Source organism: Euleptes europaea, chromosome 1, assembly GCF_029931775.1.
Source record: "Euleptes europaea isolate rEulEur1 chromosome 1, rEulEur1.hap1, whole genome shotgun sequence".
NCBI lineage: Eukaryota > Metazoa > Chordata > Lepidosauria > Squamata > Sphaerodactylidae > Euleptes > Euleptes europaea.
This window is the reverse complement of record NC_079312.1, coordinates 126183704-126327882: the sequence shown is the minus strand read 5'-3', so window position 1 is coordinate 126327882 and position 144179 is coordinate 126183704. Positions and strand designations below refer to the sequence as shown.

The window sequence follows — 144179 nt, the reverse complement described above, 5'->3', positions numbered from 1 at the left end:
GTCTCAGTCTGAGGTCTTTCATATCACCTACCTACCTAGTCCCTTTAACTGGAGATGCTGGGGATTGAACCTGGGACCTTCTGCATGCCAAGCAGATGCTCTACCACTGAGCCACGGCCCCTCCCCAAGAGTCTCTTCTCCAGGTGCAGAGGACTCTGGTGATGCTCCTCAGTTCACAGCATTTCTTCCATTGGTGGCTGCTCCCTTCTGCCTCTATGTCCAGCCGACTAATCCTCTGTCAAAGGCTGCAAAACTGTTTGTTGCCCAGAGTTCTAGCCCTAAACACACTGATTCGCAGATGGGTGCCTTGATGCGATTAGTTATTGGACTGTGTTGTAGATTGCATAGGGACAGCTCCAAAAGGATGGCTAGCAAAAGGAACACCAGTCACATTAGATACGAGAAAGAAGTTCAGTGTGGCCTGAGCCCTGTTGAGACCTTCAATGGAAAGAAATGTGTGTAGCTCTGCTTGGGATTTCATTGTGAGTTAATTGTTTTCTATAAAATAAACTCAGGTTGCTTCCACATGGAATTGTTGCTCCGGCCCCAACCCACAGCAGTGGCTTTTCTTTGGGCTTCCATATGACATAGCTGTGAATTCACCCACCTTTTGAGTTTTCCTTGGCTTTTCTATGGGTTTTCCCGAACCTACTTTATGTTATAATATTCCCAGAAAGATCATACTCAAAGTAGGTTTGGGGATGAGAAGGTAGAGACTTTTTCCCTATTCATAGCAGGTACTATTTCTACTCAGGTCTAGCATTTCCCCCTCCCACACTAGTGGTCTTCTTGACTTAAAACAAATCAGCTGTAGGTAGTGGATTGAGGAAAAACTGCACCTGTGAAGAAGAGTTGGTTTTTACGCCCCTCTTTTCTCTATCTTTAAGGAATCTCACAGCAGCTTACAATCACCTTCCCTTCCCCTCCCCACAACACACAGTTTGTGAGGTAGGTGGGGGTGAGAGAGCACCCAGCTGGCTTCATGTGGAGAATTGAACCTGGTTCTCCAGATTAGAGTCTACCGCTCTTCACCACTACACCACGCTGGCTCTCAGAGTGCAGAAATTTCCTGATCTAGTATTCAGTATGTTCTAACCACGTCTTCTGTTTAGCATTATTATTCTCCTGATTACAGTCCTCGGTTTTTAAAAAAGGCAAAAAGTACACAGGAGGCGGGGGGGGGAGGCACAAGCCACAGAGCCCAGAGAAAAACCCTTGCATAAAAGCTCCGTTGGTGCTGGGAACCTCTCTGAATTTATGGTGGCAATGACTGCGAAACAGTTGTTAGCTCCTGCGTGGAAGCACCCTGAAATGTTTGAAAGAAACCCATCTATTCACCTCAAAAACAATATCTACCCTCCCAGTCATAAGGCATAACTGAGGGAAAAGCATAACAGAAGACCAGGCTAGTACACACTAGATCAGGGAATTTCTGCATAGTTTCAGTTTTTCCTCACTCTGCTCCTTTAACATTATGCCATGCAGGAATGGCTGGGGCGAGTATAGAAGGGTGTCTTTATAATATGGCGGTTCGTTGGTATACCAATATTCTACTCCAAAAAAAGTTTTTTAAAAAAGGAGAACGAGGAAGTGGATGAGGAACGGTGGACAATGGCGGCTAAGGCAGATATGTTTCAGGGGTTGACCAGAAAGCAACTGGGAGGAGGAGTGGGAGGGGGGAAGACGAAAGGGGTGTGTCGGGACTCAGGGGGATCAACCCGCGCGCTGAAGCACGCACCGGCAAATACTTTCATTTGCTGCAAAACTGAAAATAAAATCAGGAGAAAACTGGGATGGGAAAACACAGAGAAGTTGGGGAACAGAAGTGAGTCAGCCCAGCAGGCCTGAAAAGGTCATGCGTTATGACAACAGAGAATCGCAACATTCGCAGGAGAATCGCAGGACAACCATGCATTATTGGCCTTCATCTCTCCCAAATTTCTCTTCTACACAGCTATTGAATTCTATGCTTGCTGCATCCTGTCACCTCAGCCCTTTGTAAGAATAAGGATTCCATACTAGTCCTAAAGCCTTTAACGTGATGCATTTGTTTTTACCAGGTTTCTATTTCTTATAGCTATAGATAAAATTATGTAAGTGAACAAGTAGCGTCTGCTTTAAAAACTCAAGAGTGCTTGGGCAGAAAATCTAGCAGTTAGGGAATGAGGTATGTAGTCTGTCATGCAGAATTAGGTATGCTCGGGTCCACTGAAAATAACCGGGCTTCGACTTGCTAAGACTGCAGCCTTAAGAAGCTCATTCCTTTAGCTCACCGTGCCTCTCCTCCTTCCTTGCTGTCCCTAATCACACCTCTTGCCCAATATCCCAAAGACTGCAATCAGAATACATTAAACAAACGGAATGTCACATTTGTACACATTATTCTGGAACATTGAGGTGGGCAGAATATACTGCTCAGTGTCACCTAGTAACACGGTCAGAGGATGAAATCCCAGGCTAAATACAAAACAGCAAATCGGTGGAGAAACAAAGGAAGCCAGCTTGGTTTCAGTCCATTATAACATCATGAAACAGGCTGCAGAATTCTGGAGCAGACAATAATTCAACGTTATGCCTGCAAATATCCATAAAGCAGAGGCCATTATGTGCAACGCTCTTGTTGCTGGTGCAGCAGACTATTTTATATTGCCATACCGCAGTGGAACGGTACAGCAGAACTGCTACAAAGGAAAGGGCTGTTCCTACCAGTATTTGTAATGCAAAATTGAGATCCCAGATGTTGTTATTCTCAAGTAAAAAAGAACTACATGGGGAGGGGCTGTGGCTCAGAGGTAGAGCATTTGCTTGGCATGCAGAAGGTCCCAGGTTCAATCCCTGGCATCTCCAGTTAAAGGACCAGGGGATGTGAAAGACCTCAATTAAGTCCCTGGAGAGCCACTGCCAGTCAGAGTAGACAATATTGACCTTGATGGACCAAGGGTCTGATTCAGTATAAAGCAGCTTCACATGTTCAAAGAAATTTCCACAAGCCACAAATTCTGTTCAAAATTAACCCATATTATGGACTGTTTGGGCCTGACCATTTAATTATGAAAGGAGAAAATGTAACAATGATGTGATCATGGTAGTCATCAGAGGTGGTTACAAAATATGGACCTGCTACACCACCAACCACGCCAAGCCACTCCCATCCTCCCTCCCTTCAACTTCATCTACCCAAAATGCCCCTTACCCACACTTCTCTACTCTTCTGGAGCTCTACCCATGAACACATGAAGCTGCCTTATACTGAATCAGACCCTTGATCCATCAAAGTCAGTATTGTCTACTCAGACCGGCAGCGGTTCTCCAGGGTCTCAGGCAGAGGTCTTTCATATCACCTACTTGCCTAGTCCCTTTAACTGGAGATGCCGGGGATTGAACCTGGGACCTTCTGCATGCCAAGCAGATGCTCTACAAACTGAGCCACAGCCCTTCCCCTACCCATGAAAGCCTTCCATCAGCCATGACATCTTGGAATGCCAGTGCTGGAAACAAAAGAACAATGTTGTCCTCTTGCCCTACTTATAAGCATCCCAGATAGTACATTTGATTACTCACTGTTGCAAACAGTGTAAAACTAGATGAAGGCAAGGGACTTGCCCAAGACAAGCCGAGTATAAGGCAGAGGTGGCTTCCTCACCTGAATACCTGCTTTGTCTGCAGAAAGTCAAAGGTTCAATCCCCAGCATCTCGTTAAAAGTATCAGGTGATAGGAGAGACCTCTAATCTGAGACCCTGGAGAGCTGTTGCCAGTCAGAGTAGACAATACTGACCTTGATAGACTAAGGCAGCATATATGTTTAGTAAAAGAAATAGCATGACCGAGTCATGGGGCTGTATTTCATAGCCCTCTCACACATTGGGGTGGATCCCACCAACCATTTGCATGTGCACAAGGGGGATTCTTCCCTATTCTGTTCCTGGAGGGGTCCCCTGTTCCCCAGCAGCAGTATTCATAGGGTTGTCGGGTCCCTCTTCGCCACCAGCGGGAGGTTTTGGGGGCAGAGGCTGAGGAGTGCTGGGTTTGGGGAGGGGAGGGACTTCAATGCCATAGAGTCCAATTGCCAAAGTGGCCATTTTCTCCAGGTGAACTGATAGAGATCGATTCACCCGGAGAAAATGGCTACTGATCAGCTGGAGATCAGTAGTAATAACAGAAGATCTCCAGCTAGTAGCTGGAGGTTGGCAACCCTAAGCATTCAGGGGGTATTTCAGGCTGTAGCAAGAGGGAGGAAGTGAAGAAGTCAAGATGACAGAAATCCTCCCATCAGTAGAGATTTCTGGCAGCATTCAACCTATTAAGCAGAACCCAAGCCAGATTTGCCATTAAGTTCTCTCCTGAGTCTTCTCCTCCCATTCATGCTGTTGCTTCTCCTCGTTCTTGGCCTCATAACTAACCTGTGACAGAACCATGACCCACTTCTGGGTTTGGACCCACAGTTTGTTGAGAACCACTAACTTAATCCTCTATCCTTTCATATCTCTTTTCTTCCCTACCATCTCTCCCCAGTCTCTGTCTCAACTATCTAAGAAATAGGGTTGCCAACTTCCAAGTGCTAGCTGGAGATCTCCTGCTATTACAACTGATCTGCCGCTGATAGACATCAGTTCACCTGGAGAAAATGGCCGCTTCAGCCATTGGACTGTATAGCATTGAAGTCCCTCCTCTCCCCAAACCCTGCCCTCCTCAGGCTCCACCCCAAAAACCTCCTGCCAATGACGGAGAGGGACCTGGCAACCCTACTAACAAATTATGATAAATCATTTAGGGTAGGATCATGTGAATTCCATGTTCTTCACAACACACAGCCTACTGCTTAGGGTTGCCAGCTCCAGGTTGGGAAATACCTGGAGATTTTTGGGGCAGAGCCTGAGGAGGGCAGGGTTTGGAGAGGGGAGGGACTTCAATGCCATAGAGTCCAATTGCCAAAGTGGCCATTTTCTCCAGGTGAACTCATCTCTATCAGCTGGAGATCCCTTATAATGACAGGAGATCTCCTGCTAGTACCTGGAGGTTACTCAAAAGGGACACCACTATGTAAGTACAAAAGAAATCCCTATCCAAAATTAAGTACTGTTTTATAACTTTATAACAGATTGCTCCACCATCCACAGCCCCCTTTATCTTGGAAACAAAATGGAGAGGCCAGCACCAATGCTGAATGTGCATCTGTTGTGCGAGACGCAGAGGCTGATGCGCTGTGCCTATTTATCCATTTGCTTTGCGAGCCAGAGTAGTACATTCAGTGGGTGAGAGGGTGGCGGTGGAATGGTGTTCCTAGAAGCTGTGAAGGGCTTTAATCCTACAAGCATACACATTTCCTCTCCACTGTATTACTCCCCCTCCCCCTTTAAGTGCGTGTCTCTCTTCTGTCGCAGGGCTCATCTGACTCATTCACTACGGGGAAAGGGGCCAGGACATGTAAGGTGCTGACATCATCCACAGCTTAATCAAGACATAATGTCTGGCGGGGGTGGGGGGCTGAGCAGGCCTGAATGTGGCTTGCTTACAGCAACTTACTGAAACGCGTGCCATCCTTTTCCAGATCATCTTTTTTTCGCCTAGTGAAGTGACTGGAGAGCGTTACAAGATACACAATACAACCCATTTTGCCATAAAGGGAGTGCATTGCTGTTAATATTTAATGCTTTCTATGTAGGAGTTTTGGGAAACGTAGCGGAAGCAAAATCTGCAACGCTAGGCACAATTGCTCGGGCGTAATTCCTATTGAAATCAGAGTGAGGAATAGGAGAAGGTTGCACGCTTGCTACAGAGTGTGTCCCATTGAACACAGTGTGATGTACTCCCAAGTAAGGGCGCTTAGATTTGCACTGCAGAGCTGGAAGTAGGGTAGGGGGCTTCAAAGACAGAATCAGGAACTAAAAGGAAAGAGTCCTAATTTATCACAGCTCCAAATTAAGGAGAGGCCATATTCTGTTCTCCCCCAATTGTGTCTCGTAGTTAATGACATGAATTGCACAATGTGCAGATCTTAAAGGTCTGCATTAGGGAATGTCTGCTGAATACTTTGGGCCCTATTTATTTTTTTCACATCTGTGAGCTATGAATTTTAAACAATGCAGAGACCAAACATAGGATTGCCAACCTCCAGGTACTTGCTGGAGATCTGCTATTACAACTGATCTCCAGCCGATAGAGATCAGTTCAGCTAGAGAAAATGGCCACTTTGACAATTGGACTCAGTGGCATTGAAGTCCCTCCCCAAACCCCGCCCTCCTCAGGCTCTGTCCTTAAAACCTCCCGCCAGAGGTGAAGAGGGACCTGGCAACCCTAACCAAATGTGTCAGCACCTGGTTATTCTATGAATGGGACAATCTACATGCTGGAGGTTATTAGCACAGTTCTTATCCTACCGTTCTCCCCAATGGGAATCCAAAGCAGCTTACACCAAAAAACCCACATAAAAATGCATATAAAGAAAAAAGAAAAAACCAACCAAAAAAGGGTAAATGAAACATCTTGAGCTAGGCTGACAGCTAACAGATTGGTCCATCAAGGCCTCCGGGTAGAAGACAAGCATCCTTTGGGTTGGGCCTCTGGCCCCATCTAGGCTATAAGTACCTGCAAGAGGAGGAAGACCCAGACCTTACAAACAGCTGGCAGCTATCTTCCCACAACCCCCCCCTCCCCGGTGAAAAAGCCCCTAGAATATAGGTTTATTACAGTGGATGTTGAACCTCTGTGGTTCAGAACAGAAATTTCTTTCTATCATGACCCAAAGAAAAAATTCCAAGCTTAATATTTTAAAACTAATTTAATTTTAGAATCCTAAAGAACTTGGCTTAATTCAGTTCAGCCTCTTCCTGACTGCTGGCTATGTGTTATTTTCTTTGGCGAATATGTTGTCTAATCAAAGTACCTTACCATGGTTTGATCCCAAAGGAAAGTTGGTTTCAGGTAGCCGGCTCAAAGTTTACTCAGCCTTCCATCCTTCCGAGGTCAGTAAAATGAGTACCCAGCTTGCTGGGGAAGGCAATGGCAAAAAAAAAAAACACCCCATAAACATAGTCCGCCTAGTAAATGTTGGGATTTGACGTCACCCCATGGGTCAGTAATGACCTGGTGCTTGCACAGGGGACTACCTTTAACTTTACCTAAACCTCTGAATACTATTTGCTGGAGGAGAACAGCAGAGACTTACAGCCTTTCTGGGCCATGCTTGAGTAGATGGCTGCTTCCAGGGTTTATATGTTCTTTAAAACATTTGTCAGCAGGGGGAGCCAGCTGGTGCTAAATTTAAAAACCAAAAAGAAGACAAAATGGAATTCTCAAACTATGGTTCTTGAGGACTCCCATGGCGGAGGTAGAAACAGTGCTAGGCCGGTAAATTAGTCACAGTCATGTTGCGGGTTAGGAAGCCGTAAATGCTCCATAGAAAAAGGCGCACCGCCCGCCCTACTGGAATAAGGACGTAGGTAGTAAAGGGCAAGAGAGATAGGAGGAAGTGATCTGGATTATTCCATTGTTCAGACTTTCCTTAACTACCCACAATTTTGGAGCCAAAATACAAAGTTATAGTTGCCATTTTTTCTGGCAACTGCTCTTGTGCCCTATGACAAAGAGACATTTAATAGTGAAGCATTTTCCATAGCTGTATCTCCATACCAAGGCAAGTGTCACCTGCTGAATTTTTGCCAATCATTAGGGTTGCCAGGTCCCTCTTTGCCACTGGTGGGAGGTTTTCGGGGTGGAGCCTGAGGAGGGCGGGGTTTGGGGAGGGAAGGGACTTCAATGCCATAGAGTCCAATTGGCAAAGCGGCCGTTTTCTCCAGGGGAACTGATCTCTATCGGCTGGAGAGCAGTTGTAATAGTAGGAGATCTCCAGCTAGCACCTGGAGGTTGTGAAAACAGCACCTGGAGGTTGGCAACCCTAACTATCATAAAGGCTTACGAGCTCAGTCAGAAAACTAGAAAGATGGCAACGTTGATTCAGTTATCTCAACAGCAAAAGTTATATCTGGGCTCTTCAGATATGAGGACGGCTTACATGACAGGAGGGCAGCTTACCTAGGGTTGCCTGGGCAAGGGGCTACTTGAAAGGGCAGACAACAGTTGGCAAACAGCACAGTATAGCAGTGCCTGGAATGAATTCGAAGGCTGTAATGACAGTCCATGCAAAACCCAGGTAAATAACAACATCATGGTCACGTGTGATGGGGATTCTGATATTAATTTATTACAAGCCAGATTAAATTTCCTATACAGATTTGAGGCACAACAAAGATCTACACATTTGAAACTACTGGAGTCTTGAACATATCTCTTACAATTCTGTGAAATTCATCTCATTTTACATTCACTTCCGATATGAGGCTCCAGCCACATAATAGCAGCCTCTCTATCTGTCTGGAGCCTTGCATGACTTTCATCTTCCCAGTATCTTGAATGCCTTAGGGGGTCCTCTAAATCAATTATTTTGGTCCTGTTTGACAATGCCACGTAATTCATAATATAAGGTTTGTTTATCTTTTCATGTGATTTTAAAAGATGTATAGCAGCAGCCAAGACAGCCTCCAATCTTAGAACACAAGAAGGAGAGAGAAAAATACAAGGGAAAATCGGGTCATTTCTATTTCATCGTCCTTGCTCTTTTGAGATGGAATAGTGAATCAATTGTGTTTTAAACATCTTTTCAAAACACAATAAAGTCTAGCCACATGACCACTGATGGTTTCCTTTAGAAACTATTCTATTCTGTCTTTTTAAATATATCAAAACACAAATGGGGGAAGGAAAGACCCTACCTAAAACCGAAGGTAAGTACCCAAAGGTTGGGTGGAAAAAGACTCAATTATGTATAGAAATATATTTATTTTAAGACACTGTTATCTATATTAAAAACATGAACAATTATATTAAAAGAAAGCACAATGGCAACTAATACAGGTTGATAAACTAAAACCACATTCCAAACGCATTTTGGCGTGGTCTAATAATATCACTTATAATGCACACCAATACATAATACAATGTGTATAACAGTATTATAGCAAAATAATAACAACAACCCAGGAATGTATGTAGGGATGGGTTCCAATTTGACTTTGTGGCCAATATATTCTGTAAAATTTATAAAATTAAAGAGCCCACTGCCATGAAATACTTTCTGCTTGTACTTTTCTGGGCTGTGTTAACCTTCCATACAAGGTGCATATCAGTATCAACCAGAATATTTTGCTGATGCAGGCCAGGGGGCCGAAACACATTTGGAATGTGGATTTAGTTTATCAACCTGTATTAGTTGCCATTGTGCTTTCTTTTAATATAATTGTTCATGTTTTTAATATAGATATCAGCGCTTTAAAATACATATATATTAAATATATCTACATATTGCACATCTGCATATATAATATAGAACTTTTGCCTCTCTTGCCTTATGGCAGCGATGTGCAGTGTCACAGAGCGGATTGTGACGTCTCTGGGAAAATCAGGGATGAAAACTGGCAGATTAGAAATATATTAATGATACCAGACAGGTATACTGTGCTTCCCCATGAGATACAGGGACATTCAGGACGAGGAACTGTGGAGCAAAAGAGCAATTTATTATTAACATTGTCAGAAGCTTTGACACTTCTAACTTGTTATATCAAGCCCCTCTGCATGTTTCACGCAGAGGCAGCTCTAGGCTCCTTTGAACAAATGTGTTTACCATTTATAAAACATGGTTAGGGCATAAATGGCAAAAAATATTATCTCCTGTCTCCTAGCAACAACTTTGAGATGGGGGGCACTAATATGCTCCTAGCCTGAATGGCAGAAGAAAGAAAGGGCAGATTTTTCAAGGCTTCCAGTGAATCAAGGCTAACGCACTTCCCCAGCTCCATCATTGTAGCCACTAAGGATAATGCCAGTCCTCAAGAGGGCTAGTGGCCCTAGTTTGGAGCTCCACCAGACTCTGCTCTCAGTCACATAAGCATTGGTCATAGAAAAGAGCAAGAGTCCGGTAGCACCTTAACGACTAACAAAATTTCTGGCAGGGTATATGAGCTTTCGTGAGCCACAGCTCACTTCTTCAGATACAGTTAGAATGTGATTCCATCTATCCTTAAGTAGAGACAAGTGAATTAGACACACAATGGCAATGTAAATGTCAAAAGCAAGTGAATGACATCAGCAGGCGTGATTGGATTAGGTGTGATATGCACAGGGGTAGTCGGCATGGAGAAATTAGCATTGGTAATGAGACAGGAATCCCAGATCTCTATTAAGTCCAGGAGAATGCATAGTCTTGGGCTTCATTATTAGTTGTAATAATAAGCATTGGTTGTTTACTTCCTCTTATTCCTTTGCACCCCTACATATCAATCTACCATATTTTCTTATCCTACCCTTCTTCCAAGAATCTCAGGGCAGCTCACATGGTTCTCCCCTTCTCCTCTAGTTTATCCTCATACAACCCCCGTGGGAGGAGGTTAGTCTGAGATGTCAATCAGTGACCCTGTACACGAGCTTATGTCCACCCAGTGGCGTTGATCCGCGGTTTCCTCAGTCCTGTTTCAACATTATACCATACTGGCTCTGGTTTTCTCACTGTAGGATTGTTTGGTTGGGCCAATTGATCTGGTTGTGGGATGGCTTAATTGAGAGATTAAGGCTACAATCCTAAAGACACTTTCCTGGGAGTAAGCCCATTGAATAATATAGGACTTATTTCTGAGTAGAGCTGCTTAGGCATGCTTCTTAACTCTGTTTCCTGTAACCAGTTACATCCAGTGGAATCCCTTATTGATTGCCATAGAACACTGTAAAGATTTGAGACCCCCCCCCAAAAAAAACACGTATTTGATGTGAATACCATGACGGAGTAGAGTGGAGTCATAGTGGGGTTTTCTACCAGATTTTAAGGTTTCCCTTTACTCATCAGCGAACTCCCTCTTGCATATCAGAGTCTGGAAAGTCAGTCAAATGAAAAATACTGATGAATCATTGATGAATGCAATATCTCTACGTTGCCCTGTAAAACAATTTTACACAGTATGGCTGATAATATATATTATATATGTGATAGAATTAGACTTTGGAAAAGCCTGGTGGTTATTTGAATTTGAGCGATCCGTTGAATGCCAAATACTGAAAAGTGAAAGAAACTAATTTAGGTAGATTCTGCATTCAAAGGAGCCAGAGTTATCAATCTGTATAGCTGAACAAATAGTACTGACACCTCAAAGGGTCAATATGCCAGGTTGTCCTTGACAAAAATAAGCATCCTGTGATCTGCCAACACCATCTACTGAGTGTTGGAGGAAAGAGTAATGTCATGTTTCTGAGACAAACATTTGGGCAAAGAGCTAGGGTTGCCCACCTTAGCTGGGGAAGTTCCAGGAGATTTGGAACTGGAACCAGGGGAGGATATAATTTGGGGAGGGGAGGGAGCTCAGCAGGTATGTGATGTCATCCTAAGACATCTGTTTCTCATAGACTGCTGTTTCTCATAGACTTTGCTAGGGTTGCCAACCTCCAGGTACTAGCTGGCAATCTCCTTCTATTACAACTGATCTCCAGCCAATAGAGATCAGTTCACTTGGAGAAAATGGCCACTTTGGCAATTGGACACTATGGCACTGAAGTCCCTCCCCTCCCCAAACCCCGCCCTCCTCAGGCTCCACCCCAAAAATCTCCAGGTATTTCCCAATTTGGAGCTGGCAACCCTAGTAATAGCAGGAGATCTCCAGCTAGGACCTGGAGGTTAGGAAATCAAAAGTCTGCACTTGTATAAAGCTCAATAAAGCACATACAAAGCACTTTGCAAGCAGTTATATTGTGAGGTGGAGCCTCACCAAAACAATATCCCAAGGATATAAATACAGAGCAAGAACTTGTTATAATGCGATAAATTTACATCAGGTAAGTGTATATACACAACAAAATCAGGTGCACAAAAATTGACAATCCAGAATGGAGGTTGGCAACCCTAAGTGTTGCCCATTTTGAAACAGCTACATTGGTTGCCAGTCTGTTTCCCAGTTTAATTCAAGGCACTGGTTATTACCTTTAAAGCCTCTTACAACCTGGACCCACATATTTGAAGGATTGTCTCCTTCCATGTGTTCCTGCGCACCAGCTATGGTACTTAGGCAGCCATCCGTTGGCTATCCCACCACTTAGGGTGGCCCATCTGGCATCGATCAGAGCCTTTTCTGTGGTGGCCCCTGCTCTGTGGAATGGGCTCCCTGAAGAGGTGTGCCCCTCCCCTCCTTGGAGATCTTCAGGAGGTGCTGCAAGGCTTGCCTGGGCTTCTGAGTGGGGTTGAACAGCAGGTATCTTTTAAGCGGGAGAGATTTGGGGTTTGCTATTTTATTTCTGGTTTCACAGAAAATGTTTTTAACTATTATAGCAAGCTATCTTGAACCATGAGGAAAGACAAGATATAAATGTTTAAACAAACAAAGTAATCTTTCAGTGTTGGACTATGTGGCTGGGAATCCCTGAATGTGATGCATGAGGCATATGGGTTGGGAGTAAATGTTTTATGGGCTAGACCTCTGGGAGACAACAAAGGTCCCATCATAGGTCTTCATTTGGTCTCTGGCTTTGGGAACAGGGGGGAGGCCTGTTGCCAAACCCTTTTTACATAAAACGTTGCCATTTTGGTTTTTTAAAAATGTAGCAAATCCCTGGGTGAGATCAAACCTCAATTTCCTAGTTCCCATTCCCCCACCACTAATTCACCAGACAGCTCAGCGTCTTCTTTTGTGAGCTTGTGGTTGTAGCTTCCATTCTTCCTTGTCCACATGGCTCCCTTCTTTCCCTCTTACAAAATGCTTATTCCTTATATCAGTACAAACGCGCTGTGTGCAGGGCTGTTAGCATTGTCTGCAAGGAGTCACGGACATCTCAGCAAGATTTGAACACTTCTCTTGGGAAACCTTGGGGTTGTGCATATGTTTTTCTCAGCCACTTGTCCGTGGGTGACCTCTAATGGAGCAAGCTTTTTAGGGGGAACGGGGTTGTTGCTTGTGTGGGGGAGGGATACACATAGGGTTGCCAGGTCCCTCTTTGCCACCAGTGGGAGGTTTTTGGGGCGGAGCCTGAGGAGGGACGGGGCTTCAATGCCATAGAGTCCAATGGCCAAAGCAGCCATTTTCTCCAGGTGAACTGATCTGTCGGCTGGAGATCAGTTGTAATAGCAGGAGATCTCCAGCTACTACCTGGAAGTTTGCAACCCTAGATACATGTCATTGTATTTTCATTATGGTGCACATAGATTGGGGTCTTTCATGCTTTGGCAGTGAGTGACTGGTGTGGTGGAATGCTGTGAGAGTGTCTGTTGGTGTGACATTTCTAGGAATGCTGTGAGAGTGTCTGTTGGTGTTGCGACATTAGCTTTTGTTTCTGTAACGATTGTGCTGTTGGTTCTGCTGCTGATTGGACACTGGGTTGCAAATCTTAGATTGCATAAGACCTGATTGTTAGCCACTACATGGCTAAAGGACCATCCATTTCAGTATGGTCAGGTGTCAGACAGACATACAATGGCAATGTAAATGTCAAAAGCAAGTGAATGACATCAGCAGGCGTGATTGGATTAGGTGTGATATGCACAGGGGTAGTCAGCATGGAGAAATTAGCATTGGTAATGAGACAGGAATCCCAGATCTCTATGAAGTCCAGGAGAATGCATAGTCTTGAGCTTCATTATTAGTTGTAATAATAAGCATTGGTTGTTTACTTCCTCTTGTTCCTTTGCACCCCTACATATCAATCTTTGGGGTAACTGGAAAATCCCTGAGTCAACTGGAATCAGAACGGTGCCATCTGTGGTGACTTCTGGAGTCAAGTTGGAGCCTTGCAGGGACAGTGGTCTAATGTTTCCAGAGTAGACACTTTTTACTATAGGCACTTCCACATATGATGCTTAAATTGACTTCCGTAAATTAGTCTGTAACAAGATATTACATCTTCATTGGCTGTAATGTAGATTTGATTTCTCTTTCGCATTCTATTTATTTACATGATTTGGTGTCAGGATAACAACGAGATAGGAAAGTCTACAGACAGCACCAGATTATTCAGAATGCTGGAGTCACAGCAAGACTGAGGAGTATTTCCAAAAGGATTCTTCCAAACTGGGCAAATAAGGAACAGAATAGCAGATAAGATTGAGACAAATACCCATCCCCACCCCCACCCCTCAACTTCACATATACACTGGTTGGGTCTGAACAAACAGTGACTACCTAGGAAAGAAATCTTGGAGGGGTGTGATGGAAAGGTCGCTGGAATCATCAATTCAGTGTGCTACAGAAATAAAAAAGCAAATTGAGTTCTATCTGGCCAGCTGCTGTCAGAAATATAATGCTGGGCAAAACAGGAATTGGGCTGACCTAGCAAGGTAATTCTTATCCTGGTTTAAGAGGTGTGTCTCCCCCCCAAAAAAACCCCACAAGAGTTCAAAATGTATTTAAACCTCACCTACAAGGACACTGTTAATATGCTTCCTAAATCCAGTATCAATCCACTTCAGACCTATGGCCAGAACAGAGGGCTGTTTTCCACAAGGCTCTTAGCACATGGCAGCTGTATTTTTTTTTTTAATTGCATGTTCCAAACCGAAGACCACTACCAAAACAAACAGATAACAAAGAAACCCATTAAAGATACAAACATAGGGAAAAATGACAACAAAAACATATAAATACATAAAGTTTAATCAAATTATTGACAGAGGGTTTAGTATTTAACACATTTTTAAATTTATCTTACAATTGCAAATAAGAGAGGAATTTGTTAATGGCATTGGGGATATTTCAAAACAATTCTTACCTTTGACTAAGTTGGTGGGTCAATTTTTCTGCTATGCCTCTTTGCCACAGTTCTGAATACCAGGAATGTAATGTTAAGAGTTCTGCGGTTTCCCAACATTGTGCTATTACCCTACGGGCTGCCATCAACATAAACACTATTAACCCCTTGGATGCCGCTTTTCCATTTTGTCCCCCCCTCCCCCCAGATTGTTAACAGAGCCAATATAGGTGTAGCATTAATGATTTGATACATAATGTTTGCCATTTCTATAAATATTTCCCCCCAAAACTGTAACACTACAGGGCATGACCACCACATGTAGATATATACACTTTCCTGACTGCAGTTTCTCCAACATTTGCTATTGTTTGCATTACTTATTCTTGCAAGATGCACCGGAGTAATATACCATCGGTGTAGCAATTTTAAAGAATTCTCCCTAAGGACTGTTGATATAGTTTTCCTTGATATAGATGACTCAATCAATTATAGATAAATTATAGATAATTTATTCCATATATTTTGTCCTATTTTTATCCCAGTGTCATCTTCCTATATTGTTTTCAGTCCATTTGACATATTTGTGTCTATTTCAATTGAATGAGAATATAGATAGGAAAATAATCCTTTTGTACTATTCATATGTTCCAGAAGGATCTGTTCAAGTTTCATCCTCTTTCTGATCATACTTTGCCTTGCCGTAGGATTCATAATTAGATAGTGTAACTGATGAAAAAGAATCCAGTTCATTTATACTCCTTGCAGCTTTTCTTTTAGTTGTACTACTGTAACGAGAGTTCAATTTTCCTAAAAGTCTCTCATTCTGTAAATCCCTTTTTCTGTCTATTTTTCTGTCTATTTTCTGTCTATTTTTCTGTTTATTGCTCTGGCTTGTTTACATATTTTTTAAGTTATTTGTGCTCACTTCCAGGTATGGCGGTCATGCCTTGAGCTGTGCATATGGCAATACCACACACTGACTGGACCCTTCGAGCACTGTATTTTGGAACACTGATGTGAGAGCTTTTTCAGGACTGACAGGGGCAGGTAAAAATGCAAACCCTGCACCTGACATCAGTATATGCATGCCTCTCTCAGTATCACAGGTGGTGACTGGTGTATAAAATCTAAAGGATGAACCTTTTGGGATTTAAAATACAATAATAAACTCAATAAAATGCAATCTATCTGGCACTGGTGTTCCCATCTCTGGCATCTCAGTTTGCAGCATGTTAGGGCTGGTTCCTCTCAATCCATGGCAGTGGAGTGAAGAGGTCATGGGTGATTATGTGAAAATGCCTGCTGGTTGCCCCAAGTTGAAAGGGCCATGAAGCTTCAAGAAAGCACCATTCATATCCTTTCATTCAAGGCCAAAGAAAAGTTAATTCACAAAACCAAAATTGTCACATCAGCAGTGCGCTCTCTCTTGAAATCAGCAAAAACGACTTAAAATTAAACCTCAAGAAGTAGCATTCCTAACGTCCGCATCCTGTGAGCAATAAGGATCCGGACGTTCTGAGCGGTATTTCCGACAAGGGATGTGTGCCTTTTGTATATATGTGTGTATATATTAAATATATATGTGTATTAGGTGATAAGTTTAGTTTCCAGGCTGACCAGCCTTTTCATAGGAAATGATTCACAGCTGCTGCTTCTTGTTTTTCCAGCTGAGCATGTCGGTTGCAGAGAATCTCGTCAATGAACTTGGCTTTTACAAACTACACTTTTTTTCTTTTTTTTAAGAATAGGAGGAAAAATAATGGGAGGGGGGAGCGAGAAGCCAATCAGCGAAGGGAATAGAATTTCCAGTTCGGTTCAAACAAGAGCACAGCGTTACCCCTCCCTTACGAGAAGAAACAAGCCAATGGCGAGCCTCTTCCTCAGCCAAAACATAGCCCGCGACCAATGGGAAAGGAGCCCGACGGCTTATGCCTCCCAATGAAGTCTACGCTACGGAAAAAGAAGGGGGCGGGCCGAAGAAAGAGAAACATCCACCGCCTGGAAGATTCGAATCGAACGTTCATACACGCAGAGAACACTCGAGCGACCAATCAGCGGGCTCCGGGAGCGTGGACTTGAGCGTTGAGACACCTCCAGCTTCTTTCCCCCCCCCACTTGCCCACTCCACATGCTCCTCCCCTGGATGCTGTTGTTTGTGGTGTGTTAGGCTGCCGAAGGAGCTCCGCGAGGGGTGGGGAGGGGGGATATCAACAAACCCTTGTTCGTGGGGATCGAAGAAGGAAAGAAGGCCGGGGGAAGGGGTGGGGGGCGACTCGGCTCGAACCTATCCGGGGGGTGGGTGCGAGCCGGAAGCTTCCGATCCCGAGAAGGCGGTCGGTGTTTCGGGGTGGAAGAGGAGACGGGCCCTTTGTGGATTTTCCCCCCCTCCCCCAAACACACACACACACACACGGATACCGCCTCCGCCACAGCGAGTGCGCCTGGCTCTCCTCCTCTTCCCTTGTTGTGGTTTCGTTTCGCTCGCCATGTCGGTGAATATGGAGGAGCTCCGGCATCAGGTCATGATCAACCAGTTCGTGCTGGCTGCGGGCTGTGCGGCGGATCAAGCGAAGCAGCTGCTGCAGGCGGCCCACTGGCAATTCGAGGTGCGTTGCGGCCGGCTTATTACGAATAAGCCAGGAGAAAGAAAAAAAAGGGGGGGAGATCGTTACTTCTCCCTCTCCCCCCATCCCTGGTTCTGCGTTAGCTTTGGAAGTAGTGGGGTGGAGGTGGGGGGGTGGACTCTCAGGAGCTCCCTGCTGATCGATCGCCTTAAGCCAGTGGTTCTCAGCCTTTTTTTTTTTTTGCTCCCTTCCCCCCTTTCACCATTGTTCAGAATATAACCCCCCCTTCCCAAAATAAAGCTCCTACCCTGCCAGAAAATATTCGTGTTCGTCTTTAAGGTGCTCCTGGACCCTTGCCCTTTTCTACTACTGCAGACAGACTCACACGGCGACCCATCTTCCCAAAATAGTCTGTCTCAAAAGGTGCATTCCAAAAAATATGCACTTTGCTGAATAGTGGTCCCAGTCGTCGTTCCCCCCCCCGAACCCTAAAATCCCCCCGGGGAGGAATTCCCCGCTTGTTGAGAACCCCTGCCTTAAGCGATATTTTCTCCCCCGACACCCCACGGCTGTGTAACATGCGGGAGGGGCGCACCTCTGTATAGTGCTGCTACTAGGCGTGTAAACAGTCCAGCCGAGGAATCCGAATAAACTCTTGCCTCCTCCTGCCTTCCGGGGCCGGGAATGCGCTGGGAATGCGTGCAAACTCATCTCTGGTTGCCGGTGACCGTGGGAAAAGGGGGTGGGGGAGGCAACGCGGGTGTTCCTGAAAACGGCCCCGGCCCCTTGGAAGATTTGGAGGATCGTTTTGAATGGCCTGGTGTGCATACCGTGGGGTTGGGAGGAAACAGTCAGGAGTCGATCAGGAAAGGGAGACCCAACGCTAGGCCATGCGGCAGCTAGGGAAGGGACGTGATCTGTTTCTCTTTGCTTGCGTGCCCCCCCCTCCTCCTCCCCCCCGGCCATTTATTTTGTTGTTGTTGTTGGGTGGGGGGGGGTGACCCAGGAGTGTGAAGGAGACCCGCTTTTCTCCTCTGCACTCGGCTGGAGGTGGGGGATCCGAGGCCTTCTGGTAGCAGCTCTCTTCTTGCACGCGTGTGCTGCCTACACAAGGAAACGGCTCGCGTGTGCGGGGATCACGGCTGGGTGTAATTAATTTCCGTGGCCGAACCCCCCTCCTCCTCCGCAGCCACGCCGGTTTAAGTTTGTGTGTTCTTTGTTTTGGTTCATAAAGTAGGGAAATACTGGTTTCAGCCAACCCCCTCGGCCTCCCAAAGAAAACAAGTGCCTTTGTCCACTTCCTTTTTTTTTTTGCGTAATCCTCTGTATTAAAAAACAAACAAGCTAGTGGAATAATCCCCCCCCTCAATTTTTTAAAAGGATAAGTAGACATTGGGTAGCCCTGACCTGGATGGCCCAGGCTAGCCTGATCTCGTCAGATCTCAGAAGCTAAGCAGGGTCAGCCCTGGTTAGTATTTGGATGGGAGACCACCAAGGAAGTCCAGGGTTGCTGGGCAGAGGAAGGCACTGGCAAACCAACTCTGCCATGAAAACCCCCAAAAGGGGTCGCCATAAGTCGGCTGCGACTTGACGGCACTTTACACACACAAACACTGGGTACTGGCCGACTTGCAAACAGCTATTCCCCAGTTCCTTCCTAAACCTGATTCTGGAGCATTGTGTTTTGGGTGCTGGGTTTCTGTCCAGTGGAGTTAAAGGGTATCGTGTGTGTGTGTGTGTGTGGTCGGCATTTCTTTTGGATTGGCCTGTGTAGCTTTTTTGGGGTTCTTCTTAAAAAATACCCTCTCCCCGTACTCCCAAACGAGAGAGGGAGGCCACATTTCAAAGGTGTCCAAAGCCCACACTGGGTGGGGGGAACGTAGGGGAATGCAGAGAGCTGAACAGGCCTATTTGTGAACTTAGGTGGGTCCCTTTGTGAACTTAGGTGGAAGTATTTGGGGAGGGGGGATGAATATGTGATCGGGTCTGGGTTCCCCCCCCCTTTAATTGCCCAGTAAAATCTCTTTGGTAATCCTGCGTTCTAAACGTGACTTTCCCCATTGAGCTGTTTCCCCCCTTGTTCTAATGGTAGGCTTATGTGTGTGTTTTTTTTAAACATAGACTGCTTTGAGTGCTTTTTTTCAAGAAACCAACATTCCCAGCACCCACCACCATCATCAAATGGTAAGTAGCTGAAAACTTCGCAGGTTCATGCTGTTCTTTGCAGTTATCTTTGCTTCCTGTGGGCTGAAGTGAAATTTTGCATCGGAGTGGGTCTCTCTCTCCTTAACACCTTGGATATTCCTTGCGTCTCTGAGCAGATCCCACCTTCTGCAGTGCTTTTCCCTTAGCTTGGAAAGCCCCTCTTGGCAAATGCTTCCAAACGCCAAATCAATCGGAGACCACTCGGAACGCCTCCTGGGTTGTCAAAGGTTGTTTCTTCTTAAAGCCATGCAAATAGGAGGAGGAGGGAGGCATTCCTTGTCTTGTATGAGCTACGTCTGGTTTTTTAAAAAACAACAACCCACAACCTTTGATACTGGGAGGAGAACCGGAGGCTGCAGCCAGAAGTGGTTGTGAATTCAAAGCTGTCAGCGCTTCAGACAGCCATATTGCTGTGCAACAAGAGAAACACACAGACTGCAAATGTAAACAAGAACCAAAATGTCTGCCAGGAAACAGGGACTTTTTTTTCTCCCCACCCCCTTCCTCCTCCTCCTCCTCCCTTTCATGGCTCACACGGATCCCTCTAGCTATTTCAGTGCTTTTTAATAACTCGCAAACCAGCAGGGCTGGGAAGAAGAACAAATTCAGACAGGCTTTAGGGTTCTTCTCTCCCCCCCCCCCACCTCCTTTTTGAACTAAACTTGAGCAAAACTTTACATGACCTTGGCTGAGGGCAAGTTTCTTTGGCAGAGCAAAGGAAGGTTTTTGTGCATGTCTGTGTGTGTATGTGTTGTGAGGGGTAAGAGGTTGGAGCTAAACCAGTGCTGTGTGCTAGCAGAATAGCAGCGCTCGGCTAAACTGCAGCTTTTCTTTTTCTGGGCTTGGCTATTGTTAAAGCCCATGTCTAGTCCTGGAGGAAGAAAGAAAAGGTCTGGGGATGCGTGGAATTTTAATGTGTGCCTGTTAAATAGTAGAGAGAGATTTTTTACTGCCCCGAGGAATAAAAAACTAGTTTTCCATTTAAATGTAGCTAATATTTTGAAAGTTGCTTTGCTAATGCATGCCAATTTCTGCTGTAGCTGCTTGTTTGTTTTGTGGCTACGTAACAGTGTGATTCTGAGTTTACTCAAACTACCCACAAGTTGAGCTGTACCTTTAGATGTACTTACTTACTAAAAGGGGGTATGTGTGTCTACTTTTCAGGGTGGCTTATAAAATAGAGTGCAATGAACGACATAATAGTTCATAGACAAAGAAAACATCCAGTTGTAACAATAGCTAACCATATATGGTAATAAAACACCATGAAACGCTTTGTTAAGCATATACATGCTGCACATGTTCAAATGAATCAAGAATGGGTTTTGGTAGATTTCACTGAAAAACATGTTCTGAAATTTGGGGTCCTGCCAAGAAAGCCCTATTTTTGCTTAGAGGGGGATTCTAAACAGTCCTTGGCTGATCTTAATGGGAGGAAAGGATCACTGTTTCTCTCTTAGGGCTTTTGCCATAAAGTTAGGGTTGCCTAATGCCTGCTTTCTTATATACCCAGGTACAGATTGGAAATGTACATACTATTGTGTGAAAACCAGAATGTATGTCACATAGTAAAATAGATGTAACTTCTACACAAGTGCACGTTTCCATTCACATAGAAGGATATAGCATGAAATGGTCTTTAGTTGGTTAGGGACCCCATTTGTAAACTGCTATGTGACTGTAAATTTTTTTTTTGCTTTTCATTTATCTGTATAGTGGTTATAACCTGCTTTATAAAAATGCTGCAGGAAAGAAAATAAGGTTATAAAGCTCTTGGCACAGTCTCATATTCATATACATGCATATACAGGAAATTTTGTGTTTGAGAAATCAATGTCTTCAGCAAACAGAAAGGGAAGATCTACCATTTTTGAAGATTGTTGTCTGTGTGTTATGGCCAATAAGATTCAGGTTGAAGATCACTTTGTTTGATTCCTCTAAACCAGCCTTTATTTTTTACTGTATTGCAAACTTGTTTGTTTAAAATCATGATCAGCGTTTTTTCTTTAGAAGACTGGTATATTCCACTTCATTCTAAAGTAGCTTTCTGTGGGAAACTGGTCTGTTTATTGGATTCTCTTCTCATTCAAAACTTCCTTGTCTTTGTAAGTGCATTTTTGTTCATTTATTATTAGCATTATATTGGCACTCCATGGAACCAGAAGTTCATGTGTTAGGTTTTTTTCCTGCCCCTATATTAGAAGCCTTTTGGGGGGATGGTTTTGCTATTTTAGGTAAGCAAGGAACTTAAAGATGTGAGTGAAGAAAGAAATTACTTGCATGGAGTTGCAGAGTTGGGCTCCTGATTCCTAATCCACTGCATGTTTGGAACAGGTTCCCTGTGGTCACGGAGAGCTAATTTAAGCCTGTTTTAATGCTGAATGTGAAAGTAGATCTCCCATGTTTTCCTGAAAGCTTGCAGTGCCCCTGACTAGCTTCACATGCGACTGGCAAGAAATTTTAGCAGATCACTAGGTTGGGATTGGCCAGCTTTATCAAGGCCTTGTTAACTTTCACATCTCCTAATAACTCTGAACACCTCCGAATGCTTGGCCATTGGATTCTGCATTCTGTTGTAGAATTACTCTATACCATGGGTTCTCAACAAGGGGAGAATTCCCTCCCCCGGAGGGGAATTTTAAGGCTGGGGGTGGGTATTGGGACCACTATTCAGTGAAGTGTGATGTCCTGTAGATTATGTACAATCTGTAAAATTATAGTTTGTTTTTAATTTAATCTGCGACATTCAATAAAGTTTATGACTATCTTGAAAAGGTGGGATTATATTCTGAACTATGGTGAAAGGGGGGAATGGAGCAAAGAAGGTTGAAAACCACTGCTCTATACTGTTGAAGGCAGTAACAGCCCCTTGGCTATATTTCTCTCCAGCCCCAAAGCATGTCATCATTGTTTCCCCCAAGCATCTGTCTCAGTCTTATAACTGTCCCAGTTATTGTTTTGTAAAAATCCAGCTCTACAACAACACACTGTGATGTCTGCCTGCAGAATCACGTGTACTGATTTCGTTAATCTAATTGTATAACTTTGCATTCGGGAGAAGGGACGTACAAGAACCATAGGACATAATATTTGAAGCTGCCACCCTATTCCGTCCATCCAAGCTGCTTAATCTGCCTCTAGAACTCCTCCATCAAGGGAGATGGTGTCAACAGTGGTGGAGATAATCCTTTTTGCAGCGGTTTGCTAGGTGATGTTTTGGTGAACTTGATAGGCCTCGGTTAATAACATCCAAACCCCAGAATATTCATTACCCTTTGATCTTGTGCAATCCCTTCTCCAGCTCAGCTAGGAGTCAAAAAGGAGCAAAGCAGGATTTCAGGCTCAATTCAAGGTGTTTGAAATGCTTAACACACAGCAGGAGAGTCTGGTTCAATGCTGCTGTGGGGAGCTTAGCCCGTTTTAATCTGTTTTATATCCAGTCCTTGGTGCTGTGTGCCCTTCTGCACACATTGCCGGCAAATCCAACTCTGGCCTCTTTTCTTTGATCCTTATATGTTTTGGGTGTGTGTTTAAGGATGTCGCCGGTGTTAACTGATAGCTGTAGGTAACTTTAAAAAGCGGAACCACAGAAGTAAACACCTTCAGCAGTCAGAGGAAAGAGATTCTCCTGTCTGGCATTTTAAAATGCCTGTGTTTCCCTCATTAGCATGCAGACCACAAGTTGACAGGGCTCTCCGGTTATTCATAAAACTGTTTCTGACATGCAGATTTAAGCCAAATGTAACTGCATCATAACTGTAAGGAGACAGCAGAGCCCATTCTTGCATGCTCTGGAATGTTTCTCCCAACTGCCAAGCATTAAGGGGTTTACAGTTCCTGCATTCACTAGGGGCAGTTTAATAGCGATTGCAAACAAAGGATATCCTGTCTCCCTTGGAAGGCTATCTTCAGCCACCCCCCTCCCCCTATCTTTTTATAACCGGTTACACATTAATCAGGAAACTGGTGTTCGAGTCATGATTTGCTGTGTGTGACTGTTCCCTGTTTGCCAACCATTATTCATCTAGAGTTCCCTGATACTTTTTTCGGGCTCCTGTGTTGCACTTCTGAATTTCAGGCGCTGAGTGTGGGTGGGTGGGTGTGAGAAACTTTCCCATTTCTGCTTGCTCTTAAGCTTCACTCGTTCTGGTACTTTAAGGTTTCTGCTTAAGCCCAGTGGAAAATTCCTAACTCGCTGAGGGAACAGAAATTGAGGCAGAGTAAAAACTTTCTGGAGCTTTTTGTGACCATTTTGTTTGCAGTTCTGTTGAAGAGGCTGGGGCTAATGCCATTATCTCTTCTTCCCCTTACAAGTTCATAGAAAGTTCCTAAGGGGGTGGTTTCCCAGGTTGTGTTCTGCTTGCCCTATTCCCCCTTCCAAATGCCAGTATCTTTCTTAGAAATGTAATGGATCTTGATCCCTGTGCTTGCCCTCTTAGTTGTAACAGGAAGCTCTGCAGAGGAATGGGTTACCCACTGCCCCTCCCCTTGCAGTCAAGAGCCTGGGGGAAGTGGGCAGGCAAGTACAATGCTGCCACCACATCAGGCTTGGAGGACAGCTGTTTTACTTCCTCTTGCCTTAAAGGGCCAGTACCTCGGTAGAGCCAAAGGAAGGTAGTATCTTGTCCTGCCGTGCCTCACGCTCAAGCCATGCAGACAATCATCGTCAGCTGCTTGGCTTCCAGAGTTCAAGAGCACGGCTCCATTTGGACATTTGCCTACAGGCCATTGCTGTTTGCCCCAAGCGAACGGAAAATTGCTCGCAGCCCTCATTGCTCTGGCCATAGTTAAAACGTTGGTGGTATGCCGCTGGCTGTGATGAGGCTAGCTGGGGCATGTACATAATTATGTGCTCTGAGTGTGGTATAAGGGCCCAAGATATAGTTCCACTATTTAAACCAAGGGTGAAGTCAGACGTGATGTTTGAAGTGTGGCGGGAGTGGTTGGAACACATGTTAATCTGCATTCTGGGACATTTGCTGCTACACAGTCGAAGTTTTCACCTTAAGTTTGGGTCTGTCCCAGAACACTGCCTTTGGGTCTGTCCCAGAACACTGCCTTTTTATAGGAGACTATGGGAACCATATGAAAACTGTTTTGAGTTCTTTGGAGAAAGAGTAGGGACCAAGTATAATCTTTGTAAGAGTTATTACAAATCGTTCTAATTATAGTATAATACCGCCATTGATAGCTGTAAGCGAATGCGCATACGTGTGTGTATGTAATGACCCAGTCCTTCTGATGTCAGACTACCTTTGACCTTAACGTCCTATAAAAGGTACCATATCTAGCTAGTGATGCACGAACAATAACCTTAATACTGTGTACCAGGTGAAGGGAGTTGTTGATATCCTATATCTATTGCAGCGTTCCTCTAAGAATCTCAGAATAGCTTAAACATGAATCCTAGTTAATCAGCCATCCAGGTAGCTTCGAGGGCAAACTCTGCATTGCTTCAACGGTACACTGATAATCATACTCATTTAGATCATACAAATCTCCTCGTGCATAATTGAGTACATGACCAGGAAAGGGTAGAGGAAGATGACACCGTGTTTATGTCCTTGATCTCAGTGTACTTGGTTGTGTATATGGGCCTTCCGGAGGCAAAATGATTTGTGTATGTTTGAGTAAATAGAGGAAGAGTAGATTAATTTTTAAATCACTGTGATTTGAAGTTGCCATGGAACGTTTCCCACTTGCACTTTGGATATTTCTGTGTTAAAGTGTTGAATATGCTACATATGTTTTACCATGACAGCCCTCATCTCCTAAGAGGGTATGTGTTGATTATTTATTCTTACAGTTTTACAAAGTGCTAAGCATTAATATTTTATTACAAAATTGTACTGGTTAAGAGCAGTGGAGTCAGATGTGGAGAACCAGGTTTGATTCCCCACTCCTCTGTGTGAGCGGTGAAGGCTAATCTGGTGAACAGGATTTGTTTCCCCACTCCTATGCACAAAGCCAGCTGGGTGACCTTGGACAAGTTACAGCTCTCTTAGTGCTCTCTCAGCCCCACCTACCTCACAGGGTGTCTGTTTTGGGGAGGGGAGGGGAATGTGATTGTAAGCTGGTTTGAATCTCTCTCAATTCAACTGGATGGGTATTCATACATGCTCATAATTGGGGAACAAAACAAAAAAGCTTGGACAGTTAGCATGAAATGGAAGGATGGGATCACTCAGGTGGGCACTGGTGGGATGCACGATGATGTCTCCTGGAACAGTAGCTGAGTTCCACTGCCTATAATAACTCGCCCGGTCCTTACTCCCATTATCAAGCTTATTCTTGGTCTAGTACATTGTTATGCTACATTGATGATTATTAATTTCCGAAGGTTGATATTTTAGCCATGGTTAATGTTTTGCATAGGAAAGCATTCAATAACTCAGTGTACTTCATTCTGTCGAGGATTCCTTTTTAAGAGAACACGTGTAAACCTTCTTGCTTTTACATGTGTGAATTAAATTCAGTAGAACTTTAAATGAGGTTATTAAAAAAAATTAAATGCTCTTTATTTACCCAGATTTGGGGCAGTGAGTTTGAGAAAGCCCCAAGAACAGGGGCTCCTTGTTCTCATTCACAAAATTAATGGGCCCTCCTACAGTAGGGTTTGGAAGTCCACCTTGATCTTAAGGTACTTGTCCCTTTAGGCTGTTACTCCTGTGATTCTATTTTAGTATAGTCTGAAATTAAAGTCTTGGTGTTCCAAAGCAAAATCATCTGCCCTCATGGCAAGAATCGGGGCCTGTGGCTGGATGACGTTCATTTGAACAACATGTGAAGTTAGGTTCCCCCCGCCCCAAAGTAACAGTTTCTTCTTCTAACATAACCAAGCTTGGTGCTTGTGATATGATAGCACTGAGTCTAATGCCATCTCTGTTGCTTGTGTTCAGGCAGCTAAGGCCATAACCGTTTCACCTTTGTGGATGGCTTTGAAGCGCTTCTACCTCCTCACATTTTCTCCTTTTTATAAGCTGCTTGCAAATCGGGGCCCCGACGGGTTATCCAGGACAGCAGGGGCTTCAGCTGCTTTTGGAGAGCTGGCCCTAAGGAATAGAGGGGGTGCCCCACCTCAGCAAACTCTTGAGGTTGCTCTACGTTTTGTTGCTTGCATCTGCTGGGCTATCTTTTCCTTACCACCTCGCCTGGTCACTGTTCTCCACAAATAACCATTTGTTTGTGTATGCACATTTTTTTACCCTCCCTGGCCTCTAGCACTTAATTTTTCTTGCTTGAGCTGTATGTAACATAGCGTAGGCCTGTTCCCAGGATTATTTGGGGGAGGCACTTTGCTTGCATGCTGGTAGGCTTGGTTTTCCTTCCCTTCAGTGTCTTAAAGTTCAAAGAATAACAATATCAAATAAACATGTTGCGGTTGCAGGTCTGTTAATAAAAAGGCTTGAACGTTTCCCTCAATCTTGGTTCTTGTACTGACTTCCCTGCTTAAATGCGTCGTAGCAGGAATGGGAGGGGGGGGTCTGCTACCGTAAGAAAGAGAAGCCAATAATGTTGCTTGGTGACTTGAAGCATAGAAGAAGAAGGGTTGGTTTTTATATGCCGTCTTTCTCGACCATTTAAGGAAGAATCAAACCGGCTTACAACCCCCTTCCCCTCCCCACAACAGACACCCTGGAGGTAGGTGGGGCTGAGAGAGCTCTAACAGAGCTGTGACTAACCCAAGGTCACCCAGCTGGCTTCATATATAGGAGTGGGGAAACCAACCCAGTTCACCAGATTAGGGTCCACCATTCATGTGGAGGAGTGGGGAATCAAACCCGGTTCTCCAGATTAGAGTCCACCACTCCTAACCACTACACCACGCTGGCTCTTGGCTGGCTTCTGCGTTTTCGCTAAAATCCTAGGAACTCTGCCTTTCTATAAATGAGCATTCCTGTCTTGATGGGCATAGAGGCAGATTTGACAGTGTGGTGGCTTCCTGTGTTAATGTTGGGTCTTGTGTTACTGTTAGGCATAAGAAGAGCCTTGCTGGGCCAGGCCAGTGGTCCATCTAGTCGAGCATCCAGTTTTCCACAGTGGCTCAGCAGATGCCCTGGAAGAGTTACAGCGGAAGCTGCTGTTAACTCCCGGCAACTGGCATTCAGAGGTATATTGTTTCCAAACATGAAGGTCCCATTTGGCTGTCATGGCTGACAGTACCATCAGCGCCTGTCTTTCATGAATCTGTCTTATCCTATTTGAAAGCCACCCGAGGTGGCAGACACGCATCGAGCTCCACAGGGTAACTGCAAACTGTGTGACTGTTGCCTGTGTTGAGTAATAATCACTGAATTTATGCATTCAGTCAAGAATCACCACTAGTTTTTGCTGTGGTTTCAGGAAGCAGGGTGGAGTCTAGGGTTGCCAGGTCCCCCCTTGCCATTGGTTGGAGCTTTGGTGGGGGGGCCGCGATTTGGAAGTGACAGGGTCGCTCTAGCACATTTTTCCAAAAACTCGATGGTTGTCGTAGTTTTTTTCAGGGATGTGCTTGAGCGTCCCTGTTGCTTCCAGGTTTACTTTGGAAGGGACATTATTGTGCCGCCATGCGCACGGATTGCCCCCCCCTTCAGCTGGCCCGCTTCTGCCCGCTGGTCAGCTGAGGAGCAGCAGACAGGTGGGCAGTTGCCCGCAATTAACAGGTATCTGGCAGCCCTAGTGGAGTTGGATGGGTGGGGATTTCTTTGACCCATGGGTTTCAGGAAGGTTCTGTATGGACTCAAGCGGTTGCTGGCCTCTAGGAAGTCACAGTAATATAACCGCTGTTCATTTGGGTGCCGTTAGCCCCTTGCTGTATAAAATCTCCCTGAGGCTATCGAAACAGGAGGAATAACATATAAACAGGTATGTGCGTACTCCCTGTTTTTAAAAGCCTCCTCGTAAACTCGGTTCCAAGTAGAGCTGGATTCTGTACCCTGGCCTACCTCTACACAGGTGTGTGAAAACACACACACCCCTTGCAGTAGTAGCCCTGCTCTCTTGCTTTTGGTAAAGCAGTAGCATGTGCCACAACCTTTTAAAGGAATTTGATTTGCAGCTCCTAGTGGTTGATGGAGTTTTGATTTTTTAATTATGTATTTAATGCTTTTAATGTATTCTCTGGACGTGTTTCTAAGCCTGCTTGCAGGGAAAGGGGGGATAAAGAGGTGCTCTGAAAACCTCTTCCCCAGCTTATGAGATGCTGCCAGATATTGCGAACACATTTTTATGTTCTTAAGGCAAAAGGACTAGAACCTTGATTTAAAACAACAACAGACAACCTGAGGTGCTGCATTTTCCCCCAAGGACTGAATTCATGGGTGGCAGTGAGAAGATGTCTAATGTGTCAACTGACTGCAGCGTCATGTAGCTGTTGTCTTACAGCTAGGCTGGGGAGGATTAGATCTTAAATCCCAGTTTAGCTAAAGTTTTTTCTGCTGCAGTTGGTTATGTGTAAAATGGGAATGGGTAAATAGTCTTATAGATGGGGCGGGGGAGGGAAATTAACAGCTGCTTTCTCTCCAATGCTGCAGCACATGGAATGATTGACTTATTATCTATTTACTCAGTTTATTGAGTTTTGAACTACCCAGCCAGGCTCCATATGAATATATGTCAAGGCCGGCTGTGTAATTAGCTATGGGCAAAAGAAATGGAATCTGTGTATGTGTGTGTGTGTGCTCATCGGGGGGAGTCTTGTGAATCTCATCCTTTCTTGTGTACTATTGTTTAAGCTGTCTGTTCCTTGAGAGCTTTACAAAAAATTTTAAAAAAAGAATGCAAGCATAAAATACCTGCTTTGGCAGGTTTTGAACATTTCTAGATATTTTTAAGCTTTATGTGTCCTGGAGGGGCTTTATGGCTGTCGAACAAGCAGCCCGTGTGTGCTTTCTTTGTGCTATTATTATGACTGGCGTATCAGATTTTCCTGACTTGTCATAGTGCTAGAACATGTACCTAGGTATGTCTGACTGCATTCCCTTGTTATGGTTGCCTCTCCCTTTTTGTCTTCCCCTCCCTTTTGTCTCTCTCTTTCTAGGGTTGAAATATAGGTTGCAGCTCCTTGGAGCCGTACCTGGTTTATTTTGCTTCCTTGTCTCCTTGGAGCTGGTACCTGGTTTATTTTGCTTACGTTATGCTGTTAAGTGCCATGTGTATCGGTGGGGCCGTATAAACAGTGAGCCGGTCAAAGGACCTTTTCATGACTTACTATATCGAGATTTGCATTCTGATAGTGCTGATAACATAATTTGTGGTCCTATCTCTTCCCCCCGCAGTTCCTACTCCCTCCCAAGTGTCTGAAACACACCAAAATAATTTTGAAATATATGTATTTTTGTGCTTGGATATGCATACACAGCCTCCAGGGAAATTGCAAATCAGCATTTGAGAATACACAATACTTGAGCAGATGTCAGTGCACACAGTTGTTGGGAACTGGCAATGTGGTATAGTGGCTAGAGTAGGATCAGGGAGATCCAGGTTTACATCCCCGCTCTGACATGGAAGCTTACCAGGTGACCTTGGCCCAGTCATATTCTTTCAGCCTGATGTACCTCATGGGGAGGTTGTTGTAAGGATAAAATGTAGGATGGGTGACACCAATGTGAGCAGCTTTGGGACCTCGTTGGGAGGAAAAGCAGGATATACGGTTTTTAAAGCCCCCCAAACCATTTTTTTTTAAAAAAGGAAAAGGGTGAAAGTAGCACAAAGCAGCATGGTCAGTAGTTAATATATCTACGGACGCAGGTTCAACCTCCCTCCCTATGAAGCTTAGCGGGTGGCATCTCGTCAGCCACGCTCAACCTAACCTATCTCACAGAATTACGAGGAGGGTAAATTGAGGGGAGAACCGTATGTGCCACTCTGAGCTTCTTGCACAAACGGTGAGGTAAAGAGGTGGTAGAAAAGGTGGTAAGCAAAGCAGGCAATTTTTCAGCATTGCTGGGAAACCGGAATTTGGGCTAGGTCTCAACGGGAAGAAGTAGGGAAGAGTGACAAAAACCACCTGTACCAAATCGAAAGCCTTCCTGCGCCTCTCTAATGATGTGTGAACAGGGGCAGAGTCGCAGAAGGGTATCTGGCGGTGTGCTATGACAGAACTGAATACTTGCAGCCAGAGAGTGTGTGTATAACTGTGAGGAAAGGCATTAAGTAAATGTATCTTAGCTTTGATGTTTAGGTAATGGGGGATCTGGTGGGACTTGGGGCCATGTTAGAGTCATGTTACACTTGGTAGATGCAGCAGGATGAGTCTTGTGCAGCGGTCTCCAACGTGACACCTGTCAACACCTTTCCTGGGGCCTACCAGGTGTTTTTGGAAAGTGGGTGGGGCCAAGTGGGGTTTTTGCCCAGACAGCTTCTGACTGGCCGTTGGAGATCTGATTGGCTGTGCAGATTTTCGGTACAAAATGGCTTGAGTAACAGCCGCTGCCGCAAGACGAGTATTTTTACTGCGTGACTGAAGGTAAGCTGTGTGTATGCAAGAAAATGGTTTTAAACAATATGTTCATTTTGAAAAGCATCCTGTTTTAACAGAGCTGGTTGAAGAGTTACTCTTAGAGATGTGCTTGACCTCACTCCCTGACATTGTGTGGTTGGCTCTGCCTGTAGTGGCAGCCATTTTGTGGTTGTCTTCACCCCTGCGGCAGCCATTTTGTAGTTGTGCCCACCACCTTGTGTAAGAATTTTAAAGATGCTTGCAGGCTGAAAAGGGTTGGGGACCTCTGGTCTTAAGTCCCAGCTGCGTATAGAATATTTTGTCTTAGCTGCCTGTACATCTGTACACATCCTTTTTTTTTTTTTTGTACAGGTCTGATTACATGGCGGCAACATATGTGCCAAATAGATCTAAATATATGTGCCAAAGCCTGGTTTTTATACAAAACAGTTTGGTAGGAGGTGAGCCATTGCATGAACACTGGGGCTGTGAGAGTTGGCTGTAGCTGTTCTAAAATTGGTATACTCTAATGGGGTTTATGACAGGATTCAATAAAAAGGTTAATATCTTATGTCTCCCAAAACTCTAGGTTGGGGCCAGTGGAAGACGGTTTCATCATCCTTAAGGTTTTCTCTGTCACAGATATGTAGTGCGGTTTGAATGTTATGTTGCAGCACATCTACAGTTACATCCCTTCACGGTGACCCACATACCACTTAAGGAAGTACTAGCCCACTGTAGTCTGTGGATCTGAACCAGCTTAAGAGATTCATGGACTGCAGCCAGAGACCATTAGATTGATAAATAGGAAGTGGTGCAGGCTGCAATGAATAATTGAATTTGTATGCAAGAGCTGTGTTGAACTCTGTTCAGTGATTCTTGAATTCTCCACAATGAGAGCCCATCTTTTGCTGAGCTGTGTGTGTGTTCTGGGAATTTTTACACAGCAGAAGTCTGGAAACCGTCACTGAGTGCAGTCTCCATCATCCTGTATCTCTGTTTTTCTTCGTGGGAAAGCAAAACTCTAGTTTTTATAGCGGCAGGTAGACGCCATACATTTAGTATATTTTTAGCTTGTATTTTCTAAGGGTGGCAGACATTTTATCCTCACAACAGCCCTGTGAGATAGGTCGGGCTGACAGAGTGACCGGTCCAAGGTCACCCAGCAAGCCTCACGGTTGAATTCAGATTTGAACCTGGATCCCCCGGGTCCTAGTTCAAAACTCTAACCTCTATGCCACACTGGCTCTTGGTCTCAGAGGTCAACCTCTGGTGGACTTTTAAAAGGGGGGACCTCCACAACATTGACAGTGGTCAGAGAGGATTAGAGCCTTGCCAAGCTCCCATGTCCTAGCAAAAATAAAACTAACTGTGGAAAACAACAGTAAAACGCACTTGAAATGGTGGCTTGTTTTTGTAGAATTCCCCTAAGACAAGATGACATTGGGCTGTATCATCTGGGAACTATCAGTCTACCGGTCTGTGGTGATTGAAGGGAAAAGGTTAGACTTTAAGGACACTTATTGACATGTGTCAAAGAACTGGGACTAGGCCCCAGTTCCCTGATGGATGTCCACCATATGTTTACAAGTATGAGTCTTTGAATGTCCCAGGTATGCACTTGGGGTTTTTTACAGTACACAAGCGGTAACTGATCTGCCCTGTAAAAGTGTGAATCGATCCTAACTATTCAAGTGAGTTATCTTCTAGTAGCCTTTCCCCCTCTTCCAGATGCCCTTTCACTGTAGCTAATCTGGGTTGTGTTTGTCATACTTTTAACTACACTTACATTACCATGCAAATATAAACTGCCTAGCAAAAACAATGGTTTGGGCTTATCTGGTAAGGGGGGCAGGCACTGGATATAGATCATAACCTAGGCCAGGGGTGTTGAACTCAATTATTACGAGGGCCTGATATGACATCAATGTCACTTGGTCGGGCCTGGCCATGCCTCGCCAGCCCAGATCAAGAGGGGGGAGGTGTTGCCTCAGCTGGTTTTCAGGCTGGATAAGAACCGAATTCGGCCCCTGGGCCTTATGTTTGACACCCCTGGCCTAGACTGTGCAGCGAGATTGCGGTGCAGCTGCTCATGGGTAGGGGTGGTATTCAGTTATACCTTTTAGTGTCAGTTCATGTAAGGGTGCTCATCTTGCCTTGGAAGTGTGGGTGGGTTTTTTTTGGCCCTTTGTGTACAAATCAGCTCTGTTCAGCTTGCTTCAGGCACAAAGGGTGCAGTTTTTCTCACGCGGCTGGTAGCACAGTTTGTGCTAGCGGTGTGCTGCTCACTCAGTTAATAGTATTGTTTTGTCATGTGTGAAAGCCTTCACAGATATATATCTTTTTAAAAGCTTGGTGTCCTTTGTTCCAAGGAGTGTTGGGGGGGGGCGCTTTTCGTTCTTAAAAAAACAAAAACATGAAAGAGAGCGTTCCAACACTAAAAACAAGTTTTGCAGGCAAGAGATATCACGGGCATGATGTCTGACTAGCCAAACCGAGCAGCCGCTGAAAAGGATATGCATTACTAAGGGCAGCAAATGAGCTACAGCTCTGTACCATAGGGGATAGCCTGGGGGGCCGTTCGGATTAAAGTCCTACTGTTCGCATCTCGCAATAACGGAATACGAAGTAGGGTCTGATTTGAAGAATGCATCCAGCAAGGGGGTTTGTTATAGGGAAAGCAAATGTTTTGGGATTTTTGTGTCTAAGGTTGCAAAGAGATTTAAACGGTGGTTTTTTAAAAAAACAACAACAACAACCTTGTATGTTTTCTTGGGTCTCACTTCATGATAGCAGATGGCAAAAATGATACATTCCAAGCCAAACACATTCAGCCCTGCTGGGGTCAGGTGAACAGCTATGTTTTTGCACTAGTTGCTGCTTCAGAATAGGCTTCGAGGGCAAACCCCCCCGCCCCCTCAGTATATGTTACTATAGTTGATCCTTGAGGTGACAGAAACATTTATTGGCATGGCGCCATTCCCTCTTTCCCAAGGAGTAAAGGGGACCTGCCAAGTAAGTGCCCCTAGCAACTGCAGTTCCTTGTTAATCAGAGAAATGGGGAAGTTGCAGCCTCATCAATCACAGGCACAAGGCAGCTCTTTCCAAGGCCTGAGGGCATCCTCCCAGCATCTTGTCTGGCTTCAGCTTCAACCAGTTTGCTGTCATCGTTTTGACCAGTCTCCAGACACCATTGTCTGAAGTTGTGCAATACCCACACACTGAGCATCCAGTAGAAAAGAGCAAGAGTCCAGTAGCACCTTAAGGACAACAGAATTTCTGGCAGGGTGTGTGAGCTTTCGTGAGCCACAGCTCACTTCTTCAGATACAGCTAGAATGTGAGTCCATCTATCCTTAAGACAAGTGACTTAGGGGGTTACCGCACTTTGTATTCCCAGCGATGTATTAAGAGTTTGAAAATGTTGTAAAAAACATCGCTTTAAAAGGGTTTTTGGATACCATGGCTTATAAATGGTTGGAAGATGTCTTCACAGCTAAAGGGGCCAAAGTGCGAACAGTATTTTTTATAACGTTTTCAAACTCTTAATACATCGCTGGGAATACAAGTGCGGTAACAGCCAAAGACACACAATGGCAATGTAAATGTCAAAAGCAAGTAAATGACATTAGCAGGCGGGATTGGATTAGGTGTGATATGCAGAGGGGTATTGGGTGTGGCTCATGAAAGCTCACACCCTGCCAAGGAATTGTGTTAGTCTTTAAGGTGCTAGGAGCCCCGTGGCGCAGAGTGGTAAACTCTAGTACTGCAGTTAAAGCTCTGCTCACCACCTGAGTTCGATCCCAACGGAAGTCGGTTTCAGGTAGCCGGCTCAAGGTTGACCCATCCTTCCATCCTTCCAAGGTTGGTAAAATGAGTGCCCAGCTTGCTTGGGGGGTAAAGGGAAGTTGACTGGGGAAGGCACTGGCAAACCACCCCGTAAGCAATGTCTGCCTAGTAAATGACGTCACCCCATGGGTCAGGAATGACCCGGTGCTTGCACAGGGGACTACCTTGACCTTTATCTTAAGGTGTTACTGGACTCTTGCTCTTTTCTACTGTTAGTGACAGACTAACATGGCTGCGCATCGTGATCTACTGAGCATCCAGAACTTGTGTTCTCTCCCACCCCTGCTCCCCATCATACTGCAGTGAGGGTGAAAGTAAATTGCTGGGGATTGCCGTAGAGTCCTTGTCCCCTGTGAGCAGGCACGCATCATTGTTCCTGCGGGACCAAAGCAATCTTGTTTCCCAAGCCTTGTTATTTTGCAAACTTCTGTTTTTGGATTTTGTTTGTGTTTGGGTTTTTTAGAATGGGACAGGCAGGAACGCTGAGTCCCATTGCGCATGGAACATTACGCAGTTCCTCTGCCTTCGCTTGTTGCCTCGGCTTTCCAAGCTGAGCCGCTAAATGGGAGGAAGGGGCGGGATCAGCTGGGGTGTGCGCTCTGTTCTTGTTTCCTTAGCAAGTTCCTCATTGCAGGCATGAAGGATGTGACCATACTGGCCAGTTGTGGGCATTGCAGTTCCATGAGGCACGTCCATTGGACACCATCTCAAGGCTGTGGTCCAGTTGAACTTCTGAACATACATTCTGGGGAATAAACGGCTTGTTATTACTCAAAATAGAAAACTTCTAAAGGAACTTATCTACCGATTTTCCCTACCCCCCATTTCATCTTCCTTCACATTTCCTCCCATGCAGCTGTTACTGCATAGTACTCACCTCTTTTTCTGTTAGTCATGTTCTCCTCTTCCTTTCTAGCATTTAGTAGAAATCCCCCCCTTATGTATACATTGCCACACCACAGAGAATGATCCAATTCTTTCTCCTTGTGGACTGGTCTCAACACTTAAGTTTTCCCCCCACCTCTAGCTGCAGAGTGGGTGTGACATCAAGTATGGAAAACATAAGCCCTTCGCGCAAGGCGTACTCCAGAGTGCTGTGGCAGCAGGGCATGTGTGTGCGTGTATGAGCGCAGTGCTAAAATTAGAATGATTACACAGAATCGTCACAGCTTACCAGGAAGTGAGGAGAAGCAGATGAAGGGGAGGCTTTTCTCTTTTACTGTGGTCTCTTGTCCTGGCCTCTCCAGAGGTTACACGATGTTGCAAACTGCTGGCTTAATTAGTTTGGAGATGGGGACAGGAAGCAGCCTGGTACATGCTGATAGGGATGCAAAACTGAAAAGCAGAAGCTGTTGCCTGTTTTATCACCCTGCTTGCAAAATTTGCCCTTTTACTATCAAGTTGCTACAGAGAAGTCTGTAGACTACCCCGGCTCCACCCGGGTCACTTCCTGCCCCCATGTTTGCTTGCCATGAATAAGTTTCAGTTTATTGTTGATTAAGAGCTAAGATGGAAAGGGGCTTTTAAATTTCAGTGTGTGGGTCTATCCAGGTATAAACAGTGTAATTTAGACTGTTTGAGATGTGCAAAGGAATGACGCTGTAGCAAACAGAAGAGGTCTGTTATCTGGCTGCTGGGGTTTTTCCCCACTTCGATAGTACCTGCACTTCAGGTTTCATTTACATACCTGACTTTTCCATTCCTCCTGGGGCCCCATAGTCTAAGCTAGCCTATGCTCTCCCCCCACATTCGTGCAAGTTCTCACCTTGATTTGTTCTGTAGCACCGAAGTGTCAAAGAGAGGGCAATAGTACCGCATGAATTGGCTTTTGAATTTGGTCCTTGGTGACTGTATGTATGTAATCTCTTTTATATTTAGCGTTTTTAATCCCCTAGATTGTAAATGAATATCAAAGGTTGATATGTAAGATACCTGGAGTTGTTTTTTTTTGTTTTTGTTTTCAATTATGCATTTAACTAAATCATTTGGTTGGAGCCAAGCAGCTTTTCTAGATCTGGTGAGAAAGGAAAAAAACAGGTGTCCCCTCTTGACTGCCCCACAATGCTGTGCTGGGGAGCATGGGACCTGCGTGGACAAAATCCACGTGGGACGGGCTGTGATTGAGTGAAAAAGCCAGCTGGATCCAACCCAAAGCATTTTCAGCAATGCGTGTGTGGCTATTTGTAGTATATTTTATTGTTCTGAGGATTCAAGAATAAAGACACCTGGCTTATAATGGTGCTCCATGTATTGTATTTGTGCGTTTTCCTACTTGTTGCATGATTTTAAAAACCCCTCTTTTTTTGCAACTTTTAATAATTATTTTTAGCTCCCCTCTAAGTATTAGATTTCACCGAGTTATGAGACCCTTGTAAGGACCCTTGCCCAGGGGTGGAGGTGACTAGAAATCCGATGTAACCCAGTCAGAGCAAACGCTTCTTGCTAGTTTTGTAACACTCCTGTTTGTTGTGGAAACGCTGCTAGGTCACTGGGATACAGTGAATGTGAGGCCCTACTTGCTTGAGAGGGGCAGCCGTGTTCTCCTCCTGAATTACTCACATTGATGTCTGTTTCTCCCCCCCCCTCCCTGCTTCAGTCTGTTCCCTGGTTGTTTTTCTTTTCTTAATCCCACATGCTTCTCAAATGGTCACTTACCACCGGGGCCAAAGCGTTCACCAGGGGAACTGTAGAGTATATCTGTGTTTAAACTGCTGTGCTTTATGAGACAGGGATTTTAAAGTAAATATGAACTCACACACACACACACACTCCACAGCGCACATTCTCCATGGAGTTCGGCTGGCTGTGTTGTTTTTTTTGTTTTGTAATGATACATTTCATAGAAAGGGAACGGATGCTTTGTGTTGGAGCAACAGAGCAAAGGCTGTGTACCAAGAAACATGCTGTGCCCTACACAGTCTAAATTTAGTGAAAATGTATTGTGTGAAAGAGGTGCAAATTGGAAATGTGGAGTTAGGAAGCATCTTTTTTTAGGGCATAAATAGTGTTTAATGTATTGAATGCAAGCTTTCGTGTCTTACCAATTTTTTTCTTGGGCTAGTATTGCTTTGTTAGGCCAGTATGAATGCAACATTGTGGCTTCTACCACCCTACCCCAATCTGAATTCTAATTTTTTTGCTAGTTTTGAGCCTCTTGGCACACAATGCTTAAGCATTTCCCGTCTGTAGGTGAAAGCTGGAAGCTTAAATTTATTTAAGTCCCAGTTGTTTCAATGTCTAGTATTTGAATCTGCTTCCATATTGTATAACATTTTTACAACATTGCTCATGTGAGATCTAAGGTAGGTACTGATGATGTTCTAACCAGTGAGCCTGGTCCTGTCCAGAGTCTCAGACTGGAATAGGTCTGGAACAATAGGTATCTGAGTGTTGAAGAAGGAAGGGCAGAAAAGATCAACACGTTGTTGGGTACTAGTTGGTTTTTGGCCTTAGAAATACACACTGAGTTAAAATGTTAGTTGGGACCATATATGTGTTCTTGTGAACATAAAATGGGGAGAAACCAAATAGACCATGCTGACCTTAATACACTAGTATATCCAGCTTCCTTGTAATCACTACTAGATGGATACCCAGTGTGTGTACCCTAACCATAATATCACATGCTCTAGGAAAAGGTACTCTGTAGACTGAAAGCATTGTCAATACATGGCTTTCTCATGAATTCTGGATTTTAAATGATGACTTTCCATTCATTTTATTAAGTGAACGAGTAACACTCCCATCTTTCTTTGATTTAAGTGTACAGGTAGCCAACATACTCCATTGCTGATGTCCCTGACTCGGAAACCTGTGGTTCGTCAGCCCATGTAGCAATTTTGAATGATGAATTGAATTTCACATTTGGAACTAGTTCCACAGTAGGGCCATCACAGAAGGAGCCTAACATATTCCATGTGATACACAAATACTTAAATGTTATAGATAGAAACTGCACCCCCTACTCATACCATTTTTCTTAGTGAGATCCTTAGCTTAGGTTTAAGTAGTAAACTCTGTCAAATTCTCAGGATGGCGTAAAGAAGTGAAGTAATCCTTAAATACACCAAGTAAGTTGCATTTAAATAACTGCTTCGGCGCAGGAAAAGTAGCGTGCTCTCAGGTCTGCTTTGACAGATTACTATAGGAAATAGTAGTTGCCTCTGACTTCCCTTTGTGTGGACATGAGGTGAAAGAAACATGCATAAAGTCCTTCAGTAATTGCCTGATGTTGTCCTAGATTGAAGAAAGTGGGTTGGGTTGAGGTACACTTGAGAAATAAATTCCATTGTTTTTAAATCCATTTTGAATTAAGGTGTGGAGAATGATTTACATACTCCCCCCCCCCACTCTTTAAGGCACTCTGTGAAGTATCACAGCTTCTGAGGTAAGGATAATTCCTGGTGTAAAGAAAGGATTGCATAAAGGATGTGGCGACCGTTGTCTTGTATTTGGAGGTGGAGGAAGTGAGGCAACACACCTGCACCCGATGCGACACCAGCACTGCCATCCTATGCTGAGTTACTCAAAGTTAACACCATTGATTTAGGTAACTCTGGGCTAACTCTGCATAGGATTGCACTCTTTGTGGGTGAAATTTCCAGACTGGCAAGTACATGACTCAACTAATTTATTTAAACTTCCTTTATTTTACAATGAAGAAACTTAAAATGGCACAATGGTACCATATTTTTGAGGTAATCCCTGCTTATGCCTCCCCCACGCACTCAAACCAACGCTTGTACAAGTTGACTACACAAAATGAAACCGTACTTTTTTTTACCTAGAAAACTGTCAGCTACTTCCTCTTCTATTAAAAGTCTGAGGGACTGTTATCTTTTTAGAAATGTTTGATGCAAACCTCAGAATTGGGAAAGGGAAAGCAGGTGAGCGTGTGTGTGTACCCTTACTAAAGGACTCCCTCATCCAAATAAACACACTCCAAGCCTGTACGCAGGAGTGGCCCATCGAAGGGAAAGCTGTACACAAACCTATGGGTTGTTCCAGGGCATTTCACAACAGCAAGTGTAGGATGGGCGGCCTGCTTTCTTAGTTGACTCTTAAAGTGGCAGCATCTCTAACGAGGACTGTCTCAGCTTTCGGGTCCCACAAGAGAGAGTGAAAGCATATTGGAGGAATTGGATGCTTACCTGAGAGGCGGGCTTGTGCTTGGAAGAACAAAGTGTTCTGCGTTAATTTGTAATTAGCCAATAAAGGTCATGTGCAAGCAAGATGCTCTTAAAGGAATCCTGGGTCAGGTGTCTAAAAATATTAAAATGAAAATCACCTGGGATGAATCTCTCATGCAGAATGAATGACTTGAGGGGGGGGAGCAGGATGGGGAAGAAGCATTCGCAGTATGCTTTTATTTTGAATTAATTGAGCCAGAAAAAGATGTCACCTTCAATTTCTGTTTTGTCATTCAAACAGACAAGAATCACAATTCTAAGATTCAGAAACCACAGCTAGTTGACCCTTAACATGCCCTAGGAAATCCTTTCGTAAGGGCAATGGAGTGGATTCTCCAAGTCCTGTCTTGCTTTCATTGAATTTTGGTAAAACCATGTTCTTATGTCCAGTGTCTTTTTTATTCCAGGTTAATTACTCCAGGATAGGTGGACAGTAATGCAGCTTGGGTTTGTCAGTACCACTTTGTACCACTTACAGGAGCCTACTCACATGCATCCAGTTTGAGAGTGTGAATGTGTAATTGAAGTGTGGCTTGTGATTTGGATCCACTAGTGATTTCTGTAGACAGAAGGAATTTCTGTCCACGGAGAGCAGTTTCCTTGCTGCAGCCCAAAATGCTGTTCTTGTGGGGCCAGGTGTCCCTTCAAGAGCAATGTGTGGGGGAGCATTAGAGGGCGGCAACATGGGGAAGGGGGTTTCAGGAAAAATCAGCCTTTTCATCTGCAGAAATCCTCCAGGGATCCAGGCCAATCTGTTTAATTATTCATGTGGATGCTTCTCAGGGGGCCTTGCCACCCCCTTCCCACCCTCTGCTCATTTCCATGTTGCACCAGCCTAGTAGCGGTACATCATGGGTAAAACTGTCCTATATGGTGTACATCCTTAAGATATTGCAGAACAGCAGGTGATTTTAGCTGGTCCAGACGTTCACCTAGTCAGAATTAATGTATCTGCCCTAATTAGATGGGACTATTTTGGCAGTGAAGCAAGTACTTGAAAGAGTCTTGGGGCAAGCTGAGTACAGGATGGTGGAACCAGGCATCTGGTTGAATCTGGTATGCACCCTTAGTTTGGAAGGCCAACACAGCCCAGAAAAGAACAAGCAGAAAGTATTCTTTAATTCTATAAATTTTATAAAATACACTGGGCACACAGTCAAATTGGAATACATCCCTACATACATACCTGAGTTGTTATAATTCTGCTTTAATACTGTTATACATGCTGTATTGGTGTGGATTATAAGTGATGTTGTTAGACCACTGATGAAGGCCAGGGGACCAAAACGCATTTGGATTGTGGTTTTAGTTGGTCAACCTGTATTAGTTGGCATTTGTGCTTTCTTTTTAATATAATATTTTAATCTAATATATTTATTTTAAGCCGCTGATATCTATATTTCTATTCGTAACTGAGTCTTTCCCCACCCAACCTTTGGGTACCCCAGCAGTTGCTCGCTTTAGTCAGAATTAATGTATCTGCCCTAATTAGAAGGGACTATTTTGGCGGTGAAGCGAGTACTTGAAAGAGTCTTGGGGCAAACTGAGTACAGGACGGTGGAACCAGGCAAAGGAATTGCATGGTAGACAGACGTGTAGTTAGGAACAATCGGGTACATATAGTCCAAATATCATGTCTTGCGATTAGCCCGTGTGGTGTGGCTCTGAAGACTGTCTTCCTCCTTGATTTTGGTGGTGTGTTTTCCCACCCCCCAATCTTCAAACATCACTTTGCTTTCAGATCTAGGTGGGGTGGCAGACCTCAATAAGGAAGTGAGCTTTGTGTGAGGTAGGGGGAGGAGTAGTTGATAATGATACCTCTGAGATAAGAGGACAGCAGCAGGCAAGTCTAGGAGTTCCCCAGAAAGTTGAGCCTCGTGCTTGATTAATGATGCAAGTCCAACATGATATTTGTCTTGTTCGACTGTGTGAAAAGAGGCAGTCCTTCACAGTGGAAAATATAATGGTGTGAGACAGGGAGATATTATTCATTGCAGATGGGGCCTCCCATGAACAATAAAGTTCCCAGTTCTTTGGTTTGGTGGAAATTATGCATAACGTGCACAGTTCTGGGTGGTTCATTTGTAAGCTTAATTTACAAATTAATTGCACTTCGGAATTGTGCACTTTTTAAATCCAGGTTTAATGTGATTCAGGCTTGAATTAGGGTGCTTATTTTTTTGTTTATATCCCGCTTTTTTCCAAAATGGGGGTCCAAAGTGGTTTATCACATCATTCTCCCCTCCTGTACCTGATCCATAGACCAACCCTGTGAGGATGGATTAGGCTGAGAGATTGTGATGGGACCAGCAGGTTTCCTGGGCAGAATGGGAATTCAAACCTGGTTGTCCCAGGTTCTAGTCTGATACTCTAACCCCTTGAGAGCTCATCTGGCCAGCCAAGACAGCCCCCCCCCCTGATCTGGGCTGACGAGGCATGGCCCAGCACGACCAAGTGGCATTGATGTCATATCCGGCCCTTGTAACAATTGTGTTCGACACCCCTGCTATAACCACTATGCAGTGTTGGCTCTGACTGCATGTTAACCTATCTATGGTATCTTTCAGGGTAGTCAGGGTTAGATTCTGGATTATAGAATGAACTATACTTCTGTCTATGCTTAAGCGGAAGAATCCACTGAGTTGTTGTCGAGGAGTAAGGTTGACAGGTCCCTCTTCGCCACCAGCGGGAAGTTTTTGGGGCGGAGCCTGAGGAGGGCAGAGTTTGGGGAGAGGAGGGACTTCAATGCCATAGAGTCCAATTGCCAACATGGCCATTTTCTGCAGATGAACTGATCTTTGTTGGTTAGAGATGAGTTGAATTATCAGGACATCTCCAGCTAGTGCCTGGAGGCTGGCAACCCTATCAAGCAGGGCAGGACAACTGGACCAGGATGACAAAGCTCTGGGAAGCAGCCATCTAATCCCTGCTTTTGTATCATTGGAAAATTGTAGCCAACTCTTTTTTAAAAATTTGGCTTGAGTTTTCCTGCAGTAGAAGCTCCTTCCTTCCTTCACAGGGAGCCTCTGTCCACGTGGCTTCCTGATGATAACAGGTTGCTCCTACTTTCCATGCAGTCCCAAGGAAAGGGGTTATGTTTGTTTGTGCATGTGTGTGTGTTTACCGGTGCACCACAGACTGGTGCCAGTCTGCAGACTGCTTCCTGCAGGTCTGTTGAAAGGGAAGCTGCTCAGCTTCCTACTATTGAATACAAAACTCTAATACCTGGATCAACAACGAGATTTGTTGAGAAGGCAGTGGAAGATGGTACGCCTGGCTTTTCTCCCTCCTCCTTCCCCTTCATGTAGTGGCTTCTAGACAGGTGCTGCCTGACCTTGCACTTCAGGCCTCATTACATGGTGCATTTCCCCTGGGGATCGCCCCTAGGTTAGCTCAAGAGAGATGCTCCGGAGTTCTGTGCTCCCCATGATCACCATGTTCCCAGTTTGGATTCAGACCATAGGGAGAAGGAGTTTAGACCTCCCTGCCAGCAGTTTCCCAGTGGGAGCGTTGATTTCCACCCATCCACACCTCAACCTGAAATAACTTTGGGGAGCTATTATTTGCCCCATTAAGGTAGCATAACATGTAGCCCACCTGTATGTGTAAATCCCCCAATGGTGCAAACGGCAGCCACCAATGCGTATGTGTAAATCCCCCAATGGTGCAAATGGCAGCCACCAATGCGTACGTGTAAATCCCCCAATGGCGCAAATGGCAGCCACTAAGGCTGAATTGGGCATATATCTACCAGTTGAAAATCCTTCCAGCCACAAATGGCAGCCAGTCTGCCAGCAGCAAGGTATGGCCTGCTTCTCACTTCTTAGTAGGAGGGAGCAGCTCAAGCAGTAGTGTGCGCTCCCCTTTATTTGGCAAGAAGTTGACTTTGGTAGACTGATCTTGTTGTTAAGAGCAGCAAATCCTCTTGACACCATAGCAAGAAGCTAATTGGCATCATGTGTGCAGGAAGGGCCCTTGAATGAGACACAGGGCAATCTACACTCCAGGTCACTCAATTAGATTAGCTGTCCTTAATATCCCTTGAACATGCTTGGGAATGGCAGTAGAGATATTGGATTGGATGTGGGATGGGTGCATGGCCGGGTGTCAGAATTTCCTTCCTTTAATCTTTGCCTGCATCCATACATTAGATGCTTTGATATCATTGCTTGATAGCAGGTTGTTCCCAGTTGGATTTTCCTTTGTGGACAAGCCAGTCCCATACAAACCATTGTGATAGCACAGCATGTGAGGATGCATCCTTCGTTGCCTCCTGCTCCTGTGGCTCCTAGTTGTGAGCAGTTGCCTGTAACTCTGAGAACATTTAGAGGCCTTCAGAAACCTCTCACTGGACCAAACCACAGACCTGGAGTTGTGGTTGTCTGTTCCTTTGTGGGATTGGTACTGGAGTGGCCGACAGCTGAAGCTTAAGCTAAACAAAACCAAGCTGGGAACTGGTATGTTAATATTATGCTGACCAAGTGATACACTCAGAGCTATAATTCTGGTATATATGTTTTTTTCTTCTCCTCTTCCAGATGTGCACACCCAGCAATACCCCAGCCACGCCTCCTAACTTCCCAGATGCTCTCGCTATGTTTTCCAAGCTGCGGACTTCAGAGAATCTCCAGAGCAGCAACAGCCCCATCACGTCTATGGCCTGTTCTCCTCCGGGTAGCTTCAGTCCCTTCTGGGCCTCTTCGCCCCCCAACCATCAACCGGCCTGGATCCCTCCTTCGTCACCCACTAGTCACAACCTCCACCATCACCTCCACCATCAGCAGCCCATGTGGCCTCCTGTGTCTCAGCAAGGGCCCCCCCAGCAGAAAGCAATGACGGCAATGGATGGCCAGAGATAAGACTTAACATTTTAGAATGGGGAGAAGTTAGGGAGGAATGATGGTATTGCAGATTCGGGGGTGGGGGGCACCAGGGAAGGGGGTGGGGGGTATTTTCCTGAAGATCGCACTGGAATATTTTATAGTTGTGGGGGATTTTTTTTTCAATCTTGTTTTTCTTTCTTTTTTTAAAAACTGTTGGGATGTCATTACACATCCCCTGTGGTCCTCTTTTTTTCCCTCCCCCACCCCTTCAAGAGAGTTAATAACTGGTCTTTTCTCTTTTTTAAAAAAGAAAAAAAATTATATAACTATAATATATAAATATATAAATATATCTAATGTATATACATCGCAGATGAAAGCAACAGAATTGCAAAGATCCAGGTGGGATTCTGAGAACGCTGCTTGGAAACAGCAGTAGCTGTGTTGGATTTGTGCAGGGTGGGATGTGTGCGGAGGGGGCAGGGCTCAAGCCGATCCCCCCTCCCCACCTTCGGTTGCCCTCCTGTTTTTCTTCCTGTTTTTTTTTTTTTTAACTTTGGCTCCCAGTCGTGGGCCAATTGCCTGTAGTGACTGAGATCGCTGAGGGACCTTTGGAAGCCTCTTGCTGAAGGAAACCACACGCCTCAAATCGTGGCTGCCTTTGTTAACATATGAAGGCCGGGAGTAACGTGGGGAGAAATGCCTGGTGAAGCAGAGGTACTTCAGAGAACCTATTGAGCAGGGGCATCACCTGCCGAAGGAACCCGGCCCCCCACGCTGCATCCTGACTGGGGAACGACATCTTTTCTTTGAGGGGGCCGTGTGTGGGGTGCGCTCTGTAGACCTTTCCTGTGGCCCACAGAAGTAGCCTGACAAGAAATAACGGATTACGGTGGAAACGTCTCCGCATTGTTGGCGGCTCCCCTCTTTGAGCAGCATGTAGAGTTCTGGACATGACGATGTACTTGCAAGGAAGTGTGAGCTCATGGCTGTGCCCCCTTGCAGGGGAGGGGTGTCAACGCAAGCGTGCACACGCACTCTGGATAAATCATTTCGACACCAAACTCCTCCTGCCTCTGCGTGGGCAGATCAGTAACAGGAACGCAAGGTGGGGTTGTTTTGGGTGCTCTCATGTTGGGTTTAAACCCTCTTCCCCAGTTCCGGCCTGTTGAAACTTTTTTGACGGCTGCAGCAGGCGTGCCTCCAATAGCTGAAATTAGCTACATTTTGTACTTTACCATGGAATTACGTCTCTTCCTCTTCCTTGCCCTCCTTTTTGTTCATGGGAATGGTTTTCCCCCTTCAACTCCAGTTGTTTCCCTTTGAAAAGGACAGTGTTTAAGCATTTGGAGAGGCTAAGCTAGAAGGGAAGTCGTTCAGATTTTAAAATGAAACATGAATGCACATCAACCTCCCCAGAAGATGGATCTTTTGAAGGAGAGGTCCTCAATGCTCCCTGACATCCAATGGAGGAGCTTTGGCTTTTTTTTTTTTTTAGGTTTTAAAATCAGAATCTTGCTTAAATGAGTTGAAGGTTTTTTTATTAATTTAAAAATAAAAAAATCACTTTTTTAAAATTCTTGTACTTGTCTTTTTTCTCCCTGCTTTGCAACTATATATTTGAAATCTAGTGGAGTCTGATAGATATGAGTGCTAGGAATAAGAACTGAACATTAAGCGAAACACACAAGGCTATAAATCGAAAATGCCATATCAGTTCCTGAATGCCTACTTGCCAAGATAAAAAGGCTAAACCTATCTTTCCCAACTAGCAATCTATTATTGTCTCTATTTCTCCACACACACACACCCCGCCTTCTCAATTAAATCATACATTATTTGCTTGCCCACACAAGAAGTGAAATGAATGAAATCAGGTCATCAGCTATTGATATTTGCATTCATTCAGAATTGCTTCTTAATGAAGGTTAAAAGGAACGTTTAACACCTCCACTTTTCGTTTTTTTTAAACCTTAATAGTTGAGGCCTTTAAAAAAAGTTCTCAATTATCTTGCAGCAGTTCAGTGGCAGATCCTGCAGGAAGTTTCAGCTGACAGAAGGGAATTCCACGCTTCCCCCTCCCTTCAGTCCAAAATGCCCCCAATGCTGCTCCTGGGAAACAGGGACACACACACCCTTCCTGGAACTGCATGAGGGGGGTGTTGAAGTTCTGCAGTGTGAGGGAAGAATCAGCAAAAAAAAAATGCCCTTCTTTGGTCAGCAGAGATTTTCCTCAGGATCCGCATCCGTATTTTGACTCTCATAAGGAGAGGTTTAGCTCATTCTTCCGTTGATTGAGCGTATTGTTTTGGAAGCCTCCGTGAGGAAGAAAAGGCTGTGTAGCAATTTAGGTCAGTCTAATCAGAACAGAAGCTCATTGAAGGATCAGTTCAAATGTTACTAGTCTCCCTGTCTTCCTTCCCCCAGCAGCGTGATTAGTGGCAGATTTCTACTAATCCCTCCTCATTGTCCTTACTTCACCATACATAAAAGTGAAATGAGGCAATTAACCCCCTCCCCTTTATTGGAATTTTAGTGTCCCCACTGACCTGTGATATAGCCCTGGTCACAAGTAAACAGTGAATGTACAGTATACACTGGATTTTCCTTGGTGTGGATTGAGTAATCGTCATCTTTCGTTCAACACATGTACAGCTGAATGTGTGGTGTTAAACCCACATTTATCCAGCTACTGGTCCCTGGTTTCATTTATGGAGTGAACGTGCGTTGACTCCCTTACTTACAAACAGGTGTACACACATAGAGGCAGGACGTACATGTGTTTATTATAACTTGTGAACAGGGCTCTAGAAGTTGCTTGTCCAGGAGTAGGGGAGGATCCGTGTTGAATTAAATATAGGGGAATTGGACCCAATCAAAAGGATCTGCATGCTAAAGAGGAAGAAGAGTTGGTTTTTATATGCCAACTTTCTCTACCACTTAAGGAAGAATTAAACCGGCTTACAATCACCTTCCCCTCCCCACAACAGACACCCTGTGAGATAGGTGGGGCTGAGAGGTCTTAAGAGCTGTGTCTAGCCCAAGGTCACTCAGCAGGCTTCATGTGTAGGAATGGGGAAACCAACTCGGTTCTCCAGATTCGCATCCGCCGCTCATATGGAGGAGTGGGGAATCAAACCCGGCTCTCCAGATGGGAGTCCACCACTCCAAACCACTGCTCTTAACCACAACACCAAACTGGACGGGCAGCCTTCCATCTTCCCCCCTCATGTAGCTTCTTGGGGTCCTCCGGGAACAATATTTCATGGTGCCTTTGAGCTGCAAGTTCTGTGCATAGTATTTAGATGGGATCAGCACTCACCAATATACCCATACACACAAAAGGCCAGCAGTCCTCTCCATGGAAAGAGAGGAAGGGGAAATTAGCGTGCAACTGGCCTCTAGGAATTAATGTTCAAGAAGTAGAAGGCAGCTTGTATTTCCCTACCAGCTGAGGGAGTTAGGTAGCAGATGTGACATTGTTCAATATGCTGCTGTTTTTAAGCCATCCACATATTAAACAGAGGGAGGTTAGGGTTTGCTGGCTCTACTGAAGGGCTTTCAGTGTCAACACCCAGCACTTTGAGCGGGCCCCAGAAGTAAACTGTATGTAGAACTAGGGAAATTGGTTCCTCTTGACAAGCCATGGGAAAATATTTTAATTCCTGCTGGCACGTTTTGTATCAGCTGAAGTTTCCGGCCCATTTTCAATAGCAGCTCCACATAAAAGCATTTTATAGTAGTCCAACCTAGATGTTATCAAGACGTGTAACTAAGGCCAGGTCTACTATTTCCAGCGAAGGTCGCAGATGGAAAACCAGTCTAATTGGGAAAAAGCCATCCCTGGCTTTCTCCGCTACCTGTTTCTTAAACAACAGGGCAGGATCCAGCAGCATTCCCTGACCTCCTTCAAGGAGACTGAAAGCCCATCAAGGGCAAGCTATAACCCAACACTTGGTTTGGTTTTTCTGCAATCAATAACACTGACCTAAGCCCTCAGTTTGTTCCCCCACATCTGACACTTCATTGTCTCCGGAAACCAATTTAGGATCTTCATTACATCCCTAAATTCAGATGAACGGGAGAGATGGAGTTTTGTGTCATCAGCATGGTGACTCACTCCAGTGAGGCTTTCGTGAAGTTGTTAAATATGAGAGATGAGATGGAACCCTGCAACACTGCACAAGCTAAGGGGCAGTAGTCTCCCACCTGGAATGAAGCCGCAGCAACAGAGTTCTCCCCAGACCCATCCTGGGAAATCAACCCAGAAGGGTACACATGAATACACAAAGCTGCCCTATACTGAATCAGACCCTTGGTCCATCAAAGTATTGTCTATTCATGGTATTTTCCCAGGGCTTGCCAAGAGGAACCAATTTCCCTAGTTCTACCATCATATTAAATTACGGTTGGGGTTTCACTTCTGATTGGTGGAATGCTGTAGTTACCAGATCGATCCTTCGGACAGAGTAACCCACAGGACAATAAGTGTTTTTCCAAAGCTGGACACATGTCTGTGAGGAGGGTTCTCCCGAGTGAGAAGTCTGGGAGCCTTTCCTTGCAGCCTTCTAGTTATATAGCAGTTCTGATGAGATCAGCTGTTTTCCAGTTCTTTTATTCCTTGTGCAGCCTAGATTGAAGTCTGCCATTCACACCTTTGTTAACAAGTATATTTTTTAAGTGTCAGTTTTTATACTTACACCAGCCAAAAACAAAAAAAAGGACATTAGAATAAGTAAAGTGATAGAAATGATGGCACATTGCCAAACCCATGTCTGCATGCTTTCTGTGTGCTTCATCCACTTTTACCCTAGGCTTCAGGGCCCCATTATCACTGGTGAACCTAGTTTTTGACCAAAGAATTCCCTTGTGTCCAGCTAATTGTACAGATGGGCCACCAGTGAGCACTCTCCATTCCTCTGGATGCTCAATACATTGCCTCAGATGGGTTTCATTTACTTGAACAGATATTGTGGCAGTCCCCGAAAATCACTCAAAACTCTGGGTGAATTCAAAGGAGGAACTATATAGCCTGGAGTGAATTGGTTCATCACCACCTCTGGCAGGACCATGGGACTTAACCCAGGATTGTATAAACAATATTAGGGACTGTTATTGGGTAGTGTTCAGTGTCGCATAGAAGTACACTGAGACTTTTGAATAGAATTGTTGTCAAGAGGGTGTGACTGAGACAACCTTTGTCCATGTAAGGCCTTGGTTATCTCAGGATAAAAAAAAACCCTGCAGTGAAGGTCACTGAACCGCAGTTGTGTATTGTCCAAAGCTTCAGTGATAGCAACAACCTGCCGATCAAAGAACATGATCTTTTGATGTAAATGTCTTGAGGCATGCAAGCAAGCCTAAAATTTACCGACTAACTTTATCTGTGATCATAGATTTGATATAAAAGCAAACCTGTTTCCAGTTTCTGTGGACTTGGCTTGCTCTGAAGCCTACCAAATGAGTTGGTTTTTTGGGGGGGGGGCATGTGGCTATCACACTTGGAAAGGGCCCAGGATTGTGTTAGAGGGAACTCTGTTGTCTGTCCCTCAGTCTCCTTATTGACAACTCTCAGCACTTAAATGGCTATTGGAAGATTTCTCCCAAGTTGAAGACTAGATGTCTTCCCCCTTCGCTGACACCCCAGCAGTTGTTTTAACTGCTATCATTTCCTCTTTCATCACACTAATGTGTATTTACATTGCTAAAAGGAGTGGCCTGAACTCTAGAGCTGGTCAGTGTACCTAACCTGCCCCTACCCCAGGCACACCTTAAGACTGAGCCTGGTCAAATTACACTTGGAGTTACGCTGTTTCTAAGGCTCCAAGCCAACAAGAACGGAGAGGCCAGGAGCAGAGGGTGGGGCTGCAGCATGTGATTCTCATGCTGGCCTGTCTCTGACTTCTTACTGGAGCCTATGATGTATATTACCAGCACTGAGCTTTGCATGAAAACAAAGAGAACGGAAAGCTACAGCTTGGCTTCCTTCTAAAATTTCTTTGCAGCATCTCCTGTCTCCCCTTCCAGTGATATAAAATGTGTGGAGAAGGGCTTGATGTAACATGGATGCATTTATGTCACTGCATTTTTCTTCTGTTCTGGGAAGATTGGCAGTGGAGTTACCACTGTTAGGGAGGAGGCCATGGTTGCTTGACCAACGCTTTGTGTTCTAGATGCCACACGGTGAGTTCAGTTTGGAATCAGCCCAGGGTTGGGCTGCTGGGGAGTCCCAGCATTTCTTCTTGTTAGTTACCCTTGTTTTTAATCTTCATTGCCCTTTGCCACTACTGACAAAATACCGTGCATTTTGCGGGAACTCTGAACCTGCAATCCAAATGAAATATGCAAATTGAAATAGGCGAAATAATATGCGAGTGGTTTAAAGGACAAGTTTAAATCTGGGTACGTTTGTGGTATGGGAGGAGGTTTGGAGTGCCATTTGTGGGAAGCGCAGGCATGTTTTTCCCAAGAAGCAACCTCTGTTTAGACAGAAATTACAACAGTCTAGGAGTGAATGCTTTTGACCCCTGGAATGCCACATTTCTACTTAAGGGAGTTCTCTCCCATGATAAACTTCAGTCCAGCTGACTCGTTGCTCAGGAAGCTGAGAAACTACAGTGAAATCTTATGTATAAGTGGGGTTAAACTCTGGACAGCTGCTGCAGAACTGCTATACTTGCTGATGAATTGTTTACTGTTTCCGGAAAGCAGAAATAAGCAGCTCGGCAGTCATAGGAGAAAATGTTAAAGAACAGAATGTGTTACTGAGTGCTGTGAAGTTTGGCTTCTGTATTTTTGCTAGTCACCCATTTGCTTTGGCCGTGAGGATGGGTGGGTTTGGGAAGCAACAGTCATGAAGTTTCATACCTCAAAAGAAAACCATAATCCCAAATCAAATTTTGAGGTATGCATGCATTAGAAATTGTATTGTTCCAAAGGCCTATAAACACCACCACGGGATTGTCGTTTTCATTGCTTCCCAAATTGTCTGTTTTTCAAAATGGCGCAACCACATTTTCTTCGGCAATCTAGTTGTGGTGAGATGTGTGCATCTGATGGGGAAAAAACACACTCCTAGGGATAATATAAATGGCATGAGACATTGATTACAGATTGGGTTATTTTTTATTTGCTTCAGGCTGATTTCTCAGTAAAGGTTCTTGGGAAGCCCTACTCCTTTCAGTGAGACTTAGGCCCAATCCACGTATGCAGCAGAACAAGGCAGTAGATTGCGCTATGCCATTTCAGATTGTAGTTGGGTCGTGGCACATTTTTTTAGCATCCCCCATGCAAAACCTCCCTGCAAATAAATTAGCACCTCAGCCCTTTGTGTGCTGTATGCATTTTTCGTTTACAGGAGAAGATTTCTTGAAAAGACACATGAACACAGGAGAAGCTGCCTTATCCTGAAACACACCCTTAGTCCATCAAAGCCAGTATTGTCTACTCAGACTGGCAGCAGCTCTCCAGGGTCTCCCGTCTGCTGTCTGAAGTGATAACAGTCTATTCTACCACCTCAGTCCTCAGCCATCTCATTAGCACCTTATTCTTCTGCATGGCCTTATTTCCAGGCCTTATTTTCAGATGTCTGAGTGATGACAAGTCTACAAGCTCCAGTCAAGGCATCTAGGTAGTGGTTCTCAAGCTTTAACAACCCACGGTCCCCCATTTTGATTATTATTTTCACTGAGTTCTTGCCGTCCCCTCCTCCTTCTCTACCATATACCAGACATTTAGGGTTGCCAGGTACCTCTTCGCCACCAGCAGGAGGTTTTTAGGGGCGGAGCCTGAGGAGGGCGGGATTTGGGAGGGGAGGGACTTCAATGCCATAGAGTCCAATTGTCAAAGCGACCATTTTCTCCAGGGGAACTGATTTCTATCGGTTGGAGATCAGTTGTAATAGTGGGAGATCTCCAGCTAGTACCTGGAGGTTGGCAACCATACAGACCGTTCCTTTTCAAAGCATGTATGTCAAGTTATGTATGCCCTGTGGCTCAGTGGTAGAGCATTTGCTTGGCATGCAGAAGGTCCCAAGGTCAATCCCTGGCATCTCCAGCTAGAAGGATCATTTATGCCCTTGGCACAAGTTCTAATTAATCTCACCCCTTAATTACAAGGGGCTTTGCTCCGAAGACAGCTGGAAACTCCCTTCTTGGCAATGACTTCTGCATTGAGGCCAATTGAATAGAGGCGGGAAAGGGCTTTAAGCTTCCAGAGCTGCTTGTAGAAATAGAAATAGACTGACAGCACACAAAACCTGAACTTCTGGTATTCAGTTATGAACTGCCATTGGCTATTATTGTCTGTGAATGCAGAACAAGACTTTGAATTTCTCATGAAATGCTTTCCATTCGGAAAAACAAGAGGGAAGGCCAGTTTCTGCTTGAAAATTGCTTTAGGACTGTACCTCCTTGGTGCCACCGTGAGTTCCAAGGGCTGAAGAATTGATTCCTAGCAATCAGTAAGTATGTTTTAGGGTTAGAGTTCTGAGATTATATGGAAAGCAAGGTGGTAGCAGGAGATGGCAGCTGTATAAGCACCCACTTTAAAAAGTGGGAAGCTGGTTCGCTCCCCTCCTCCTGAGATAGTGAGTCCCCATCCTTGTTCCTAGAACATTGAGAAAGCTTGGTTTCCATTGTCTGGGAGGGTGTGAGAAGGGATTGCCCCCATCCTTACAAAGGCCTTGTAAGGACCCTTTCCCCCAGGAGACCCTGTGTGTGTGCGCGTGTGTTAAGTGCCGTCAAGTCGCTTCCGCCTCATGGCAACCCTAGACCCCTTTTTAAAGAAACCCTTGTCTAGATAATAAAAGCCCCATGGTGCAGAATGGTAAACTGCAGTACTGCAGTCCAAGCTCTGCTGACGACCTGAGTTTGATCGCGACGGAAGTCGGTTTCAGGTAGCCGGCTCAAGGTTGACTCAGCCCTCCATCCTTCCGAGGTCAGTAAAATGAGTACCCAGCTTGCTGGGGGTAAAGTGTAGACGTCGGGGGAAGGCACTGGCAAACCACCCCGTAAACATAGTCTGCCTAGTAAACGTCAGGATGTGATGTCATCCCATGGGTCAGGAATGGCTGGGTGCTTGCACGGGACTACCTCTACCTCTTGTCTAGATAATATGCAACACAGAGTGGTAAAGGAACAAATTCACAACACAGACGCTCTGATTACAAAATTCTTATCAATTTAATTCTGGCTATGGTGCCTGGTGTCTGTCAATTGGTATTATGCCTATGTGTAAGAGGGAATAAGTTGCCTAGGGAACCGCAGACCTGTTAATTTAACTTCTGAGAGAGGCTAAGCCTAGACCAAATAGTAAAAGAGAGAAGAGTAGGAACTAGACAAATGTTAAATGTCTGTGGTAGTAGAAATAGATTTATTAAAAATAAAGTATGCCAGTGTGACCGGATACCTTTTTTAAAGGGCCTGTTCTTTCTAAATGCAGGTATGATCTGGTCTCCTTAAATTTCAGCAACTCAAAACGGTTGCCTAGCATCTGGCTCGGTGACTGGGCCAGGAACAACCCCATTGATTCAGCAAGCCATTGATGTGAGAAGACATGGAAAATTAATATGGCTGTGCTAAAACTTGAAAAGATGGACACTAAATACAGGCATTGTGAAAAGGGTAAGGAACTAGTTGTACAAAGTACTTTCCCATTGGAGATAAGTAAGAAGTGGCATTCCTCAGGGGTTAGTCACGGGGCCCATGTTAGGGAGCAATTCTTGGTAGTAACCTGGTGAATGGAAATAGGAGTGCTTTAATTAAGTCTGCTGATGGCGCCATCGTCAGAATCATTGTCAGTACAGATAAGGATCGGGAGTGTTATGCAGTTTGGCCTGCCCAGCGTCATGGATTGAAGTGAAGGGGGTAAAACTGAATAGAAAATGGAAGGTCGTAATGTGTTTTGGGATTCATAACTGCAGCTGAGCGTACTAGAAGATGAAAGTCGCCCAGAGACTTGCTCTGGATTCTGCATATGCCATGCAATTATGTAACAGACACGCTTGCGGCGCAGGAATGACTAGGCAAACTTCTAGACGTTTCATCTTTTTCTCTTTTGGAGAGGTGGTTTTTGTGCAGGGTGTAGGATCTACTGGGTGAGATTTCATGACCTACCTTGGGCGGGGGGGGGGGGGTTGTAAGCCACTTGGTTAGATCCCTTGTCCTCTTTCTGCCAGTGCAAGTGCACTAATGCCAGCACACATGGGGGAAGCTTCCACCAGTTACCCCCTTGCCACTGTAGCACCCCACATCTCATCCAGCACTGTTAACAGGAGTCCCCCGAACCCTATAGACAATGATGGGGAGGGGGCTATAGCTGGAGGTTGGAATTTCATTCTGCAACAAGCGTTCTACTTCTGGATCCATCCATCTCTCCGTCTCTCTTTTCAATCCCCCTCCTATTTGCAATATTAGGATAATATGGAACTTTTTTTACAGGATTGTTTGAAAGGATTTCTGAGATAAATGGGAAGTGCTCCGAACTCCACTGTTATATCACTGCTAAGTGTTGGCGGATATAATTCATTCTCTTCTCAGTTTTGTCCTGTGGGGTAGGCGGCAGGTTTATGCATGGTTCCGGATTTCTTTTGTGTGTCGCAGCCATAGAACTGCTAATTTTCCCAGTGGTGCTTGGGTTATGTTGGTGTTGCACAAGCAGAGGATTCTTTCCAGCATGCCTCACCATAAATGTAGCTTGATAACTTCATGTTTTGGAGGAAAGCTCGGCGGCTGGTTGAAACTCAGCGTTCCTATCACAACCAAGCCGGGCTTCCACGCGAAAATGTTATGAAAACCTTGGCTGTGTCCTCTTCCCGTCGCAGTGTGTACAAAGGGGGAGAGAAAGAAGCTGAAAAATAAGCTCATGTCTTGGCTGTGCTTTGGGAACAAGTCTGAAAATAGCCTTGTAGAATGTCAACCAATGGGAAGCTGGCGAGGTGTGAAGTAACCAGTGATTCGAACGATTGAGTTGGTGACACCTTCAACTCTCTCACTAAATGCTGCATCCCTTTCCATAGAACCTCACCCTTGGCCCCAGTTGGCCAGCGTAGTCTAGGGATCTAGTGTCGCACCTGCTCGAGGGTTTGTTTGGCAAGTGCTGCTGTTCATGTCCTTACATGGATGAGAGTTGCTTTATTGCGTAACCCCGCGGCTCCCCTCGAGTTCCTTCAGGTGGTTTTGCTCCTCTTCTTACTACACAAAAAGAGGAATTCCAGGAAGCGCACGCAGATCGGTTTTTCAGGATGACGCACAGGTTGGTTAGCTTGGGCTCACGTCCACGCCTGCTCCGGAGGCTCAGAATGGGGGAAGGGATGCTAATTTACAAAATAGCAAATACAGTAATTTAGCCCCAGCATCAAAATTGGTCCAGATAAGGTTCTTCCTGCTGCCGAAAAAACTGTTTAGTCTTTGGCTCTAGTGAGCCTCAAGCAAATGTCATAAACTAGCTAAATAAAATAGGAGTCCAGTGGCAACTAATTAAAATTGATTCTAGCATAAACTTTCAGTAGTCAGAATTCACTTTGTCAGATGCACGAAGGGTAAGTCCAATGAACAGAAAGGTGCAGCAGTCTTTAATCCAAATTCATCAACTTTGTTAGTCTTTAAGGTGTCACTGGGTACAGATTAAGATGACTACCCCACTGGAATTATAAACTAGCTAAATTGTTAAACACATTGCAAGGAACAAATAGAAGATGGGCTGATCTGTCACTGTTGGCCACAAAATGGAAGCTCCATGTTCAGAGGCAATGTAAAGGTAAACGGTAGTCCCCTGTCCAAGCACCGGGTTATTACTGCCCTGTGGAGCGACGTCACATCACAATGTTTATGAAGGGGACTGTGTTTGCAGGCTGGTTTGCCATTAGGGTTGCCAGGTCCCCCTTCGCCACTGGCAGGAGGTTTTTGGGGCGGAGCCTGAGGAAGGCGGGGTTTGGGGAGGGGAGGGACTTCAATGCCATAGAGTCCAATGGCCAAAGCTGCCATTTTCTCCAGGTGAACTGATCTCTATCAGCTGGAGATCAGTTGTAATAGCAGGAGATCGTCAGCTAGTACCTGGAGGTTGGCAACCCTGTTTGCCATTGCCTTCCCCAGTCCTCTATATTTTACCCCCAGCAAGCTGGGTACTCATTTGACCGACCTTGGAAGGATGGAGGGCTGAGTCAACCTTGAGCCGGCTACCTGAAACCAACGTCCCTCGGGATCGAACTCAGGTCGTGAGCAGAGCTTGGACTGCAGTACTGCAGCTTACCACTCTGTACCAAGGGGCTCGTATCAGAGGCAATGTACCTCTGAATATTTTGACTCTGGGACAAACAACAGAGGACGTTCTCAGGCTCTGCTTCTGAACTCCCTCGGGCGTTTGGTTGGTTGCTGTTGGAAACGGGATGCTGAGCTTGACTCGATACAAAGGCTTCGTATCCTCTTAAAGTTCAGCCTCCCTCTGGCTTCCGAGATTTCACCAGGCATTGCCTTCATCTTTTGAAACTCGTCCTTTTAAAAAGAAGGCCTTGAAAAAGTTAACAGTCATTTCAGTGGAAACAGATACGTGTCTGTACTGGACAAATATTCCCTGCCACCTCAAAATAACAACTAGGGCAGTTAGAGGCCTCCTGATTAGGGTTGCTCACCTCCAGGTACTAGCTGGAGATCTCCTGCTATTACAACTGATCTCCAGCCAAGAGAGATCAGATCACCTGGAGAAAAATGGCTGCTTTGGCAATTGAACTCTATGGCATCGAAGTCCCTCCCCTCCCCAAACCCCGCCCTCCTCAGGCTCCGCCCCAAAAACCTCCCGCCAGTGGCGAAGAGGGACCTGGCAACCCTACTCCTGATCACTATATGTACACCACAAATACATGCAGACCCCCTGTGGCTCCCTGCCATGTGAAGGGAAAGGAATGTCACCTCATGCACTGTCGGTCTCTAAGGGGCTACTGAACTGCCTCTTCTCATGCGCTAAAGGACAGAAGTAGCCTTCCACGGAGTGTTTGTTGTATAGTTGCTTTAAGTGTACAGTAAGAAGCTGTCTTCCTACAGTTGGGCCAATTAGTTTTCTCCCTGGTACCAATTCTGTATTTTGTTGCCATGAAAATTCAGAATACACAAAACTCTGAATAGAAGTTCATAGTTTTGCTTCAGGGTCCTTTGCTGATGGATGATTTGGCACTTTGTCAATGGTGATATAAATGCTCCCGGTATTGTCATTTGGGAGGGAAGTTCGTAGGCTCCAAAATGTGGATTTCCCCCTTCCCCTATTATGCACATTATTTATAGTCCACCTTTCTCACTGGGACTCAAGGCTCATTATACAAAATAAGTCAATACAATAAGCAGGGTGGGCCATTCAGTAGACCAGGGGTCCCCAACCTTTTTGAGCCTGTGGGCTCCTTAGCAATGTAACACAGGGTGCTGGGAGCAACCACAACTGCAGGAGGTGGAGCCAAGCACAAAAAGACTGCTGCATAGGGTTGCCAGCTCTGGGTTAGGAAATACCTGGAGATTTTGGGGGTGGAGCCTGAGGAGGGCAGGGTTTGGAGAGGGGAGGGACTTCAATGCCATAGAGTCCAATTGCCAAAGCAGCCATTTTCTCCAGGAGAACCGGTCTCTATCAGCTGGAGATCAGTTGTAATAGTGAGAGATCTCCTGCCGCCACCTGGAGGTTAGCAACCCTACTGCTGCAGGAGGCAGAGCTGACCACAAAAATGGCGGCCCCAGGAGGTAGAGCCAACCACAAAATGTCAGGGAGTGAGGTTATGCATATCCCTAACAGTAACTCTTCAACATTTCAGACCAAGGCTTTGCTTAACACAATGCCTTTTTAAATGAATATATTGATTACAAATATCTTCTTGCATGCATATAGCTTACCTTTAGCTGTGCAGTGGAGGCAGTAGTTGCCGAAGCAATATTTTTTAAAAAAAATCTTCACGGCTAATCGAATTTCCAGTGGCTGATCAAGAGCCCCACTGGGCAAAATCCCCACCTGCTCCCACCCATTTTCTAAAAATGTTTGGCAGGAGCCAGGAAAGATTTTGGCGGACCCTCATGGAGCCAGTGGGCACCACATTAGGGACCTCTGCAATAGACAGTGCAAATACAGAACTGTATTATGCTGCCAGGCTGTTGTCTCCTCTGACCAGCAGTGGCTCTCCAAGGTCTGGGGCAGGGGAAACCCCTGGGAACCCCTTTTAACTTCTGGGAATGGAGCCTTCTGCATGCAAAGCAAGGGCTCTCCCACTGCCCTTCCTATTATCTCTTTGGGACTTGGTACACACATGCATGTTTATCAACTTCTCGATTTGCATGCATTGAATGAGTAATTGCAGCGGCTCCTCCGCCATCACAGACAACATCCCTATTGCCTCAAAAGACAACGCTTTGCAATTAAATTGGTACACACACATTCAGCTGTGAGTCACCAAGGGCTGGTGTACAGACATGTTGGAACCTGTCTGTTGGTTAAACGAAATCTGAAGAGACGGAGTCTGAGAGATACTTCGATTGCTTCGGGTCACCAGACGGCTCCGTCTCTTCTGTGCAGTCGCCATGGACTCTGCAATAGTCATAATTGTTAGGGTTAGGTTTGGTGCGGGTGGGGGGATCACGGCTGTTGCAGAATCCCCCTCCCCACCCAGTTAATTTTGTTCCTTAATGTTTTGCCTTAGGGGGCTCTACAAATGATCTGGCGAGGTGTCGGTGGCGACACAGTGATCTCTGCCACTATTGCCGGCTTCCTGAAAACATGCTCCTAAAATTCCAGGCACTCTTTGGGTACAGTGCCTCCCACACCCCACCGAGATCCATGTGCCCATCACAATGGTAGCCGCTCTGTGAAATACAACTAGCTTGGATCCCTATTTGATAATACTTGCGCCATCACTTGTGGTCAGTGGCTCAGCTCTCTTTCTCCCTTCCCCTTAGTCCTCTACCAGATCTATAGCTTTGCTTTTTCACCAAAGAACACATGAACACATGAAGCTGCCTTCTACTGAATCAGACCCTTGGTCCATCAAAGTCAGTATTGTCTACTCAGACCGGCAGTGGCTCTCCAGGGTCTCAGGCAAAGGTCTTTTATATCACCTACTTGCCTAGTCCCTTTAACTGGAGACGCCGGGGATTGCACCTGGGACCTTCTGCATGCCAAGCAGACGCTCTGCCACTGAGCCACAGTGGTATTTTCTTTGTATACCGCTCTGACAGGGGGCCTCTCATTTTTACCCCTTAGTCTGGTAAACACAAGCAAGGCAACCTCACATTCCCACAGCAGCAGTGTCTGGCCATTCAGTACGCCTTTTGCCTTGTAAAGTGTTTGTTTTACTTATTTAAAGGCGGTGCTCTTTCCCCTCTGCAGCCCAGGAATACTGTTAGATCCATCCCTTTTCTGAACGTGGTGCTCTCGTCTTTAAGCAGGGAATTGCATGACTGTCGCATGAATGCTAAAGCATGTGGGGCGGTGGCATGCATTCCCTGGTCCCTGTCAATGCAGCAGTAGCAGACAGGGTGGAATGCAGCAAGCCATCCACAGTGGCTGCCAAGAAATGGAAAGGCTTATTTATTTTCATTTGCATACAAAGGTTTAGCTGCTCTTCCCATAGCAGCCTCTTGCTGGCCTGTCATTGGCCAGAATTTGTTTGATTCTCTGATGCCTATTCTTTTCCTCTTGCTTCAGGATAAAGGTGCTTAGGTATGTAATGTAGCCACTGCAGTGGGGGGTATGGAGAGTGGCAACGAACAGGCCAGTTCCCAGGGCTCACGTTCCCATCCCCCCAAGCACACTGTATGTTCGCTCTGTTATGGAGCAGTGGAAACTGACAGCCCCAAGAAGCGAAATGCTATGCTCCTTTACATATTGCATGCTTTTGACAACGGATTAAAAAGTAGAAGAGTTGGGTTTTATATGCCGGCTTTCTCTACCACTTAAGGAAGAATCACACTAGTTTACAATCACCTTCTCTTCCCCTCCCCACAACAGACACCCTGTGAGGTGGGTGGGGCTGAGAGAGCTCTAAAAGAGCTGTGACTAGCCCAAGGTCACCTAGCTGGCTTCATGTGGAGGAGTGGGGAAACAAATCCAGTTCACCAGATTAGCGTCCTCCGCTCATGCAGAGGAGTGGGTAATCAAACCCAGTTCTCCAGGTTAAAGTCCACCGCTCCAAACCACAACTCTTAACCACTACACCACACTGGCTCTTCCAGAGTCATTTTCTGGGTCTTTTCTGATGCCATTTGTCTGGAGCTATTAATGGAGAAAGACACAACCACAGTAGTGAAGGGCATTCTCTGCCTTGCTTTATATGCAAAGGAAGAATTGGCAGATATCCCTACACAAACATATGCTCTTGTGTAAGCTTTTGCCCCCTATATAGAAGAGTCTGTGTGCGAAGGGAGGAGACCATTTCTAGAAATCCTTCTGTGGAGCTACGTTTGCCAAGCTGCTTAGAGAAAAATGTCCTGTCCCTTTATCAGAGGCTTAATTTGTGGAAATGAGCGGCTGAAGCTTTTCGTAGCATGGAGGTAAACAACATAACCTGATCAATAACATCCCAGTAAAGCTATTAAATGAGCATATTTGTTTTTCTCCAGGCAACTGGCAGCCCTTCTCAGAGCGTGTGTGTGTGCACATGCGTGTGCACACACAGCATCCTGATCTGTTCTTAAGGATCTCTTGAACACATGAGCACATGAAGCTGCCTTATTCTGAATCAGACCCTTGGTCCATCTAAGTCAGTATTGTCTACTCAGACCAGCAGCGGCTCTCCAGGGTCTCAGGCGGAGGGGGGGGGGTCTTTCACATCACCTACTTGCCTAGTCCCTTTAACTGGAGATGCTGGGGATTGAACCTGGGACCTTCTGCATGTCGAGCAGATGCCCTACCACTGAGCCACAGCCTCTCCCCTAGAGCAGCTTTCAGGGAGCTGCAGGGAATAGGAGAGAGATCCTTTTTGTGCACTTGTTCCATTCACTGTATCTGCCCCCACGTGTGCCAGTCAGTAGCTGTATGGCCACCTTGCCTGGTGACAGCATGGCTAAAAGTCAACACTGGTGCACTAAAAACTGCAGCCGCCACAATGTGAAGCAGTCATGTGAACAGGCTTTTTAGTGTAGCATACTACGAAGATCTCTAAGGGTGTCACTGAGCAAGAGGTGAGCCATGTTTATCTCGTTTATGATTATCACACATTATTACAACAGCATTACCTTGCCTGATCCCTTTACGTCATAAAATGGTTTATAGAAAAAAGAGAAGTAAAGCTCAAGGGTGAAACGTTGTAGTTGTTGCATTATATTTGAGTGCCAGCCAAATGATCTATGAGAGACAGCTGTCCGTGGTTTAGGGGGCAGCAAGTGGTCTTCTAGCATGGATTTAGCCACTCACGAATAGCCCTGTAATATTTTGCTAGGGTGGTAAAAACTGGGTCCTGTTCCCCATTTCACTATGGACGAAATGGATGTTGTGCATTAAGTCTGTCGGTCTTTGAGCACAGAGCCAGGATGTGTATTATGACCGACAGTGAGGCAAATTGTGGGCTTGGCCCATCATATGTCCAGATCAAATGACAGCCTTCGATGAACTGTATGGGGGGTGGGGGGAGTGGGAAGGTCCACATTACAAACTGGAAATCAATCTTGTTGTACACCCTGTGACCGCCTGAACTTGCTATTCAGCTGACTTGGCCCTTAGTTAAAGCTTTATATAGCAACACAGCCAAGGACAACATAGGAAGTACTATAGATTTCTAAAGTTTAACATGAGTACCGGGGTAACTACAAATGCAGGTTCATGTTGTACTTTCACATTATAGTTCAGGAAGCCGTGGATTTCTCAATATGAGGTGTGGCTCGCTCAGAGCTTTCTTGCAGCGTGTTCTTCTATGCCAGATTTTTTAATCGCTACCTCCTGTGTGTGTAGTTTGAAAAATTCCATGTGCACAATTGAAATGTAACACATTGAAGCGGTTTCTCATTCTCTCTGTACTTATTTATCTGGCTTTTCAGTAACTCCCTACAGGGTTCAGGACTGCAACAGCAGGACCGTAATTAAGGGTCTGTTTTGACATGACGGGAAGAATCCATGTGTGCTTATGTGTCCATCTGTTCACATCTAAAGGGGGAGGTCTGTTATTTTTTAAAACAAAAATCGAGCTAAGCCCAGCTTCCTTCTCCACTGTGCTCTGTGCTCTCAGCAGAAAAAAAGCCAGCTTGGCTCCAGTATTGACAGCCAGCGTGGGTTAGTGGTTAAGGTGTTGGACTAGGACCTGGGGAACCCAGGTTCGAATCACCACTTGCGCCATGGAAGCTTGCTTGGTGACCTTGGCCCAGTCACACACTTTCAGCCCTGACTCGGGTTGCCAGGTCCCTCTTCACCAGCAGCTTTTTGAGGCTTAGCCTGAGGAAGGTGGGGTTTGGGGAAGGACTTCAATGCCATAAAGTCCAGTTGCTAAAGCGGCCATTTTCTCCAGGGGAACTGATCTCTATCAGCTGGAGATCAGTTGTAATATTGGGAGAACTCCAGCTAGTACCTGGGGGTTGGCAATCCTAGCCCTAACCCTGGCTAGTATTTGGATGGAAGACTTCCAAGGAATACCAGGGTTGTGACTTGAAGGCAGGCAATGGCAGACCACCTCAGAACATCTCTTGCCTTGAAAACCCTAAGGGGTTGCCATAAACCAGCTGTAACTTGAGGGCAAACCCCCCCCAAAAAACAGCTCCAATACTACAAGTGAGCTAAACTGAAAGAAAAATGTTGAAAGCAGGGCCATGGTCCTTCACTCATACCCTGTTTTATTTTCTTTTTAAAGCACCCATTGCATCTACTCTACCCTCTGCTGGGTATTTTTAACCACCTAAAGGACTGGTTTTAAGTTCTTATTCCAACTATGTTCATAATTTCCATCGATTTCTAACGTTCGTTGTCAGAGGTAACAAAAAAACCATGTTAAACTACTAATACTAATAAAGATGCCTTTAGCTTCAGCATATTCAATGATTACCATGTACGGTTCGCACTCATTACTGTGTCCACTCTGCACATGGTCATGAATGTTAGGATCACATAATCCCCCCCAACACACAAGCATTAGTTAACACTTGTCCTGTATGTCTCCCTAGCACATATATACACCCAATCATCTCAGTGCATTTTAAAGCTAACTTTCACTTAGATTCATATGTAATTTAAATTGCTTAATGGGGAAGGGGAGGTAGAAATCTTATCCAGTGGATACTAAGGTTGCCAACCTTCAGGTGGGGCGTGGCAATCCCCTGGAATTACATTTGATCTCCAGACAACAGAAGTCATTTCCTCTGAAGAAAATGGCAGCATTGGAAGGGGGACTGTATGGCATTATGCCCTGCCAAAGTCTCTCTCCTCTTCAAATCCTCCCAGGCTCCACTCCCAAATCTCCAGGAATTTCCCAACTTGGAATTGGGAACCCTAGGTACTGTTTTAGACTTGGGCCTATTTCAAAACCAACCATGCAGTTTCTGACCTGTTTTTCTCATGAAACGTTACGTTGCAACATTCATTTGTATGGTATTGTGTCCAAAAGGCCCACACTGTGTTTCGAACACATAAGAACATAAGAAAGGCCCTGCTGGATCAGACCAAGGCCCATCAAGTCCAGCAGTCTGTTCACACGGTGGCCAACCAGGTGCCTCTAGGAAGCCCCCAAACAAGACGAGTGCAGCAGCACCATCCTGCCTGTGTTCCACAGCACCCAAAATAATAGACATGCTCCTCTGATACTAGAGAGAATAGGTATGAAACATGACCAGTATCCATTCTAACTAATAGCCATGAATACCTCTACCCCTCTCCTCCATGAATATGTCCACTCCCCTCTTAAAGCCCTCCAAGCTGGCAGCCATCACCACATCCTGGGGCAGGGAGTTCCACAATTTAACTATGCGTTGTGTGAAAAAATATTTCCTTTTATCTGTTTTGAATCTCTCACCCTCCAGCTTTAGCAGATGACCCCGTGTTCTATTATTATGGGAGAGGGAGAAAAACTTCTCCACTCTCTCCAAACCATGAATAATTTTATAGACCTCTATCATGTCTCCCCTCAGCCGCCTCCTTTCCAAGCTAAACAGCCCTAAGCGTCTTAACCGCTCCCCATTGGACAGTTGCTCTAGTGCCCTAATCATTTCGGTTGCTCTTTTCTGCACCTTCTCAAGCTCTGTAATATCCTTTTTTAGGTGTGGTGACCAGAACTGTACACAGTATTCCAAGTGTGGTCTCACCATAGATTTGTACAAGGGCAGTATGATATCAGCAGTTTTATTCTCTATTCCTCGTCTAATTATGGCCAGCATGGAATTTGCCTTTTTTATAGCAGCCGCACACTGGATTGACATCTTCATTGAGCTATCCACCACCACCCCAAGATCCCTTTCTTGGTCTGTCGCTGCCAGCACAGATCCCATCAGTGTATATGTGAAGTTGGGATTTTTTGCCCCAATATGCATCACTTTACACTTGCTCACATAGAGTCTCATTTGCCATTTTAATGCCCATTCTTCCAGTACGCAGAGATCCTTCTGGAGCTCTTCACAGTCCGATTTTGTTTTAACCACCCTAAATAATTTGGTGTCATCTGCAAACTTGGCTACTTCACTGTTTAACCCCAACTCCAGGTCATTGGTGAACAGGTTGAAAAGCAGAGGTTCCAACACAGATCCCTGAGGGACCCCACTGCTCACATCCCGCCATTGTGAGAACTGACCATTGATTCCTACTCTCTGCTTCCTAATTTTTAAGCCAGCTCTCAATCCATAAGAGCTCTCAGTCCATAAGAGGACACACCTTTTTCTTTTTCAGTAGTTACATGTACCAAAATGGGAAAGATTAACCACGTCCCCACACACATTCTGAAGGAGAAGGCTTCCATTGAATCATGAATTCACCTTTCATTAGGGTTGCCAGGTCCCTCTTCGCTACCAGTGGGAGGTTTTTGGGGTGGAGCCTGAGGAGGGTGGGGTTTGGGGAGGGGAGGGACTTCAATGCCATAGAGTCCAATGGCCACAGCGGCCATTTTCTCCGGGGGAACTGATCTTTATCGGCTGGAGATCAGTTGTAATAGCAGGAGAGCTCCAGCTGGTACCTGGAGGTTGGCAACCCTAGCCAACCCACTGTCATTTCTGTTCCTCTAATGAATCTTGTAAGCTGTGTATGTGTCCTTCATAGACAAACTACCATTTATCAGAAAGGTGTCATGATCCAAAGGGGTATTAAGTGGTATCCTTAGAGTTGCCAGGTCCCTCTTTGCCACCAGCAGGAGGTTTTTGAGGTGGAGCCTGAAGAGGGCGGGGCTTGGGGAGGGGAGGGACTTCAATGCCATAGAGCAGGGGTGAGGAACCTTTTTTCTGCCAAGGGCCATTTGGATATTTATGACATCATTTGCGGGCCATACAAAATTATCAACTTAAAAATTAGCCTGCTATATTTGGTCAAACATTTAGCCAAGAGGCACCGCCGGAGATGGTGCCTCTTGGCTAAATGTTTGACCAAATATAAATGTTTGACCGGAGATGGCTTGAAGTGTCCGCCACGTAGAGCGACTTGCTTTTGAGCTCTGCCGTCCCCAGCTGGGCCCAAGAAATTCAGGCAGGGCAGCATCCTTCTGAGCTGGAGATAAGCCAGGACCCATGAAGGGCCAGACCAAATGATTTCGCGGGTCTTATATGGCCCCCGGGCCTGACGTTCCCCACCCCTGCCATAGAGTCTATTGGCTGGAGATCAGTTGTAATAGCAGGAGATCTCCAGCTATTACCGGGAGGTTGGCAACCCTACCTTTTATGCATGAGATGTATAGCACTTTGTCATCTCCATGAGAAATATTTACACTAGCCTGTTCAGCGAGGTCGGTATGCTGAGGCCCAAAAAGTTTGCCGAAGGGCTCCTAGTGAGTTTGTGGCTGAGAGGAGATTCGAATCTGGACATTCCTAGCTCGCAGTCCTCTTCAGTCCACCACCTGCCAATGTAGGAGTACAAGCAAATTCTTACTTGCACAGGACCAAAGCTTTTCACACCCTCTGTGCTTCCTGTGTATACTAACACATTCTTTTGCAACGGGTTATTTGAACTGAGGCCAGTTAAAGGCAAGGAAACGGCTGGCAGGACTGGGCTGCTGCAAGGTTCTCATCAGAGGTGCACAGTTAACGGCTTCAAGGAAGTGGGTCACTTTCACCCAGGATGCCGTCAGTGGTTACGGAGGCCTGCCTCTGCCTCGCTCATGCCCAGCCTTGAATTCTGCTGGCATTGTTTAGGAACCGGAAAGGGGAAGGGAGAGAGTGGGCATGTGGGCACGTCGCTGCCTCTGAGGAATACCAGTGGGAGTAAAAAAAAGCCGCTTCCTTTCTCCTGCCACCGGCTGCTCAAAGTGTGGAACTGCAAGGGCTGGAAGCCTTCAGCTTCCCAGTTATGTTTGTTCATCACTAATAAATAGGGTTGCCAACCTCCAGGTACTTAGCACGGGTGAAAGGTACACAAATGCACAGAGCCAAGTAGCAAAAATGCAAATGTTAATAAGTGCAAAACATCAAAGACAGCAGTGTGAGACAAATAGACCTAACAGCAGTGACTACACAATGTACAATATATACATGGATTATAGAATAACCAGGCAAAAAAGTCCTCTTCTTAAGTCTATCAAAGTTGGTTGGTTCCAATTGTATAATATGTTCATCTGGTATGAATCCAGTGAATATAAATCCAAAGATGGGGGACGGCCGTTTCACCTTGGTTTCTTCAGCCCCATATTATCTCATCCATGTAATGGTAATTCCAGAATATAACAAAGTCCACAAAGGTACACTATTAAGCCACAGCAATGTCCACAGGACTTCAAAGCCATAGAGTCCAATTGCCAAAGCGGCCATTTTCTCCAGGTGAGCTGATCTCTATCGGCTGGAGATCAGTTGTAATAGCAGATCTTCAGCTAGTACCTGGAGGTTGGCAACCCTACTTCCCCAAACCCCGCCCTCCTCAGGCTCCACCCCAAAAACCTTCCGCAGGTGGTGAAGAGGGACCTGGCAACCCTACTAATAAACAGCAACATCTACTAGGGAAGTTCACAGGTATTTTCTTCACATATATTTATAGGCCTTCCACTCTTCAGCTCTGGACAGTAAGCTTACTAGCCCTAGACTGAGCTATTTCCCTATGTTTTATCTGCAGGGTTGCCAGCTCTGGCTTGGGAAATTCCTGATTTTGCGGGTGGAGCCTGGGGAGGGTGGAGTTTGGGGAGAGACTTCAGTGGAGTAATAATGCCATGGAGTCTGCCTCCCAAAGCGGCCATTTTCTCCAGGGGAACTGACCTCTGTAGCCTGGAGATCAGTTGTCATTCTGGGAGATCTCCAGCCACCACCTTAGGGTTGCCAACCTCCAGGTCGTAGCTGGAGATCTCCCACTATAACAACTGATCTCCGGCTGATAGAAATCAGTCCCCCTGGAGAAAATAGCCGCTTTGGCAATTGGACTCTATGGCTTTTAAGTCCCTCCCCTCCCCAAACCCCGCCCTCCTCAGGCTCTGCCCCCAAAACCTCTCACCGGTGGCAAAGAGGGACCTGGCAACCCTATTGGCAACCCCTAATACCTGGCAATGTGGTTTAGTGGATGAACTCTGTCCTAGAGAGCCAGCATAGTATACTGGTTAAGAGTGTTGGTTAGGAGCGGCGGACTCTAATCTGGTGAACTGGATTTGTTTCCCCACTCCTCCACTTGAAGCCAGCTGGGTGACCTTGGGCTAGTCACACTCTCTCAGCCCCACCTACCTCACAGGGTGTCTGTTGTGGGGAGGGGAGGGGAAGGGAAGGTGATTGTAAGCCGGTTTGAGTCTCCCTTAAGTGGTAGAGAAAGGCGGCATATAAAAACCAACTCTTCTTCTTCTTCTCTTTTAGAAGGGTTTTTTTTTTTTTTTATAAACCGTTGCTTTGTTCTGGCACAGCAAGCCTTGAAGCACCCTGCTCCCAAGCTTTTTTGGGATTTAATTGGAAGGCAGGCAATTGGTTGAACTGCTGAAGAGCAATACCCTCCAACTTTTACATTTTTAATTGGTACAGATGTTACCATTTCCTCGCTACCGTATCAGTTCCTTGTGCGTACTGAATTAGTGCTCAGCTTTGCAGATTTAAATGCCTTCTTGGTCGAGTTAGCTGGCAAAGCATAGTCCTATTTACTGGAGAAGTGGACCCTTATTATTTTGTGTACTGCGCTAGTGAAATGGAGGACACCTAAAATGTGCACGTATCATGTGACATTCAAATTGCGCTTCTGAGACTGAAGAACAGGCGCACTGCAGCATGCGCGTGTCCCAAAACACTGAGGAGCAATGCATTGGGTGAAAACATGATGTAAATACCCATGATGGACACACTACAATACACTTTCATATCATGTGAAAGGATATCTTGTGACGGGGGTTTTACAAGCCCTGTGGAGTGGGAGGAGGAGTTTCTCTGGGCCTCTTCCGTCAAGTCCGTTTTAAGACCTCATGCAAATGACTTCTTCATTTGCTTTGCTTACTAAACATTGCAAAGTCTTAGAGTCATAGAATGATAGAGTTGGAAGGGGTCATACAGGCCATCTAGTCCAACCCCCTGCCTAATGCAGGATCAGCCTAGAGCAGTGGTCGGCAAATTCATTAGTCAACAGAGCCAAATATCAACATTACAACGACTGAGATTTCTTTTGAGAGCCAAAATGCCTTTTAACAACCATTCATGCACGGGAGGTTTTGCCTTGAATTTGCTGCTCTCTAGATGCACATTTTCCCCATCTGCATTCTCAAAACTCTGCCGGGGGGCTTATTGTTGAGTTTTGAGAATCTGGATAGGGAAAATGTGCATCTGAGTGGCAAATCCAAGGCAAAACCTCCCATTCATAAATGGCCAATAACCCCCCATGCAGAGTTTTGAGAATCTGGATGGGGAAAATGTGCATCTGAGTGGCAAATCCAAGGCAAAACCTCCCATTCATAAATGGCCAATAACCCCCCATGCAGAGTTTTGAGAATCTGGATGGGGAAAATGTGCATCTGAGTGGCAAATCCAAGGCAAAACCTCCCATTCATAAATGGCCAATAACACCCCCCCATACAGAGTTTTGAGAATCTGGATGGGGAAAATGTGCATGTAGAGAGTACAAATCCCAAAAAGAGAGTACAAATGAATCAAACATGGCTTCGCCCCCCGGGCCCTGACGTCATCCTCCTCCTCCTCCTTGCCGCCGCCTGGGCTCCTTCCTTCCTTCCCTCCCCGGCCGGCGTGCCGTCCGCCCATCAGCCCGTCCTCAGCGCCTCGGCCTCCTCCGCCAGCCAAAACCAGCACAAAAAATCCTGCCCGCTGATTGGTTGGCGCCGCCCACCTTGGCGTCGCCGGCCCTCGAGCGCCACGTGCAAAACCCGGCCGCGCTGTGAGGGGAGGGAAAGCGAGGAGGAGGAGGGCGCTTTCCAGAGCCGCACTCAAGGGGCCAGAGAGCCGCATGCGGCTCGCGAGCCATGGTTTGCCGACCACTGGCCTAAAGCATCCCCGTCAAGTGCTTGTCCAGCCTCTGCTTAAAGACTGCCAGTGGGGGGGGGGGAGCTCACCACCTCCTCAGGTAGCTGATTCCACTGTCGAACAACTCTTACTGTAAAAATGTTTTTCCTAATATCCAGCCGGTACCTTTCCTCCCACAATGTAAACCCATTATTGTGAGTCCTATCCTCTGCTGCCAACAGCAACAGTTCCCTGCCCTCCTCTAAGTGGCAGCCCTTCAAATACTTAAAGAGAGCAATCATGTTGTTACGGGCCTCTAGTTAACATTGCCTTGGCTGATCAATGGGGGGGGGGGGAAGAGAGAATGCCCTTCTGAAATCAGAGGCCCTTAGCTGCTTGTTGCTGGTTAGGGTTGCCAGGTCCCTCTTCGCCACCGGCGGGAGGTTTTTGGGGTAGAGCTTGAGGTGAGAAGGGTTTGGGGAGGGGAGGGACTTCAGTGCCATAGAGTCCAATTGCCAAAGCAGCCATTTTCTCCAGGTGAACTGATCTCTATCGGCCGGAGATCAGTTGTAATAGCAGGAGATCTCCAGCTAGTACCTGGAGGTTAGGAAAACAGTACAGGATAATATATATACACAAAGTGAAAATTTTATGAGCTACTGAAATGAAACAAGGACCATATACATAACACATACAAAGCACAAATATATACAATATATACAATCCGCATAAAGCAGAAATGATTCCAAAGGTCTCAACAAAGTACCAGGTAAGTATTAATATTGTAATCTTTGTGTATAAAGTCCATATAAAGCCACAATCATCAATGGATATGGCCGTTTCAGATCCACAGCAGTGGAAATCTTTCTTCAGTCCTTCCTAAAATTAATATTATACAATCAGTATATAAATATATAAAGATTATGACTATTAAAATATAATTGGATTTAATACAATATACTCACAAGAAAGTGCTGTTATACATTCATAATTCCTTCCCATGCAGGGTAAGTACAATTTGTTTCAATCAGACGTCAGCAAAGTACATCACATAGTGCATGCACACCTGGATTTTCCTATGTAATTGAGTAAGGCTTTGTTTGACTTTACTTGCTTCACTATATTTGTGCTTTGTATGTGTTATGTATATGGTCCTTGTTTCATCTCAGTAGCTCATAAAATTTGCACTTTGTGTATATATATTATCCTGTACTGTTTTCCTAATCTCGTGGTATTAGTACAGAGGTGCCTTTTTTCTCCCCAGTACCTGGAGGTTGGCATCCCTATTGCTGGTGCAACTAGGATTTGGGGAGGGATAGATGGTATAATTGTTTTTGATTCGGGGGGATTGGGTATAGGCCGAGAAAGCAGAGGGACAAAAATACCTTTTCAAAAATACCCATTATATGGCACTCCAGCAGCTTTCTCACCTTCTCAGCATGACCCAGTTCACATCCGTTTTGCTAAGTTTGACCCAGTTTGGTGTGTTCTTGCAGCAGGACTCTGGAGAGGTGGGATATAAATACCCTAAATAAATAAACAATCCGTCAAGTTGCAGCCAACTCAGTCATGGCGCCCCTGCAGGGTTTTCAAGGCAAGAGACTAACAGAGGTGGTTTGCCGTTGCCTTCCTCTGCACAGCAACCCTGGAATTCCTTGGTAGTCAATCAGGGCCAACCCTACTTAGCAGCCAAAATCGGACAAGATCAGGCTAGCCTGGGCCATCAAGGTCTGGGTAGGCCCTGCAATAAACACCCCCAGTCTAAAAGAAAGGGATGGTCTGAAACTACCCATGTTTACTCATAAGTAAGCTCCACTGTTTCCCCTGAAGCTTACTCCTAAGTAGGGTTGCCAGGTCCCTCTCCACCACCGGTGGGAGGTTTTTGGGATGGAGCCTGAGGAGGGCAGGGTTTGGGGAGGGGGAGGGACTTCAATGCCATAGAGTCCAATGGCCAAAGCGGCCATTTTCTCCAGGTGAACTGATCTCTGTCAGTGGAGATCAGTTGTAATAGCAGGAGATCTCCAGCTACTACCGGGAGGTTGGCAACCCTAAGATGGACTGTAGTTGGATCCCTCTCAACTGGAATTGCTGTCATTGGGTACAGAATTCTGAAGCAATGGGGAGGAGGGAGCTGATACTTATGATAAGTTGTGCCAACGTTTGCTCGCTTTGCACACTATATTGCTGCAGTTAGGAATGAGAGGGAAGCCCCTTCTTCTGGCAAGCTCCTGTGTCCCAGCTCTAGGGTACATCAGCAGTGATATCTTGACAAGTTTTTGAAGTGTATTTAATGTTCCCTTCAGAGGTCCTTTCAGCCTACACCAAAGGAGCAGATGAGGCCAATATCAGCACCAGCAGCCATGCAGTCTGTAGGGGCATACAGCTTTCCTGCGTCAAAGCGGAGAGGTATAGGCAAAATAAACTTTGCTAGAGGTGAGCTGCTATTGAAAGGTTTTACAGGTTAGGATAATCTTTGTAGGGGGGGTTTGCTACAGATTAAGGATCATTAGAATCTAAAGGAAGACCCAACAAGAGATGGATTGACTCAATAAAGGAAGCCACAGCCTTCAATTTGCAAGATCTGAGCAAGGCTGTCAAAGATAGGACATTTTGGAGGACTTTCATTCATAGGGTCCCATGAGTCGGAAGCAACTTGACGGCACTTAACACACACACACACACACACACACACACAGAGAGAGAGAGAGAGAGAGAGAGAGAGAGAGAGAGAGAGAGAGAGAGAGAGAGAGAGAGAGAGAGAGAGAGAGAGAGAGAGAGAGAGAGAGAGAGAGAGAGAGAGAGAGAATCTAATGGAATAGATCATACAGAGATCAAGGCAAACCTATCGACCCATGAAATGCCATTATCAAGTATTCTAGGACCTAGCAAAAATCGCTGGACGCACCTTTTCGTTTCTTTCTTGCGTGATTTCTGGACAAGACATCCATTCTGACCCCTCCATTCACTTTACACAGGACATGCCACCCATCACTTCCCTTAGAAACACATTCAAAGGCCAGGCGAAAGCTTAGGCGGCAGTTGACAGCCGGTAGTGCATTTATACCTCTCTGTACAAACAATACTTTTTTCAGGAACTAAAAAAGACACCTCAGTGGGAAGGAAATGGCTGCCTTCCCTCTCCTTGTTATCTCCGAGCTGGGGAAAGTAGTGGCTCTCTCGTTTTCTGTTGTCCTGATCACAGATTGGCTACTTTCCCCACCTGTTTCTCTCTAGGAGGTCCAGTGTGATTCAGGTCATAACTCCAAGCCCATTTTCACTGTCCTCCTGAGCATGGGACTGTAAACATCCGTGGCACTAAAAGGCAGCAAACCCCTTTTAGGCGAGGTACTGAAAATGTATTTCTGAGCCTTTATGCTTTTGCTTGCTTGGTGTAATAATAGTTCTCCAAAGAGCTGCGAGATTGTCCTCCTCAAACCCCTATGGCACCTTAGCACAATCCATAGCTGCATGCGCAACTCCCACTGCCTTTCCAAGTACAATATCAACGTGTAGGGTTGGCAGCTCTTTTACTGTTCACTTGTGTGCCAGAAGAAAGGGCCAATTTTAGTATGTCCATCCTTGCTTCCGCGTAGGTGGACAGAGCATTCAACACTCCCAAAGACTGGTGTGGAACATGGGCACATTGCACATAGGTATTCTCTCAGAGGCATGTGTATAACTGTGAACTTACAATCAGGTGGAAGCTCCCAGGAATGTTCAGACTCTAAGGCCGATTTTTCACGGTAGATTTTGCTTCTCTTTTGCCGTGGAGCAAAAAGAAAACCCCGATGTAAATTTGTTTTTCATGGCAGCGGATTTTCCCCCTCTATCCCCAAGCTGTTTTGGTTTTTCATGGGGAAAAACACGCACTATTCGGCGACGGTAACCTCTGCTCCCTTGTCCTTCCCCTTCCACTCCGCTCATGCCTGACCGCCCCCAACTCTGCCCACCCCCGCCCACTTTGCCCATGCTGCTGCTTCGCTCCATCTGGCCTCTAGATGTCGCTCCCTCTCTTGTTTTTTTCTGGCTGTGGCTGCTTTCTGGCTCCCCGAAGGTCCTATCCCTTGCACAGAGGATGGCCCCTTTTGAAGGTGGAGTCTATGTGGGGTTGCCAACCTCCATGTACTAGCTGTAGATCTCCTGCTACTACAAGTGCTCTCCAGGCAGCAGAAATCAGTCCATCTGGTGATAATGGTTGCTTTGTAAGGTGGACTGTGTGCCTTTACACTCCAAACCCCGCCCTCCTCAGGCTCCAGCCCCGACGTCTCCAGGTATTTCCCAGCCTGCAGCCTAGCCTACCTCACAGACTTGTTGTGACAATGAAAGGGAGAATTGCTGTATGCCCTAGGCACGGTTGCAAACCTCCAGGTGATGGCTGGAGATCCCCTGCTATTTAAAATGATCTCCAGGTGACAGAGGACAGTTCCCCTGGAGAAAAGGGCCGCTTTGGGAACTGGACTCTACGGCATTGAGGTCCCTTCCCCCTCTCCAAACCCCGCCCTACTCAGGCTCCATCCCCCACGTTTCCAGGTATTGAAGGTCGGCGGCTGCATGCATGGTCAGTTGCATGGCTCACCAGTATTGCTGGAAAAGTTCAATGGAGTTGACCAAAGAGATGAGGAGAACCTGCAGGGCAGCGCTCAAGTTTGCATGAGCAACCAACTCTCCACCTGTCTCTCACCCTCGCTCTTGAACTCTGGATGAGCTTCCAAAATTAAGGGGGGGGGGTTGGTCCCGGGAAGGAATGGGTCAACTCCTCAGCTAATCTCTATTTACGGATGTCCTTTGAAATCCATGCTGTTGCCACAGACCGAGTTACAAAGAGAACGGGCCAATTTGTGACTTTTAAATGACAACTATCCCGACGTCCGGAAGGTTCCCCAGGCATTCAAGATGAGACAATTACATCACAATGCTCGGGCGGCAAGTTCTGACTTCCGCAATTGCTGAGGAGGCCCACTTGGTGCTTGACCCAATGGCTGGCGCTTTACAACCTGCTGATAAGCATCCACTTGTGAATTGCCACTGTATACATGTGTGACTGCAGTTGGCATTCTGCATCCCCACCCAAGTGCCCATGGTCGCTTGGTCCAAGGCAACGAAATTACTCTGAAATTTATTAAGTTTGACCAGACCCAAGAAGGAATAATTTCTGTGAACAGCGAGGGAAGTGTTCGTATAGACCTCCTATGGCAGTGATGGCGAATCTTTTAGAGACCGAGTGCCCAAACTGCAACCCCAAACCCACTTATTTATCGCCAAGTGCCAATATGGCAATTTAACCTGAATACTGAGGTTTTAGTTTAGAAAAAACAACTCATACATTCATATATTTTGCATTAAAAGAAAAACAATAACAGAGCTTTCAATGATACAGGCAACTTTTTATTGAAAGGTAAAAGTTTGCATTTGGCATGCATCTCTACAGGCATATAAAAACCAACTTTTCTTCTTCTGTAACTAGCCACTTTAGCACTCAATGCAAGAATATAAAACTGCACCCCCCCTACTATACATAGTTATGTTGGTAGCCATGGCTCGGTTTGTAGAGCATCTGCTTGGCATGCAGAAGGTCCCAGGTTCAATCCCCAGCATCCCCAGTTAAAGGGACCAGGCAAGAAGGTGATGTGAAAGACCTTCTCTGCCTGAGACCCTGGAGGGCTGCTGCCGGTCTGAGTAGACAATACTGACTTTGGTGGACCGAGGGTATGACTCAGTATAAGGCAGCTTCGTGTGTGGAATGGGGCGGGGGGTGGGGAGAGCGGAAAAGGACGGCTTAAGCGGGGTGAGAAGGGGATCGTGGGACGGGAGGCTCGAGGGGCGGCGCCGATCCGAGCTGGGAAACGTTTGGAGGGCTTTGCAAAGAGTTCCCCCCCACCCATGAAAGAGAAACTGCTCAGGGTCCCACCCGCCCGACAGCTGCTTGGCTTTGTGCGCCTTCTGGTAAAAGGATCGTGGGTATGCATTGGCCAAATGGATTGGAAGGGGCCTTGGTGGGGGTGGGGCAGGCTGGAACCTCCTGTGGACTTGGCCAGGGCTGGCCGAACCCCCCACCCCACCGAACATCTGTGCTCCCAACTTTGCCTACCCAGCCTGCCCCCCACCCCAGCTCCAAGACGCCCTCCCCATAGACTTCCCTGCGAGTAAAACACGCCCAGAAGCATCCAGCCCCGAGCGCCCGCACTCTTCCCTGCCCACACCAAACTTGCCCAGGTTGCACCAGCCAGCCAAGGGCGGGGGAGCCCAACCTCCGTCGCACCCTGTATGGCTAACTTCCGAGTAAGCACGCCCGGTGGCCCGCCGTCCCCACCTCCCCCCATTGCAATTTGCAATGCCCCCATTGCAACTTGCAACGCCTCCCCCATGCAATTTGCAATGCCCCGGTATGCAATTTGCAACTGCCCTCCCCCCCCCCCCAATTTGCAACACCTCCTCCAGAACGGCGTCCCGGTCAGACGACTTCGGCAGCATTTTCCTGGCCGGGTTCCACCCGTTGATTGTTGGCTCCCAGCCATCGCTAAAAAACACAGTTTATTCAGGTAAGCTGAGCCTGCTGGCCTACGAGGTAATAAAATGAATGGGTCTGCCTCTTCCAACATGAACCACATTCATGGCTGCGAGCCACAAAACCAGTCCGCCATTGGCCAACTGGGGGCATGTGACCTGGCCGCTTTATGAGATCGGCTCGAATCCGCCAGCAATCAAGCGGGACTTTTGAAACAAAGGAAATAACTGAAAATAGTAACTCAAGGCTGACCAATCCCTGTGCCTTGGAGCGCAGTCAGAAGACTGAGCAAGGAAGCAACACCTGCTGGCCGCTGCACAAATCGCAGCAAAAGGGGCGGTGTTTCAACCAAGCATGAAACTCCCCCAGCCAATCGCCGTTCTTGAGGAAGGGGAAAGGAGATGTCATGGGCAGAGGCAAATGAAACGAAGCAAACAATTTTTCATGGAGCTCCGAGCCAAAAACTGCGCAGCAACAGGAAAGAACGGCACAAAAGTGGTTTGACTTGCTGCGGTTATAACGCGGCTTTTATTGCTCAATCCGGAAAAATTCGGAGCTGCCATGAATAATCCAAAATTTGCACCGATGCAAATCAGATTTCAAACCGCAGCAAAGCTCTGTGAAAAATTGACCTAAGTCAAAATGAGCAAATTATTTTAATCCTCTTGGAAAGATCTACATAAAGAGATGCTAAGGTGTTTTTTTTAACCTGTTAAATCATTTTAGCTGTGTTGAACTAGTGGGTATTTCTTTGCCCTGCCCTGCTGTGCCACTCCTGGTCACAGCATCCAGCCATTCACCGTCCTACGTGGTCTTTCTATTCCCTACCTTTTCCAGCAAACAGATAGGGGCTGCATTGACACAGTTAGCTGCACAAGCATCACCAACTCGTTTTCTTTTGGCTGGAAGAGGAAAGGAAATGGGGGTGCTCACGACCAGCTAGGCTGTCCCACCAGTGCAGGCATCTGGTTTTCTTAGGTCCCGTCTCCAGTGAGAAAAGGTGAGGGTTGCCAGCTCCAGGATGGGAAATACCTGAAGATTTTGGTGGTGGACCCTGAGGAGGGCAGAGTTTGAAGAGGGGAGTGACTTCAAAGCCATAGAGTCCAATTGCCAAAGCGGCCATTTTCTCCAGGGGAACTGATTTCTATTGGCAGGAGATCAGTTATAATAGCGAGGGATCTCCAGCCATCACCTGGAGGTTAGTAACCCTAGAGGAGGTCAGGGTCTGCATGCATGTGCATACCTATCAGGATTGTCTGCTGAAAACCACAATGCCTTGGGCATTCTGCCACAGTACTTACTGTATTTTTGTATGCTAAAGGTACACTCCATGCATATGCAATATCCCTTTATTTTGAACAGGGGCATGCTGCTAGCAATTTGGAGGGAGGATGGCAGATGGTCTGAGTCCATCCTGTGCAATGAATTATGCCGGTCTCTATTGCCCCTCTCAACGTTGTGGTGAGGGCAGCACAGGAATATGTATTTTAGAAGAAACAGGCAGGGAGCAGCATCATGGAAGGGGGCTTTAAGTGAAAGGGTAGGGCTATGCAGAAGTGATAGACTGTGTTGGGTCTGGGGGCATGTGCAGACTGCATGTTAGGGGTAGATACATAGCTATGGAAAGAAAACTCCAACGCCTAACATACTAAAATTAACCCATGCATACTGAAAATGTTAATCATCAGAAAGGAAAGAAGTCCAACTATTGTGGCGCAGGCCCTGCAAGCATCTTTCTTTGTACCTGTGTGGGTCAGAGCAGGTGTTGGTGGAAAGTGCCATCAGGTTGCAGACAATGTATGGCGACCCTGTAGGATTTTCAAAGCAAGTGATGAACAGAGGTGGTTTGCCGTTGCCTTCCTCTGCATTCCTCTGCTTGCTGTTGCCTTCCTCAGTAAGGAACCACAACTTCCTTCCTGGTCTCCCATCCATGTGCTAACCAAGGCTGATCCTGCTTCGCTTCCAAGATCTGCCAAGATTGGGCTAGCCTGAGCCATCCAGGTCATGGTTCAGAGAGGGTACACAACAGGAAACAGGCAACAGCATTCCTGGCTGCAATGGAAATGAGGAGATGGAGTCTATAGAATATAGGTCTCAAGTTTTAACATATTTTAGTGATTATTTGGAGGTGTGGCTCCTGGTGGGAAGGTGATGACAGTAGAGGTGAATTTCGGGCTACTGGAGCCATTCGTTTCTAATAGCATGAAAGAAATGAGGGTCCTGACCTTAGTAGGGTCCTGCTAGATCGCGAGAACTTTTTTTTTTTACTTTAATGATTTGTTCATAATAACTGTTTGCATTAAGTTCTCTAACACTGAGGGTTATATCTACAAAGGGGTTAAAAATCCTCCCAAGTATCATGAGACCAGCTTTGTTATTTAGCAACGTCCCCCCGCCCCCCCCCCACTCTTGGACACAACACTTCTGTCTGCTATATTTCCCCCCTTATGTGTTATGTATGATCCTTACCAAACACTGCATCTGAATGTTATTTTGAGTTTTTTCCCAGTTAAGAACAAATATTACAGTATTTAATGCAAACCGTTATTCGCCATTGGCGGAGGGCTTGAGGAGGACACAGTATTCCTTTGGGCCCAAGTCCTCTAAGAATGGTTACTCTGCCTCTCAGCTGGCAGCATGTCTGGCCTCTTGTTGCAAGGAACAAAATGCGAACCGTTTCCTCAACTACAAGAACAGGCTGACCTTTGCAGCAAAGAAGGGTATTTATTTGAAGAATCCACATCTCAGCTGTTAACCGCAGCTTTCATGGTTGAAAAACTGTATGTCAACCGAGGATTTGTGGGTGGGGAAGGCGGCTTCCTGCGTGCCTCCCATTCATGCACAGAACAAACTGACACGAGGCCATGAGTTTGACAGAGCCCTGCAACAGACACCTGCGGGAAACGCCCTCTCCCCCAATATTAATCTCTTCTCATGTTTGTATGGAAGGCTGTTTGCTTCTGAAACAAGATCATCTCTGAGGAATGCTTTCTTGACCCACCTTTGCATGTTTGGCTTGTTGAATGGAGCCTGCCTTTACACTCGGTTAGCTTCAAGTGTACCCACAACAGTGCTACGTAATTTGCTATTGCTCTGGGCGGTGCTTGCTTAAATGTAATTTTATGTTTATTCAAAGGATATTTAGTTTTGCCCCTGAAGGGCTGATGGGAAGAACTTACTGTGCCACTCAGAATAATCCTCCAAAGTGTAGAGTGAGGGGGAGAGGTAGGGTTGCCAGCCTCCAGGTACTACCTGGAGTTCTCCTGCTATTACAACTGAACTCCTGCTGCTAGAGATTGGTTCACCTGGAGAAAAGGGCCGCTTTGGCCATTGGACTCAATGGCACTGAAGTCCCTCCCCTCCCAAATCCTGCCCTCCTCAGGGTCCACCCAAAAAACCTCCCACCGGTGGCAAAGAGGGACCTGGCAACCCTAGGGAGAGGGGTGGTACACAAAAAGTAGCAATTCAGCAAATGTAGAGGTTACTAGATTCACCCTATCATGAATGTCTCCATGTTCACAAAGCCATCCGAACACGGTGGTCCTCACCCTACTTTGACCTACTGAATGAATTTCTGAAGTTACTTTGGTGGAATTTCTTGTGGAATTCTGGCAGCCATTTTGAAAATACCTGCATTGGCAAATTCCATGCTCTAGACTCCATCGGCTGCTACTGTCTAATGTCTTCCAAGCCAATGCATTATCTTATTTTTGCCCATTGCATTCAGTGTTTCAATCACCATATTCTTAGTTTCACAATAAGGTATCAGGACTTAATGAGCGAAATCAGATGAAGAACTCTGGAGAGGGGTAGGAGCCCTCACTTTCAAAGGTAGGGTGAGTGTCTCTCTCATTCAACACTTCTTTTGCTTATGGCATGTGCTACCTAAAACAAAGTTGGTGGTGCTGTTAACACAGTGGACTCTTTGCTGGTAAGGGCAACATGGGGAAAATGCCAGACCGTGACTGCCCTTGACGACAGCCCCAACAGCTAGGATGGAATAGAAGAAGAGTTGGTTTTTATATGCTGACTTTCTCTACCGCGTAAGGAAGAATCAAACCAGCTTACAATCTCCTTCTCTTCCCCTCCCCACAATGACACCCTGTGAGGTAGGTGGGGCTGAGAGAGTGTGACTAGTCCAAGGTCACCCAGCTGGCTTAACGTGTAGGAGTGGGGAAACAAATCCAGTTCACCAGATTAGCCTCTGCTGCTCATGTGGAGGAGTGGGGGAATCAAACCCGGGTCTCCAGATTAGAGTCCACCACTCCTAACCACTGCCCTTAACCACTATACCACACTGGCTCTGAGAAAAGGTCTTGCAAATGCGGCCAGGGCAAAAGCAGTGCCCCTGAGACCCAGATGCAGAGTACGAGCACCTTGGCACTGAAGAGGGCAAGAGAACCTTCCTCTTGCATCACGAGATGGTGCGCGATGTTCCCCTGGCCTAGGTGTGTTTCGTACGATGTAGCTGGGCATGGAAAAGAACTGCCACCATATGGCAGAACCAGTGTTGTATTTTCCACCGAAAGCTTATTTGGTTTGGAAAGTTCCTGAAATTCTAAAGTGATGATTTGCGAGGGAGGTAGAAGTTCTGGTCACACAAAAGTAGAATTAGACGCTTGTCCAATCAAAGCCGACTGAGCGAGTCCAGCACGGACCTGAGATCAAGGGAATAAATGTTCTCCTTGTGAAGCCCGCAAATATTTCCCCTCGGTTCCTCTGCTATTTTGGGCTCTATGAAGTTTCTCATTCACTCCTGTAGTTATATCATGTGGTTACGATGATGGAAGCTGGCCTGCCAGCAGCTTAAACCCTCTTAAACGTTGTGTCGCAAACAGCAAAGCGTGTGCCATCCTTTCATACTTCGCGCATCGCAGCAAACTCACTTTGACCCATATAAGGGGCAGACGCTTTAAGCAGGAGTTTGCTTTCAGTGACAAATGGGACATTTCTTTTTTCATTTGCCTGAATCACTGTTCTCAGGAAGCCTTCCTGCTGTGCTGTGTGTCAAAAAATCCCCAAACCCACTATCTACATTTTGACGCTTAGAAACAAATATCAGTTCCTGAATCTGGTGAAAGTTATTAATTCCAAGTACACTATGAACAGCTGCCAGACACATTTTGGCTGACTTGTACCTCCTGAATCCAAAGCGACCGGCCTGGTCCTTAAACTGCAAGAGAAAACTACAGCAGCAAAATACTGCATGTCCTGGCTGCTTGCTGATGGGAGTTGTAGCCTCTCTCTACCATAGGGTTGCCAACCTCCAGGAAGTGGCTGGAGATCTCCTGCTATTACAACTGATCTCCAGCCGATAGAGATCAGTTCACCTGGAGAAAATGGCTGCAGTGGCAATTGGACTCTACGGCACTGAAGTCCCTCCCCAAACCCTGCCCTCCTCGGACTCCATCTTCAAAATCTCCAGGTATTTCCCAACCCGGAGCTGGCAACCCTACCATCACACCCCAGTAACGGCAACAGAACAGAAATTGCCAGATCACAAAAAAGATTGCTGTCTCCTTCTCCCTTTTACATGGCTGATCTATGTCGGTGATTATATTGCATTCTGAAATATCAGGATGATGTAGATGCTTAGAATCAGCACGGTTGCTCTCTATCCAGTTTAAACAGAGGATTTTGTATTGAAGAATAAATTTTCTTGGACAAATAGAAGGAATGACCTGCAGGACCTCTGGAACATTAGATTTTGCAGAAGGGAGGGCTGCCCACCATGCCCCCCCCAAGAAACATCATTCTGTGGAAGAGGCAGGGGCTGCCCCCTCCTGGAGACCCAGAGTGCAAGATGGCCTTGATCCTGTGGCAGCAGTGGTTTTGCACCACCTTCCTCCCGTTTCGTTCACGTTTTATTTGTCTGGCTTGCATCTCTTAAGAACGATGTTCTCGTCGAGGCACAAGGCAGGAGTCGCTCGGCTTAAGCCGACTGCTGATCGGATCCCTGGCGCGAGGGGATTTCCATGCGTAGCTCTAGCACCTCTCTGTCCTGTATTCCGGCGTCCTCAGTGCCCCTCAAAGACTTCACAGACTTCTCACCTAGTGACTTAGCTGCAAGGCAAAAGAACAGCAATGACCAGGGATAAGTAATCCTTGGTAGTGGAGATGGGGTTCCTGATTGATTATCCGCATGTCCACCCAAACCATTTCCCTGTGCCAAGATTCAAGCGTTTCAGTACTAAGCGGACATTATTGTAAGCCTTATTGTAAGGCTTAGTTGGTTAAAAGCAGAAGAGCAGTGCCTATCTGCACAGAAGCCATTCACCCAACACTCTAAGCTTCTCTGCATCCAATTCCATGTGGCTGGCATGAGAAGTGAACTTTGTGCTTTTCTGGGGGTGATGGGGTCTAACTTTTTTTGAGACAGAAAAAGCTGCCCCAGCTAACACAGGATATACTATATTCACATTCAAGCCTGATACCAGCTTTTTAGACAGGCTATTTTAAGAAAGAAGGGGTATGGAGAGAGTGGACAGGAAGAAGCTTTTCTCCTTCTTTCATAATACCAGAACGCGGGATCATCTGCTGAAGCTGGAGGGTGAGAGATTCAAAACAGATAAAAAGAAGTATTTCTTCACACAACGCATAGTTAATTGTGAAACTCCCTGCCCCAGGAGGTGGTGATGGTTGCCAACTTGGAAGGCTTTAAGAGGGGAGTGGACACGTTCATGGAGGAGAGGGCTATTCATGGCTACTAGTAAAAATGGGTACACGTCATGATGCATACCCATTCTCTACAGCAGTGGTTCCCAACCTTTTTTTGACCAGGGACCACTAGGACTTTTTTGTTCGGTGCAGGTACCCCAAGGTTCAAAATAAAAATTCTGAGAATTTGAAAATAAACTTTAATCATAACTGTTAGTTAAACATTAAACTTATAAAAATATATATTCAAATATTATTCTAATAGAGAACTTTTAATTGAAAATATTAATTTATTATGGGTTTATAACTTTGTTTCGCGGACCTTAATTTAGTTCTCGGGGACCCCTGGGGGTCCACGGACCCCCGGTTGGGAACCAGTGCTCTACAGTATCAGAGGAGCATGCCTATTACGTTAGGTGCTGTGGAACACAGGCAGGACAATGCTGCTGTCTTGTTTGTGGGCTTCCTAGAGGCACCTGGTTGGCCACCGTGTGAACAGACTGCTGGCCTTGATGGGCCTTGGTCTGCTCTAGCATGGCCTTTCTTAAGTTTTCATGCTGTTGGGACAGACAAGGGCACGTCCCATTTCAAGTAAGCCCACAAGTAACTTTTTCCTATTCTACCAGTGATTGTGACCTAATCGTGTAAATCTTGTTGGCAGGAATGTGGGGTTCCTTGGGGTAGGGAACATACGACACGGCTAGATTCTGACTCTGTTGCTCTCCCTTGATAAGAAGCCACTAGCAGCTCGGAGATGGATCCTCCTTAGCAGGAGCTATAGGTGCAAAAGCCCTCACATTGCTGAGTCCAAGGCACCAAAAACAGATCCTGGGACTGAGCAGTACTCAATTTAAGCCTGGCCTCCATTTGCACACTGCCGGTTTGCAATGGCACTATCGCTTCACGCAGATCATCACAAACAATACTGGTCAATGCCATTTGTACAGGAGTCCCTTTCAATTTTGTGTCACTTTCTGTTGCAAAAGACTCATGTGGAAAAACTTGGGAGCCTCAAGAACTAAACTCCAGGTAATAAATTTCGGCTGATAAAGACTAGTGCCTGAATCACTCCCACCTTTACACCATTGGGCTTTCTGTAAAGATGTTTAGCCTTTCTTTGCCCTTTTCTAACATGATTGAGGCCACATTAAAAAAAACTAGCACAATTTAATGTCAAGGCTACAGCATGGAACAGACTATTCCTCATGGTGCAAACCTGCTGCTCTCAGGGCTGCCCCACAAATTACAAAATCAATAGTCCCATATTAGGATTGCCAACCTCCAGGTACTAGCTGGAGATCTCCTGCTATTACAACTGATCTCCAGCCGATAGAGATCAGTTCACCTGGAGAAAATGGCCGCTTGGGCAATTGGACACAAATGCTTTTTCCAAAGCATGTGTGCAAAGTCGTGAGATGACGTGATTGGCTGGCCCTGTCTCTCTACAGCATGTCTACGTTTTGCAAACGTAGCCCAAAAACGTGCATTTGCTTCACATGTGTTGTGGAAGGTAGTGCTAATTTTGTCACGTGTAAAAAGCGGCTCAGGGACCAGACAGTAATATGGTATACACACTAACAATCTCTTGCCATCCATAGGCAAATTGGCAGCAGAATCTCACGAGGCCCTCTCATGCTGTTCTTTTTGCATAAGACGAATTTTATCAGGAGGACTGAATCGCTCTGTGCACTGATGGATCTTTCCTTTCCCTTTCACCTTGATCCTTCCTGCTTTCCAATCCCTTTCCCAGTATCAACCTGTGCAGGGCAAGCAAAGTTCACTGACAAGTCCTGTGCATTTCCACGTTCGCCGCTGTAAGCAGACAGCGCTCTCTCGGGTTATGCTAAGCAGATCCATGCTTAGCAGATGCCATGATTTTCAATCAGCCTGGCGTGCAGTCCACTTGTTCTAACTGACTGTGTTTGCAATTATGTCTCAGATGTGCTACCAGAAGGGAGTTCTCTATAATGGACAGATGGGTTGGCAGGAGTGGAGACTGCAAACAGACCTAGAATCAGTCACCCAGTGACAGTCATCTCAGGAGGAGCCTTTGCAAAAAGGGGATACCAAGAGCTTGTTTGCAAAGCAGTCGCAAGCAAATGGCTACTTTTCCCCCTGCAGAGCTTTAATCCCTTCCCCCTTTTGTTGTCGTTGTTGCTCTGTTGCTTACACGCCATGTAACCCTTGGGCTTCCGACTGAGAGGGTAATGCAATGTAGCAGGAATGACCCTTTATCTACCCAACGTGAGCAAGTGTAAAGTGATGCATATTGGGGCAAAAAAAATCCGAACTTCACATATTCGCCAATGAGATCTGTGCTGGCAGCGACAGACCAAGAAAGGGATCTTGGGGTGGTGGTGGATCGCTCGATGAAGATGTCAGCCCAGTGTGCGGCTACTGTGAAAAAGGCAAATTCCATGCTGGCCATAATTAGACAAGGAATAGAGAATAAAACTGCTGCTATCATACTGCCCGTGTACAAATCTGTGGTGAAACCACTCTTGGAATACTGTGTACAGTTCTGGTCACCACACCTAAAAAAGGATATTGCAGAGCTTGAGAAGGGGCAGAAAAGAGCAACCAAAATGATCAGGGGACTAGAGCAACTGCCCTATGAGGGGCGGTTAAAATACTTAGGGCTGTTTAACTTGGAAAGAAGGAGGTTAAGGGGAGACATGATAGAGGTCTATAAAATTATGCATGGTATGGAGAGAGTGGGCAGGGAGAAGCTTTCCTCCCTCTCTCATAATACTAGCTAAATACAATTCCAAAATACAATTCCCAGGAGGTCATGAGAGTGATCACTATTTTATTAGTTTCACTACGTCTAATAGTCAAGTGGCTGACCTAGGGTTGCCAGGCTGGTGTTTTTGGTGGGCAATTACCCGCCAATAGGGCGCACTGCTTGGAGCGGCGATCACACGTGCGGCTGTACGCAACATGATTACGTAGCTTCCAGGGATAAACCCAGAAGCATCATAATGGGATGCTTTAGCACTCAGACCCCCCAAACATTAGTGTTTGGGGGGTTTGAGTGCTAAAGCATCACTTTGCAATGTGGTGCTTCCAGGTTTACCCCTAGAAGTGATGTAATCGCGTCATGCGCGGCTGTGCACATGTTCTATGCTCCAGCTCTGCCCAAAAAAATCTTCCACCGGTGGAGAGGGGGGACCTGACAACCCTAGGCTGACCCCCTGCCAATCACAAAAGCAGCAAGACCAGGCCACCCACAGACAAAGAAGAGGTTTCTAAATATCTGAGAGATTCCCTTGTTATGTGGAAAAAATTGAATTTGAAAATTAACCATAAGCTGCTCGATGAGGACTGAATATGCTCCACAGAATGTGGAGAGAAGCCGAGTCAGTCAAAGGGAGAAAAAAGGGGTGGGTTTAACTCGCCTCTAAGAGTTTATAAAAGCCTGGAGGACGGGACTTTTGCGTTGTGGGACTTGGATTTCCAAAAGGCCAGCTTCCCCCCGCCCATACTTCCTCAAAGGTCGCCCGGTTCTCCATATCAGACTCCACCGCTGCAAACCACCGCTCTTAACCACCACACCACGCCACTCTTAACTACCACACCAGAAGTAGAAACATCTATCGACCGGATGGGAATAGCAGCTCCTGATAACCAAATTTGAGTCTTGAAGTACCTGACAAGCTGCGCAAAGACACCTTGGCAGTGTGAGGACGGACTGGGAGGTTGGTGATGTCCGGGAGTGTCGGCGGATGCCTTTGGGAGGAGGATCGGATTAGTTTGTTTCTCAATCTTGAAGTGTCTGATGGAAGAAGCACAAAGGGAGGGGGGAGAAGAGCGGCTTAGTATTTCTGTTCAGCGCCCAGGAATAGGGAGTAGCGTCATAAGGCCAGTTCTGCTCGCATTTTAAAATAAGGCTTAAATAATTGTGACCAGGAAAAGGGGACAAATCCCACCTGCAGTCCCTGCTGGTGGGACACAAAACACATTGTCCTTTGCTGCAATGTATGGGAGCTCCGTTTCCATCCGCCCCTTGTAGATATGACCGTCCAGGCCCAGTATGTCCACTTCTTCATGCTAGGAAACACAGAAGAGACTTCAACTTAGCTGTGGAGGGAGACTTTACAACCAGAGCTTCGCTGTAAGCCAGCAACAGGGTTTCATCCCCTCGGACCTAATGCTTCTGATTGAGTTTGAAATGTTTGTTGCGAGGACCGCACTCCATCCCTTTCGGAAAGCAGGTTTGTAGGGTTGCCAACCTCCAGGTGGTACCAAATATATTCTGGCTAAACCTTTACAGTATGTGGTAATGTAACCACCAACACCATATATTGCCAACAAACAAGTGTATTTTTTCTTATTTACAGGATATTTCAACAGGTAAGTTCACAATTAATTCCTTTAACAAGCATGTATTGAAGCAAAGTTCACTTAAAAATGTCCTTTTAAGGTGTATTTCTTTCTTTGCAGCACAGCAGGCTATTGAAGGAGAAAACGATCGTTTCGGAGCACAAAGCCCAATTCTTCCTCAGTTCTTCCTATACAACACAATAAATAAATCTTTTTCATAGTCTCAAGCTTCTTATCATCCATTCTATGTTAAGTAATAATTTACTACAATTAAAAATCAGTTAATAATTAAATACATACAAAAATACTTCATATACTTACAAAAATATATACTGCGTGCAGTTATACATCACCATTCATAATATCAGGTTTCAGCTGAATACCATATTCAAAATTAAAGTGCAAAATTCTTCCCCAAAAGGGGTAAGATATTGGATTCCTTCCACTCCAGGTATGGACTCCCGTGGCGTTATTGCAGCAATGCATTTAGTACCTTAAATAGCCATCCGGTGTGCAAGCCTTGTGGCAGCTGCCGTTCCTACATCAGAGAATGATTTTTAAAGTGACAGTACATTTTTACAAGAAGCAAGACAAATCATTCTCCAAGTTTAAGCCATGAGGAGCCATGGTATTCAGAATATGTATAAAATAGGATTCCTTGCGTCTCAGTATTCTTTCATTGTCACTCTTATTAAATCTACTGGAATGTAACCGCCAAATTACAAAAAATCTAAGATCATTCTCATTATGTTTAAACTTTAAAAAATGATCAACAACCGGGGCTGTGGTTATGCCCGCCCTGATCCTGGACCTGTGTTCCAAAATCCGTGCTTTTATCGGTCGAATGCTAGAGCCAACATAAATAAGTTGGCACGGACGAATGAGGCAATAAATACAATACTTCGTATTACAATTAGAGAAAGAACGTATTTGAAAATTAAAAGCAGAGTCCGTTCTTTTAAACTCCTTCACCTCCAAAGCAAAGTTACACGCTAGACACTGATTGCATTTAGTGTCCCACAACCGAATGTCTCTTTGGATCTTTATATATATCTGAATGTACCAGTCTATCTTTTAATGAATTTGTTCTTTTATACCCTATCTTAGGAAGTACCTCACAACCGGGGATATGAGGGAGAGTCTACCTTATGGGCAATTTTTGCGTATTAAACGCAATACTATTCGTGTAACTGATTATCAACAGCATGCAGCAGCACTAGAAAAAGCGCTAGATAATAGGGGCTATCCTTTAAATGTCATTCAAAAGGCTAGATGGAAAGCGAATGGCATGAATCGTGATGCTTTAATATATAATAACCCCAGGCTGATAGACCCTTAGCTTTTGCTTTACAGCATAGCCATTTATCGGGGCAAATCTCTGGCATTATAAAACAACACTGGCATCTGCTAGCTGACATCTGCAAAGAAAGAAATACACCTTAAAAGGACATTTTTAAGTGAACTTTGCTTCAATACTTACTTGTTAAAGGAATTAATTGTGAACTTACCTGTTGAAATATCCTGTAAATAAGAAAAAATACACTTGTTTGTTGGCAATATATGGTGTTGGTGGTTACATTACCACATACTGTAAAGGTTTAGCCAGAATATATTTGGCATCATTTATGGCTGGATTCCTGTACTGAATTTCTCATCTTTTGGTAATTGTACAGAGGTGTCTGATTTTTCCTTCAACCTCCAGGTGGTGGCAGGAGATCTCCCGTTATTACAACTGATATCCAGCTGATAGAGATCAGTTCGCCTGGAGGAAATGGCTGCTTTGGCAATTGGACTCTATGGCGTTGAAGTCCCTCCCCTCTCTAAACCCCGCCCTCCTCAGGCTCCGCCTCCAAAACCTCCCACCGGTGGCAAAGAGGGACCTGGGAACCTTACAGGTTTGCCAGACTGCTACTCAGAGATCTATGCAATGCCTTCAGATTCCTGATACCATGAGGTCAGCCTGTTCTTTCCCTGTTCCTAGTCCACCACTCCCTGTTGTAAATTATCACTGCCTTATCTCTTGCTTAGCCAGGAAACTTAAAGGTACAGATTGGATCTTTGGGTTGCAACCTGACGTTATTGGATGGTAAAGCCGCCCTGAGCCCGGCCTTTGGACTGGGAAGGGTGGGGTAAAAGTGCAATAAAATAACTAATAAATAAATGATGGAAACAGTAAGTGAATGCATACAAACAGCGCTGAACATCCAGGTAGATTTTAATGTGAACTTGTCATTTGGTTTCCACCTACTAAATTAGAAATCAGCTGGTCATCAGAACTATTCCCGCAGTATATATATTTGCAAGATTTAAGAGAGTCTTTCCCACCCCAGCTTGCCTAAGAAAAATTACCACTCACTTTTAACTACATTTCTAGACCAGTGGTTCCCAAACTTTTCAGGCCACCGCCCCTTGGTTCCACAGACTCAACCCTAGCGCCCCCTACCCAACAACACAGTTGAAGGGGCCCTCCTCTAGCGCCCCCTGCCTCTTAGTGCCCCCCTAGGTAATCCCACCGCCCCCCAGGGGGTGGTACTGCCCACTTTGGGAACCACTGTTCTAGACCAACAACATGATTGTAGAGAAAAACTCTACAATGTAACAGTAACCTGCTTCCTAAAAGCTCAGAAATCAAAAGGCTAAACAAAATCCCTCACTCTGCAGAACTGCCAACACTCTTTGCCCCCAGGAAAGGGTGGGATGGTAATAAACAACAATAGACTGACAGATGCCAATTGGTCACTCATTGTACTCCCACGTTAGGCAGACTTTGCCAGTGGCACCACTATTGCCATTTTCTTTTATTTCATTTTCAAGAGAAAAATGTGTGTGTCTAATTTTCATTTTATTTGAAAATTAAACGTGGACCCCATCTGGCATCATGGGATAATAGATGGGTTCTAGGTCTGAAAAAGCTGAAGGCTACTGGACTTTTAGGCATGGCTGTTTCCCTCGTGGGCACCCTGGCAACGACTTAGGGTCTTTGTTTAGATTATACATGCTGCTTCCAACTGTCAGAGGTTGCTTTGCTCTCCCCCTGCATTTCCCTGCGTTTTGCTCACGTTTTCAAATTTGAGATAAAACAGGCCCCTGAAAACCCGGGCAAAGCGTGGGGAAATGCAGGGGGAGAGCTAGGCAACCTTTGATGGTTGGAAGGGGCATGCATAATCAAAACAAAGATCCAAAGTCATTGGAGGGGTGATGGCGAGTGAAACAGCCACGCATAAAAGACCTACTGTCTACTTTTTAAAATTTAAATTTCCAGCCAGCGGGGGGAGTATGAACATAAGCAAAATCCGACCCTGAAGGAAAGAAGAATGCAACTGTGTGGGCCACAGCAAAGGTCAAGCCAAGGGATGGGATGGTGGAAACTACTGGAATAACTACCACTTCATGGAGAAGGTGAAGGGCAAACAGATCAAGGATGATCTACAACAGAGGAAATGGAGATGCGAAGTATGCCATGGAGAGCTGATCATTAGTAAATGGACCAAGCGAACACAGGAAGTGAAGGGGACATAAAATGGTGGGGCCAAGGAGACCAAAATGGCAGAAAGATGAGTTTAACACCATGAGAGAGGAGGATTAGGGATTTAAAAAAAAAAGATCTAGACAAAGACGTGAAGGGCAAGTGTATCAGTGGCATTTATCCTACATAACGGGAGCATCCTGATAGTCAGCCCCTTGACCTTCATTTGTGGCCAACAAAGAGTCACTACCCTTGCTATACATTCTGTAGCTTCTGACACAAAGAACGCTGGGCTGGTACTTAGCAGTTGTTTGACCTAAGAAGGATATTGCGCTGGCATGATCCAGCTGAGGATCTCTGCAGACAGAAAGGGAGATAAGAACCTAAGAAAGGCCATGCTGGATCAGACCAAGGCCCATCAAGTCCAGCACTCTGTTCACACAGTGGCCAACCAGGTGCCTCTAGGAAGCCCACAAACAAGACAACTGCAACAGCATTATCCTTCCTCTGTTCTACAGCACCTAAGACAATAGGCCTGCCCTGCTCCTCTGATCCTGGAGAGAATAGGTATGCATCATGACTAGTATCCATTTTGAATAGTAGTTGTGGATAGCCCTCTCCTCCATGAAGATTTGGGTGCGGTGGAACACAGGCAGGATGGTGCTACTGTACTCGTCTTGTTGGTGGCTTCCTAGAGGCACCTGGTTGGCCACTGTGTGAACAGACTGCTGGACTTGATGGGCCTTGGTCTGATCCAGCAGGGCCTTTCTAATGTTCTTATATGTTCTTATGAACATGTCCACTCCCCTCTTAAAGCCTTCCAAGTTGGCATCCATCATCACATTCTGGGGCAGGGAGTTTTTGCCAATCCCTCCCTACCATTGCAGACCTCCAACTCCCCCCCCCTTGCTGTTATGATTAGTCACCTGTCCCCTGGGAGCAGCCTTTCAGAGGGCTTTTTGGGCAGCAGTGGGAGGGTAGAGATGAAGGAACCACATTCCACAGATGGAAATCCCTTCTGTCTGCAGAAATTATGGGTGGATCCAAGCCATTGCGTCTAACCCTCCTTTTTTTTCCACCAGAGGAGTGTAATCACAATGTACTAAGAAAAGTGGAGCAAAAAGAAAATGTGTTTCTCCAGATGCCTTCCATTAGATAAATGCTAGAAGAGCTGGTAGCACTCGAAGCATGTCCTTGATCACGCATTCCGGAGGGGCGGCCATGTCAGCCCGCAGCCCAAACATCGGAAGAATCTTGCAACACCTTAGAAATGAACAAATCTGTTGTGGCGTGTACTTGCTGAGGCCACCGCATCTGGGGAAGTGGGCTGCAGCAAACTATAAAAGCTTACGGAACAATACATTTGCTCATCGTCAAGGGGGCCACAAGACTCTTTGCTGTTTCCTCTGTATCACAGGGACAATGCACAGCCCTCACTACGACTGTTAGAGAAAATTGCACAGGGTCATTTAAAAATGTGATTTCATTGTCATTTCGAGATTGTGCTATTCTCCTTTTAGTGGCAGGGGAGGGAGGTTAGAACACCAACTTGTCCAACATCAACAAACATGTCCTGGCCAACTGGCTTGGTGCATCTGGTATCTTTTGTCATTTGCCACTGCTGCTTCAGTATTAAGATTCATACTCCCCCTGTTCATATGAGCTTTCGCCTCTCAGAATTTTAGACTTACTTTTTGATTTTCTAAAAATAACCCTAAATGTACCAAAAAGGATGAAGGGGAAAACCTAGAAAATAGGCCAGTTTCAGTTTTGGCTAAAATCAATTAGCGGAAGATATGAGCAAAGTGTCTAAGTGAACGAGGCCAAGTTGTGCAAATAGGGTTGCCAGGTCCCTCTTCGCCACTGGCAGGAGGTTTTTGGGGTGCAGCCTGAGGGGGGCGGGGTTCGGGGAGGGACTTCAATGCCATAGAATCCAATGGCCAAAGTGGCATTTTCTCCAGGGGAACTGATCTCCGTCGGCTGGAGATCAGTTGTAATAGCAGGAGGTCTCCAGCTCGTACCTGGAGGTTGGCAACCCTGTGTGCAAATGCACCAGCAAAAAGAACAGAAAACTCCAATGATAAAGGAGGGGGTGGGATAATGACCAGGAAAGGGTAAGTGCATCTGTTCAGACCAACGGCAGCTAAAATTCCTGCCTCTTGAACACAGAACAAGCTCTCGTGGGAAACGCGGAATGGAAAGCAGGGCACTGAAGAGGGCCAGAGGGTGGCAAAATGCCGGCTGGGCCTCCTTCCTTAGTGATTTTTGCTACAAGAAACTGCAAGCCAGCGTACAGCCTCCGGCTTTAAGGCTGGCAGTCCCGTCATGGGCCCACCCGATGACGCTCTGCCCTCCTCCCCATCCCTTACCTTCATCATTGTCAGGACGGCATTTTCCTCTGGATGTATCGGAGGCATACTCTGGGCTAACTGCTGCAGTCGGCCATAGCGCCGATACGGGTATGTGAGGGTGTGGCTGCCTCCACAGTGACGAGGCATGCTCATGTAGCTGTAGTCGGTCATCTCAGGGGTTTTGTCACTGTTGAGAACCAAGGGTTAACATCTCACGCTCGGCAAAACAAAACAGCCCAGGCTGCCTCGGAGTCCAGCTGGCTACATTGATAGGGTTGGCCAGGTCCCTCTTTGCCACCGGCGGGAGGTTTTGGGGGTGGAGCCTGAGGAGGGTGGGGTTTGGGAAGGGGAGGGGCTTCAATGCCATAGAGTCCAATGGCCAAAGCGGCCATTTTCTCCAGGGGAACTGATCTCTGTTGGCAGGAGATCAGCTGTAATAGCAGGAGATCTCCAGCTAGTACCTGAAGGTTGGCAACCCTATACTCTGGCCTGATTTCTGAAGGACTGCACTCACACCGAACAAAACTATCTAGAGAGGCCATAACAAGGCCTGAATGATAGGGACCGGCTTTGTTTTTCCTGCTGTGCCACGGTTGCTCTAATCCATTTTAATAGGGAGTGTCACCATGGGGCAGCAGTGCCAACGCAACCTGGAGGGAAAAGGCCTGCTTGGGTGAGAACCCCTGCCCCAGCTATGCGCTGAAAAGTGGGGATGGGGTGGTGGTGGACTAGAAGTGGGGTTGCCAGGTCCCTCTTCGCAACCGGCAGGAGGTTTTGGAGGCGGAGCCTGAGGAAGGGGAGGGACTTCAATGTCATAGAGTCCAATTGCCAAAGCAGCCATTTTCTCCAGGGGAACTGATCTCTATCGGCTGGAGATCAGTTGTAATAGCAGGAGATCTCCAGCTACCACCTGGAGACTGGCCAGAAGTAAGAGGTTCACTTTGCTGTTCAAAAGGCTCTGTTTTTCTTTTTCCTTGCATTTCTAGGATTGCCAACTCCAGATTGGGAAGTTCCTGGAAATTTGGGGGTGGAGCCTGGGGACGGTGGGGTATAACACCATAGAGTTCATAGACATTTTCTCCAGGGGACCTGTGGTCTGGATATCCACTCTGTGGTCTGGATATCTGGATCTCTGTGGTCTGTGGTCTGGATATCCACTGTAATTCCAGGAAATCTCCAGGCCCCACCTGGAGGTTGGCAATCCTACAAACTGTTGTTGTTGTTGTTGTTTCTTGTCACACAATAAGTTTCTCCCAATAACGTGAACTCTTTCAGAACATCCAACTTGTCAGATCCATTCCTAAATAAAGCAGTGAGTACTGAGCTCACTCCAAATATGGCCTGGTAGGAGTGAAACTGTGGGCTTCCTAGAGGCACTTGGTTGGCCACTATGTGAACAGACTGCTAGACTTGATTGGCCTTGATGCAAATCCAGCATGGCCTTTCTTATGTTCTAAACTTAGGGCTGCCAACCTCCAGGTACTAGATGGAGATCTCCTGCTATTACAACTGATCTCCAGCCGATAGAGATCAGTTCACCAGGAGAAAATGGTCGCTTTGGCAATTGGACTGGATGGCATTGAAATCCCTCCCCTCCCCAAACCCCGCCGTCCTCACGCTCCGCCCCAAAAACCTCCTGCCAGTGGCAAAGAGGGACCTGGCAATCCTATCTAAACTGCACTATGAGGTGCACAGTCCACGCACATGAGCAACCTGCATAAGAACTTAAGAAAGGCCATGCTGGGCCAGACCAAGGTTCATCAAGTCCAGCAATCTGTTCACACAGTGGCCAACCAGGTGCCTCTGGGAAGCCCACAAACAAGACGACTGCAGTAGCACCATCCTGCCTGTGTTCCACCGCACTTAATATAATAGGCATACTTCTCTGGTACTGGAGAGAATAGGTGTGCATCATGACTAGTATCCATTTTTACTAGCAGCCATGCAATTAGTTAGCAAGAGAAAAGAGCGAGCGCTGGGGAACTTTTCCCAAGTTAGCAGGATAAGGGGGCAGCTCCCTACATAATAAGCAGGGCGGGAAAGTGAGAAGTGAAAGAACAGCGGCAGGAAGCAAAACAGAAACACAAGTTCAATGGGAAGTTCTGATGGCAGAGATTTGGGGAGCCTTGACCAAGTCTTGCTGAGGGTGAGCGGCGGGTGGTGCCTGACCCTGCGGTATAAGCTCATACTAGTTGGCAGGTTACTGGTTCCCTCCCCCCCACCCTCAACATTGAAGCCAGACTGCAGACATCAGTAAATACAGAGTGACTTGATAACAATCGAGTCTAACTTGTTTGGCAGACCCATGAAATCTAGGGCCTGATTTGGAATTCCACAATGCGTTACCCATGCAGCAAGTTGAACCACTAAATATATGTGCATTCGTCCCAACCACAGGACCTATAGTTTTGTTAAAGGGAAGCACACAAAGGGCTGCTCCAGACAGGACCGCATCTTTACGTAGAAGCCAATTCTCCATAGGGATTTGCATCAAGCCCTCTTGCAACCTATTGTGTGGCAAGACAGTACACGCCGGGCATACGCATGAGGAAATGGTGGCTTCCCTCTGCAAGCAGAGACAGGAATGGCCTCCACACGGGATTCATGTAAATGCACACACAAAAGGGACTTCCTTGTGGGAAACAGCCAGGAAAAACATCAAGGTGGCAGCAAATAAACCCCAGTTGATATTTCCTCTTCCTGCTGCGCTTGTAAGGACTTAACTGGCTTGCAGCTGACCTCTTGCAAGGCATATGTTTCTCACCCTGCAAAGGCTTCAGGCATTGACCTGGGCAAGAACCTAACTGAAAAGAAGTCACTGTTGTTTAAGTCTTAACGTACGGGGCTGAGCAGATAGACATGCCTTCTGCCGTGCCTCCACCCTGAGCTTCCTGGGACAGCTTCGCCTCCCATCTCTCACACTATTTAATAGCTTTTCTCCTACCGTCTGCTATACTGGCTGGCCCCGAGACACTGGGCCTGCAGCAAATCCCTGATCATCTGAACGTTGACCTTCGGGGTTCCACCGTAATGGCTCTGCACCTTCTGTATCTCCATGAGCATCTTGGAATGGATGTGCCGTAGCTTGTTGAGACTCGCCGCCTTCTCTAACGCATCAAAGCGAAGGCCGGGTCCTAACTTCAGACTGGGGTGGGGTGGGGTGGAGTGAAATCGGTGCAGCCACAAGCCAAAAGGGGGGGAAAAAGAAGAAGAAAGTATCCAGAGAGAAGGGGAACGGAAAGGAGAAATCGCACTGTTAAGCAGGGCTGTGGTTCCCGACATGCCTTGCTCATCTTAATACTCTTGTTGTAAGCCAGTGTAAGCCAGTGCCCAGTGGTGCAGAGTGGTAAGCTGCAGTACTGCAATCCAAGCTCTGCTCACAACCTGAGTTCGATCCCGGTGGAAGTTGGTTTCAGGTAGCCGATTCAAGGTTAACTCAGCCTTCCATCCTTCCGAGGTCGGTAAAATGAGTACCCAGCTTGCTGGGGGTAAAGTGTAGATGACTGGGGAAGGCAATGGCAAACCACCCCGTAAACATAGTCTGCCTAGTAAATGTCGGGATGTGATGTCACCCCATGGGTCAGGAATGACCTGGTGCTTGCACAGGGGACTACCTTTACCTTTAAACCGGTGTAGGAGGAACCAACTAGAGAAGGGGTGCCGAACTCAATTGTTATGAGGGCAGGATATGACATAAATGCCACTTGGTCGGGCCAGGCCATGCCTCGCCAGCCCAGATCGAGAGTTGGGGTGGCTGCCTCGGCTGGCTTGCGGGCCGGATAAGAGCTCTCAAGGGGCCGGATTCGGCCCCCGGGCCTTATGTTTGACACTTCTGAACTAGAGGGTTTGCATGGAGTCGCACAACCCAGGCAGGCTCCTATAAAGAGTTAAGGGCACAGGGCATTGCCCCTTGGAGCCAGGAATGTTCTCTGTAGAGGAGGCTAGAGATATAACAAACAAACGGGAGATGGCAGGGCATCGCAGACACCCAACTGCACTGCTGTCGTTTACCATATTGTAACAAAATGGACCCAGCTCAAAGTCCAAGGCATTGCCCTAACTGAACACATGAACACATGAAGCTGCCTTATACTGAATCTGACCCTTGGTCCATCAAAGCCAGTAGTGTTTACTCAGACCAGCAGCAGCTCTCCAGGGTATCAGGCAGGGGTCTTTCACATCACCTAACTTGCCTAGTCCCTTTAACTGGAGATGCTGGGGATTGAACCTGGGGACTTTCTGCATGCCAAGCAGGTGCTCTACAAACTGAGCCACAGCCCCTCTCCTAATATACACATGAAGCTGCCTTCTACTGAATCAGACCCTTGGTCCATCAAAGTCAGTATTGTCTACTCAGACCGGCAGCGGCTCTCCAGGGTCTCAGGCAGAGGTCTTTCACATCACCTACTTGCCTAGTCCCTTTAACTGGAGATGCTGGGGATTGAACCTGGGATCTTCTGCATGCCAAGCAGAGGCTCTACAAACTGTGCCCTAATATACACAGTGAACACATAAAGTTGCCTTATACTGAATCAGACCCTTGGTCCATCAAAGTCAGTATTGTCTACTCAGACCGGCAGCAGCTCTCCAGGGTCTCAGGCAGAGGTCATTCACATCATCTGCTTGCCTAGTCCCTTTAACTGGAGATGCCGGGGGTTGAACCTGGGACCTTCTGCATGCCAAGCAGATGCTCTACCACTGAGCCACAGCTCCTCCCCAACTTGTTTGCTTTGCTAGACAAGTCATATTCAGGCTTGTGTGTTGACAGGAGTCACCCTCCCCACTTTTTCCTTTCCTCCCCTGTGGCCACATCAAGCTACTGATGCTTCGCGTCTGGTCTCTAGTCGGCCTCATTCTCCTCTGCAGGCCACTATGCTAAACATTTACCCCATCCCATTACCGACTGCCTCTTAAGAGTCACATTATTTTTGGTTCTTTAACCCGCCACCCCCAGCCTGAAAGAACAGGCCCTCTCCTCTTCATACTTGCGGCTGATTTGCCGTATTTGTTCCATTTCGTACACCATATACGGCCGGAGGGACTGGTGAGCAGGCAGCCCTGGAATGGCAGGCAGTGTTGTGATGTGCCTGTCGAGAGAATACCCAGACAGGTTAAGCACCAGAAGAAAACGGAGGCAAAGAGCAGGTTCAGTGACTGAAAGCCACATCAGCCAGCTTCAAGCCCCACACAGAGCCAACAACTCCCCCCACCCCAGGTTCCCATATCAATGTAAGGACACAGGCAACAAGATCCCACTACTTACGGGCCAGGCACCACCATTTCCAAAGGCCGGTCACAAGAAATGCAGTGGAAATGAGCCAGCAGTCTCCTGTTTGGGAGGAAAAGATCAGGCAGTGAAGAGCCATAAGATATTCAGCTGAGCAGTCGGTGTGAAGGAGCCCTGTGGTGCAGAGTGTTTAGCTGCAGTACTGTAGTCAAAAGCTCTGCTCACGACCTGAGTTCGATCCCGCCGGGAGTCGGTTTCAGGTAGCTGGCTCAACGTTGACTCAGCCTTCCATCCTTTGCCTAGAAAATGTCGGGATGTGACGTCACCCCATGGGTCAGGAATGACCCAGTGCTTGCACAGGGGACCTTTACCTTTAGTCGATGTGAAGGTTACATTTTATATGGTGTTTCTGTTTCCCAGGTTTTTTTAAGGACACAGACCATACTGGAGTCCACCTGTAGGGGTGGTAGCTCTGGAAATCCCCCAAGACCCAAACATGAAGTTCCTCAACTTAATCCCTAATAGCAAAGAAGGGATGAGAAGAAGAAGAGTTGGTTTTTATGTGCAGATTTTCTCTACCTTTTTAATGAGTATCAAACCGGCTAACAATCTCCTTCCTTCCTCTCCCCACAACAGACATCTTGTGAGGTAGGTGGGGCTGAGAGAGCTCTAAGAGAACTGTGACTAGCCCAAGATCAGCCAGCTGGCTTCATGTGGAGGAGTGGGGAAACCAACCCGGTTCGCCAGATTAGAGTCCGCCGCTCAAGTGGAGGAGCGGGGAATCAAACCCAGTTCTACAGTCTGCCGCTCTCAACCACTACACCACGCTGGCTGAGGGGGTTGTGGGTCAGGAGCTGGCCCTGCAGCTTCTGGGAAAACGTAATCAGTGCCATGGGGCAAGATTTAAGCAGCAACCGTTGCAGGCCTGCCATTCTTTCAGGATCACCCTGGAGGCAGAGCTGGAAATAGGCGAGCATGCAACTCTCTGCATGGGGAAGCATGCTTCTCGTCATCCAGGGTCTGTTTGCGTTTTATTTCTCCGTTCCTTCCAGCGCAACGTTTGGTTCAAGAAACGAAAGAAAAATTACAGGCAGTGCAACCTGCAGAACTGAGCGCAGGCAGGGGAGCCGCCTCGCTGCCGGATCTGGTTTGCTTCTCGCATAATGGGCATATTGTACAGGGTTGCTCATTGTGCCATCCGCCTGGCAGGGATGCGGCAGGCAGGAACGGCCCAGTAGCATTTCTAAGGCAGAGTGCAATGCAGGTGAGCGATGCATACCCCACGGGCCCACACACCAAGCACCAGCACCCTCTGGTGGTGACATACAGGTGACACAACTTGCAATACTGGGAACAAACAATACCCATTTATGACTTGTGGGTTGTTCCTTGTCAACAGACATCTGAAAGGTCAAGAAAGCGGTACATGTCACCCAGAAGGGAGCCAGAAGGCCTACAGATGCCTGCTGATGAGACTCCAGTGTTTTTATGCGGGCTACGCACACCTGCTCAAGCTTCAAACAGAGGCTGCTGCAATACTATACTACTCTTCCCACTCCCAACCCCCAGCTCCCACTAGCACATCATATGAACACATGAAGCTGCCTTATACTGAATCAGACCCTGGGTCCATCAAAGTCAGTATTGTCTACTCAGACCAGCAGAGGCTCTCCAGGGTCTTAAATAGAGGTCTTTCACGTCACCTCCTTGCCTAGTCCCTTTAACTGGAGATGCCGGGGACTGAACCTAGGACCTTCTGCATGCCAAGCAGATGCTCTGCCACTGAGCCATGGCCTCATCCAACTCTCCTGTGGTAGAAGCATGTAAGTTTTTGATGTGACTGTCACCAGGCCCTACTGGATAGCTCCCATACCATCACTGGAAACAAGAGACACGATTCTGCCATCTATATGCCAATGCACTTCTTTATTTTTGTTTTAAGATTGTATTTTTATGCACTGATTATTGGACGTCTCATGCTATCTGCTTGCATTGCTTTTATGTATTGTAGTTCACCCTGAGTCCCAGTGAGAAAGGTGGGCTATAAATAAAGTAGAAGAAGAGGAAGAGTAGTAGTAGTAGTAGTAGTTGATTTTTATATGCTGACTTTCTCTACCACTTAAGGAAGAATCAGACCAGCTTACAATCACCTTCCCTTCCCTTCCCCTCCCCACAACAGACACCCTCTGAGCTAGGTGGGGCTGAGAGAGCCGTGACTAGCCCAAGGTCACCCAGCTGGCTTCATGTTCACCAGATTAGCATCTGTTAATCCAGTTCACCAGATTAGCATCTGCCACTTGTGTAGGAGTGGGGAATCAAACCCAGTTCTCCAGATCAGAGTCCACTGCTCCAAACCACCGCACTTAACCACTACACCGCGCTTTTTTTTAGTTCTGTAAAGCATGCTTTTTCAATGAGAGTCCCTTATAAATCAGTACACTACTACCTTCTTTTTCCCTTCCCGCAATTCCCAACCATTTCACTACCATTCTTACTCCTTTCTTTCTTTGCAGGATGTGTATACCCCATTGGCAGGTACGACATAGGTGTTTCCTGGTTTTTAAAGAACCAAAGGGACCACTCAGGCTTCCCCCATCCCTACCGGGGCTGTACCTGTAACATTCTACAATGCTAACTAAGGGTCTGAAAAGACATAGAGCAGGGTGGTGGACCACCTTGCCAAGAAGATCTGCCTTTTTTGTCCTCTTTTGGTTGTCAATGCAATATTCTTGAAGTTGTTTGTTAATATTGCCACCTGTCGATTAGCAAATGTTGTAGAGACACTGTCCTTCAGTGTTACTCCTCTGAAGATGCCTGCCACAGCTGCTGCCGAAACGTCAGGAAAGAAAATACCAAGACCACGGTTACATAGCCCGGATAACCTACAAGAACCAATGAACACTGACCATGAAAGCCTTCGACAATATGTTGTAGATTGCTCTTTTATTATTCTTAATATTGTTGCAATTCTTGTTTTCATGGATTTTTAATCTAGGGATGGATGTTTATTGCACATTGGTTTGAGTGCTCTTTGAATTGTAATGTAACATGCCTTTAAATAACAAGACTGATAATAGTGTTACAGAGGAGATCACTTCCAGCACTTCGAAGCCATTATTTTTTCTGTTTGCACTTTCCTATATTCAAAACAATGTCTACTCTAAATGGAGAGGCTTTTAGGCAACCTAATGGTATGGCAGCAGGTAAGGAATGTATAATGAGTAAGAATACATAATGTGTTTCTTACACCAAGAGGTGTTCATAACAATCTGCATTAGAACTGGCAGGCTAAGGCAGAAGGGAACAAAAACACTTCAGAAACACAAGCAGGTGAGAAGTTTGAAAATTATGGATGGAACAGACAGAAACCTGCCCAAGGTATAAGAAGAAGAAGAGTTGGTTTTTATATGCCGACTTTCTCTATCACTTAAGGAAGAATCAAACTGGCTTACAATCACCTTCCCTTCCCCTCCCCACAACAGTCACTCTGTGAGGTGGGCGGGGCTAAGAGCTGTAACTAGCCCCTGGTCACCCAGCTGACTTCATGTGGAGGAGTGGGGAAACCAACCCGGTTCACCAGATTAGTGTCTGCTGCTCATGTGGAGGAGTGGGGAATCACACCCAGTTCCCCAGATCAGAGTCCACCGCTCCAAACCACCGCTCTTAACCACTACACCACCCTGGCTCAAACATAAGGAAAGGCCATGCTGGATCAGACCAAGGCCCATCAAGTCCAGCAGTCTGTTCACACAGTGGCCAACCAGGTGCCTCTAGGAAGCCCACAAACAAGATGACGGCAGAAGCATTGTCCTGCCTGTATTCCACAGCACCTAATATCATAGGCATGCTCCTCTGATCCTGGAGAGAAGAGGTATGCATCATGACTAGTATTCATTTTGACTAGTAGTCATGGATACCCCTCTCCTCCATGAACATGTCCACTCCCCTCTTAAAGCCTTCCAAGTTAGCAGACATCACCATATCCTGGGTCAGGGAGTTCCACAATTTAACTGTGTTGGGATGGGATGGAGCAGAACTCATGGTCCTCATTGTGAAAAAGCAAGCACCAGAAGCCTAGAGAAGAATGAAACATGGTCCAGGCTAGTCAAGGAAATGGGCTGATATCTCCACCCCCCACACTCACGCCAGCCAGTATAAGGGTTACTGAGGCATACCCCTGAGTACACTGAGTATACTCCTAAGGCGGGTTAGGAAGGAAGCAATCCAGCAGCCTCGCTGAACTAAGCAGGATGGGACCTGGATGAAAGACCACCTGGGAACCTCATGCATTGACCTCCATGGTGGGAGAAAGGCCAGATGTGAATGCTGTGAAAACAGACACAAGCAATCCCCTCAAAGTGTTAGTCAGGGTGCCAGCTATGACCCTGGTTTGACATGAAAAGCCTTGCTTCTAAGCATTCCGACTGCCATGAATGAGGCTGGGGACCCATGGGTCATAGGTCAGCAGTGCCAGGGCTGCTTGGCACTGTCTCTTCCAGGGCCTCGGGATGAGATCTCTCCATGCTCTGACTTTGCAATCCTAAACCCATTCGTGTTCTGACAAGGATGCAGCTGTTTAGGATTGTACTATCAGGGACTAAAGAATACATTCTTTAAATCAAGGGGATTTTGATTTAAGTACTGTGCGTTGCCATATACAGCAACATTTTAAAACATGATAACCATGTGGAAAAGATGATGGGAGAAAGCCACGCTGATGGATGTTACAACCAAAACAATTCTGCCAGCTGATGTCATAATCTTACAAAATGAGATATGTTCAGATATTTTTTTTTACCTCCGTATCCCAGCAGCTTCGTCCCCTTCGTCTTGGGGCGCCCTCTCCTTGAGCTGTTTCCGGAGTTCCTTCCACCGCTCCTCCAGCTGCTGTCGGAACGGATCCAATTCCAAGCGGTCCAACTGTGAAGACAGGGCACGAGGATCAGAAGAAGAACGCATCTCCAAGGTGCTGAGGCCAAGCCTGGGTTCATAGTACCACTAGAGAGGGTATAGCTTAGGCAGCCAGTTAAACTGTTCCAGGGGGGACTCTAGAGACAAGTTAGGCCTTGTCTGCTGCTTCCTCCAATAGTTGCCTCCACATTTCCCTGCAGCTCTGCTGCATACAGGACGTGACTCTCCATCTTCTCCATAACATGAGAGCTGGCATGGTGTAATGGTTAAGAGCAGTGGACTCTAATCTGGAGAACCAGGTTTGATTCCCCACTCCTCCACATGAGCAGCGGACTCTAATCTGGTGAACAGGGGTTGGTTTCCCCACTCTTCCACATGAAGCCAGCTTGGTGACCTTGGGCTAGTCACAGCTCTATTAGAGCTCTCTCAGCCTCAGGGTGTCTATTGTGGGGAGGGGGAAGGGAAGGAGATTGTAAGCCGGTTTGAGTCTTCCTTAAGTGGTAGAGAAAGGCGGCATATAAAAACCAACTTCTTCATCATCATGGCACATAAGAGCAGAATGTTTCAGGATAGAAGGAAGTTTCAAACGGGTCATTTGCAAGGAGAAAGAAAGCGTGCCTGCCATTTTGGAACAGGTGCCACCCTTTCTTCCTTCACAGGCTGCAGCCACAATGAGAATTCAATGCTGCACCACTAGGGTTGGCAGGTCCCTCTTCACCACCGGTGGGAGGTTTTTGGGGCAGAGCCTGAGGAAGGCGGGGTTTGGGGAGGGGAGGGACTTCAATGCCATCGAGTCCAATGGCCAATGCGGCCATTTTCTCCAGGTGAACTGATCTCTATCGGCTGGAGATCAGTTGTAGTAGCAGGAGATCTCCAACTAGTACCTGGAGGTTGGCAACCCTACTGACGACCTTGTCTGGAAGTGTCTATTTAAAGCCTAGTGAACAAACTGCCGCCATCTTCGTGTGAGTACTGTTCAGAGAGGAAACAGGGATAGCCAACCCCAGACCAGCTTGTTAAGGCCTCCAATGGGGTCATAGGTGCCCCAAATGGGCGTGAAATGCAACTCTGCATTGACACCTTTGTTCTCCATTCTCATCATGGCTCTTCATGGAGTCACACATCTCTCCTGTAGAAACAATGCCCTCATACGTCCACGTGCATGATACCAGATTTAGTTGCCCACTTGTGAAAAGGGAAAATACTCTTTAGATAAGGCTTTTCTCTCTCCCTTTGACTGCAACCTGAATGTGAACTGAATCTACTCGAATAGTTTTACTTTTGCAACATACTTCTTGGGAGATTTATTTCACTGCATGCAATATCACACATTTAAGACTGGGCAAACTGCCATATCATACATTCCAATAATTTGTAAATCATGTTGTTTCTAAAAGGGCCGACCCTCTGTTAGTGTGTGCAGGTGACCACAGCTGGCTCCTGGGGAGGAATATAGCCTTTATGTAGGGACGTTTCCCCGCGGTCACCCCCGCTGACTGCTTCAGGGCTTCCTTTTGATTATGCGTTCCTTTTCCTTCCATCAGAGGTCACCTTGCTCTCCCCGCATGTTTTGCCCACATTTTCCAAATTCTGGCTAAAACAACATCTGGAAAACACAAGCAAAACGGGTGGGGAGAGCAAGGCGACCTCTGATGGTCGGAAGAGGCATGCATAATCAAAAGAAAGCCCCGAAGCAGTCGGCAGGGGGGACCGTGGGGAAACATCCCTGTATAAAAGATCTGAGAAAACCTTTGGAGCCAGAAAAACCTTTTATTTCCTGTCACCGGTCTGCTGGCCTTAAGCTGGCAAGTCAGCAGAGGGGCACTTCCACGTGCTGCACATCCAGTCTCCACAATATGCATAAGCAAGAGCCATGTATAATGCGCACTTCAGGCGCCTTGACAGGCCCACCCGGGTCACTGGGACTAGTGCAAGCCAGGCAAGATGCACTGCTTGTTTCCTGCAACGAGTGCTTATGAGTCCAGCGGGGGTGGGGGTGGTGAGGGGTTTGTGCCGTCCCGGTCGCCTATCACAGCACTGAGCCACAGACATGGGAAGTGGCGGCCAGGTAATTCCGCTTGCCCTGACTGGCCACGCTGCTGTGACTGACTGAGGAGCCCCCATCCCTGGCTTACCTTGGAGTCCATCTCGATCAAGAGTTTGTCGAGCATCTTCTGCCAGTCTTGTTCTTGCCCAGCCATCTTGTTTAGCAGCTCTTGCATCATCTTGTGCAACTGCTCGGTGGTGGCATCAAACTGGTTGCGGCTGACCTTGGCAGCCAGGGCAGACTTATCTGCTTTCTGGAAAGGAGGACACGAGAGAGGGCTGACCTTTGGGTCCATCTGTGTCACAAACAATGCCCCTCTCCTGCCCTCCAGTACATAAGAACATAAGAAAGGTCCTCCTGGATCAGACCAAGGCCCATCAAGTCCAGCAGTCTGTTCACACAGGGGCCAACCAGGTGCCTCTAGGAAGCCCACAAACAAGACGACTGCAGCAGCACCATCCCACCTGTGTTCCACAGCACCTAATATAATAGGCATGCTCCTCTGATACTGTAGAGAATGGGTATGCATCATGACTAGTAGCTATGGATACCCCTCTCCTCCACGAACATGTCCACTCCCCTCTTAAAGCCTTCCAACTTGGCAGCCATTACCACATCCTGGGGCAGGGAGTTCCACAATTTAACGATGCGTTGTGTGAAGAACATGTAGTTTTGAATTTCCCTAGCCCTCCCAGGAAGAATAGGATCAGCATCCTTGTGCAAAAAGAAAGAAAGAAAGAGAAAGAAAGAAAGAAAGAAAGAAAGAAAGAAAGAAAGAAAGAAAGAAATGAATGAATGAATGAATGAATGAATGAAGGAAGAGGAAGGACGCTTTGCACGGCTGCTTTGCAGATCAGTTACAAAGCTGGGAGCAGAACCCAGGCCTCCATCTACTATATGCACGGCCTTCTGTTAAAGGAGCCCTTTGCCATGTCTGGATGTGCGCAACTACAATGGGACACCCACTTCCACTCCTTACCACATCAATCTCCATCACAATGTGGTCTTTGTCAGCTTTATCTTTTTCTAGCTTCTCCAGGGACTTGAACAACATCTGTAAAGAACAAGGGGAGCAAAGTTAGTGACTGAAAAGGTAGCCTCAGTTTCCTGCACAGTCTATGGATGGTTTGTATGTGCACCACTGTCATCCAGCACTGAGACCCGGAATGCTCATGGCATCTACCAGGAGTGTCCCCTTCATTTGATGTTAGGTATCACCCTGCTAACTGTGCATCAAAATCACCTACACTGATCTCTTTCTGCTTCTGGCGATGATCGTCTACGAGAGTGCCTGTCGTACTATTCAGCTTCTCGCAGTCTTCCTGAACTTGCAGGATGGTAGTTTGGATGTTGTTCAGCAACTCTTCCTCCTGTTTGTAGAACCAATAAAGCAATGAAGGTCTCAATTAGTAACAGGGCGCAATCCTGAGAGAGAATATGGGTTGAATCAATTATTCTTTCAGGGGGCTCTGTTGTGCAGCGGTAGGCACAGCTTGGCATGCCAAAGGGCCCATCTCTAGTTCAAAAGTGATGGGGAAGACCTTTTCTCCCCTGAAACTCTGGAGAGTTCCTGCCAATAAGAAGAGGCGATACTGAGCTAGATGGACTATGGCCTGGTTTGCTATAAGTAGGCTGACCATATTTCCTTGAGACAAAAATGGGACATTGGGATGGCAAAAACAGCTCAGGAGTTATGTAATATTAGTGTAACCTGATCGGAGCACTTTTTCTATGAGAAGTTACCCAGCCATGCCTGCATGCAGCATAAGAAGTGTCAGAACTGAAGGAAACCAATGTTGGAAGTGTAATGAGGTGCAAAATGGGACAAAATTGACATTTTAATTAAAAAGACGGGACAGCCGGGAAATATGACAAAAAAGGGATCGTACCATTCAAAACGGTACATATGGTTAGCCTAGCTATAAGACAGCTTCACAGGTTTACATGCTCATATCTAGCCACTGTAACCATACTGTATTCCCTATGAGAAGGACTGTTTAATATTACCCTAACCATAAGGGTGCAGAGTGGTAAGCTGCAGTACTGCAGTCCAAGCTCTGCTCACGACCTGAGTTCGATCCCGAAGGAAGTCGGTTTCAGGTAGCCGGCTCAAGGTTGACTCAGCCTTCCATCCTTCTGAGGTCGGTAAAATGAGTACCCAGCTTGCCGGGGGTAAAGGGAAGATGACTGGGGAAGGCACTGGCAAACCACCTCGTAAACAAAGTCTGCCTAGGAAATGTCGGGATGTGACGTCACCCCATGGGTCAGGAATGACCCAGTGCTTGCACAAGGGACCTTTACCTTTTATAACCATAGGGGAGCAGCTTTTCCAGGATGCCTGACCAAACCACACCCATTCATGAGGTCACATAAGCTTTCTCTACAGATTTGGCAAACAGCCCTCCCAGCAGGATGATGATACCATGATAAGGACCTATGGGATCAGTGCCTGCCCACACAGTTGAATCCCAGTTGTTCCAGAACAGATCTCAGACAGTAATGTAGAAATGTCCTCAAAGTCAAGGGTCCACAAATAAAAAAGAGAATCCCAATTTTCACACTCCCCCCCTTCCAATCCTGATCAGTTTGTGGGCAAGGGGCAACAAATATGTTGGAAGTGCTCAGATTTGAGAATCACAATAAATTGTGGTCAGACTGAAGATGTCCTAAGCCAGGATGCCTTCAGTCTTGGCTCAGCATGCTAGGGATGGGGATGGGGTGGGGAGAGAGCACACGGTCCAGAGGATTTCAGGCTTGAACCGATTGCCATTTCTTTGTGATGTTCAAATACACCCTGACAGAAATCCCACGATTAACTCCCCACCCTTTCAAAGCCAAGACACATTTTTTAAAGCTATCAGACCAATCAGTTCCCATGACCGTCTAGTTGAAAATGCAGAGAAACACTTCAGGCAAACATCGGCTCCGTTGCCTCAAAGATGCTTTCATCTTCCGAGAACTTAACTAACAACTGCCCCAATTCCTTCAGCTATTTCGAATCCAAGTTGAGATGGAAGGCCATGTCACTGAACAACAGAAGAGCAAAACAGTAGAGGATCTTGGTCTTATCACCACTGCATCAATTCAGCACCAAGCAGGCTGCTTAAATCCTACTGAAGCTGAGCAAAAGGAGGAAGAAAGCTAAGAAATAGCTGCCCAAGGAACAAGAGGCATGAAAAGCTAACCAGTCAAACACTGAGACAATACAGAGGGCACATTTTTTACATGTGACATGGCGGCAGGAGGCTATTGGTTAAGCAGGGATGATTTGAAGGCTGTTATGACCTGGCTGGGAACCATTCCTAGAACACCACCTGCCTACTTGCAAGTGAGTTGTAGGTGAAGAGCTGCCATCTTAGAAAATTCTGAATGTCCCACAGACTCACCCACCACCTTTCTGGAGCAGGAGGACAGCAATGGGGGTGGTGTGTGGGAGAGACAGGAATCTTGTATACAGAGATGACATATGTATAAGGCCAGCAGGTTTGATTGCACGATCTTCTGATCTCTTTTGGACATTTATTTAGGTGGCCTCTGCTTCTAAGGCTGTGTTCAGGCGGCCATTAAACTGAGGTCAGACCTGTACCTGGCATACCACCCCATAGAACACTGCATTCTACTAATACCAACCTGCTGGCGGTCCCCGGCCCTAGGAGTGTGCGACTGTCCTCAACAAGGGCCAGGGCCTTTTCAGCCCTGGCCCCAGTCCCATCAATTCCCTCCCTAATGACATCAAGGCCCTGTGGGACCTTAAAGAGTTCCACAGGGCCTGCAAGATGGACTTATTCCACCAGGCCTACGGCTGAGGGCAGCCACAGGTTGTCATCAATTGCTGGCCCTCCCTACCTCCCCGCTTTATTGTTTTCCCACACCTTTGGTTATTGATGGTGTGGGTTCCAACTACCAAACTGCTCTGAATCTTCCAGCAACTGGTTTGCTGATTGTACGTCATCGATGGGTTAACTTATTATTATTACTGTTTCCATAGAATCATAGAGTTAGAAGGGACCACCAGGGTCATCTAGTCCAACCCCCTGCACAATGCAGGAAATTCTCAAATACCCCCACACACACACAGTGACCCCCTACTCCATGTCCAGAAGATGCCCAAGATGCCCTCCCTCTCATGTTCTGCCTAAGGTCATAGAATCAGCATTGCTGATAGATGGCCATCTAGCCTCTGCTTGAAAACCTCCAGGGAAGGAGCACTTACTACCTCCCGAGGAGGAAGCCTGTTCCACTGAGGAACCGCTCAGAAAATTGTTAGAAAATTGAAGAACTGTTAGAAAATTCTTCCTAATGTCTAGACGGAAACTCTTTTGATTTAATTTAACTCGTTGGTTCTGGTCCGACCTTCTGAGGCAACAAAAAAAAACTACACCATCCTCTATATGACAGCCCTTCAAGTACTTGAAGATGGTTATCATATCCCCTCTCAGTCTTCTCCTCTTCAGGCTAAACATACCCCGCTCCTTCAACCTTTCCTCATAGGACTAGATCTCCAGACCCCTCACCATCTTTGTTGCCCTCTTCTGGACATGTTCCAGCTTGTCTACATCCTTCTTAAATTGCGGCGCCCAAAACTGAACACAATACTTTTTAAAAAGTTTTAATACTTTTAACGAAGAGATGGACTGATTTTTATAGTTTTATTGTAATGGATTTGTTGTGACCTGACCTGAGGCCAGTCTTGATTAGGGACTGAGGGTGGGCTAGAAATAAAACAAACAAACAAACAAACAAACATGTGCAGTGCGCTCAAGTACTCCCGTCACTCTTCCCATTTCTCTACCGGCGCTTCATTCAAAACTTTCTGGCTTGAACTGAATGGAGCATATTAGGCTGCTGAAGCCACCTGCACAGATCACAAACAATCCACCTTCAGGCCTCCTTCGCTAGCATCAAACCAGTCCAAAGCTCTCCCACCCATGTCACCTACCGCAGGCATTCCTCAGTCCTCAGGTATACATTGGAAGGTTGAGCTCAACGGAGCCAGGCTCTTGGGGTGGCCTTACCTGCCGCTCCTTGGGTTTCCTGGCCGTTTTGCCTTCTGCCTGCCTCAACATGAACTTGTTTATTGAGTCCTGCAGCTGCTCATAGCGCTTGAACAGCTGGCTGACCTTCTCACTGACATCTAAGCTGCACGCAGCACATGTGCCCTGCTGCACTTGAGCCAGCCCAGGTTCCGGGGTAGGTGGCACACTCATGGACAGCAAGGTGGACGAAGAGGCCATCATGTTCTCGATGACTGATCTAAGCTTGTCTAACTGCGGGCAAGGGAGGAGAGAAGGAGGAGTCTGGTTAAGGGAGTCTGACGGCAGTTTGGTCTCTTTGCGCTGGGAAAAGGGAAGCAGAACCAGGCTTTTCTTATGGAAAGCTTCTGATGTCGTGGAAATCTTGGTTGTTCTCTTTATGCAACAGAAATATTACTGCTCCTTTTAGAGCACTGACACTGATGGGGTCATAAGGACATTTCTAAGAAAGGCCCTACTGGATCAGACCAAGGCCCATCAAGTCCGGCAGTCTGTTCACACAGTGGCCAACCAGGTGCCTCTAGGAAGCTCACAAACAAGACAAATGCAGCAGCACCTAATATAATAGGCATGCTCCTCTGATCCTGCAGCGAATAGGTAAGCATCATGACTAGTATCCATTTTGACTAGTAGCCATGAATAGCCCTCTCCTCCATCAACATGTCCGCTCCCCTCTTAAAGCCTTCCAAGTTGGCAGCTGTCACCACATCCTGGGGCAGGGAGTTCCACAATTTAATTATGGGTTGTGTGAAGAAAGACTTCCTTTTATCTGTTTTGAATCTCTCACCCTCCAGCTTCAGTAGATAACCCCATGTTCCAGTATTATGGGAGAGGGAGAAAAGCTTCTCCCTGTCCACTCTCTCTATCCCATGCATAATTTTATAGACCTGTATCATGTTTCCCCTTAACCACCTTCTTGCTAAGCTAAACAGCCCTAAGTGTTTTAACTGTTCCTCATAGGGCAGTTGCTCTAGTCCCCTGATCATTTTGGTTGCTTTTTTCTTTTTCTTTGCTTGCACATTTTGGGTAGTTTATAAAGCGGATCTGGCAAGCTCATCAAGCAAACGGTGTTACTGATACTGGTCCTCATCGTTATGCAGCACTAACCGCATGGTAGATGCCAACTTAAGAGAACTCGGACAATCATATTCTTCACAGTTACAAGGCTGACCTGCTTGATGTCGGAGCTTGGCAGTGTAAACTTATGCCATTCATGGGCAAGAAGATGCCTCTTACAAGGGTCTCAAGGAGAAAAGATGTGGTTGGCAAATGCTTGAAATCACATTTCTTTATTTAAACCACTTATATGCCCACATTTATTGATTTAAACCATTGACAGCTCACCTTTCTGCCATAGTATTCAAGGCAGCTAACAAATAATTAACAGAAGGCCGCATAACATACCATACACATCTAACAACTACCCCCAAATAATAATAAAAAACAACAGCAAAGTAGGAAGCTAGTTAACACACCAGCTTCTTCATTCCCTGAAAGCCTGCCTAAATAAAATGTTTGGCTTGGCGTTGGAATGATAGAAGGGAGAGGGGTATGAAGGGCCAAGTGGAACCCTGGGTAGCCAGCCATGAATAAAGAGCAGGGCAAACGGCCTGCACTCCCTCTGATCCCTCTTGCTGACCTGTTCTTGTAGGTCGACAGCAGTCTCGGTCACCGACTGCTCCAATGTCGCCTTCCCCTTATCCTGCTTCTCTCTCAGCTCCTTGAGTTCTTTCTCTATCTCCTGCACTGTTCCTCTGTACCGCAAAGCCAACAACAGAGAAGAATTATGCACCAAACTATCCAGATTAGCGGGACAGATCTGTCCACAGTGACTTTTTAAACACCATGCAGGCCTCACCTCCCAATTATACTCTTTTTTTGAATGGGTAGCCCAATCTTTGAAGAAGAGTTGGTTTTTATATGCCGACTTTCTCTACCGCTTAAGGAGGAATCAAACCGGCTTACAAGCACCTTCCCTTCCCCCTCCCCACAACAGACACCCTGTGAGGTAGGCGGGGCTGAGAGAGCTCTAAGACAGCTGTGACTAGCCCAATGTCACCCAGCAGGCTTCATGTTTAGGAGTGGAGAAGCCAACCCGGTCATCAGATTAGCGTCCGCCGCTCATATGGAGGAGTGGGGAATCCAACCCGGTTCTCCAGATTAGTCCACCGCTCCTAACCACTACACCATGCTGGTTCCTTTTTAGACACCTTTCTGAAACAGTTAACGAATTAGAAAGAAATCAGCACCTGTTACCTGGAGGACAGCTAAGAACCTCCTTGGATATTTTAACATTCTGTAGGGCATGCACAGGAATGCTATAAATGTGTTAAGAGGTAGTTTTCTTTTTATAGTTCATCAGGGGTGGGGGGGAATTAAAATTTGAATATTGACAAAACAGTGGCTGTTACCGCACTAGGTATTCCCAGCGATGTATCAAGAGTTTTGAAATGTAATAAAAAATTCTGTTCACACTTTCAATGTATTCCCACCGATATATTAAGAGTTTGAAACTGTTATAAAAAATACTGTTCGCACTTTGTTTGGCCCCTTTAGCTGTGAAGATGTCTTCCAACCATTTTTTAGCCGTGGCATCCAAAAACCCTTTTAAAGCGATGTTTTTTATAACATTTTCAAACTCTTGATACATCGCTGGGAATACCTAGTGCAGTAACAGCCAGTGTTTTGCTGGGAAAAAATGGAATTTTTAGTCATCCCACATTTTTATTCTCAAAAAATACTTTGGAAAAGCTTTGCAGGAACTTAATATGGTCACTCCCTGACCTGGACAGCCCAGCCTCGTCTGTTCACTCATTGGATGGGAGACCACCAAAGAAATGCAGGGGGCAGGCAATGGCAAACCACCTCTGAACGTCTCTTGCCTTGAAAACCCTACAGGGTCGCTGTGAATCAGCTGTGATTTGACAGCAAAAAAAGAAAGAAAAAAGCCCTGACCTGGATCAGCCCACACTAGCCTGATCTTGTCAGATCTCAGAAGCTAAGCAGGGTCAGCCCTGGCTAGTATTTGGATGGGAGACCACTAAGGAATCCCAGGGTTGTGATGCGGAGGCAGGTAATGAAGAACCATCTCCAAACATCTCTTGCCTTGAAAACCCTACAGGGTCACCATAAGTCAGCTTGAAGTGACAGGGGAAAACAATTATAGTTACACAACTGAGGAAGACAAGGGCTTCCATGGATCTAAACACAGATAAATGGGTCGAGATGTATGGGGCTCTGTTTTTGATGCACTCTTCCTATTCTTGTAATGATTTTATGAGATTAAAAACACTACGGGGCTCTCCATCCCACTGCCTGCATGTGAACTCCACAATACACACACAGTGGTCAATTGGATGAGGGCTGCCACAAGTCACGGCGCTAACCCATGAAGCTGAGATTAGATTTCCCTCTTATCTGCTTCGTTTTCCTATTTTTACCTGAGATAACCTATCTGCATGTTGATCGGACCAGTTCCCGAAACTCCCTCCACTGGCGTCTCTGGGATTTGCACTGCCGCCAGTTCTCCTTCAACGATTCTCTGAATCTTGTCTATCTAGAATCACAATTGGGAAGAATGAGGAGCCCAAATTTCATGGTTGCCTTCAAGAACTTTAGACTTCCGGTTCTGGTGCCGAGCGCCGCAGCAGCGCGAAGACCACACTCCATGCCAAAAAGCGGAGAGGGGGGAGGAAACCCCCCCTGACATCTACGCGGCTCCCCTTGAAGAAGAGGGAAAGCTGATAGGGCTGCCGGCTCGCGTCCCAACCTGGATGCGCCAACTGCTGCAAAACGGAGGTGGGTGCTCGGAAGGGAAAGCGAAAGAGCCGGCGCCACTGAAACTAACGAGTCTGGGAGGACGGCGCAAAACGGCACGGGAATGCAAAGACTTTTTTCTCTTATATATATCAACTTTAACAACTCACGGGGGTGTCTATCAACTTTTATAACAAAGAGAAATATTCTGGATTTTGTTTTCTATACTCGCTAACGTTTACATAAAGGACTTGGCTTTTTGCCAAAACTACTGTGCATTTAAAATTCCAGCTGTGCCATTTCAATCCTGAGAAAGAGCTGAAATAGGATTGGGAGTGAGTGAAATGCTGGCAATGGAAAACTGAATGATGATAAACTGTGCTATATCTCTCCAGATGATTTTTATTTTTTGAAGCTCCATTGAGAAGTGTTTTGAACTGATGCTTTAAATAATAAATCTCACCCCCCCCACTTCCCCTGGATTACAATTGCAGCCATCTTAAGGTTTCTCCATGGGAGATAAAGAAGACAAAGAAGGACATAGAAAAACATCCTAAAGTTTTAATAAAAGAGACCAAACAGCTTCAGATTCAACAATCGTTACAACTTAAAAGAAGAGCTTCAGTCACCAGTCCAGCTCTCTCACCAGCTTCTTCTCCTGGAACAGAGACAACAATAACAGCAAAGATGACTAAAAAACCTGATGCCACTCTTAATTCTTTACAAGAACTCTTGACTAAAACACTTCAGGAGGTGACATCAGTTAAACAGGAGGTGGCAGAAGTCAAACAAGAAGTGGTCTCAATGAAGCAGGAGATGGAATCTGTTAAGCAAGGCCTAAACCAAAATGCAGTGGCTATTACTACACTTCAAGAATCTATCTCATCTTTGACAGTAAAACAGGATAAGCTTGATGTAAAGGTTCAAAAACAATCAAAGGACTTCAAAGAAACCAGAAAAAAGGTGGATGCTCTTGAACTGTCACTGGAAGCCTCCCAAGAACACAACGAACTGCGCGATGACCATACTGCAATGTTGGAATTGAAGATAAAGGAAACTTGGATTCGTATACGTGGCCTTAGAGAAAAACTGGAATGTACAGACCTGAGAAACTATTTGAAGACATTGTTGGCTGATTTTTTACAGGAAGATGATGCAGTTGTGGAAGGTATGATAATAACAGCCTACAGATTGAACTCTGCTTATGCTACAAAAAATAAAGTTCCAAGGGATTGTTTGATTCAGTTTTTTTCAAGAAGTCACCATGACCTAATCTTGAATAAACATTTTAATAATCCACTTAACAATTGATGGAAGAAATCCCTGGGAGGCTTCTGAGGAAAAGAAAAAACTTTGCAGAGTTTGTCGAAAGACTGAAATATAATGGAATACAACGCAGATGGGAATACCCTCAAGGAGTTTCTTTTATCTTCAAGGCCAAAATATTCAAGTTTACAGATACTGTTAAGGCCGAGCAATTCTTACGAAGATATGAAGGGGAGCTACGCAAGCCATCAGGTCAACTTTCAAAAGAACTGGAGGGAAAGGACCATACTGAAGAAGAAAAGGCAGAAGAAGCAACTGGGGGGGCATCATCCTCAGACGAGGGAGGAGCTGGCTGATTTATATAAAGGGGAAAAATGGGATAGGTGGGGAGGGGGAGAGAAAGATAATGTGGAGGATTAAAAGGAAGAAGAAAATTAATTATGAAAACTTAAGTAGGGGTTTTATATTAATAATAAAAATGCTACAAATATTATCATGGAATGTTAATGGTTTGAACTCACCAAATAAGAGGAAAAAAGTATTTTACCATCTACAAAGGTCTAAAGCTAATATTTTTTGTTTACAGGAGACACATATAGTGCCAAAGAGTATTAACAGGTTGGAGCAAATAAGAATGGGTAAACTATTTACTGCGTGTAATGAAAAAAAGTTAATGGTATTGTTATGTATGTTCCTTTAGCACTAGAACCTAAAGTTTTGTATAAAGATGTAGATGGGAGAATTTTGATTGTGGAAATTGTAATGGGATTTCAGAAAATAATCTTAGTGGGTATTTATGCAACCAATATAAATCAGAAATCATTTCTGGCAGAACATGCCAATGAAAAAATGATTTGGATGGGAGATTTTAATGGGGTAATAGAACCCAGATTGGATAGGTCAACAAAGAAGAAAAAGAGTAAATCTGAAGGTAAACTACCTGGTATTTTTAATCATATAATAGATCAATGGGAAATGTTTGCTATATGGAGATTAATGAATGGTAATAAAAAAGGGTATACTTTTTATTCGAGACATTGTTCCCATTCAAGAATAGACATGTTTTGGCTATCTAAAGATATTATAAATTTATCGGATGCTCCTGAAATTTTACCCAAGGTGTTTTCTGATCATAATGCGTTATTGCTTCGAATCAATATAGGTACTAAAAAAAATAAATCTTGGGTTGTGAATGAGTACTTACTTAAAAATAAGAAAATTGTGGACAAACTGAAAATAGACATACAAAACTATTTCTTGGAAAATATCGATAAAGAGACATCGGATGATATTGTATGGGATGCAGGCAAAGCAATAATAAGAGGTTTATTAATACAACAAAATTCGAGATGGTATAGAGAGAGAGAAGGTAAAAAGAAGAAATTATTAGAACAAATTAAACAAGAAGAGAGTCTGCTGAGAAAAGCACAAACTAAACTGCTTAAACAGGAACAGAGGGATAAGATTAAAAACTTGCAATATCAATATTAATTTCTAATAAACGCGGAAATAGAAAAAAATCATGTATAATAGGCAAAAAAAATTTGAACATGCAAATAAACCAGGTAGATTATTAGCTTGGCAACTTAAAAATAAGGAAAAGAAAATACCCATAATAATAAAGAAGGATGGTAAAGTTATAATGGATAAACAAAAAATTGTAGAAACTTTTATAGATTATTACTCAAATTTATATAGACAAGGAGAGGTTTCAGAAAAAGAAATTGAGGTATATTTAAACCAATTTGAATGGACAGGAACTTTACAAGAACATAAAGAATTATTAGATGCCAATATAACTATGGAGGAATTAAAAGTAGCAATAGGTAAAAGTAAATTGAATAAAGCACCAGGTGCAGATGGTTTTACAACATTTTATTATAAAGTTTTTATGGAACAAATTTCTCCATATCTTTTAAAAGTGATGAATAATTGCTTGCAGAACGGATCTATTCCAAATACCTGGAAACAAGTAAACATAGTTTTAATTCCTAAACCAAACTCAGATCTATTAGATGTTAAAAATTACAGACCAATTTCACTATTGAATAATGATTACAAATTTTTTGTAGTGATTTTGGCAAATAGATTGAAAAAAATATTGAGTCAGATTATTCATAATGATCAAGCAGGCTTCCTTCCGGGAAGGCTGATTAGCCAAAATGTTAGAGTAGTATTAGATCTTTTAGAATGTGTGGAATTTAGTACTACACCTCTAGCAATGATATTTTTGGATGCAGAGAAAGAGTTTGATAATGTAAATTGGAAATTTATGAAAAAAGTATTAGAATATATGGATTTTGGGGAAAAAATTCCAATTAGTTATTGGAAAGATTTATACTTACCAATCTGCTAGACTGTTGATAAATGGAGATTTAACATCACAATTTGAAATTCAAAAGGGCACCAGACAAGGTTGCCCTCTTTCACCACTACTGTTTATAATAACGTTAGAAGTTTTATTGAGAAAGATTAGGAATAATGTAAATATTATAGGATATAAGGTTGGGAGAAATCACTTTAAAGTTAAAGCATACGCGGATGATTTAGTTTGTTTCTTAACTAACCCTATTAGTCAGATCAAAGAATGGAAAAAAACGGTGGAGGTTTATGGAAAACTTGCAGGTTTTAAAATTAATAAAAATAAAATGAAAATATTGGTTAATATGACACTCTTACAGCAGCAAGAATTATCCAAGAATTATCCAAAACTACTGGCTTTACTATAGAGCATAAAATAAAGTATTTGGGCATTTGGTTAACTTCAAATAATTTTAATTTATTTAAAAATAATTATGAAAAAATTTGGTGCCAAATTAATACAGATTTGAAAAACTGGCAAAAAATACCTCTATCATTATGGGGTAGAATTTCAGTCGTTAAAATGATGGTTTTACCAAAGATGCTTTTTTATTTCAAAATCTACCAATAATTAAAATATTTAAAATTTGAAAAAAAGATATTCTAATTTTTTTGTGGAATAAAGGAAAACACAGAATAGCTTATAATAATTTGATTCAATTAAGAGAAACAGGGGGATTAGGTTTACCAAATTTAAAAATGTATTATGAAGCATCATGCTTCACATGGTTGAAATCTTGGATAATGCTAGAGGATACTGAATTATCAGAACTTGAGGGTTATAATCTACCGTTTGGATGGCATGCTTACTTATGGTATGAGAAAGAAAAAGTAAATAGAGATTTTAACATCCATATTATTAGAGCTGGATTGTTTCAAGTATGGAAAAAGTATAGAAAGATTTTAGAAAATAAAACCCCGGGATGGGTCAATCCAGTGGAAGCTTTTATGAGAAGAGGAATCCAGTTGAATTTAGAGATGGATATATATAGAAATATTATTAATTGGAAAGAAGGGACATGGGTTTTAAAAAGCAGGGAAGAACTTGGTATAAAAGATTGGTTTTTATATTATAAATTAAGGGATATATTTAACAAAGATAATCAGTTTGGATTTAACAAAAATAAATCGGAATTAGAGAAAATATTAATAAAAGGAAACAAAGGATTGATAGGTAGAATGTATAAATTATTAATGAAAATTAATTTAGAACATGAAAGAATTAAACCAATTATGATTAAATGGATGATGGAGCTAGGTTTTAATATAGATTTGGAACTATGGGGAAATCTATGGAAGAGAGAATTTAAATTCACAATAACTAATGAAATTAGAGAAAATTTATATAAAATGTTTTATAGATGGCATATAACACCAGTGATGATATCCAAAATGAATAGAGAAGAAAGGGGATTGTGTTGGAAATGTGGGAAAGAAAGAGGTACATATATGCATGTATGGTGGTTTTGTAAAAAAATTAAAAACTTTTGGAAGAAGGTTGTGAGGGAAACAAATAATTTGATTAATTGTAGAGTGAAAAGAAAACCATTATTTTATTTATTGGGAACACCACCAAAAAATATGAATGATAATGACAGAATTATTTGCCAGTATAGTTTTGCTGCTGCAAGAATTGGGATAGCCAAAGTTTGGAAGCAACCGAATAAACCTTCAATTAATATCTGGAGTGAGAAATTATGGTTATATATGAGGATGGCCAAACTAACAGATTTCCTACATGGGAAAGATATGGGAAAGTTTAAACAAACTTGGTCAAAGGCCGCCACATATTGGGATAAGCTGGCAAAAATGGACTTTATGGTTATAATTAACGAGTTATAGAAATTAGAGTAATTTTATACCTTTGTATTTTTTAATATTAAAAATTGACTAGACACCGCTACGGAAGTCGGGTGAAGGGTCACTGTTATTGGTGGGTGGAGGGGGAGGGGTATCTTTTTTTCCGAATATTAGAAATTTTATAATCAAGATTGTAATAAGTAAGATATATTGATACCCTTCTGAGTTTGTATTTTGTACTTTGTATTTTGTGTTACTCAAAATGTTTGTTTTGTACTGTTTTTTGTTTATAATTTGTTTATATTTTTTCTGTTTAAAAAATACTCAATAAAAAAAAAGACTTTCTATTCCTTGGCTCCACCATCAACAAAAAGGGAGACTGCAGCCAAGAAATCAGAAGGCAATTGAGACTGGGAAGGGCAGCCATGAAGGTTCTAGGAAAGATTTTGAAGTGTGACGATGTGTCACTGGCCACCAAGACTAGGTTAATTCATGCCATCGTATTCCCTATTACTATGTATGGGTGTGAAAGCTGGACAGTGAAGAAAGCTGACAGAAAGAAAACAGATTCCTTTGAAATGTGGTATTGGAGGAGAGTGTTACGGATTCCGTGGACTGCCAAAAAAACAAATCAGTGGGTTATAGATCAAATCAAGCCTGAACTGACCCTAGAAGCTAAAATGACTAAGCTGAGGCTGTCGTATTTTGGTCACGTCATGAGACGACAAGAGTTACTGGAAAAGACAGTCATGCTAGGAAAAGTTGAGGGCAGCAGGAAAAGAGGAAGACCCAACAAGAGATGGATTGACTCAATAAAGGAAGTCACAGCCTTCAATTTGCAAGATCTGAATAAAGATAGGACATTTTGGAGGACTTTCATTCATAGGGTCGCCATGAGTCGGAAGCGACTTGACAGCACTTAACACACACACATGGATAGCATGCACATACCATAAGTATCCCTGATCCTAACATAGATCAGAGACCTTTTCATAGGCTAAGAATACCGAGAGATTTCTCTATGATTTCATGGACTTGGTCCTGGCATGGACTGAAAATATGCTTTAAAATACAATTTCTACATAAACTCATGGAACCTGAGATTTCTCTAACCTTTGCTAAGACACAGCAAAGACATTAATTGCAAAGACATTGCAATACTAAAATACCATATAAAAGACCAAAAAGGTTAACATATCCCGAATATGAATCAGGAACTTTCAGATCTCTCTAAAGCCTGATATATAGGTTGAGAAGGTTTGCAGATGACACGACGGGGTATCGTATGTCTTCTGTATTACTATGATGTTTTATGTTATTTGAGTTAAGATGCTCTTAACCATATCAAATCTTTTTCCATTATACTAACCATATTTTACAAGATTTCTGTAACTGACATATTCCTGAATGAAATAATATTACAGGTTTAAGGTCTGAACTCTTTCATAGAGGCATAGAGATTATCACAGATTGCTTGCAACGTGAGCATGTTTAAGACAGATGATATCTAAACTTATATAATATTTTAAGACTTTGTAACCATTATAAAAGCATATATTATGTGGTGTAAAATAAATGTGTTTTAGTTATACATACAATCATGTCCCTTTTTCATACATTTACTGGCGCATCTCAAGAAAAAGCTTACTTTAGGTAAGAAATGTTGATTCCTGCTCAGTAGGTGTCTATTTGAATAAGATAACATATTCCTTCTCAGGAAGGAGTCCATTCTAAGAGCTTAGGCACTGAAAGGCATGAACCGTGACACCACCCTCCTCAGGCTCCACCCCAAAAATCTTGCTCTTTTCTGTTGCTAGTGACAGACTAACACAGCTACCCATCGTGATCTATCTCCCTATTGCAGGTAAGGCCTGCTTCAGGGGATTAATGCCCACTTGTATCACAGTTGAATATAATCTTAAATTGATGGATTGGTTAGAAAGAGGGGCGATGAGCTTGCATGGTTGAAACCAGGATGAATGAGCAGATCAAAAATTAGTAACAGAGCAAGAACCAGGAAGTGACGGTGACAGGAAGTGGGATGAAGCTGACTATTGTGGGTCAGCCTGCTGACGCTCCTCCTCGTCTGAAGAGTTGTCAGAAGGCTGACCCACAACACTAACTCTGGATAAATTGGGTTAGCCCACTGTAACCCAGTAGCCTCGGGCGATGCCTTATTTGATTCCTCTGATTGAATTATTAACTCAGCCCAGATCTGAAACCCCAGGACGAGAATAGGGGAGTATGACCTGGAATGGAGAAGAAGAAAGCAGATTTGATACAGTCCAGATTGGGGAATGAACAATTCATACAAGACCTGCCATTAAAGCTGCCCTCTCCTCTCCAAAACCCATTCTGTTTATTTCACACTATGCAATCAGCGAATCATGGTGAATGAGCTCGAGATGAATGGACCTCTGGGAGGAGAAAGTGCTTGGGCGAGAGAGGGAATGTGCATGAAGAGAAAAGGGGATGGCAGAGAAAAAATCAAAATATGTTTGTATTTTTGTTAATTTTTAAAGACAGGGGCATAAGACATGCCACTTAACCCCTAGATTTCTGATGCACCCATCACACAGAACATATAGTTACAAAATTAGAGCTGGGGCTGTTACTTGAGAAGGCATGGCTAACCAAGTTCAAATGAATAATTTAATCAGTGACTGAGAAAAAAAGAGAAGCTGCTGCCCAAATTGGGACCTGTTTGTTGAGTCTTCTTGATTCCTGGTCCCCAGTAATGTGACATCATCACAATGTACATTTTTAAATCCCAGTTCTGTATCACCGGAGGTGGTAAAATGCACATTATGCATCACAAAGTCCTTCCTTCCCCCCCCCCTTTTATCCCTTAGAAGCTCCTTGATCAATTGATCTTGAGCAGCATATATCTTGTGTTGGAGGGATATAAGGACTGAAACAAATCTTGCCACTGACAATGTAGCCTTGGGGTCCCTATCGCTTAGTAAAAAAGGCATTATGTCAGTCACAGAGGCATTGGATTTGTATGTTAAAAGGGGGGAAATATAGTGCAATCGAAGTTCCTCGAAAAAGCGGCATTCCAAAAGGGCATGAGCTAATGAGTCAATAGAGCCAGAAGAGCAAGGGCAGATCCTGTCTGAGTATGGTATATTCAGAATTCTGCCCTGCATTACCATAGAAGGGTTAGCATTCAATCTAGCCAAGCAAAAAGCTCTACAAAGACGAGGAGTTGTCAGATAATATGTATGGGCAGGCAGACCACGTGGAGGGGGTATTCCGAAGAACTGGGATGAACAGACGCGATGAGCACGAAAAGTAGTGCTGTTATAATCGAGCTCTTTAATGCACTTTTTAATTTTGGTAAAAGCTTCAGTTTTCCCAAGCTCTAATAACATATCCTGCAAGAAGCCCAACGACAGTTTCTCATCTAAGATTTTTTGCCATGAGGATTTAAAAGGGTCATGCTTCAGAGAAGCTAGGAACCCCTCAGTGCTAAAGCACAGTTTAAGGCGTAGTTTAAAGGCGGCCAACCACGCCCTAGCTTCAAGTGATATTTGGCCAAACTCGGAGCAAAGAGTAACGCCAGCAACACATCGAGGGGCATTTAGGAGTTTTCGTAAGAACTGAAGCAGTGGACGATCTATAGATTCATTGATGACTGTTATCCAGATGGCAACACCAAAGAGGATAATTGGAGTAATTTTCAGGTTAAACACCTGAATAGCCCCTGGAATATATTTGCCACCTTTGGTGTGAAAAAAGGTGACAACAGCACCAACCCCAGGTTTAATTTTGTTGGACACTGCTTTTTGATGGGCATTCCAATTTAGGTTATGGGAAAACAGAATGCCAAGGTAAACAAACTCCTTGACTTGGTCAACCTCGAAGCCATCTAATACCCAGCGAAAAAGAGGCATTTTTCTCCTCTTAGTGAAGATCATAATCTTAGATTTATGATGGTTTATTTTAAGACCTTCCCTAGAGCAGTACTCAGAAAAAGTTTGCAAAGATTTTTTCAAACCAATTCTTGTGCGGGACAGGAGAACTGCATCGTCAGCATAGAGTAGAATTGGGGTGGGATGACTTGCAAGCTTTGGGGGGTGGCAAAACTCTGAGAAATTGGTTGCCATATCATTCAGGTATAGATTAAACAGGAGAGGAGCAAGTAAGCAACCTTGTCTAACTCCCTTGACCAGTTCAAAGGGCTCGGTTAGTTCTCCTTGGTTGCCACAGCGAACCTGAGCTGTGAGGTCAGTATGAAATTGCTGAATAAGCCAGAGTAACCTCCTATCCATAGTAGAATTTGATAGTTTCAACCATAGCCTCTCCCTCGGGATGGTATCAAAAGCTCCCTTAAGATCCATAAAACCCACATAAAGGGTGCCATTTCGGGGGGAGGAATATTTCTCGGCTAGATGGAAAAGAACTAAACAGTGGTCCGTGACAGACCAACCCCTTCTAAAGCCAATCTGTCCCAGCAAAGGATGTCATTACTTTCAACCCAGTCCAACAGCCTCTTTAATAAGTAGGAGGACTACAATTTGCCTAAGCAAGACAAAAGTCTGATTGGACGATAACAGCTTGGGTCAGAGTGCTGACTGCATCACAAAGTGGACAACATATGAAGATGGAATAAGGGAGAACTCAAGAGGGATGTTGTTTTCAGAAGCAGCCTCATGTCTCCCACAACATGTAGGTTGTTCAGCCTTAAGACCTTTACCTTTGCTATAAAGCCATCCTGATTGTTTGTAGCTACAACATGGCCCCATCTGTGGCTACTTAAATCTGGAGATTGGAGCCATGAACAAAGAAGACAGATCTTTCTACAATCCTGATAAAAGCCCCAGGTTTGCAGAAAAATCTGAAATCTTAAAAACAAAGGAAAGAAAAGCAAACCCAAAACATTGGGTGGTTAAAACCCCCACATAATAATAGAAGCAGCACTTCTGCCTTTAAGAAAGAAGTGCTACTCTTGACAGGCAAGTCATATCAGGAACCCAATTTTCAACCTGGTACAAACTAATTAAACTGAACCATTCTAGGGCACACTACTTGTCCAAGATCTCCGTCTTTAAACTACGTTCAGCTCTTACATCCATCCACTTTCAAACAATGCAAACTGCCATGCTTGAAAGACGTTATGGCCAAATACCAGTTGCTTAGTGCCTCTGTATATGTAGAGGTTTAGAATCGGAAGACCCGTGTCATTATTTGTTGGTTTGCCCACTTTATTCAGTTCCAAGGCAAAAAAAATTAGACACAATCTTGGCTAATTCAGGCCTAAGCACCATGATGGAGAAAACCTTATTTCTCCTTGTAGATGTGGAGCTAAATGACTAAACTGAGGCTATCGAATTTTGGTCACATCATGAGACGACAAGAGTCACTGAAAAAGACAGTCATGCTAGGAAAAGTTGAGGGCAGCGGGAAAAGAGGAAGACCCAACAAGAGATGGATTGATTCAATAAAGGAAGCCACAGCCTTCAATTTGCAAGATCTGAGCAAGGCTGTCAAAGATAGGATATTTTGGAAGACTTTCATTCATAGGGTCGCCATGAGTCAGAAGTGACTTGACGGCACTTAACACACAGAGAGAGATGTGGAGCCAGAGGTTTCTCACAAGGTGGCCCTTTTCCCTCTAGCTGCAGAGAAAATCCAGCCACGCTAGTGTCTGCACAGGTCAGTTAAAGACCTAATTTCTGTTGACATATATGGTACCCTCTTTTTAATGAAATGATTTTTAAACTGTTTTTAACTTTTAATAGTGCCTTAATCCAGTTTTACAGTATTTTACTTGTTATTGTCAATTCTTTGTAACGGCCTTTGGCCTCATGCAATAAAACTGAACCAAACTAATAACAGAAGCAGCACCTGTACCTTTAAGAAATTAATGTCCTCTACCACGGCCTTTGTGGGAGTTGCTAAGCAACCACCACACTATTGCCAGCCTTCAAGCCTTGGTTTCTGTTAGTAAAAGGCAGGGGCAGGGCACAGGGCTTTCTCAAGGGCTTTTTAGCCTTTGATGAAGGACTCATCAGGGCCAGTCTCAACAGCAACCTGACTGGTTGCTACTGTTGAACAGTATCCACCACACGTGTGCTTCTGTGGGACTTTTCTTTTTGAGAAAATCAGACTGCACAAATTGTTGATACAAGCATAGAAACAAGCTGTCCTCCCCTTGGGGCACCTGGAGCGGGAAACACGCTTTGACGAGCCGTGGCCATCTTGGGAGCCCGGGGCTATAAACCTCGCCGGTCGAAGAACGACTGAGGATGGCTTCCTCGAAGAGGGAACCCCAATGGACTCACCAACTGGGGCCCCGTCAGAAGACTTTACATTACCAGATGGACGGTCAGGCAAGTCCTCTTGCGGACAAAGGGACTCTTTGTAAAGGTGGGAGATAAGGCGGGTAGAACGTTCCCTGAGAGCTTTGGCCGTGAGTTTGCCACAGCTCTTACAGGAAGAGGAAACGTGGCCTTCTCCCAGGCAAAGGAGGCATTCCTTGTGAGGATCGGACTTTGCCACCTTCGCCCCACAAGAAGAGCATTTCTTAAACGGTGGAACTTACTTAGCCTCCATTGCTACAAACGAAGGTAAGCACATTCTCTCTCCGTGGCGGCAGAAAGAGAACTGGAGGGAAGAGTGCTCCCTCCTCCTTGGGTCATGTGACCGAGGGGCGGGGAGATTGCATGCCCCGAGGGGAGGGGGAGCACTCTTTTGGAATTTGCTAGAAGCTAACAATTCTTATCCGTGGCTGGCCTGCGCCTGCACAGTCCCAATGTGGGACTGCATAGAAGTCATTCAGATGAACATGGTGCTTCTGTGGCTTTTCTTTTTGAGAAAATCAGACTGCACAAATTGTTGATGCAAGCATAGAAACAAGCTGTCCTCACCTTCTCTTTGTCAGCTTTCACGTTGTCTTCCATGGTCTTCAGTGCAGCGAGTTGTTCATTAAGGTTGGGTGGGATGATGGCAAGGCTCCTATCAACTACCCAGAAGCAAGAAAAGAGAATCACAATGACCAAATCAAACATAGCTGAGAGACCCCCAAGCCCCAAAGGGCAGGGTCAACATCCCAATCCCCAACTTTTTTGGCAAGCATAGCGTGATATTTTCCGGTTAATCCTACAAACAAAAAATGGGTAGCCAGCACTTTGGGAAATCTTGCTCTAATAAGTCCTGGCAGTTTGCCAAACAGCTCTGGGAAGAATACCTGGTGCATCTGCAATCCATACCTGCACGGGTGAGGAAGTCTTGCAGCCTCTGAAGATCAGCATAATTACACTTGATTTGGTCCAGCATGTTGATCCGTTCGATTAAATTATAGTAGAGGTTGGACAGCTGGGCCAGCTGGCGAAGGGCATCCACAGTCTCGGCATAGCGAGATGGGGCCAAAGAGGATCCAGATGTGGTAGACTCTGAAGGCCCCAGAGGGGTTAATGCTGGTGATACTGGGGCTGTCGCGCCTAGAGGCGGCCCTTGTGGCACTGCCAGGAAGCCTGCCATCTGTGTTCCAGGCACAAAAGGCTGAGGAGGCCAGGGAACGCCTCCTGTGAGGTATGGATCTTGGGCTCCAGGATAGTATGTCTGCACTCCAGAAGCCCCAGGCTGGGCACCAGGATATCCTTCCTGGTCGCCAGGAGCACCTGGTTGAGCTCCAGGGGCACCAGGGTAGGCAGCTCCAGAAACTCCAGGTGGGCCTCCAGGGTATACTGTCTCACCCCCAGGAACTCCCGGCTGAGCTCCAGGAACCTCAGGTTGCCCTACAGGATATGGTGCCCAAGCTCCAGGCTGAGCGCCGGGAGCCCCAGGGTAGGGTGCCTGGGCTCCAGGAGCTCCTGGGTAGGCTCCAGGAGCTCCAGGATAGGGTGCCTGGGCTCCAGGAGCCCCTGGGTAGGCTCCAGGAGCTCCAGGGTAGGGTGCTTGGGCTCCGGGGGCCCCAGGGTAGGGTGCCTGGGCCCCGGGAGCCCCTGGGTAGGCTCGAGGAGCTCCAGGGTAGGGTGCCTGGGCCCCGGGAGCCCCAGGGTAGGGTGCCTGGGCCCCGGGAGCCCCAGGGTAGGGTGCCTGGGCCCCGGGAGCCCCAGGGTAGGGTGCCTGGGCCCCGGGAGCCCCAGGGTAGGGTCCCTGAGCCCCGGGAGCCCCTGGGTAGGGTGCCTGGGCCCCGGGAGCCCCTGGGTAGGGTGCCTGGGCCCCGGGAGCCCCTGGGTAGGGTGCCTGGGCCCCGGGAGCCCCTGGGTAGGGTGCCTGGGCCCCGGGAGCCCCTGGGTAGGGGGCCTGGGCCTCGGGAGCCCCTGGGTAGGGTGCCTGGGCCCCGGGAGCCCCTGGGTAGGGTGCCTGGGCTCCAGGAGCCCCAGGCTGAGCCCCAGGAGCCCCAGGGTAGGATGCCTGGGCTCCAGGAGCCCCAGGGTAGGATGCCTGGGCTTCAGGAGCCCCAGGCTGAGCCCCAGGAGCCCCGGGGTAGGGTGCCTGGGCTCCAGGAGCCCCAGGTTGGGCCCCAGGATAGGGTGCCTGGGCTCCAGGAGCCCCAGGCTGGGCCCCAGGAGCCCCAGGGTAGGGTGCCTGGGCTCCAGGAGTCCCAGGGTAGGGTGCCTGGGCTCCAGGAGCCCCAGGCTGGGCCCCAGGAGCCCCAGGGTAGGGTGCCTGTGCTCCAGGAACCCCAGGCTGGGCCCCAGGAGCCCCAGGGTAGGGTGCCTGGGCTCCGGGAACCCCAGGCTGGGCCCCAGGAGCCCCAGGATAGGGTACCTGGGCCCCGGGAGCCCCGGGCTGGGCCCCAGGAGACCCAGGATAGGGTGCCTGGGCTCCGGAATCTCCCGGGTAGGCTCCAGAAGCTCCAGGATAGGGTGCCTGAGCTCCGGGAGCCCCAGGCTGGGCCCCTGGAGCTCCAGGGTAGTATGCCTGGGCTCCAGGACCTCCTGGGTAGGCTCCGGGAGCTCCAGGATAGGGTGCCTGAGCTCCGGGGGCCCCAGGCTGGGCCCCTGGAGCTCCAGGGTAGTATGCCTGGGCTCCAGGAGCTCCTGGGTAGGCTCCGGGAGCTCCAGGATAGGGTGCCTGAGCTCCGGGAGCCCAAGGCTGGGCCCCTGGAGCTCCAGGGTAGTATGCCTGGGCTCCAGGAGCTCCTGGTTGGATCATGGGGTAGCCAGGTTGGGCCCCTGGATAGGCAGCTCCTGGATATGCCCCAGGCACACCCCCTGGAACACCAGCTGCTCCCACTGGGGACACTCCAGCCCCAGCAGTGCCAGGCTGGCTCCCTGGCTGGACTCCTGGGATAGCAGCTGGACCCTGAGCGGCGTATGGTGACCCTGGTGCGCCTCCTGGGGCTCCTTCTCTTCTAGGTCCACCAGGCTGGGTTCCTCTAGTTGAAGAGGTTTTGCCATCTTGAGGAGAGGCTGAACCAGAGGTTGGAGAGTGCTGGCGTGGACTCGTCTCCTAGAAATAAAAGGAAGGTGGTAGATTTAGTGGCAGACAAAGAAAACAGGCTGGCGCTGGAAGGAAAGGGTTAGGCAGTGTCAGGAGCTATATGAAAAATAAATGTTGCCCCTTGGAGCCAGGCACATTCTCTGCAGAGGAGGGTAGAGATATAACAAACAAACGGGAGATGGCAGGGCATCACAGACACCCTATTGCACTGCTGTCGTTTACCATATTGTAACAAAAGGGACCCGGCTCAAAATCCAAGGCATTGCCCTAACACATGAACACATGAAGCTGCCTTATACTGAATCAGACGCTTGGTCCATCAAAGTCAGCATTGTCTACTCAGACAGGCAGCAGCTCTCCAGGGTCTCAGGCAGGGGTCTTTCACATCACCTACTTGCCTAGTCCCTTTAACTGGAGATGCTGGGGATTGAACCTGGGACCTTCTGCACGCCAAGCAGATGCTCTACCACTGAGCCACAGCCCTCCCCAAAGTAATGTGTCAAAAGTGGGACACAAAATATAGCACAGTGAAATCCAACCTCGGGCAGATCAGCAACTTCTTACCTGATACCAGTAAAAAAAAAAAAAAAAAAAAAAAACCACACCCAAAATCACAATCATGCCTGCCCCCTAAATACTGGCCCCAAGGTGGTAAAGGAATGTATCCCCAAGTGTATTAAGTGTTGTTTGTACATAATTATGTGTGAAGTCAGAGTGAAGGGCACAGCTATAAATTAGATTTATAATAGACAGGGGTGGGTGTACGTTGTCTTGGCATCTATAATCAAGAACATATGAAAAGCTCTTCCCAAAGCAGCCATTTTCGCTAGGTGAACTGATCGCTATTGGCTGGAGATAGGGTTGCCAACCTCCAGGTACTAGCTGGAGATTTCCCACTATTACAACTGATCTCCAGGTGATAGAAATCAGTTCTCCTGGAGAAAATGGCCGCTTTGGCAATTGAACTCCATGGCATTGAAGTCCCTCCCCATCTCCAAGAACATATGAAAAGCTCCGCAAGTGCAACCCACTTGCAGTCTGAGAAATCATACTCACAGGACTTGGGCTCCTCTTGCCTTTCAAAAGGACATCCTCTAGAACTTCCCAGCGTACCATATTGTTCATTTCCTCTGGGGAAGGGAATCGGCTGAGCCTTTTCTCTAAATCTTTCTAAACAGAAATGAAAACATTTACATGTCTCTGTCCCACCTCCACGCTAGCTCTTCTTGACCCCTCCATCAAGGGACCCCTGTTGCTGAGGGATATCAGGTAGCCTGGTAACCTCCCAGCCAATAGCTGAAGAGTGTATTTAACTACGAGTTAACTGTTGTTTTAGGGCAAGTGTGCAACAGAGGTGTGTGTGTGTGTGTGTGTGTGGCTGGGGGTGGGGGCTGAATGTATTAATTCTATGCAGCCTATCTTCTAAACTAGGGGTTCCCAAACTGTGCTCCACGGAGCACTTGGTGCTCCGCGAAACATCTCCTAGTGCTGCGTGAAAAGAGGGGAAAGAAAAATACTATTGTCGTTCAGCTTAGTATATAGGCACTAGGTGAAAATTAGTGCTCTGGGACGAATTCCTTTCCTGGAAAGTGCTCCATGACTCAAAACGTTTGGGAACCGCTGTTCTAAACCACCAACACGGGGAACTCACAAGGTGACACTGCTGGCTTCTAGTTCTATGAGTTAGGAGCATTTGCAGAAAATGGGGAATGCAAACGCTGAACAAAACAGGCAGCAGTGAACTGCAGGATTTATGAGCAATGGAAAAATCCATCTTCCTGTGCGGATGGCACAGACTTTGCTGGTCCAGGCACCACAGATGCACCGAGACAGATAAAGGCTCAACTCAGGGCTAACTAAGATTGCTAGTGCATGTTGGCTAGGATGGTTGGATGAGTCACTGGATTCACATCTGATCCTCTTCAAAACCACCACAGAAATGCACCCTAAGGGTAGCCACTGGGGAGCGGTTGCTTGTGGTTTGCATACAAATTATTCTTTTATGCACTAAGGGAACTTACCACATCTTTATCCAAACTATTCTGATCACTTAAGCAAGACTTTATCCGATCGTCAAATGCCTGGGGGTCTATCTGCATAATTAGGAAAGAGATGACAATGAGTATCAACCAGGATTTTCTCTGGCTGCTCAGAGGTAAATTGTGAGCATGAACATTTTTTTAAAAAAACTGTACAACAAGGCTGCACTGAAGAGGAGTCTTTCCTCACACTTTTTTGAAGATGGCCCCTTGGGGGGAAAACTTGCAAAGAAAATCTTGTTCATAAGCACCCAATTTACCACAAGTGCACAGCTCTGGGGGCCATTTCCCCACTCCGTAAGCTTCAGAAGGAAGGAGTAAACATCTTGTTTCCTAGCGAGCAAGATAACAAAAGCAGACCTCAGAGAGCTGAGCGGCTCTCAGGGAATGGTCTCTCTGTGTGTATTGTACATTCACTGTTGTTCAAAAGATACATCGCTAAGCACAGACTCAAGAGCTCCAATACCCGGTATGAGTGTTCCAGTTTGCAACTTAGATGGCCAAACTCCAGAGCAATTTCTGTCCACACCGCCTGGCCTATACCTCCCCCCCCCCACTTTTTAAAAATTTAAATATTTATTCAATAAAATAAACAACAAAAACAAAAAACATACAACAATCTTCATAGTTTAAAATACAATATATATGTGCCCTGTTCGAAGTTTACTGAGCCCCTCTTATCGAGAATGGGACCTGACAGGGCAGGAGAAAGGATTGTGACGCTCCTACAAGTGGATAATCCCTCAATCACTCTTCAAGTTGCGAAATTTTGCATGGCATTAATGAAAATTCGATGCCATAGAACAGCCTTTTAGCGCAATTGACATATCTGTCTCTGTTGTAATTTTCTTTTTAAGTGTTATAAGACTCAGACTGTAATTCTTTGCTTATAAGAATTTATTAGTCCATGTTTCTTGTTTTATCTTGTTTTATCTGGCTAAGGGCCATAAATAAATTATCTATCAATATATATGCGCAAACTTAAAATTTTTAACAGAATTTCTATATGACAACTTATTCCAATATCCTCATTCATACTATCACACTAAATACACGGTTTAGTCCTCTGTAAAATAGCTAGACTATCATCGCTGCACATTGTCCTTTCTCACCCTCGAATATAAGATTTTCCATTTTATTTATAGCTCGTAACCATAGCTCATCTAGACTCATTGTATCACCATTTTTCTGATGTGTTAACTTAATTAATACATATATTTCTTTAATTTTAACCAACCATTCCTCTATCTTTGCAGTTGTTTTTTGTTTCCAATGTCTGGCAAAAGTCATTCTAGCAGCAGTTATCATGTGTAACCCCATACATCGTTTATCTTTAGTTAAGTTAGGGGCTAAATTTAACAAGAGTATCTCAGGTTTACATGGGATGTCAATCTTCATTCCAACAGACAGGTATTTCACTATTTCGGTCCAGAACATTATACCGCCTGGCCTATACTGAGGCCTAGGAGCATTCTGTACTTTGGCAAAACAAAACAAAAATCGACTGTGGAAAAATGAAAATCCAAAGGCCAAAGTAGATGCGATAGCTAGGGTTGCCAGGTCCCTCTTTGCCACTGGCAGGAGGTTTTGGGGATGGAGACAGAGGGGGGCGGGGTTTGGAGGGGGGAGGGACTTCGATGCCATAGAGTCCAATTGCCAAAGTAGCCATTTTTGCTAGGTGAACTGATCTCTATTGGCGAGATAGGGTTGCCAACCTCCAGGTACTAGCTGGAGATCTCCCGCTATTACAACTGATCTCCAGGTGATAGAAATTAGTTCTCCTGGAGAAAATGGCCGCTTTGGCAATTGAACTCTATTGCCACTAAAGTCCCTCCCCATCTCCAAACCCCGCCCTCCTCAGACTCCACCCCCAAAATCTCCAGGTATTTCCCAACCCGGAGCTGGCAACCCTAATCCTAACCATAGTTACACACAGTACAGCCATACTAGATCTAAATCAAAATCCCTATTGTCTTTCACTGCCTCTCACTAGCTGCCTGTCACTTAGTTGCCTCTCACTAGCTGACTGATGAAACCAGCATTTACTGAGGCAAATCAAGATCTGAATGATTGCCTGTGAATTGAATCCATTGTTAAAATAAACCATGTTTACCTAACTTACATCCCTAAGATTCTTCTTACAGCTGGGCTCCAAAGCAATAGACTGGCTTATCAAGCTGATATACATCCATCATGTTCCCCTGGTGGAAATGGCTGCTTTGGAGGCTGGATTCAATGGTATCACATCTGCACTGAGTTCTCTCCCCTTCCCAAACTCCGCCCTCCCCAGGCACCACCTCAAATCTCTAGGGATTTCACAAACCACAGCTGGCGAGCCTACCTACAAACCAGCTCAGGCCTACTCTGGACAGCTTCCTTCTACGAGGGCTCCAGCCCTTCCACAGGACATCATTTGACAACGTCAGTGTTAGCTAAGCAGCATCTGACCTATCAGGATTTGGCACGTTCTGCCTTTGCCTGATTCATGAATGAGATTACTCTTGAAACAGGAATTAAGTGGCAGAGGACGCCAGGCACTGCAACCCTTTTCATGACATGCCTCCTCCGTGTTTTTAAGTCTGGACGGCACCTGATCTTCTGTGCTTGTAAAGAAGGTAGTGCTGTCGCTCTTCTTACTATATAAAGCTGCTCCTTGGATCCCGCCCCCCAAAGTTAGTGGTTATTGCACTTTTTTATTAAAATATGTGTATGAAGAAGTAAATGAACTTTAGCATATAAAAACTAAGGGGCGATGAAAAATGTAAAAAGTCATCTCTCTTTAAAAGATGATGAGACTCCCCGGAGTTACGTGGAAGAAATAATAAGCAGCTCGGCAGAAACAGATAAGAAGCATGGAATAGTTTACCAAGGCCAAGTGATCCTTGATTTTTTGCACATCCTCCTCCAAGTTGGCTGTGTTTGATTTCATGTTGCTTGTCTCATTCAATAAGTCCTGTAACAGAGCCATGGCCTGCGATACAGACAGAGAGAAAGAGCAAGGTCCGTGAGAGAAGGCACTCAGCAACTGTCCAAATTTGGCTTATTTATATTTATTTATCTGAAATATTATTATTATTTATTACATTTCTACCACGCTCTTCCCAACCCGAAGGTCGGGCTCAGAGCGGCTTACACAGTCTAAAAATACAATAAAACAATAACCCATTAAAATAGTTAAAATACAATTTAAAATAGCCCAATAATGCCCCTCAATGGCGCCACAACTCCAGAGACAGAAATTTGTAATAAAATTAATCTAACCACACCCTAAGGTTGTATACAAGGGGTGGTGCTCAGCAGCAGGGAAAAGGGGGGAAAGGACTAGGGAGGCCAGTAATTATAATGAGAACTGTCGCTGGCCTCAACCATAAGCCCGGCGGAATAGCTCCGTCTTGCAGGCCCTGCAGAACTTCTGAAGGTCCCGCAGGGCCCTGATCTCATTAGGGAGGCTATTCCACCAGGCAGGGGCCAGGGCCAAAAAAGCCCCGGCCCTGGTCAAGGCCAGCCGGATACTCCTTGGGCCAGGGATCACCAGCAAGTTGGTATTACATGAACGTAAGCTTCTCTGGGAAACATGCCAGGAGAGGCGATCCCATAGATACGACGGTCCCAGACCGTGTAAGGTTTTAAAGGTCATAACCAGCACCTTGAACCTGACCTGATATTCCAGATGGAGCCAGTGCAGTTGACGGAGCACTGGTGTGATCTGTGCCTGTAGCGAGGTACCAGTAAGAGGCCTCGCCACGGCATTCTGTAACAGCTGGAGTCTTCAAGTCAGTCTCAGGGGCAGCCCTACGTAGAGCTAGTTGCAGTAGTCTAGCCTTGAGGTGACCGTCACATGGATCACTGTGGCTATATTCCATTTCCCCCCCTAATGCTCAAAGGGGCAATCTGCATAAACCGCTTGCTCTTTTAATGCCTCTTACGGCCAAATGATGTGTTATGTTAGGGATCCACAACCAGATCCCCAATATATAGTTAGCTTACAATGCTGAATGGGGGAGGTGGGTGAATTGGGACCATAGAGCTAGGGAACCCTTTCCCCCTGTCAGTCAAAAGCACTGCCCCCATTTGGGATGTATTAGTCCCAGGAAAGGGGGGGGGACAGAAAGAGGGTGCTATAGTAGAGCAGTCTGTAGGGCTGTTAACCTCCAGGTACTAGCTGGCGATCCCCTGCTATTACAACTGATCTCCAGCCGATAGAGATCAGTTCACCAGGAGAAAATGGCTGCTTTGGCAATTGGACTCGATGGCATTGAAGTCCCTCCCCTCCCCAAACCCCGCCCTTCTCAGGCTCCACCCCAAAAACCTCCCGGCGGTGGTGAAGAAGGACCTGGCAACCCTAAGTCTGAAGGATGTGACACTATGGTTAGCAGCGGGGCTTGTGTGAATGGTAGGAAGAAGAATCTTCTAGTTGCTCTATACTTCTATACTTTTCAGCTGGGCAATGAGGATATGAACAGGACTTTAAGGAAACGAGAAGGAAGTGTTTCCAATACACAGAGTGGCTTCAAACCATCTTCAAAATGTGGCAGCAGTTTATGCTCTGATGCTAGGGCTGTCAATTCGGTTCGGCCCGAACTGAAAAACAGCCGAATTTCCCCTGATTTTTTGAGTTCGGTTTTTAGTTCAGGATGAACCGAACTCAAAAATGGCAGGAAAAGGGGGGGCTGAATTCAGCGAGTTCGGGAGTTCACGAATAAATCCGGCAAATTCGGGGCGTCAGTAAGCAGCATAACCGTAAGTAAGCAGCATTCTCCTTCCCCGGCCAATCGGTGGCCAAGCTGGGTCTTCTTCTGGCCAATCAGTCAGGATTGAATACTGGAGGAATCAGCTGATGTGCGGCCGGGCCGGGGAGAGAGAGAGAGAGAGAGAAATCCTCGTGTGTGTGTGTGTGGGGGTGCTTGTGCACATTCGCTCCTTTCCGAGGCTGTAGGGGGCGCATTTTTGGGGGTACAGACCCCAAACTTTCAGCGGAGCTTTAGACAAGCCTTCTTAAGAGACCCCCCAAGTTTTGTAAACATTGGGTCAGGGGGTCCCGAGATATGGGCTCCCCCCTTTTCTCTTTCCATGGCTGCAGGGGGCGCATTTTTGGGGGTACAGACCCCAAACTTTCAGCGGAGCTTTAGACGAGCCTTCTTAAGAGACCCCCCAAGTTTTGTAAACATTGGGTCAGGGGGTCTCGAGATATGGGCTCCACCCCTTTTCCCTCCCCCCTTTTCCATTTCCGTGGCTGCAGGGGGCGCTTTTTGGGGGGTGCAGCCCCCAAATTTTCAAGATATCTTCAGACAAGCCTTCTTAAGAGACCCCCCAAGTTTTGTAAAGATGGGTTCAGTGGGGGCAGAAATATCGGCTCCCCCTTTTCTCTTTCTGTGGCTGCAGGGGGCGCATTTTGGGGGGTACAGACCCCAAACCTTCAGTGGAGCTTCAGACAAGGCTTCTTAAGAGGCCCCCCAAGTTTTGTAAACATTGGGTCAGGGTCCCCCGAGATATGGGCTTTCCCCTTTCCCCTATTGGGATGAATGGATCACCCTGTATGCATCTCCAGAGCAAAACGTCCTGTGCTTAAATGGAATCGTCTTGGATTACCCAGTCCTCCTCCCAGCCCCTCCTAATGGAACAGAAGACAGCCACAGTAAGAGCCCTTTGGGGGCTTTAATCTATACTTTTTCTCCTGTGTGTGTGTGTGTGTGGGGAAAGCAGAGTCTGTGTGTGTGTGGGGAGGGAGCAGTTTCTGTGGGTGGGGGGAAGCCAAAGGGGGCTTTCGCCCGTTCTGCCTGGGGGTGTGTGTGCCCCCTCGAGTCTCTCTTTCCCTGGTTTGAGGGGAGGGCTTCAGTTGTGTATCCTCAGGTTTTCCCTCATTCATAAGATTGGTTAGGTCTATTTTGATCCTTGCTCAAAACTGGTTTTCAAATGGTGACTTAAAGAATGCATTTTCCTGGTCCCGAGTCCGATGCAAAAGGGGAAATTCCACCCCCTCCTGCTCCTTATGCATAGCTAGCTGCCTCTGTCCCTTTCCATGCTTTGCACAGTTGCAAAGGTGTTGCTTTACTTGTTTGTGTTGCTTTGCAGCTGGGTTGCTTTGCAAACTTCTCAGCTGTTTGTCGGGGCTGGGAACTTTGTGCGTGGGCGGCAAGCTCTGCTCAGAGATGCACATTAAGGGTGGGGGACCCCTTTCGGGGCCCATATCTCAGCCCCCCCTGACCCAATCTTTACAAAATTTGGGGGGTCTGGCAAGAAGGGTCCTTTGAAGCTCCGCTGAAAGTTTGGGACCTCTAACCCCAAAAATGCCCCCCCAGAGCTGCAGAAAGGCGCGGTTGTGTTTTTAATGGCTTTATTTGGCCAACATTTTTTCCCGAACTTTGAATTCCCGCCTAATTGCACGGACCCGAAGTGGGGGATTTCAGACTTCGGCATATGCCGAATCTAAACAGGCCAAATTCAGCCAAATCTGAACTATACCGAATTTTTTAAAATTCAACAGCCCTATCTGATGCTCCTCATGCGCCCACTGTGAGATGCCTTTATGTCGACAGCACCTTACAAAGGAGATTGGTCTCCTTGACAAATCAGCCCAGATGGAGATGCTCCAGCACTCAGGAAACCTGGAAATAAAACACATTTCTCATCCCCCCCTCCCCAGTTTCATTCTCCAATACACTTGTCATTAGGGCACGAGTTTAAAAATTGGAGCTTCATGAATTAAGCACAGACCGGCCCTTAGGCTGTTGTCAGATGCCACAGGACAGAAACATTCTGTGCTCATTAAACCACGGGACTGCTGCTTCACCCAGACCCTGCAGAGTCTTCACTTTTCACTCCGAATCTGGAGCGCTGATTGATATGTACAGTTACTTCGTTCTAAAGTTTTCCCCATCAATTGTCCTTGGCTGTGGGCATGCTGCCTAGCAACAGGAGAGAACCATGATACTCTACTCCTCCACTGGGATCACTGTTCTTATTTATCCTGTGAAAGGCAGAGAGAATCTGCAGACGCGTGTGTGTGTGTGTGTGTGTGTGTGTGTGTGTGTGTGTGTGTGGTGTGCCCAGCAGGACCAGCACTCATCCCCGGCTGGAGAAAGCAGAAGGGACTCTGACTTGCTATCGTTACAGCTTCTGCTCCTCAGTTTAGATTATTTATAGTCCGTCTTTCTCACTGAGTCTCAAGGCGGAGTACACAGGATAAATCAATACAATCAATAGGATGGGACATCCAATAAACAGGGCAATAGGGCTGGATGGCAGAAATCTGTAAAGGAGCAGAAATCTGAAACAGAGCTGTAACAAAAGCATATGCATTTAAACATGATATGTTAAACAATGCAGGAATTGCATTGTAGGAGCATAGTTGCAGCAACAGATAGTACACAGTAGTATAGTCTATAGTCCCTGTTCCTTTACCAAAGCATCTTTCTGAACCATTTTATTACATGGAGATAGATCACGATGGGTAGCCGTGTCAATCTGTCACTAGCAGTAGAAAAGTGCAAGAGTCCAGTAGCACTTTAAAGACTAACAAAATTTCTGGCAGGGTATGATCTGAATAAGTGAGCTGAGGCTCACAAAAGTTCATTCCCTGCCAGAAATTTTGTTAGTCTTTAAGGTGCTACTGGACTCTTGTTCATTTCATTACAATACTGCCCTATTGCCTGTGTTATAAAGCTCTTTTGAATAATTCAGTTCTGCAGAGTTTGCAAAAAACTAGAAGAGTGGGGGACTTCTTAACCTCATCAGGCAGCCATTCCTTAAGGTGGTGGTGGGGGTCACTACGGAGAAAGCATGTGCATGGTCAGTTGTCAATTTTGCCCATCTGTAGAGTGGCGCCTGCAGAAGGCCCTGCTCTGAAGACCGGGAGCATAGGGGGAGAGGTGGTTCTGCAGATAAGAGGGACCAAGGCCATGAAGGGCTTTGTATGTGATAACCAATACCTTGAATTGAGCCTGGTAACTGATGGGCAGCCAATGGAGTGAATGTAGAACAGGAGTAACAGGAGTAATATCCATATTCTGCCTTAGGGTTGCCAACCTCCAAGTACTAGCTAGAAATCTTCTGCTATTACAACCAATCTCCAGCCGATAGAGATCAGTTCCCCTGGAGAAAATGGCCGCTTCATCAATTGGACTCTATGCATTGAAGTCCCTCCCCAAACCCTGCCCTCCTCAGGCTCCATCCCCAAAATCTCTCGCCTGTGGCAAAGAGGAACCTGGCAACCCTACCCTGCCTAGATACCCACATGGAGCAGGTGGCATATTGATAGTCTGCAGTACTTTTAATGCTCTGCCTCAGAAGCTGGATGCACAAACAGGATATAAATAAGGGCACGTCCTCTCCAGAGAGTGCACAGTCCTGGGATCTCATTGCAAACATCAGGAAGAGATGTGCCTCCACCTGCCCAGCTCACTGGTGCATTACTGAGTAGCAAGTGTCCCTGCTTAATGGAAAGTTCTCAAGGAATGTAGGGTATTACAACCAGTCCAGCAGGTGCCGGTTGCAAAGATTATCTCTGCTGGGAGCCATTCTTGGCATACCTTGCAGTTCAAGTTGCCCTAGTTGTCTTCAGTTCACCAGCTCCAATACAGGAAAAGATGGCTTGGGGTGGGGAGGCATACAAGGCTGTTGAAACCCTCCAGCTTTCCTCTATAAATAGGGTTCCCAACCTCCAGGTGGCGGCTGGAGATCTCCTGCTATTACAACTGATCTCCAGCTGATAGAGATCAGTTCACCTGGAGAAAATGGCTACTTTGGCCATTGGACTCTAAGAAGTCCCTCCCCTCCCCAAACCCCACCCTCTTCAGGCTCCGCCCCAAAAACCTCCCGCCAGTGGTGAAGAGGGACCTGGCAACCCTATCGATAACTCTGTAGCTAACAGATTCTCAGGATTTCTGTGAGCTCCGGCTTTTAAGAAGCATAAGAAGTTCTGCAAGACAAAACAGAGTGGGTACAAACTGTTTTCCAAATGCATGAATCAAATGGGAATTGTCATCTGCTTGGGTGATTATTCAGACTTGACATATATCCTTGGAGAGCTATGTTTAAGTCAAACAGGAAAAAACAGGATTAATTCTAATTCCGGTAATTTGAAAGTAGATGAAAGGTTTAATCAAATGTTTATTGTCAAAGCCATAGTTTCCCGAACTGTGTAATGACACCGCATTGTTTAATTTATTTTTAATTTTGTTTTTTAAGAACGCAATCCAGTCCCTCCCTAACATTGTTCTCTCTTTCTCTTGCGTACCCCAGTCTCCAACCCCTGTCACTCATTAGCAGCCTTCCTGTGGACAGAGAACTGCTTCTGTCGGACAGCTGAAGAAAGACTAGAATGAAGCTAAAGAATTATTAAGCACTTATGCCCAATCACAAGGTTTAGAAACGGAGTAATATAACCATTTTTAGTTAACAGGAAAATGCAGCAATGCATTAAAAGCACACTGAATATTTCCAGGAAAAACTGACTTGAAGTTAATTATACTAAATCTCATTTAGCCAAATGGCCTGGGGGAATATCCAAAACATCATAATAAAGAAGAGTTTATCCTAAATGAGGTACAGAATGGTTAAGTTCTGTGCAACTGAAGTTTAGATGCTCTTAAATTAACAATACCATGGGCTGGATCCTGTACTGTGAACAGATGAAGTTCATGGACGGGATCTTTGTTGCCTCCCCACTGATGCTGATTCCCTCCTTCGGCTAGAGCTCCCCCCCCCCAGATTGCATCCCATGCTGTCCCTGAAATGCACCCAATATGCATCACTTTACACCTGCTCACGTTCACAAAGTTCACCTTGACAATGCATCTACAGGTAAATAACACTATGCACTTTCTAAGGAAGGACTGCTAAGTGAGTCCTGTAGGAGAACTTTGTTTATGCTTGTGTTTGTTATTCCAGGAGGTATTATCACCAAAGGGGAAAGAAGCGTGGCTGCCAAGGTTCACATAACAGCCCTGGAATCATAGTGCTTCACATTTTAAAATGCGGAGATGTAGGCTCAGAAGAGGCCAGATGGTCAGTGAGTTTGACCTGCCACAAAGTGAAGGCAGGATCTGCAATACCCAGACATTTTTAAGGGTACCCTGACAGGATAAGAGTAACAGAAATACTTTATTATTCAAAATATTAAGGGGATCACACCAAGTTATGCAATGTTTGTATACATTTTATTCATACATGTAATATGTAATCTTTAGGCTTAGATTATTTGGATGCAGCCACTTAGCACATAAAATTCTCACAAGCCCATGCTGGCTTCTCACATGACGGCCCACCTGCCTGGCTGCCTGGCAGAGCAGAACCACAGCAGGACTATACAACTTATTCTGTTTGCACAAACAAAGGCGTAATGTCAGTGCAGGATTCTTCTTCACCACACTGTGCCAGTTCTTCCCAATACCCAGTGATGTTAGGAAAGAGCTACAGTTGAAGGGGAAACACATCCACTGAGAAGACTTCTGGAGCAATGTACTCTTGATCCTAAATATAATGGCCCTGAGCATGACCCAAAATATACCCACCAACCATAGATGCCATTTCAGTAGGGTTGGAGGTGGGGGTGGGTTTAGTAGTGGTTTTGAGATCCACAGCAATATTCAAGGCTGTGGTTATATTAAAGATCTTTTTTTTAAAAAAAATAGCAGTGTGTTTTAAGATTTGTTTTGGTTACTTTTCATATATAATAAATAATAATCAATTATCTTCTTGAAGGGCTTCTGAGGAAAAATAAACACCGTTGGTGCTTTTCTTTAATAGTAACCCCCCTACACACTAGATAGCCAGTGTGGTATAGTGGTTAGTGTCAGACTAGGATCTGGGAGAACCAGATTCGAATCCCCACTCTGCCATGGAAGCTTGCTGAGTGACCTCGGGCCAGTCACACACTCTCAGCCTAACCAACCTCCCGGGGCTGTTGTTGTGAGGCTAAGGAGGAGGACAGGGGAAGCATATAAGCCACCTTGGGTCCCCACTGGGGAGAAAGGTGGGGTCATAAATGAAGTGAATAAATACACAGAAGTCTAGACTAAAAAAAAAAAGTTGAGGACAGGTTAAATTTTATGAAACACCATCATCGTCCAGTCTTGGTGAAGCCTTCTATGATCTTGCTCACCCTCTTGGATTGGGATCACGATGGGTAGCCGTGTCCGTCTGTCACTAGCAGTAGAAAAGAGCAAGAGTCCAGTAGCAGCTTAAAGACTAACAAAATTTCTGGCAGGGTAGGGGCTTTCGTGAGCCACAGCTCTCTTCTTCTGATAGGTATCTGAAGAAGTGGCTCATGAAAGCTCCTACCCTGCCAGAAGTTTTGTCAGTCTTTAAGCTGCTACTGGACTCTTGCTCTTTTCTGCCTCTCAGATTCAGATCGAAAGACCTACCTGTGCGATGCCTTCCTCGTTGGCTTCCATTTTCTTCTGCATCTGCATCATTTGCCACATGTCGGCCACCGCCGTGCCGCTGCCACTCTGGGTCTTCTCCAGCAAGTCTGTCCCCGAAGGCAGCCTTTCCAGTCCAGAGACTTGTTTCTGGAATCCTTTCAGCTTCTTTCCCATCCCTTGGACATTGTCCTGCACCCCCTGGACCTGATCTCCCACACCCTTGACCTGGTCCTCCACACCCTTGACCTGGTTTTCCACACCCTTGACCTGGTTTTCCACACCCTGAAGGTTATTCTCCAGCAGAAGCAGTTTCTTCTCCAAGTCGGCCAGTCGAGCAGCTGGTTTAGCCCCATCCTCAAGCTCCATCTCGAAAGGCCGTTTAGCCCCATCCTCAAGCCCCTTCTCGAAAGACGGCCGCCGTTCCCAAGGTTCGGTGCCCAAGAGTGGGGGTGAGGGTGGGGGTGGTCCCCACCCCGGCTTAATCTCAGTTAAGATATCCTCAAGTTTAAGATGCCTGAGGAGGGCATGGAGGAGGGTATGAAGGCCATTGAAATTGACAACACCAACCTCCGGAGTCCCTATGGAAAGGTCTACCAGCTGATACAAAGTTACTTTGAGAGCCATTTCTCTGTCCTTTTGAGTAGTTTACTAGATATGGGACAATTATTTGCCTTGTCTTTAAAAAAAATCTTCTTGAAATAGATATGTAAACCATGCACTAATCCTCAGAAAATATGTCTTGTTGTGCAGGGGGGGGGAAATAAATTAAATAAAAGAGCGTCCTTCTTCGCGAGAAAGATCCGTTTGGAACAATAGAAATCGATCCTAGCAGGTAAATGCTTCACTGAAGAACATGGGGGGAATGTTGTTGTTGCTCCAATGACACTGCTCCCCTTGCCGTTAAAACGACCCACCCCTATCTAGAGGGCTCCATGTAAGGCGCCCATTGGCCTCAGCAGCCCCGATCCTGCTCCCAAGCTGCGCTCTGGCATCTAACCCAACCGCCAGTCGAAGCCGCGCCGGCGACTGGCAGAAAGAGCCCTCCGCAGCCCCTCCCAAGGTTCCAGCCGCGCCGTAACAATCCAGCCCTATTCGAGTTCTGGCGTTCCATTGGTTACTCCACAGAGCTCCCGGCTCCAGGATTGGTCGCCACAGCTGCCCATGTGCTTTTGTTTACATCGCCGGCTTCTGCTTGAGACCGGTCGGCGTTTGTGGTTGCTAAGCGGCGATGCGAACGCGTTTTCACTTTCGACCGCCGGCTGGCTGCGCCGCGAGAAATAGTTCCTGTCCTCCCGGTGGGAGATGGGGAATCATAAGCGCGTCTCGAAGAGGAGGCTCCAGACCCGGAAGGAATGTTCAGGGCTGCAGCCAGAGGAC

The 144179-nt window shown here is 45.9% G+C and overlaps 2 protein-coding genes across 3 annotated transcripts; one reads left to right on the top strand and one right to left on the bottom strand.

Annotated features, from left to right (window-relative positions):
* Window positions 1-17126: 17126 nt before the first annotated feature.
* UBALD2 (UBA like domain containing 2) lies at window positions 17127-44875 on the top strand. Of its 2 annotated transcripts, XM_056862197.1 has the most exons (3): window positions 17127-17382; window positions 19462-19524; window positions 44539-44875. In XM_056862197.1, the coding sequence occupies exons 1-3, from the start codon at window positions 17263-17265 to the stop codon at window positions 44857-44859; spliced, it is 504 nt and encodes a 167-aa protein (XP_056718175.1). In that variant the 5' UTR covers window positions 17127-17262; the 3' UTR covers window positions 44860-44875. The 2 variants fall into 2 exon arrangements, with proteins under 2 accessions (XP_056718175.1, XP_056718176.1); XM_056862198.1 differs by lacking the exon at window positions 19462-19524.
* Window positions 44876-82738: 37863 nt separating this feature from the next.
* On the bottom strand, window positions 82739-143426 carry QRICH2 (glutamine rich 2). Its single transcript, XM_056848342.1, has 21 exons — window positions 142803-143426; window positions 134306-134410; window positions 131422-131493; window positions 130457-130570; window positions 127697-129409; window positions 127219-127489; window positions 126877-126971; window positions 114262-114377; window positions 112461-112575; window positions 110804-111055; window positions 107036-107158; window positions 106768-106842; window positions 105877-106041; window positions 103629-103750; window positions 98867-98932; window positions 98589-98690; window positions 96548-96748; window positions 93622-93790; window positions 87422-87513; window positions 87113-87228; window positions 82739-82869 (listed from the first exon to the last, which is right to left on the bottom strand). Exons 1-21 carry the CDS (start codon window positions 143424-143426, stop codon window positions 82739-82741), a joined length of 4839 nt encoding a protein of 1612 aa, XP_056704320.1.
* Window positions 143427-144179: the final 753 nt, after the last annotated feature.

Coding starts and splice junctions, on each gene's coding strand:
- UBALD2 (XM_056862197.1), top strand. CDS start 17,263: ATGTCGGTGAATATGGAGGAGCTCCGGCATCAGGTCATGATCAACCAG. Junction 17,383..19,461: donor CGGCCCACTGGCAATTCGAG/GTGCGTTGCGGC, acceptor TTTTAAACATAG/ACTGCTTTGAGTGCTTTTTT. Junction 19,525..44,538: donor CCCACCACCATCATCAAATG/GTAAGTAGCTGA, acceptor CTCCTCTTCCAG/ATGTGCACACCCAGCAATAC.
- QRICH2 (XM_056848342.1), bottom strand. CDS start 143,426: ATGGCTCTCAAAGTAACTTTGTATCAGCTGGTAGACCTTTCCATAGGG. Junction 106,843..107,035: donor AGAAGCAGAAAGAGATCAGT/GTAGGTGATTTT, acceptor TGTTCTTTACAG/ATGTTGTTCAAGTCCCTGGA. Junction 98,933..103,628: donor GAAGCTGCTGGGATACGGAG/GTAAAAAAAAAT, acceptor CCTCCCAAACAG/GAGACTGCTGGCTCATTTCC.